General features: G+C 39.0%; 1 protein-coding gene and 1 pseudogene across 3 annotated transcripts; one reads left to right on the top strand and one right to left on the bottom strand.

The window, feature by feature from the left end:
- Positions 1-41,081: 41,081 nt before the first annotated feature.
- TNFRSF19 (TNF receptor superfamily member 19) lies at positions 41,082-95,330 on the top strand. 3 transcript variants are annotated; one of them, XM_031615712.2, is made up of 10 exons: positions 41,082-41,712; positions 53,501-53,581; positions 54,280-54,390; positions 63,274-63,452; positions 65,477-65,562; positions 86,921-87,085; positions 88,028-88,153; positions 88,942-89,044; positions 90,797-91,191; positions 93,209-95,330. In XM_031615712.2, the coding sequence occupies exons 2-9, from the start codon at positions 53,516-53,518 to the stop codon at positions 91,182-91,184; spliced, it is 1,224 nt and encodes a 407-aa protein (XP_031471572.1). In that variant the 5' UTR covers positions 41,082-41,712; positions 53,501-53,515; the 3' UTR covers positions 91,185-91,191; positions 93,209-95,330. The 3 variants fall into 3 exon arrangements, with proteins under 3 accessions (XP_031471572.1, XP_089989941.1, XP_089989942.1); XM_090133815.1 differs by lacking the exon at positions 41,082-41,712 and adding an exon at positions 46,177-46,261; XM_090133816.1 differs by lacking the exon at positions 41,082-41,712 and adding an exon at positions 46,294-46,788.
- A 5,219-nt stretch (positions 95,331-100,549) lies between these two features.
- LOC116244304 (U6 spliceosomal RNA) lies at positions 100,550-100,648 on the bottom strand (annotated as a pseudogene).
- Positions 100,649-107,564: the final 6,916 nt, after the last annotated feature.

Raw genomic sequence — 107,564 nt, 5'->3', positions numbered from 1 at the left:
CAGACAGATGTAAACCTGTGAGGGAAAAAAAAAAAAAAAAAAAAAAAAAAAAAAAAAAAAAAATCAGATAGCTCTCTTGCACCTGTTCTCCAGAGAGAGAAGTATGTGAAATGAAGGGTATTAAAATGGGTCTTGAAGACAAACTAGCAGCAAGAGTCAGACTGCACTGTCAGTGAGCCCACGCTGCCTCCATTCTGCAGTCGGAGAAAAGATTTATTACTATAATAAATAATAATGAAATAATATATAAGATACAGTATAAGTATATAAAATATAATCTCTATATATGATTTTTATATATTCATAAATATTGCATTCAAAAATATATATTATGCTATTCATCATTGTGAATCCCTAGCAATAATAATAGAAAAACAATGTTCATCTTCAGTGAAGAGATTAAATCTGTTTAGCTTGTTCATCAAAAAGAAAGTGAAGACAAAATTGTGACTGATTATCAGAAATATCCATGAGTAAACGACCAGGAAGCAGAATAGGTTTTTAAGCTACTGGACACTTTTCATTTATCATCCAGAAAGCTCTAGTCATTTTTTCCATGCATTTTTTTCCATTTCTGCACTGTTTTTTCTGCACTTTAATTTTATATTTTTAGCACAAACTGATCTCTGAGCAGAAAGTTAAGGAGTATTTCCTTCCCAGACACCAGCTTGCATAACATTTGTGACAGTTAGCTTTGCCTCTTACAACCCATTTCATCTGTGTGGTACACAAGCAACTGTCTCAGACAACTGTCTTATGATGAAAATCTTGTTCACCTTCAATTATTTGCCTTTTTTCCAGACTCAAGAACTTTTTTTTTTTAATTTCTACTCAAGCTTTGGTTGTGTTTAGGCTCCACTATGAATCGGTAGCTTTCTATTTCTGACCTCTGTAGTATTTTGTTCTAGTTAGGATGTAAATGGAGGTTTCTTCCCTCTTTCCTCTTCCTCTCCTTCTCCCATCTCCTCTCATCATGCCAAAGTCAGTTAGAGGGTCCAAAGCAATCAATATAGAACCTTATTCCTATGTGGGTGAAGATCAGACTTCTCCATGATCTTCAGAAATATCCTAGCTCTTACAAGGACTTTTCTTATGATTTTGCTAGTAAGACAGGTGCGTAACAGCCTTGCAGGATGGTTGATGTGGCAGGGGACCTTCAGAGGTTACTTGACTCAATTCCTGCTCAGACAGGGACACTCAGAGCAGAGAGCCAAGGCCACACCCGGGTGAAGAAGCCTAAGGAGCCCATTCTCTCTGGGCAGCACATCCATGAATAGGCAAGAAATGACTGCAACACATGTCAAAATGTGCAGAGTTGTAATGGGAGAATTTTGATGAGCAAAAAAATTTTATATAAAAATCTTATGGTGATGCTGTTTCCTTTTCCTTTATATTCATCGGGAAATAGGAAGAGTTCTCTAGAACAATAAATAAATAAATGGTGTAGCAACACCCTACCTCTAATGCTGTCACTACTCTCAGGCTCAATGGCAGTGTTGTATTCAGATGCACCCAGCAGCTGCTTCATGGTATTTGCTAACATTCTGTGATTTGACCCAAAGTGAACCCACTAGATGCATTCCATCAATACCTAATGGTAGTAGACCTAATAACTTCCTTTCTGTTAGTTACCTAAGACAGATACACAAGTAAGACTTGAGTCCATTGGGAGTAGCTCTCCTAGCTGTTCTGATAGCCTCTTTCTATCAAAGATATTTCTCAATCCTGAGTCTCAGGCAGTGGTTGCCCAATGGTTTTGCATCAGAGTTCATCCTAGCCATCCTTTATCAGAACTGCTGTATCGCTGGATACTCCGTGGAAATATGAAACCTGAATGTTGGTGCTTGTTTTATTTACTTAAACTTCTGACTGTTGGCAACAACAGCAACTAAGTTTCTGATAATGCCCACTGTTTATTATAAACTTAAATGCTTGAAAGATAAGAGCAAACAGAAGTTATGTAATTAAGCTGATCATTCCTTTAAATATACATATTCCATTCATGTCAGTGCATTTTGTTAAGTCGCCTACTTTTATTGGTCTAACTGAAGTTCTCTGAATCCAACAGGCATCTCTTCAGGGTGTATCAATTCACTTAAGCTTCATCTTCTCTCTGAACTTAGTAACATATGGCTTTCAACACTGCCCTCCCAATACTCCATCTGCTATTGCAGACTGATACCAGCAGTTGGACCTGCCTTTCCTGAGAGCATTCCCCATGATACAAGGCTGTCATCAGCTGCAGCACCAGAACACTTGGAATCTCTTGAACCTCTTCCATGCATTGGCACAACCCAAAGCTCTCTAAAAGAGAAGGGAATTGCTGCCAAGTGGCCAGGGGCAAATTATTCAGCATGCCAGAAGCTGTGCTTGAAATCACAAATGGTGATGCTCTTTTGGTGATAGAGTATCTTCAGCACTCTTTTAAGTGAATTTAGATTAATAAATACTCTCCCTGTCAGCTTTCTCACCACCATTGGATTTGGATTCACTTTATCACAGTGCTGCTTGCCAGTTCCCCATTCAGTAGCTCCATGAAAGCCAATTGACCATGACTATTGGTGGGATACTGGAGCACACACAGCACACACGTGGGATACTGGAGCACACACAGCTCAATTTTCCTATGCTCTGAACTAAAAGTTATGTTGTTAGATAAGTTAGCTGAGATGAGCACAATTCTAAGGAGGAAGTTTTTCACACAGAGGGTGGTGACGCACTGGAACAGGTTGCCCAAGGAGGCTGTGGATGCCCCATCCCTGGAGGCATTCAAGGCCAGGCTGAATGTGGCTCAGGGCAGCCTGGTCTGCTGGTTGGTGACCCTGCATGTAGCAGGGGGGGTTGAAACTCGATGATCATTGTGGTCCTTTTCAACCCAGGCCATTCTGTGCGTCTATGATTCTATAATAAAACTTTCAACTTTGAGAACTGTCAGCCATTGCAAAATAGACTATGTGAGAATAAACTCTCAAGTAACCTAGAAAAAAATCTGGGAAGGGAAGAGAACAATGCAATGAAGAAACTGGAAGATACTGAATGATACAGGCATAAAACCATAAATATTTTTAACTTCACAAAACCAGTATTGCAAAAAGATATAAAGAGTTTCAGGATTGCTATTTAAGGAGGGTTCAAAGAGCAGATCCCTGAAAATGCCGTGGGTATGGAAAATCTCTTTTGAGCTATATGTCATGGAAAATCATATATGCACAATGAATATAGGCACCAATAACTTCAAAAAGCATGGATTTTCAGGCACTATGATTTCACCAGCACTGACATCAAGCGCTAGTGCATTGCTTATTTCTTCTTGCTAATTCGTGCTAATTATCTCTCTCCCACCCCGCTCAGCAGGGACAAGGTGTACAGCAGGGGTCAGGGTTTGCTGGTCGGGTGTTTACCACGAGAGGTCCCCACAGCCCCACGAGCGGCACTGCCGCGCCGTGAATGCTCGCTGCCATTGCGGAGTTTTCTCCTAAGGCACGGCGAGGCAGGGCTGGTCTTCCAGTCTGGCGGGGCTTCAATCACAGCAGCGCTTGTGATCTCCAGGAATACACTTCATCAGACTCGGGTGTCTAAAATTAAGCACGTAGATATGAGACTTGATTTGGGCAATCACTGCGGGAAGTTTAACACGAGCACGTGCTGGGTTCTGCACCTGGGACAGGGCAACTCTGGGTCTTTGTACAGACTGGGAGGCGAGAGGATGGAGAGCAGTCCCACTGAAAGGGATCTGGCTGTTTTGGGTGACAGCAGCTGGACACGAGCTGACAGTGTGCACTGCAGCCCAAAGGGCCAACCGTGCCCTGGAGTGCCAGAGCTCAGAGAGTGTTTGGACAGTGCTCTCAGACATAGGCTTTGGATTTGGGGTGGTCCTGCGTGGAGCCAGGAGTTGAACTCAAAATCTTTGTGGATCCCTTCCAACTGAGTATATTCTATGACTCAATTATTTATTTTCCCCCTCCCTAGGCGAATTTATTCCCAGTGGGAATGAAAATGTGTTGCAGGAAAACGCAGAGCAGAAATCAAAGTCTATCCATCAAAGTGTTCAGTTGGGTTTGGAGTTGGGTTTGGACAAGGGTTTGTTTGAAACCATAGTATATGTAAGGCCCTAGCCTTGTGTTTGCATCGGTGTGCCTCTGCGTTTCAAAAACCAAAGTTATACAGGAAACTCTTCTTCCAATAGAAAGTTACAAATTAACTCACAAAATCTGAACCAGAAAAAAATGCCATTGACCAAATAATCAGAATCATTCAAAACAAATTGTCTGTCTCTGATGAAACCTCAAGTAAATTCTGTTGCTCTCGCTTCCCCCGAAGCTGTTTCTGAAAGTAAGATCTAAGTATAAATTTCTTGGTGCCAGTGGGTGCCCCTGGTGAGCAGACAAGGACTTTCCACAGAGTGTTTGCCACGATTTTATGGAAGAATAACCTGAGCTGCATTTTGGTAGGCATCCTGAGCTGCATTTTGGTAGGCGTCCAGATGACTTCAGGCATGGGTACACTTCAGCTGCATTGCTAACATGATTAATAATTTGTGGTAGTGAAAGTGACACATACCTGTAATATTCATTGACATGAAAAGACAACACAGGTGGCAACATATTAGCATCCTTCATAGCTTTGGTCAGTGCTGCATCTCCATGGAAGACAGATTTTTTTGTTTGTTTGTTAATTTTTTTAAAATGAGAGAGCCACTCATCGCACTTTAATCACCATTGCACAAGGGAATGGCAAGGAACAGGTTGGCCTAGTCGTACAGTTAGAAAGAACCAGGGGCTAAGTTTGGCAAGACTTTACTACAGCCTTAATCCAACAAAGCATGCGTTTAATTTTAAGTTCATAAGCAATTCATTGACAGCAGCATGGTTGTTCTCATGTTTGAAATTAAGCACCTGTAAAAATGCCATGCAGGATCAGACGTCTCCCTTCAATACCCTCTGTCTGTTCACATAATGCTGCTCTTTGTTGTGTCTGAAAATCTGGTTCCTCGGCTTCCTTTGCCCATAGTGATGTTGTATAATACAATAAGAAGGCCATTTGGGGCCCAGTCCTACAATGAGCTCCACTTGGGCAGGCAGTGAAGATACAGAGTCCTGCCAAAACCTCCTACAAGGTCATACTGAAGTCTCCTACAGCATTTTTGCACTTAATGATGAATCACAGCTGAGATGGGACTCTATTACATTCTTGCACCTTTGAGCCAGGCTTCAAACTGCAGCAGAACAGCTTCAGAGCAATAACTCAGGATCATCACTGCAGCAGGGGAGCAGCTTTAGCTTGCATGCCTTGTCATGACAAAGCACCCTGTTTCCTTACAGCCTCTATAAGCTTGTAAGTGACTTCTGATTAGGAAGTGGACTTAAATGCTTGTTTTCCCAGCCTTCCTGAAGTCTGCTTAATTGCTAAATAGAATAGGTTGTGTGTGTGTGCAGCACTGTTACCAAGTGAAACTGCTGAACTAGCCTGAACACAGATGCTCTCAGAACAATGTGTCAGTAACATACCTTGTTGATGCAGTGTAATACGCAAAACAGGGCGTGTATTTGCATGCAGCCAGTCATAAACACTAATGCCTCAGCTCCAGAACACCTAGGGGGGAAATGAAGTAACCTTGTAAATGGCTGATTAGAAGGCAAAAATGTTGTCCTGTCATTAAAGAGGGCATGAAGAGGGAAATAAATTTCCAGATCAAAGACGTGAATGGAAAGAATTTGAATTACTTTTTTTATTCTGAGTGTTTCAAGCATTTGGACAGTGGTCACCACTGTAGAACTGCTGTGTGGTGAACCCAGAGCTCTGCTAGCAGCAGGTCTGTCCCTGTGGGAGGGACACTGGGGCACAGGCTGCAGGGACCTGCACTGTAGCTTAGGCATGCAGTAAGCTACAGCATGTGTGAAGTGTCAGCTGGGTGCCTCCCTGTGCCACGCTGAGCCACGGCACCACCTTTTTGTTTTGATATCATAGAGACAGGAAGAATACTTGCCTGCATGTCTGTTCGTACACATGTTAAATTCTGCTTAAAATGCTTTACTTCTTAGAAAACAGAGACTGCCTCTTTGAAAAAATGATTGCAGAGATTAGATCAAAAATTTTGGAAGCAGATGCCTTAAGTCTGCCTGCTAAAGCCGTACTCAGCCACTTGTATTTAAAGTTCTGAAAATTGTTAGGATTGAGTGAGTCTTTCTAATGTAAGTGGAAAGTACAACACAGAGCTTATATACAACCACGAATTGGAGTTTAGGAGCCCAGACTTCTATGAATATCTTTGCCATCATGCAGAAAGGACTTGAACAATCCCAGATGTTTACATCAGCTTCAATTACATCAGTTTCAAAGAAGGAAAAGCATATGACAATTTAATTCATAGAGCACACATTTCTACAGGTCAATAAACTTTTTGGCATCACAAATATTTGTATAGTGGGGCTTTTTTATACTTCTTTTTGTGCTTCAGTGCCTTAGATTATGATGAAAGGAACCGGAATTACAATAGAAATGGGGAAATGACCCTTTTTAAAAATGTGTATATTGGCATGGAAACACATGAAATAAAGTAAAAAGATACAGAGAGTGTGAATGAAATCTCTGTAGCAGAATGTGTATGCTGTCTAAATAACCCCACTGCAGTTGCACTTGGATATCGATGGGCATTTTCACCCACCAATTTATTTACTCTTCTTTTTCTATCTCTCCCATAAGATGTAGACAATGGTTCTGCTCCAAAGAGCCAGACCTTGCTATGGGTGAAGAAGGTCTTTTTGGTTCTCTCTCTTCTTTGACTTCACCTTTGACTTTACATTCATAGCAGCTCTCCTGCTGCCCCATTGCCTGAACTGCAAGACAAGTCTGTTTTTATCCCAAACAAACATATCCAGAAATATCTCCTTGTCTGTTAAAAGGAAAAAGTCTCAGAATTCAATCTTTTATTTCATTGATATTAATTCAGTTCTCATAAATGCAGTGCAAATTACAGCAGAATCTTTCCTTTACTGGCTTTGAAGCAGTAAGGGAAAACATGTGTGTAATCATTAACATCTGTGAATTTACACATTTCGAGATGCTTTTTTAAATGAAAATAACGTGCTTGCTGAAGATGTGATTAGTTGTGTAGGTATAAATCCTACAGTCGCATTGAAATTTGAGGTGCAATAAACAGTGAGGCTTTGACTTCAGATGCTCACAAAGCTTTTAATAAAGTAGTCTATATTCTGCAATAGTTTTATCATAAAAACTTTTAGGAAAATCTACAGATCATTACACCAAAACTGATGCAGATCATAAATGAACACAAAGCGGCATTTGTGGGAAGAGTTAATAAAGACCATCTTTGGTTAATATAGACCATATTACCTCTATTTGGAGGCTCATGGCCTTAGATGGTTACTGCTACTGAAGCAGCACTGGGGTGTAAAGAAAGGCAGCACTCAGAGGCTGTATTCTCTGTTGGAAGCATTTTCTTCTTCAGTACACTCAAAACATTAAAACAACTAACAGCTCATCAGTAACCTACCCATGATGTGCTATACAACTCTCTCTTGGTTTTTAAAATAAATATCTCACATTCCAAGATGTCTAACAAATCTCCTCTGTGTCTCTACGCACTGAAATGAAGGCTGCACAGAAGTGCCCTTCCCAGGAACCCCCAAATAGCCCTGGACAATAATAGAACTATTCCAGTGTTTCCCCATCGCTCTCTTTAAAATTCATTCCTGTGCACTGAGAACCATCTGAACATTTCAATCCCATTGAATGTTTGGGCACATAGAGTATTTTCACCTAAGCGTGGGAGCTGGTGTTGCGGAGGTTGGATTTACCTTTTTTTTCTCTTTGTGTCTTTGCACTAAGTGCATTTAGCTGCTAAGGTACAGCATTGCCTGCACCCAGCTTACTGACTGACCACAGTGGGCATCTGCTGGGTTTTGCTTTAGCTTCTGCCTTGCTTTCCCACATCCCCTATGAAGATTGGCAACCCAGTGGGGGATGGCTGGCACGCACATGACTTTCATCCAAAATGTGATCAAAACATGTCTTTTGTGCACATCCTGACTCAGAAACTCACATTTCCCCTGCTATAGTGTCTAGACATAGGCTTAGTTTGTCTGGGTCAATAATTTCTGTTTTCCTGCACTAAGGTTTCTCATCAGCATAGTGGAGGTATTGGTGCTACCATTGTGCTCTCCATGTTACTTGCTATCATTCTGGAGCAAGGACTGGCTCTTGACTTCCTCGTTGAGAGCCAAGGAACAAGCATACTGATTTCTACAGGGATCTCAAGCCAGAATTATAATTAAGATATGCACAATAATTAGATGCAATGTGCTAGTGCATCTACATGAACAATATCATACAGTCAGAAATCAAAAGAGCAGTTAAAATAGAAGCTTAATCTCTTGAGTACACGTAATGCATGCTTCACTGTGGCACGCCTGACTGTGGGGATGGCTGTGGTGCCACACACCACATAAATCCCAAATGCTTATAAAAAAATGTGTGTTGCAACACCTGTTCTTATCCAGGTGCTTTTCTTCTTCTTTTTTTTCTTTAGCTAAAACAACTGCACGTGAAATGTGGGCTTTAAAGCCAAAGAAATGTTCCAGCCAAAGTCCAACTTCAAAGAGTTCTTATTAAAATTCTATGAAGAGAAATCCAACAGGAATAACACAGGGCATTCAAAAGCATAAAAACTGGCGGTTTCAAATTCCATCCTGGAAGATGACTTATTTTTAGATACTAATGAGATTTTCTGCTTCGCTTTAAACCTGTTCTATTCCTGGACCTCCAGCCAGCTGCTTTCCCAATAAAAGCGAATAATAATAGCTACAACATGTGAACATTGGCCTTCTTGAAAGGGCTTGCAACTTTTGAAAACACTGCTAACAGTTGTATCCTGTTGACGCAGCCATCGCCACAGCAACACACCTCCATTGGAGGTAAGCTAAATTTTTGGCAGAAAATGTTTCGTTATGAGTATTTTGGGTAAATACAATTGTATTTACCACTGCATAGCAATGCAAGCTATGAGGAGAAGAGTATATATATCTAGACATCTGTTTTTCATTTATAATTTTGGATTAAGTTCATCTCATCCTCAAGGCAGGAAAAGGATCATCTGAATCCATCTGTAAGAAGTTGGATAAATGATAGCTTATGTAGGAATGCAAAAATTCTCTTTCAACTGGAAGAAAATGAGGTCACTGCTAATTAAATTATTGATTAACTTGGCCCATTCCCCAACATGACCTGATGTTTATTTGTTTCGACAATACATCTCAGCACCCTTTTTAATAGAGCAGCCCTGGCTGTTGGAACTGATGGTAGCCTCACAGTTAAAGTGGTTATCATTTTCAAAGCTCACCATTTACTGGGCCAGAAAGAGAAGGACAAAGGTGATTTTTAATGCTGTAAAAAGCAGGAATCTGTAGCCATCTAAAGCCATCTTCTCCCTGTCAATTCTCTCACTTGATGGCTCCTTTAGCATATACTCAATACGTCATTTGTTTTCTCAGCAAACAAATGAGAACTGAACAGGCACAGACGAGACATCTGGCCACACAGGCATTAGTTCCTTTCACGCAGATAAAGGAAGATTTGGAGTATATACAAAACACAGTTGGAGTCCTTACATTGGGAAACACCTTACTGGCTGTCCTAATAAAGCCCATTTGGCTCTGCAGAAAGGCTTTACTGCAACTGAAGTAATGTAAGGAGAAGCAAAGAGAAGAGAAGTAAAGAGAAAATGCAGAGAGAGTTACTGTTACCACACACACACACGTCCATTCCTGTGTGCAAAAGGCATATGATGATGTTTCATTCTTTGCTGTATGGACAGCCCAGAGTCACTACCTTCAGCTAACATGTGATGTGTGTATAGTGCTGATGTCCCTATGTATGGCTCCTTAATATTTCTGGCAGAAATAAAGAAATACATATACAATTTAAATGCTTATGAAACTCTTACAGCTCACAAGTACAATAAATTAAATCTGTAAAACAGCAGGGGAGAAATAGAATGTTGTTATAGTTACAATACTGTGTAATGATTTTTTTCAAAGAAGAGTTGCAGCTTCCAAGTGAAAATCATCACCACGCATAATGTTAGACAAAATTGTCTCTAAAAACAAAAATTAAAATAATAATTAATGAAAAACCATCTTTATGCATATTTTCCTTCAGTAATTGCCTTTGTTCAGAAAACCTTAATTTTCATGCAGTAAAATATGCTCAAATAAATGAAAAGGTATTCAACTCTATTTGACACGTATGAAACTTTGTGTACCAACAAGACGTCCTTGTTTCACTGCATTTGCAGCTGCATTAATGCTTTTTTTTCCTTGCTGGTTTCTGTGTTGTTAATTGTCAGTACAGCCACTCATTTTTGTTACAGATATCCAACCTATGAAACAGCAGGAATAGAATAGCTGATCAAATCCTATACAAATAGAAGCACTTGTGCCATGGCCTTCAGGGCATTGGCTAATTCTAGAATGAAGTTTTATCTTGCATATCATATCATATGTATTGTAAAATTTGAATATAAATAATGGACGAGAAAATAAAGTTAGTAATACCAAAGCAACTTCAGCACTATCTCCAATGTCATATGTTTTTTGCAAATATAGGGCCACTATTTTTTATTGCTTATTTTTATTATTTCTCTTACCCGGATGACTTACTGACTCAATTCTAGCTGATTGTTCCAATTCCCTTTTTGGGAATATATCCAAATGAGAAGCCAAATACAAATTCCGACAAGTCCATCCCTGGAGGTGTTCAAGGCCATGTGGGATGGGATCCTGGGCAGCCTGGTCCAGTGATCTAGTGGTTGGCATCCCTGTCAATGGCAGGAGGTTGGAACTAAATGTTCTTCGAGGTCCCTTCCAACCCAAACCATTCTGTGATCTGTGATCTGTATAACTTGGTGAGGCTGTGCTGAGAGAGACCCTTGGATGGGTTCATTATTTTCTCCAAAGCAACACTTGCAGCTGCTGCGAGCTGACTGAAAGCCTTCCAAATTTTTTCCTTTTTGTTGTGGATCTTCAGATATCATTACTTTTGCAGATATCTGTCCAACATGTCTCAACAGCTACTTGATTTCATATTATCTGATAAGAAAATGTAGAATAATTTACTGTTATTCATAATAAACTCTCCTAAGTGCTTCTCTGTGTACACAGAAGCAAAGTGTACTCACATGGAATGAGCAGTGTGCGAGTTTGTCCTGACAAGTTCACCATTTATTACTGGGAGCTTCTGAAGAGACCAGCATGAGAATTTTGTATGCCCCAAATCAGGGAATACCAACAAGGAAAGAACACAGACAACAGCAAGAGCAAACTGAACATAGCGAGAGAGTAGAGGCTGCTGTAACAAACAGGTTTTCAAAATAGCTGTAAATAAAAGAGGAAGTATATTGTTTTATTTGTACTTTTTTGTAGTTTTGTCTCACAGCCAGGTTAAGCCATATTCCCTATGAATTCACTTCAGCTGCGTGGCTGCTCAGGATTCTCTCTGCCCTTTGATACCATGCCTGTGGGCTGGCAGCATCTTTTGCCGATCACTCTGGTCTCACAACAGAGATATAACAGAGGTACAAGACAAAAAGGGGTGACAAAAAGTTTTAAAAAATAAATAAATAAAGGAAACTAAGTCCATTACTCCTCTTACATCTGTAGACACACTTATGGACATGTCTACATTACACATGGTTTCACATCTGCCATATTCATCTCCTAAGCCTAACAAACCATGAAGCCTATTAACAGAGCACTGAATTTAAGACAATGAATTTTGCTGGGATGTAGTATGATGTAGCTTGTATTTCACGAGCAGGCTTGCATGCATATCAGTCCTGAACTGGCTCTTGTCCTGCAAATTCAAGGATGGAAGTGCCCACACTTATCCCTACAGCATGAAAGTTAGCATTTTTACATTTTCCATATATATGCAGATACATTCCTTCTCAGTTTCTCAGAACTACTTTTTTTATTTATTTATTTTTTTTTTCAGTGAGTTTAACATAGCTAGCTCAAAGATAAAGCCTTAGCCTTTTTTTTTTTATTATTAAAAAAAAACCTCTGTGTTGATGGATACAAACCTGCAAAGCATTATTTCTTCCTGTAGTCTTTATAGATGAAATTCAGTTCTGGCACAGATGGTTGTATGTATATCATCCTGGACTAGAAGAAAAAATTGCAGAAAAAGGGGCTGCAGGATTTTGCATTCAGCAGAGCAGATAGAGAGGCTGGGATGGTCTCAGCTCCAGCCCTCCTCAGCTCACTCCCAGCAATCAGAGGCTTTAGTGAAAGAATATTTCAGTTTCTACTGATTAAATGGACTAAATGGAAGTAAAGGGGTGCCTACTGCAGTGCCACTTCAGTTGTAAGATTCCTGCAGTTCAGCATGAAGAGAGTTTATCAAAACCCTTTTAGATACATGCTAATAGCAGGCAATTTTTCACTGTGGTTTCACTCCAGCTCTGAGTCCCCAGCTGAGACTGATAGAATGAAACAAGTTGTGACTGTGGAGCACATTTCCAAATGAAGCCATAAGTGCCTAGTTTTTTCCCTTAAGATTACATCTAAACATTTTTTTATAGATCTTAAGCCCTTTGAACTTTAGAACTTTACAATAGCAAAATTGATTTAAATCTTTTTTAAGCACTTATCTGGTGTATGAAACTAGATATTGTGTATTGTGAGTCAGCCCCAAGGCTTTAAAAATTGTGAATACTGTTCCTTTATATATATATATGGAATGACAAACATGGTATTTCTAATGACACTTCTCAGCTAAAGTTTTATTGCCATGATTAATATGCTGTCTCTTTGCTCAATATTTTGTTCACAATCTGGGGTATTGTGAAATGAGCCCACAATGGATGTAAAGTCCCTTAGTGTGAAATGAGCCCACAGTTGTGGATTATATCCAGTGCAATGCTAAGTACTACTAATAGTTAATTTAATAAGACAGTCAGGTGTTAGCTCAGTTACTCTGCACTCTTTGCAACACTTAGTTACAAAGAGTTCTTAGCACGCTCAGTGCTTCTGTTCTGACTCTGTAACTTTAGCACCCATCAATGTCAAACCCGTCAGAGCAGCCGTGCTTGGAGCACCTCTGTGGAGCAATCCTGCACCTAATGTTTGAATGCTGGGGCACACACCAAAATCCTTAGCCCCAAACCAGATCCCATAGAGCCCGGTGGAGTGTTAAGCACCTACAGCTGCCAGACAGACTAACCAGAGTGGAGAGAGCAAGATATATCCCATTTTTTCCCCTGGGCCCTCAGGGTGCAGCAGCCTGCTGAAGGATCTGCTCACGGCCTGCTCAGACAAGGTCTGCTCCATCTGAGGCCCAACTTACAAAGCCTTGAATCTCTTTCTGATATACCCTCCCAAAAGCACCAAAGAAGCCTTCTATACTATGCTTGTGTTTATGCTTTGTATGGGTACTGGTGATATTTCCATTCTGTACATTTTCAAGTCATGTAATAGCATTAATGATGCTCTCCTTAGGAGGTGTGAGACCCAACTTCCTAAAAATAATCATTGGAATTTCATGAGAAGACTGAATTAGATTATCCCAGATTGTGAACAAATTGTTAACAACTGGAGTCCTGGGCCAGGCTCTCACATACTCATCAGTGAAATACAGCAGAAGACTGGAAAACTAGTTAGAGTGCTTAGATTTCACGCCTAAATTTATCCTGCTTGGAGAGACCTGGAGGCAAGCTCATCCTTACCAGAGAAAAAACAGCGTTCAAGGGATCCTTTACTATTTGTAGATAAAAACAGATCTTAATTTCTTTTTCTGGCTCACATTCCATATACATAGAATCATAGAATGACTTGGGTTGGAAGGGACCTCAGAGATCATCTCATTCCAACCCCCCCTACTGTGGGCAGGGTTGCTAACTGCTAGATGAAGTGCTAGATCAGGCTGCCCAGGACCCCATCCAGGCTGGCCTTGAACATTTTCAGGGATGGGACACCCACAGCCTCTCTGGGCAACTTGTACCAGTGCCTTTTTTTAAATACTGGAAGCCCACAGTGAGGTCTCCCTAGAGCCTTCTCTTCTCCAGACTGGACAATCCCAGTTCCCTCAGTCCCTATTCCTAAGAGAAGTGCTACAGCCCTCTGATCATCTTCATGCACTTATCTGGACCACCTCCAAGAGTTCCACATCCTTTATGTGCTGAGGGCCCTGGATCCGGACACACTACTCCAGATGGAGTGCTGCAAGGACAGAGTAGAGGGGGAAAATTACTCCCCTCTCCCTTCTGGTCACCCCTCTTTAGATGCAGCCCAGGATACTGTTGGCCTACATCCATCTATCTCACATCTGCTTCAGAATGACATTCTGGGGATAATCCGCGGTTCCCATTTGCATGGCTGTCTCCTCTTTGCCATGACTACCCTCAGTTCACAGGTCTGTAGTCTTTCGGTGAAGCAGAGCTGAGGGTCTTCTACCCCTCGACTCTTTATCATTCACCTATGATTTTGTAGCAATAAAACAGATAAGGAACAATGTAGTGATCATCTACAATGATATGGATTTTCAAATGTTACCATTCCTTTTTAATAATACTTAGTTCATTTTTAGTTAATTTCTTCTTTGCTAGTAACGAAGAGTAACCCAAAAGCTGGCAGAGTTAGCGTACGGAGGGTGGTTGGAAAGAAAGAGGCTGTTAAGCATCTTTCACCAAATCCTGCTGCTCCACTTTTCCAGAGAGCTGGAGGGTGGGAAGGTGGTTAGAGACTCAGGTGCATTGCTCCAGGGCTCACTTGGACATGCTGGCACAAGTAGCTGTAACTCCTTACCTCTTGGGTCAACAAGGGTGAAGTGGGAAGAGGATGTAAGAGACATCCCGCTTTTACAGCAAGAAAAAACATAAATTACAAACGGAATGCTAAGTCTATAATAAACTAGCTTGGATACCTTCAGATGATTTCCATGTTGCCAACTGAGCCTTAAAATTACTTGAAAATGAAGAAGATGCCTCGTAAGAAGCAGCAGGAGCCAAACCTAGAGAATATGCTGAAACAACATTTTGTCCTTTTTCTCCACATTTTAGTTTCTCTCCTTTACTACTCATTTTATGTTGCACCACCAGGTGCCAGTCAAGGCTGGGATGAAAGCAGAGAAAATGAATCTGCATTCTTTTGCATTTGAAGACTAAGATACTGCTCTCATATGAGACATTGTATTGCTGTCTACAAAGCATCACATGGGCTCTAGGACATGAAAAATAAACAGTACCCAACTCAAACATTACCAAGACAAATTTTAGTCTCTATCCTCTGATTTCACTGTTTTTAGCTAGAACAGAAACTGCAGCAAAAATTCCCAACAGCTCAATGCAACTTCCCTTACATGGCTGCTTCTCTGTGCTACATGACACTCTCGAATCTGTCTTGTATTGCTATCACTCAAAACCATTTATAACTTGTTAACAAGGTAGTGACGAGGAGCTGAATATTCTCCCAGAACAGCAGCTACATGTTTTAATAAGATGACTATCTTGATCATTTTAAGGACACTTCATCTCACAGGGCAAAGTCTCCTGCTTTGACATCTGGAAATAAGTCTATTTACCAGTAGGTGGTGCAAAATTCATTGCAGATAATTCTAACCAGAATTAGGCTGGCAATTGGCAGCATGCAGAAATATGCCGCAGATTTTGTGATAATGTCATAACTCTTCTTATTATAATAGAAGGGATATCGTAGGACAACTCAGTGAGCGTTAGGGATAACTCAGGCCAGGGAAGAATAAGTTATGTCCTTAACTCCAAGTTCTCCTAGGGAATGCATGTTGCCTGCTTTGTGAATCCAATTAGGATTTTCATAAGCCTGGCAGATCTCTTTTGGCAGAAAGTGGACCATCTGCAGCACACTGTGTTGCACACAGCATTCGGTTTTCCCCTTGTCTTTACAAAGTCTGCTCCCCAGGCTGCACAGACCACTTCTACATGCTCTTCTCTCCCCACATGGCTCTGGTCGCAGGCCAGTGCCCTCCACGTGTGGGAGGAGAACCTTGTCTGACCACGGTGGGGCAGAGGCCTGAAGTTTGGGCTTCCCAGGCTGGATGTGGCTCTGGGCATCCTGGGCTAGTGGTTGGTGACCCTGCCCATGGCAGGGAGGCTGAAACTAGATGATCTTCGAGGTCATATTCAGTCCTGGCCATCCTATGATTCTATGATTCTCAGACTCCTTCACAGTTTCTGTTTCTTTGTTTTTCACACATATTCTTTTATTAAATAAAGCCTATTCATATTTGTGGAAAGAGATCCAAATCCTGCTATTCAGTAATCAGGTTTATATAATGTCATTTACTGAAGAAGTAGATTTGGTGCATTTTAGTGAACTTCTGGAGATGTGAGTGCTGTCAGTGTGCAAAGAAACTCCTAACAGAGGGACAGAGAGAATTAATAAAATATCCGTGATGTGTAATGAGAAATATGTAAGGTTTAATGAAAATACAAGCACTGCTAACTTCATCTCTCTGGTTCAGGCATGTATGAAGAAATAATCCTCCTTAAAATGCTCAGTCTTGAAGCCCTGAAATTAGAAGAAACTTGGCAAACATGTCAGCATTTGCAGAATGAAAGTTCCCACTAAAACAAGGTTTTTCTAGTTCAGCTTTTTGGTAACCCTGTTTTCCCTCAGCTTTCCTTATCCCTGCACCCCTCCTCACTCAGTCTCATATTTTTCCTTTTTATTGCCGTCATGCAGAAAAGGTCTTTAAGGATTTTTTTTCCCAGCCCCACCTGATGGCAAAACATTAAACTCTTTTTGTATGAGTGAGATGCAAATAAAAATGTCATCTGGTTTCACATGTTTCAAAGTGTCTGACTTTTTATGTTCATAATTTCAAAAAATTACTTAATTTTAAAACCTCAGACTTTAAAGGATGTCTTCATTATGCCCTGAAAACTAGCACAAAGGCAAAGGGTAAAGAAAGCAGGTTTTAAAATGAGCATTTATTACATTTCTTTTCTGACAAGCTTTCACACAAGCAGCTGCAACATTATCATCATCTATCAGCTGCACAATACTCAGCTCTCCAGATGTCAACTTTCATCTTCATTTTTAAGAGAAACCAGCATTTTTTGTGTATGTGTCCTACCTGCCCTATGCTTCTGAGATCTGCATATTCTCCTCTGCTCATCTGGCCACCAGAATTTGGTGCTTTTATTTTGCATATGTTTTGCTGCAGGTCACATCGCTGTCCCAAAAGCAATTACAGCCACCACATCATTGGCATTCCTGTATCCCAAAATGCAGTCTTTGGGAGAAAAAAAATAATAGGATATTACCCACAGGCACAGTTTGGCATTTGAAAAGAACAAAGTCTTTATGGCTTGTATTCACAACATTTTCTGAAGTACATTTGTGAAATGACAATGCTGGGGGGGGGGGTGCACTTAAAGCCAGGATGCACAATTCTCAGTTGGTACAGAGGAAACATGGGTGTAGAAAATGGCTACCACTCACTTTTCCATTTCCTTGGCATCAGATGTTGGCAAGTTCAAGGCTCTCTGAGTTCTATAGTGTTACAGCAGAACAGAAAAGGACAGCTACCATTCATGTTGTCCCACATCCACAGGACCCCTGCCCCATAGGGCACGCATTTCATGCAACGTAGATCCGCAAGCAGCCCTCTTCTGAGTACCCTGTGCTATCTGCTATTGCACAAAAAGTAAGGACTAAGTGAATTAACGCTTATATCATTTATTCTCCTACCTTATTTCTTTAGGGGAAGCTAAACTTCAGGTGTCTGGAGGTAGGTTGTAGCTGGAATTGGATATTTCAGATTGGATATTAGGAAAAAAATCTTCTTGGAAAGAGTTGTAATGCATTGGACAGGCAGCCCAGGGAGGTGGTACTTAGGGACATGGCTAGTGAACATGGTCGTGACAAGTAGACAGTTGGACTAGGTGATCTTAGAGGTCCTTTCCAGCCTTAGTGATTCTGTCTTTATGATTCTGTGATTCTGTGGAGAGCAAAAAAGAGAAATGGCATTAATCACCACTTGCAGCCCTCCCCACATGTCACATCCCTTGGAGAGGAGGTGTGGGAGCTGATGGCTGCTCCCATTTCTCCCATGCCTACTGCTGTGTGGCAGTCTCATGGATAAAACAAGCAACCCATCCTGGGGAAAAAGCAGCTGGTCACCTCCTGGGGCTATGTTTCCTGCCACAGCAGGGTGCGATTGCTGGTCTGCCTGTTACACACAGATGTAATTTGCTCTTTGCAAAGCAGAAGTGCCTTTGATCCAGAGCCTGGATTAAAATCTGACTTTCAAGACTTGCTAAGTGCTGCTACATTTAAAGCTTTCCTATAAATTTATTTAAAGATTCAGTGATTATCTTAAATAGCTGATTTCCAAGCACCACAACTTTGTTACTCTGGCTTCCTTTCATAGAAGCTTCAGTTGGAGGAGGATCCCTTTGCAAACTTCAAATATTGTATATTTTTCATGAGCATTTTACATTGGGAAACATCAGATATCTCCACAGATGCAGACTGGATGCCGTATCCCAAGTGGCCCATCCCATAGGAAGTGTTGGTCATGCAGTGATAGAGTGTGTCCCTCTTGTCCCCATGAAGAAAGGGACTGGCTGGAGAATTCTATGAGAACAGCAATGGTGAATGGAGAGCACAGAGCCATGATCAGGCAACCCAGGGACTTACAGCATTATGGAATCATCTAGGGTGGGAATGACCTTCAAGATCACAGAGTTCAACTACCAGCTTGACCAGCCCTACTACTTAATCATGTTTTGTGCTACTTCGGAGTCTTTTTTGGGTCTACTTTTGCATTCTTTTGGTTGCAGATGCTAAAAGCAGATCAGACCATCCTTACCTCATTGCTATGCCAATTCTGTACACCCTTTTGCTGGTAACTGTTAAGTTAGTAACAATCACTGGGAAGCGATCTGCTAAATTAGAATAAGGCCACTATAATTTATACCAAATAAATGTATCTGGATACTATGGAGTTGATTAAATAAATTCCAAGGAAAATACCTCATTAGAAATAAAAGATTGGCACAAAAGATAATTCAAATTTTTCATAACCTTGCAATCTCACCAAATATGTATGTGCTGAAAAGTCTTATATATGCTAATCTTCTAAGCAACAAAATATCATCTTCTAAAACATAATACCATTATACTCTGTAAAAACTATTTGATGTAGTTAATGCATATCACTGACTTATGCTGAGCAAATGATCACTACCACTTAAGAAAAACAACAATTATTCCCCTATTTGTTTCCAAGGTAGATTCACAGAATCATAGAATCATAGAGGTCGGAAAGACCACCAAGATCATCATCTAGTCCAGCCATCAACCCATGCCAATGAGAGCTCTATATCACGTCACTCAGTGAAACAAATGATCTCTGACTATACTATCTTTATGTGTCTGATACATACATTTCTCCTCTTCCATCCAATTATTCCCCGTGAGAGTGTCAAAACCCATGCTTTTCTTTTTTCCAGAATAGAAGTGTTCTTATTGCTTTCCATTTTCATGCTACTAAATTAGCTATTTTACTCTTCTGGTTCCTTTTATATCTTTAACTGTTTGACTGCCAAGGTCCCTGGCCACCAGTTCCAGTTCCTGCTTCTCTCTGTGGCTGCCTTCTGTTCAGAATGGTTTGTGATGTATTATTTCTTTCTGACTATAGTTAATCCTTCTCATTCTATATAGGCGAAGGTGGGTTTTTTTCATAGATTAATATTTAACCTGACCAGAAAATACTGAGATCATCTGATCTAACTTTCTGAATAATAATGGCCAAAGGAATGCCTTGAGTTAACTCCCTTTCAGCTAGAGACCTCCAGAAAAACATATGAACTTGATTTAGATGATTCCAGTGCTGGTAAATCTACCGCAACCCGTGGTAAATTGTTCCAGAGTTTAATTAACATCTCTATTAAAAATGTGTGCTTTATTTGTAGTTTACGTTTATCTGCTTCATCTTGCACCAACTGGATGTTATTAAAGCCTAGTTTGTTTCAGAGTTCAAAAAGCCTGTTCACAGCGCATTTCTGGTTTTGATATAGGAACTTACACGTTTGTTGACTCGCTTGCCTTGAGGCATATTTTTGAGGACTGTGGTCAATCCTACAGCCCTTCTCTGGGTACAGTTCACCTCCTTGATGCACAGATACAAGATGTTCAAGTCGTACCCAGAGCCTGTCTTTCCCAGGCCCCTTGCCTCTAGTCACTCTTGAATACTCCTTGTAGCACAGGAACATTTCAGTGTGCCCAAACATTACTTCACAGTAGGTTTCCTAAATGATTTAGACTGCCTTGCATTCACAATCAGTCCTTATCATACTTCTTCCTACTCATTCATCTCCACATCAGAACATAATTTCACTTAAGGGCACTGTGAATTATTTTTACATTATCTTTCACACAGACTTGACACTAAATATTTAAATACGCTTAAAAGGAGAACAGAAATAAAATCTATTGTTTCTGTATTTAAAAACATCTGTTTTTTATTTTAAATAAAAAAATCCCAAAAGAAGTTCCCCCAGAAGAAGTCAAAATGAGCTTTACATATTTCTGTTACAGGTGTTTAATTTCCTTTTATCCTAATCTATTAAGATAATTGTGGGTGTAAAAAAAATGACATTTATCTGAGAGATCTTGGAGCTTCTGGAAACTTTGACATTTGATACATATTAAAAGTGGCTTTAAAAAGCACATCAAAGGTTTTTGAACTGTAAAATATCACTTGTTCAGAACATCATGTACTCTGAAGAGCACTCAGATTATATTCTTTTACATCTGTACAAGAAACCAATTTTAAATTTACAGAGAATACCATCTCCAGCAGTAACTCACTGCTATTTCCATTTTGAACATAATTTATAGGAAGAGGTTAAGGCAAATTGGTCAGATCCTAAAAAAAATCTGTTGACATCAACTGAAGGACTACTTCTGAATTTAGTGCCTTTAAATCAGTGGCCCAAACCTAGAACCAGATTGCTAACAAAATAAGTCATTGTGTGCACACCGACTCTGCCTGAAGTTGTTAATTCAAAAAAGTCCCAAAGTATGTTACTGCTGAGCTTGGTAAATGGTGGCCAGACCTGGAGCTGTCATATAAAAAAACTTTTGGCCACAAGTTGTACCAGAGGAGGTTTAGAAAAGGAAAAACTGTTTCTCTCAGAGAGTGGTCAGGCACTGGAATGGCTGCCCAGGGAGGTGGTGGAGTCGCCATCCCTGGCAGTGTTCAAGAGGCATCTGGATGAGAAGCTGAGAGATCTGGTTTAGTTTGTGGTAGCAGTGGTAATGGGAAGATGGTTGGAGTAGATGATCTTGTAGGTCCTTTCCAACCTTGTGATTCTTTGATTCTATGAAATACGGAGATTAAAAATTCTGATGAGGAAGGGATAATGTCAAACCAGAATGGCTCCTCTGGAGCCAACAGTGACCCATGATTTTGTAGAACCTTCACAGAACAAATGTGGTCACCTGTGCAGGTACAAATGGTTACAAGTGTGACATGGAAGCTCTTGTTCATTACAGGCAAATGTACTCAGCTCATGGTGGTGACTATGTTGAAAAATCTGTATCTGAGAATTCACTCTATCAAACAGTGTTATTTTGCTCTTTGTATCTGTTGCAGTTTCCATGGAAATAAATAGGATATATTACTTTTAGAGCAATCTATGTACTGGAAGAAAAGGACAAGGAAAAAAGAATGAACAAGCAGGCAGCATTAAAAAATCTAAATCAACAGTGGTACAAAATTAGGACTAATAAGGTAAAAGAAGAAGCTAATATAATGAACATAGAAGAGTTTATAAAAGAGAGCGAGGTGTGAGAGAGGAGATGGATATTCTTCTTACAGAAGACAGATTCTCCACCCAACAGATCAGAATTGATTCTATCAGTAAATCGCTGTTGCCCATCCCAGTACACTAAATGTTTTAAGTAATTTCTCCCATATGTGCACATGTTTAAAATCAAACTTGTACTTCACAGAAGGGAAAGATAAATTACAAATATTTCTGGACACTACATGGTGTCAAGATAATATAAATTCTGAGGCTTTCTGCTCAGTGTTTCACCTCATACCTAACTGATCCTGCATGATTATGTCACCAGTATCAACAGTTTTTCACATGTAAATGTTTGTAAGGTGCAAGGTTCTTATGCTAAACTACAGCAGCATGGGTTTGGAAGCATGCATGGTTTTATCCAGCAAGATAGCCTTCTTCCCGAGGCACTGAGAAGGGCAACTTCATGTACTCTGCAGGAAGCTGGCTGTCATTTCTGTAAAAAGGACCCCAGATTTTACAGCACAGGATAAAGTATACATTCAGTATTGCTGCATCTGCGCTATCTGATAGTGAATTGGTTTTACTGCATCTTTTGGTCTACATTTCACCTTCACTGTGCCATGGACTTGCCTTGATAAGTTTCAACAAGCCTGGTACAGGGCAAATCACATCTTCCCTCATTATTATTTCTGGCTCACTCTGTGACCTCAGGAAGACAACTATATTTCCATACAACCATACAAATAAAACCACATATTTTCTCAAGCATCAGGGCCAGAAACATTTAAAACTAGAGCTGGGAGCTCCTCTGGAAATTTACCAAATTTTTCGGGTGTAATTATTTCAATAAATTCCAGTAGCTTCACAAGTGTGGACGCACCCTCCAAATGGAAAAAACAATTCTGCAGCAAGGGGTGAATTCCACAACAAATTCTCTCCATAAATTACCACTCCAACATGGTTATAGCAATTCCTCTACATCTACACATCTGGTCTTGTTCTTAGAATCTGCCAAAGGATTTTGAATGGGTATTTTCTCTATGAGCTCTTTTGTCCTCTCTCCTTATTCTTATGATAATAATTCTGACCTGTTCCTTTGTAAAGCTATTTGAAAATCCTCAGCTAAAAAGATTTACCAATTCAAAGCATTATTATCATAATTACTCTCATATTTAATTGGGAAGTTCTATTTGCTATGTGCAAATTGGCTCTCTAAGCTATTTTTATATCAATAGGAGCATGAGCTTTTGTTCTATGATAATTATTTTACTTTTCAGCATTTCTATTGCTGTGGAAATAGTTTAGCTGTCTTGTGTTAACTGGTTGCATCTCACACCCAGTGTGTTCACCTACCATAATTTTAATTTCCTCTCTCATTCTTGATGGTTTTCTACACGTTTTCACCACATTATTCATTCCAAAAAAGCAGCTTTTTCTTTCTGAAATTGGAGTAAAAAATATATACAACAGAATGATACATATTCAATGAAATAAATGATAGCAATTTTCCATCACTTGGTGTTTGCATCTGCATGTCTGCGCACGAGTATATTTGCCAGTATATGCACTGGCAGTCTGACTTCTTACTGTCCCAAAGTCACAAATGCTGGTTTCAGGGAATTTGTGTAGGACAGAATGTCTCAAGAATGTTTTCTTTTGAACTGAGTTGATATTTCAGTCAGTCCCTGAACCAAATGAAAATCGTTTACGCAGGCAATTGTTTACAGCACTGAAACAATTGAAACATGGTGTTATTAAAATATGCTCAAAGGGGGAAAAATGTTGGTAGTGCATTTCAAGACAGCTTTTAACTCTTTTATGTGGAAGTATTTTAAGGGCTTGCCATGGGGTGGCTATGCTTTTCTTGTGTGCATTCAAAAACTTCAAGGGATTCCAAGCCACATGGCAGAGTAATACTACTCACACTGAGATCTGTATAGCAGGGTAAATGTCTGAACAAATCTGTGTTCAGAGGACAGATGTCATTTTTGATCCTGATCCTTTTGGCTTTTGTAAACCCAAAGAGCTGAGTAGCCATAAAGTGCAAGCTGTATGATGCATTTGATATATCTTATCTAGTTTTACCACTTAAAGATGTAAAATTAAAAAGCAATCAGGCAAAAAATGGTTCTTAATCACTGCTCCTTGGTAGGGTGGGAAAGGGCAAGAAAATGAAACCACTATGAATATCAAACTAGCAAGGATCTCATCCAACAAATATGATTTCCTACTATGCTGGAAACATCGGCCCACCTTAATGCCTTCGGGGAACTCCTCACACGCAGCCTTCTTCACTCCACACCCAAATCTTTCTCTGCCTCCTCTGAAAAGGAAACATCTGGGGATACCTCTGCTTCCTTTCTTGGGTACCTCAGGAGAAGGTAATACAAATGCTGAAGGCAGGGCTGGGGGCGGACATAGCAGCTCTAAGGCTTCCTCCATGGGTCAAAGCAGGCCTCAGGACTAAGGCTTCCTCCACAGATCAAGCAGTGTGGGTTCAAACTGTTTCTGATGCCCAGATATGCTTCCCTGCAGCACATTATCAGCGTAAGCACAAATGGTGTGATCTGAAGTGATTCCCAATGAACCAGAAAGGACATGGGGTGTCTGCCCAGCTTGAGAAGACATCTCTGAGCAAATGTAAGAGCAAATAAAGTATTATTCACCTTCACAGAATTATGTAGAAGGTTTTCACATACATTTCCTAACCAAGAATGTCTCATATATATGTTTTACCACAGGAAGGAGAAACCCAAGGCATTTTGATAACCCAGAAAAACCTGCCTAAGACTTCTGATCTTAGGGCACCTGTGTGTGCATGCAACATCTTCTTAAAAGGTAGGTGTATGCATAGAACAGCTACATCAGATTATGCACACTTCCACCTCCTACTCAATTAAATATGCATGCAAAAGAGGAAGGCTACATGTAAAATAGGAAGCTACAATTATCTGCATCAAGATAGACCTCAGTTGCAGGAAATGATTTTGGCACGAGACTCAGAATGGTGAATTAAAACATAAAGATAAAACATGGAATCGTGAGATGTCTTCAGTTTAGATAAAGGTGCAAAGCATCAGATACTGCCATGACAAGTGGCAACAAATTCCTGCCAGAGGAAGACAGTAGCACATAGAGTACATACATCACACAAATCAATTGTAATATTCAGAAATTCTAACCAGCAACAACTCAAGTTACACTATGAGGGGGAAGACTTTGAAGTCCATCAGGAAGTACAAGACTTAAAATATAGGAACATGACTGATTGTTCATACTAATTGTAGAGCCCTCTAATTCTGCATGTAGTATTTTATATCTTGCCCTCCTGCTGAGAGGAGAAAGCATTCAATGGGAAACAAGTGAAAACGTGCTTCAACACATTGTGCAGATCATACTTTGAAGTGAAAATTTACATTTTCAAATCTACAATTTAAAGTAGGAAAATAAGAATTTCTTTCAGAAAAAAAATGCATTGTTTTACATACTTCAGAATGAATATATAGAATAAAAAAAAAGAAGAAAGAAAAGAAAAAAAAATGTTTTCTATCTTTTTAAACTTACAAATGTTTCAATTCATTAAATTTAAACCACTTATAATACATCTTTTACTTTACAATGTTTGTGTTTTTTTCTTAAATTTTAACTGAATAATAAAGGTAAACACCTTTATTCTGTTTCATTTTCAGTCTGTGACATCCTTCATTATCTTCCATCTCACTGATGGAAAAGGAGCATTCAATCCAAGAATTTCTACTATACGAGGCAAGGCAAAACAAGGCAAGGCAAGGCAAGGATGCAAGGAGGTAAAAAATAACTCAGAATTTACACCACACTGTATTTTTGTTTGAACAAGTGCTTTTTTTAATAAAAGAAGCTATGTCATAATCCCTGCAATTAATGAAAATATCTGAAGATATTACATAAATAAAATGTGTTGTTGTTTCTATGGATTACACAAATGTTAAGAAGTCCAGCAGAAACCAACCTGTAGCTCTCAGTATTTTTTGTAAGAACTCTTGCATGACATTTTTTTTTTACTATAATCAACTGTTTCAAGACTTTGTGCTCTCTTTTGAAGAACCTGACACCAGCCAATGTCAGCTGGAGGCAGTGGGCTGTTCCACTTTGTCAGAACCTTGGCAGCACTCTCTCCTGTGAGAGTCAGGCAACACGCAGGCTGATTTGATAAGAAGGTAAGTGCCAAGCTATTTGGGGTAAGGGGTTAGAAATCTAGAATCACAGGTAGAATATCTTGAGTTGGAAGGGACCCAGAGGATCACTGAGTCCAACTTCTTGTTCCATGCAGGACCACCCAAAATTCAAACTCCATTTCTGAGAATGTTGTCCAAATGCGTCTTGAATTACCAAAGGTTTGGCATTGTGGTCACTGGGTCTGTTGCATCAGTTATCACCCATTTACACATCCATAGTATAGTTAGAAGTAAGGGAGAGGAAATCTCCACATAAAATTCAGCAGTCCTGTGCCTCTAAATACCGTGGGACAGGTCTCAGTACAACTACTTGGGACCAAGTTCTCCAGCAAAATCAAACTTTGCAGTACTGATATTTATTTATGCAAGTAGATGGAGCTTTAGAATAACAGAATCAGGACAAAAAGGACAAAAAGACTGAGAGTTGACTTTAAGAAGTACTTTTAGAAATCAGATATCCTTTAGATTAATCACTATGTATCAATCTTCTATTCAGTTGGTAAAATGAAAAAAGGTCGTAATCATATGGGGAGACTCCTTTTATCTCTTTCTCCTTATTGTGCAGAAAAGGATATCTAGATATTTAAATCTATATATTACAGATTGTTATTAACATATAATTTTATATATTGCTGTATCTAGTAGCTAGCTCTGAAGGTTAACCACTGTTTTTGTGCAGAGAATTTATTAAGATGATTTGGGTATTGTGATGGTACAAAAAATGGGCAAGGTCTTGATTCCCTGATATGACATCATTCAAGCAATTGGAAGTATAATTGCAAATTCTGCACCAACTATCAGGTTTTCACAACTTCTTTACTTGCATTGCTGTACTGAGGTTTTCCTTATTCTGTCCTAGCTTTCAGTTATATATTTAGAGAGTTGCTTTGGTCATTCTGCTGTATCTATCATCAAAACATATACTTAGTCAATCATCCCAAGTGTTTTTTGCACAATTTTAATGCTGTTCTTTCAGACACCTGATGCAAACACTTTATTTTTTGCTTATGGTTACCTTAAAAGAAGGGTTGCATTACACCCACAGGCTCAGAGGTGTGAAGTTGTTGTATCTCTGCTATGCTGTGGTTGTTGCTTATGCCTTTTTTAAGTGCAAAATTCAACTAAACAAAATACCACTGCAGCAAGGTGCAATTGTATCCTATATAGGCAGAGCTTGGATGGCTTTAATTCCTCCAGTTTGGAAAGCATCATCAATAAGGGTGTGGCTGCACTGACTTCAGCAAAATCCAGAAAGCCAGGTAGTTAGAAATTTTCAAAGAAGTTCATGTAAAGGCAGTGCTGCCAAAGACTCACAAGCACTGAGCTTTATGTTAGCTAGACAGAAGTTATCACAAGATGACCGCACATAGTTTAATCACACCCCCCAGTGGTAACATACGCTTAACCTGACCTGTTTTATGACTAATGCTGCTTTTATTTTGGAAATGGACAGTCTATGTGCTATTGTTACTTACTGTGCATTTCTCCTGCAGTAAGGATGACAGAGCTATGGCATTGCCTCACATGTATCCCCCAGAACATTGTAGCTGATGCTGCTGGGGCCAACCTACTTCAAAGGGGGGGCTCTGACCTCTTTGGACAAGGTGTTGTTTGAGTTGCTTTGCTCTCTTCAATCTCTCAACAGTCAGTGTTCAGTTCTACTTCTCTTGCTCTTTGTATTCAGAGAACATAGCACGTAGGTAATTATGACTAATGCTTCATTTCTCCAATCCAAATGCATTTGTGCAGGACCAGCAATGTCTCTGTTAAAAAGTGTTTAGAAAGCAAGATAGAGAACATTACACATGTGAGTTTAAATGTAATTTCAGTCGATTGCCTTCTATAAAAAGGTAACATCTGCAGATAACACAATATTGTGTTTTTACAAATTTTCAAGTTCTCATGAAGTGGTATTTTCACAAGACAAATAATTAAGTCCTTCAAACTCATTGAAAGAATTTGCCAGTCTTCAGTATATGACACAAGCTCAGAAAGTGAAATATTTAACACACAGCCAGAAGAGACTGATTTTCTTTCATTCTTTACAGCTGTGCAGAAGACTTTATTGTCTCCCATTCCTGTGTTGTCTCTCACCATTGTCAGCATACTGCAGATGTAAAAACAATTCCATTGTGATGGATTAGCTCCTGCGTGAGACTGTTACTAATACACACACACATGAAGCAGAAAGAACATGAAATAGCAGTGAACTTTAAAATGCCAGTTAAATTTTATCCTTCTTTGGCTAAGCAGAGAAAGAAAGTTATCCCTATGCACTGTGTTTTATAGGCTGGAATTTAAAACCTCCCAGGGGATGCACAAACTCACTACATTGCTGAGCACTGGGGATTTGAAGCAGCAGGAATGTCTGAGGTCAATTTTTAGCATATTTGTTCGGGGGATAAATTGTCTTTTCAATGCGGTAATAGTTAGCTGTGATCGTGTAATTATGTGATTGCCCTCATTCTCTTCATTCGTTCCCTCTCTCTGAAAACATAATTAACCAATATATAGGAAAGTTTTATTTCAGATACCAAAGCTATCTTTTTAAGAGATAATCAACCTTGACAAAACTCTGTTTTAAAAATCCTGATGCAAGCATTTCTCTGTAGTAGATACTGACTTCAGTCATGAGGATGCAATGAGATCCTTCACTGGTGACCTTTGCCTCTTAAAAGCACTAACAGAGCAGTTCTTGTCTATATGACTGTGGTGGCTTAACACAATCAGGAGCTGCTCTACCTCTTTGTAAGAATTTACTCTCCAAACAGTTCTTCAAAGCGGACTACACCAAAGCCTCAGCCACTTTCCTGCCAACTCCAGCATTCGCCTAACCCACTTTTACATACACCTTAGTTTAAAACACGGCTCTGGCCCAAATCTCCTGATGTCCCCTTTCTGCTGCCTCCACTGGGAGACCACAAGCAGTTAAGAGGGAGGTGACTTCCTCCAGGTGGGTCTCAAACTCTGCATGATCTCATTTTTGTACTTCTCTGTGCTCCCTCTCTCCTCCTGCAGCAGTGGATCTACAGTTGCTAACACCACCCTGAATTCTGTTTGCATACCAATTTTGCTGGGGGGGGTTGTTATCTTCATCCTCCATGCCAGGAGAGAGTTAAAAAGAAACTTCTGCTGTCTTTGCCACCCTCCTTTCTACACCTCCTTGGTCATGGAATATTTAAACTTCTTGCCACAAGGTAGCAAACAACATCATTATCTTTAATTACAAACTAACCTGATGTGTTTTTATAATCAAAGGGAAGTAAATTAAAATTAGAGTTTAATTTTGAGCTTCTGCAGGAGGCAGTGGTTAAGTTGAATAACTTACTGGAAATACAAAATACTAATGACAGAAAACGAAGATGACATAGACACAATGAACAGCAAACATGGAGCATATCCACAATATGTTTTCTTTCAAAATTAGTTTCTGCACAGCTTCAGCAAGAAGAGAAAGAGCCTAGCTGAAAGGAATATCTGGGGTAATCTTATCAAGGACAGCTTTGAACAGAATTACATTTCTGTGAAATAGGGTTGAAAATTACTGTTTGCAGATCCTTAATTAAAAGGCAGCCTTTTAAACCAGTGAGATTACCGGTTCCCAAAATGCTAGGCTTACCCTCTCCTTCTATCCAGTCTTATTGCAAGATGCATTTCTATTTCCAAAGCCTGTATGTTAAGGGATAGTCATGTCAAAGCTATGAATATCGAAATAACAAGAAAGGTACAGTGCTACGTGGCTTTAGAGAATTAAATTCTCAGTAAATTTTATAATCAGTTATACTGATGTAGTCCATGTAAAAGTTCTGCTCCCAGCACTCCAACACACTGCTCCATAACTGCCGGTGAGAAAGGAACAAACAGGCTACTATCTGCCGTATATCATGCTTTTACAGGATGAAAGGCAGTGTCTTCTTAGGCCAGTGGGGAACATTGCTGCACCAGACATTCCGCACAGAAGAATGAGTGAGAATGAAGGAACAGCAGATCCATGGAGCTGAACTCTACAGCACATTAGAACAGCCTGCATCTACTGAAATTTACATAATTTTCCATACTTGCCTAAAATACAAGCTTTTAACACAGTATGAAAATGCTGAAGTCACAGTATTGATAACACACAATGCTTGTATGTCCTTACTGCACTAAGTATCCTCAGAAATACCAGAAGCTTTTGTTTTTTTTTAGAAATATAGGGTATTTATTATCTCACTATCTGTAATTCTCTTTGAATAAGAGTAACAATGCAAGGTCTTGTAGCTGTTTTTCAGAGTTGCTCTGTTGCAAATGTTTTATGAAAACAGCACTGATTTGTAATCCTCTGTACATTTTCATGATCATAGAACCAAAGAATCGCAGGAGTTGGAAGGGACCTCAGCAGATCACTGAATCCAACCCTCCTGTGAAAGCAGGCTACCCTAAAATAGGTAGCACAGACAGGTGTCTCTCCATAGAAGGAGACTCCAGAACCTCTCTGGGCAACCTGTTCCAGTGTTCTATCACATTTACGGTAAATAAGTTGTTCTGCATGTTAGTACAGAACTTCCTATGTACAAGTTATAGGCCATGACTCCTTATCCTATTGCTACTTACCGCCGAGAAGAGCCTGGCCTCACCCATTTGCCTCCCACCTCCCTTCAGATATTTATAAACTTTAATCAGATCCCGTCTCAGTCTTCTTTTCCCAGACTGAACAGATCCAGATTACTCAGCCTTCCCTCATATGGGAGATGCTACAAGCCCTTCATCATCCCTGTTGCCCTCCACTGTCCTTTCTCTAGAAGTTCCCTGTCCATCTGGAACTGAGGAGACTAGAATTGGGCACAGTGGAGGACACTGCTGGCTCATGACCAACCTGCTGTCCACCAGGATACCCAGGTCCTTCACCACAGAGCTGCTCTGATGTTGATTCAGTTCTTTTTGTCCATATCTGCATCAGCATCCATGTGCAAATAGACGGAGTCAGGTCTTTCTGATCATCACCATTCAGCTGGTGTACTAGAAGAAGCTACAAGGAAAGAGCCCATGTTCTGACTTAAAAGGACTCCAATTCTCTGCAGCAAGAATACAGAATAAAATCTGGGTTACTATCATCTTCAAACACATTTCAAGACTTGTAGATTTGTGTTAACCTGCCAGTCTGGTCACTGATTGCTGTGTGCTGGAAGTCTCTGCAGAAAAAATAATATCTACTATTACTGGGAAAATGCTGAGTTAATGAAACTGAACTCACTGTATAAACCATTCAGGCTGTGTCTGCATATTCCCATCAGCATAAAGAAACAAGAAATAAGAAGGGAAAGAAGCTTATATGAGTTCACATAAGATACATCACATTACTTGTGATCAATCCATCCATTCCATCCATTTCTCCATGGCAAGCATCTCCCACTCCCTAAAGAAATAGTGGTGTTCTCCAGGCTCCCAAAGCTGTTCCTGACGGCAGGAATCAGCCTGTACCCACTTCTGGTTACAGATATTTCCCATAAGTACAAACAGTCATGGACACATCACCACTCATCAAGTTTCCAGGACAAAACATTTTTGTTTTGCATCAGCCAAAGCTCTATCACCATCAAGTAACCAGTCTTTCTGTAATCAGATCTCCTGCCAGGTTCAGTACATAGCTTTGTGAGGCAGGGCACTAGAAAACAGGTTGAACTCCTTGAATGAACAATGAACAGTTGTCCGGGGCATTTATCTGGAGGTAGTGAGATCTCCCTTGTCCCTCAGACCTGCGAGTAGCAGTGATATCATATGTCCTATTGCTGCATCCTTACTGGAGTTCATTCATTCTTCTCTATGGCTGGTGAAGAGGTATAAAATGAAAGAAAAAATGCATATATATATATTTTTTTCTTTTAGAAGGACTTACACATATCATAGAATCCTAGAATGGTTTGTGTTGGAAGGGACCTATAAGATTCCAACCCCCCTGCTATAGGCAGGGACACCAAGCGGAGACAGGAAGGACAACAAAGGGCATATACTTTATTGATTGTTCCAGCTGCTAGGTGTTGTCCATCAGAGGTGCTCATGCAAGTTGGACAAATCACAGACACAACTGCCTCCCAGTAACACATTTTTTCCTTCACAAACAGAATATCTGCAGGTAGCACCCAGCAGCCCTGTTGTGGGGGGACAGAACTGAAGGCCGGATACAAGCAACCTGACAGCTCTGCATTAGCAAAAATGCTTCCGATTACTGCTTAACACAGGAGATAACATAGCTACTAACATCAGCAGCTGGTGTCAATATAATGCCCCCACCCATGCACAATCTGTCTCCTATCACCACTCTCCTATATTCTCTGCAGAGGAAACCAGAGCTCCAGTTGCTGTTTCTGACCCTGCCTCAGCAGTGGCAGTAACTCATGGAGTGAAGTAGACCTGGGCATAGACTTAGGTATTCTATTCACAATAAGATGTTGTCAAGTTATACTTCCCTATATGTGAAATGGAAGGTCGAACAGGTGTTTCTGGAAGGCTCTGTGAAGCAATTTGCATAGTGGCACAATTTAGTTTGGTACCTAGGACAACAAGTTATTGCTGTACAAAGCCAGTGCTGCAGAAGTTCCTGTAGCTGCTGCTTACCAGAAAGTAACATGGGCATAGACATGTGGAGCAGGTCTTGTAGTTGTTTTAATACTTTTATTACCAGAGGAAACATTATATTGGGTTCAAACATATAAAAGCTGATGAAATAATGGGCTTCATTCATTTTAAGTTAATAAACATGGCAAAGAGTATTAGGAAATAAGAACAAGTCACTCTCAGAGATCCCTTTATACATCATAAGTTTTTCCTGAAGTAGTGATGGGTGTTAGCTTCTGAGCTTTTCAGTAATAGCAGTACTAACTAAGCATCATGGAGTCGTAAGTGTTTCAGTATTATTAAATTTTTTGCAAATGAACACTGCAAAATGCATGCTGCAAAGCAGACTGGTTCTGAGAACCCTGAGATCTCCTCTACATTCACCTTCTTTGGATTTCCTCTGTCACAGAAACACCCTCCATCTCTCCCCATCTTAAACACAGATTCCTTGCTGAATACAGAGCACTCTGGAGAGAAGCGGGCATTTCAAAGGACAGAGAAAATGATGTGAGAACACAGAGGGCTTCTACCCTCTGTCCTTGCTACACAAGTAAAATCGCTACTGGGCTGCTGTAGTAACACTGGTGCCAAAAGAGACAGCAATTTCATAACAGTATTTTCTAGGGTGAAAAGCCAAACATTATTCAAATATAAAAATAAAATCCCATGTGTTGGTATGGAGCAAGTATTCTCTATTTATTTTGTTACAAGAACTCGTGGATATTAAATTAATCAAAAAACAACAAGATCCAGAGAAAACAAAAGGAAGAATTGCTTCATACTTAGCATGATGCTAAGTTGCAGAAAAATAGGGGTATTATATTTCCGATGGTTTTGACCTTTCTTTAAAATTCAGTTCATTCCTTGATAAAAATGTGTTTAACACTAAAGTTCGTGGAATAAATCAGAAACTGGATTATAACATATAAATAAAGGACCCATAATTCAACATCTCAACTTTTTGAAGGAGAACAAAAGCAAATAAAGAAATAAAATATTTTGGAATGCAAGTTCATGTTTTACAGAATAAATGGGCTTTTAATAACAGTTTTCTTAGTGGAATATCAGTAAGGAATTAATGTGCATTAGGTGATAGTAATTTTGACTACAAATCATAGAATCTTGAATGACTCGGGTTGGAAGGAAACTCAGATGTCGTCCAGTCCCTACCTCCCTGAAATGGGTAGGGTTACCACCTATGAGATCAGGGTGTCCAGGGACCCATACAACCTGGCCTTTGATGCCTCCAGGGATGGAGCATCCAGAGCTCTCTGGTCAGCCTGTGCCAGTGCCTCACAACTCTCTGAGTAAAGAATTTATTTCAAATATGTAATCTAAATCTCACTTCTTTTTGTTTAAAACCTTGTCCAATCACTATCTATCTATACAAAAAAGTTGATTTCCTCCTTATAAGTATTGCAATGATGTCTCCCCTGAGCCTTATCTTCTTCAGGCTGAAGAAGAGGAATCTTCTTACTATTCCTAAGATAAACAGTTTTAACAGTATTGTCCTAAAAGTATTTTCTTTTGCCCTTTCACACCTTTGCTCCTTTTCTTATCAAACATTAAAGCTGTCTTCTCATCACTTGCATAATTGCTTTGAAGACATTATTAGAACCCATGATTACTTTTCCCAAGTCATTTCATCATTTTTATGCTGTGTTGTTTTTCAGTTGTTTTAAAGTTTTTTCTCGTATCTCTTTGCTTTTTGAAAAAAAAGAAACCAGAATTTTAAGGCAAGAAAAAGTGCAAAAATATATCTAGGGAAAATAAATGAAAGCTTTGTAAATCATGAGCTAGAAAATGCACATCAAACTAGATACAGAACTCCATACTGAAAACAGATGAACGTCAAAGAAAGAACATCTGCTTTTAAAAATCTGGCAGTGAGCATTGGCTGAGCCTGATTCTTTTTATATCTTATGCTCTTTTGTTTATCTTTCTCCTTATTCTTTTGGCATTTTTATGGATCCGGCTAACATGGAAGATTTCTTACAGACAGTAGGATGCAGCTGCTATCACACCCTAAAGAAAAGATATAGTTTATCATCAATAACTAGGAATAAAAAATGAAAAATAAATAAATGTCAACTCTTTCATATGTGAAAAAATGATGTATTGCAGCTGGGGCTGCAGAGGATTGCTTTGGGATTAGATCTAGTTACTATTTCTTATAGGACATTGTATCTGCTCAGATGACTTCTTAACAATAGTGCTATTTATCAAAGCAGCCTATTTAAGAGTGGTGACAATTTGTACATCTTCTTTTCTTTAACTTAAATAGACCTACCCAAAAATTATACTAATGCTGCTTTACAAGCCAGCTACTGTATCATCATCTGAGGAAAGATTCTTCTTACGGCTGAATCTCCAATAATAACATACAGGCTGGGTCCCAAGGCAGAAATATGCATACACTTAAAACCAGCTGACTGTCTTAGGTCTAACTACACAGACATACAAGTGCTTTGTTACAGAGATGGAATTTAAAGAATCCTCTCATTTTATACTTCTCAGGATGATTATCAACTTCTGAGTTATTAAGATTGGGCTCTTGGGATCTTAACTACAAAGCTTTAAATACCCACAGTTCAGAGACATTCAGTAAAGAACTCAAATTGCTCATGGCTGAAATTACAATCTGTGCTTGCAGTATGAATACTTGGGATTGTAGAATTTGATATAGGCAGTATGGGACTTTACCTGGAACACGGCTCCCAAGTGCAGAATTAATGATGAATCAGGGAAATCGTATTATTAGCAGATCTGTATTGATATAACACCCCTGTAACTACATGTGACTAGCTGAGGTATTAGCTACAGGTATCTTGACTACCATGTTTCTACAAGTTTATGCCTTGAGAAAATAGGCCACTCAATCAAAGCTATGGTATAAAATTGTATTTTAGAAAATATTTTAAGATGAAGCACTAACAAAACAGCATGTAAACTTGTTTTTAATTTGTTCTTGATTAAACAGGGGGAAAAAAAGACTGGGAAAGAGGGCTAATCCTAGTGAAGACTGTCAGAAAAAAAAAAAAATAAGAGTGACAGAGAAGATCTGAGAGGTAGACTGAGGATGTTTTATTTAAATGGGAAAAATTCTGGCCTACAAAGTGAAAACAAAAGGCCAAAATGAACAAATGTTTGAAGACAGAGATGTGCCCATGTGACTGCAATATCCTTGTGATCAGACACAACTATTTATAAACATCGCTCTGTCTAAAATAAGAATATTCTTTTCAGCTGAAGCTCCATGTTTTAGAAAATGTTTTGCTGGAGTTGCCTTAAGGGAATACTTCTAAACATATGTTTAGATAACAACTAGGCAGCTAGCCAGCTATGATCTCTCCTTCTGATCAGTTAATTGCATATATCTGACTTGTTTCTCCATTCCCTTCCATCCCACCTAGCCTGCTTTCTTCGCCTCTTTAACAGAACAACTGGATTTGGGTTGGTTCTGTTGGTCTTTTAAACAAAGTTTTTTGCAACATCTAGAAAAACATGGTGTAATGTGACTGAGAACTTAGCATGCTGGGAAAGTAAAGGTTCGATGATCAGCGGCTCTGTGGAGAACATAATATGATGTACATGTTTTTGGTTTGGGGTTTTTTTTTTAAGTAGACAGAAAATACGGTGTCTTCTGAAATAGAAGTTACAAAATCAGAGTTCTAACACTTTAATTCCACGAACAAGTTCCAATAGCCTGGTGGGATGTCAGCTTTTTGATACAACCCAACTAGCGCCTCTGAAAAGAATGGTAAGTGCTTGAAGTTTGTGTGCTGGCACAGAGCTTCAGTCACCACAACAGGTAGAAAATCACAAAGGACCATTTTCAGTACAAGTGAGAAGACCAGTAACAGAAGAAAGAATTTTCCTATTTTCACTTAATTAAATACTGAAGAACAATTACAAAGACACAACTCTCTTATGCTGTTAATTCACTTCCTGGGTGTATGTGACAGCTAAAGGCCGTGTGAAGTGAGTGCACAGTGTAATGAAAAGGGCACTGGTGCCTGAGGGACGCTTACAATTCCCTTTAAATGCAGACTTTGGAAGCTCCTTTTGGTTTGGAATTCATACAGAATTGTTTTGCATTATGTGAAGTACAGTATTACAAATAATTATCTTTACATAGTTTTTAAAGACATAGGAAAATATACCAGGGAGGACTGGATGGGTGTACAGCTTAACCTGCCATAGCTTCTTTGATTTAGTTTTAACTTACACAACCAAGGATCTGATCCAGTGAGAAAGAGCAACTTGCCTCAAGTAATACTCATGTGATAGAACCAGGAATAAAACCACAACTTCTGACTCCCAATCGCAGGTGAATTAACTAATACTTCCTACAGGGTGCATCTCCATTATCCTTGAGGACGACCTCAAAGCCAAACTCCCAACCATCTGCATTATCCACCTGCGGAAGTGCTCTTGAGGCTTCCCTTATAGTGATTCACATGGTAAGCCAAGAACAAAAAACCCCAATTTTGCTTAGATCTTAGGCTACTCATAAGGAAACCAAAGTTGGGTTGTATAAAGAGTCATGGGGAAAAAAAAAAAACCACGGGGAAACAGTGAAGAAAATTCAGGACCGAGAAGACACAATCCCAAGCACCTCATAAGTCATGTGGCCGTGATTGATCTGTGCAATGTATATAAATAGCATATAGGTCTTTTTCCCTGAAAGTCAAAAACTGCCAGGGCTATATTCAAAGCTAGCACTGACTCAGACACATTGCTGTGCAAAGTGTTGCAGGTAATGGTAAAATTGATGACATATTTCATGACAAGTGAGCCAGTCAGAGGTCTTGAGTTTTCTGCCTAAAGTGCTGTAGTTGAAGTTCTTATGAACCTTCCCAATATAAAAGTCATTGTAAGCACATTCGCAAAGCATTGGAGTAAGTATCAGCAAAACCTGTGCCAGCAACATGTGATGGGGTATTACTGATAAAGCCTTCATTGGGATGGCAGTGCAAATCATGCTGGAGTATGGGTTGTGCATTCTAAAGCATCTCTCCTGACCACAGGAATGATGAGTCTCGTGGAATGATAACCCTTTAATACTTTAGAAGGATGATGATCAACATTTCTCACTACATCTGTGACCAAAAATGACAACTGCTGCTTCAGAGCCAGTGCTGACCTGGCACAAAAGGCTCTGAAAATAGACTTCTATCTCTTCAAATAGGTAGTCCATAGCTTATCATCTAGATATAACTGCCCCATATATATCTGTACATGATGAAAGTTTGCAGCTGCTCTGATGCTGCAGACTCGACATTTGTGATAGCATATTCAGTGTCTATGCCGCACTTTGAAAGGTTGTGGTTAGTGCAAATGATGACTGCATCATTGGCCACACTGAGTTGGCACTGCATTCCCTACGGTGATTTCTGACATCTTCTTTGGACCTGCTGGAATTCTTAAGAACTGACGTAAATGAAGTGATGGAAGACAACATGGTAAAGCATTTGACGCGTATGATACAGTATGTACTTTACTTATATGAGAAGAGCTTTTATAAAAATAGGACAAGAGGTTGTGCAGCCTTTGGCAATTCTTTGACACTTTTGATTGCTTTACCCTCAAAGAATTGTTCCAAAAAATCATTATATTTAAGAAACTTCTCTAAAAAGTTCATTTCTATCAGCTGACTATCCTTTGTGGTTTTGATCCAATACTGTGGACATGAATAGAAGCCTTAGCTTGGTTTGTTTTTCCTAGAAACTCCTATAATGGGATCTCACCTGCCTAACTTACATGCCTTGTCTAATTCTTGCCTGATCCTTAGGAGAAAGATGAAGCAACCTCCTTAATAGCTTGAGGTCCTAACAGAGTAGAAATAAAAGGGATAAAAATAAAGCAACAACACCTGAATATTTCTCAAGGAAGAGTCCTTCAAAGTTTAGAAAAGTTCAATGTCTTCCTCAAATGATGAAGACAGCATCTCCCTCTGCAGTACTCCAGAGACACCTCTCTCTCTGATTACACAGAGAAAACATAAGAACTTTTTCTAGAAACATCTTCTAGATCCCTAAGAAGTTAACCAGAATTTGAATACTCAGTTTCAATAAGTTTAGTTCATTTTCTATCCCAGCAATTTCAGTGATTATGATCAAACATGTCTAAAGGATTTTCATCAGACCACTTGTGCTTGAATGCTTTCCTGGATTAGTAACCTCAGGGGGAAGCAGAGCTGGTGATAAGGAGGTGCAAACAAGAGTCACATTATGTAGATTCTGCTTCGACTCTGGTGCGTGTCTGTTGTGTGCCTTACACAAATCACACTATACATGTTATCCTCATTTTACATACAGAGAGAAGATAATTATCAACCCTTGGAAAAATATTCATTTGTTATTATTGTTATTACTACACATTTCTGGTCAAATTTTGAAGAAGTCATAAAATAGGAAATGGCAGATCGCTCAAGCTGCCAGGTTCCACTGAGAAAAATAGTGTCATAAAGACAAAATGTAATGCTTAAGCTTTAAAGGCTAAATTGGTAATAATTAACCTCACTTCTCTTTTTGATATGTACAAAAGAAAGATCAAAGACCTCTGCCAGACCTTCAGGACTTGCTCTTATTGAAAACCCAGAGAACTAAGAGGTGCTTTCTGTGAAGAGTGCTGTTCTTAAAGAAAAGCTCCTTTTGAAATGAACAGAAAAGGGTTATTTCTGTTATTTACAGCTCACCTGCACATTTTATTTCGACATAAGCAATTCCAATTTTATCATGAAAGCAAAGAATGGACTGTTATCAAGAAATCTTCCATTGAGTTTTATATCAGAAGAGTGCAAATTAATGTTAAAATAGAAGTAAGCAGCTCGAATAACCTTCTTTTACTCAGACAGAAATTGATGGTTTGTTTACATATTTTCCCAACAGTGTATTCCTGAAAGTCAATTAATTACCTGCATGTACTGTTTGCACCTGCAACAATTCTCCTCCATCCCAATTCCCAGAACATCCCCCAAAGCTCTACCTGGTAAGCTGATCCCAAACATTTAAATCACGTCCAACCAGCAGCAAGGTCACATTACAGAGCACCTCTCACAAGGATCTGTTTGGAAGTGCTTTCCATCCCAGGGGCACGCAGGGCTCACCCCCGGCAGGGAGCTGCGCACAGTACACCAGGCAGCCAGCAGAAGGCTCCCTCAGCTACCGAGAGCGGCGGCAGCACTCGGAGAGCTGAGGGGAGCGGGAGGCAGAGCTGAGCTGTGCGGGGAGCAGAAGGAGCTGCCAGGGGGTCAGGGGCCAGGGCAGGAGGCTCCAGCCTCAGGCAGGACAGGGGGTGAAGAACCGCATCCAGACATTGGCTTTAGCACCCTCACACTCAGCTGTCCCGTCTCCTTTATCCACATGTGGTTTGCTTTTGTTTTTAATGCTCAGTGCAACCGTATTTCCTCTTTTTTACTTTTTTACTTTTGCCATTTGAATGACTTCTCAGCGTGCAAATATTCGCATGGCTCTAGCAATGGCTACCAGTTGACGTGCTAATATCACTTTCATCTGCACATGTGGTATACCCAAAGTATGGGTATATGCTTACGGGAACTGCAGAGATATCTTCAGTATGACTAGTTATCCTAAAAGCCATCCTGCTTGATATTTGCATGTATTATTAGCAGCTGAAGCATAGAGAGCTGAGTTATTCCCTATGCCAAAAGCTGACTTTGCCTCAAAAGCTAACTTTGCCTCAACCAGAATAAATGAAGCTCTGTTGTCCATTTCCTATGTATCTGCCCTGTGTTGAGAATTCTCCTGCTTTCCCATGGTTGCACAGAATTCTCCAGCAGTTTCTGGGGCTATGAACTACAGCAGAACAGGGGATGTCTGCCAATAGCTTTTTATTCCCTCAAGGTCTCCTTCTGCTGACGGCAAATGGTGACCACTTTGAATCTATCCTACCTAAAAAAAAAGCACTTTCACACCAAAAAGCTACTGAGGGTTAATTACAGTGGCTTCATGGCTCATTTCTATAAAGGAATCATAAGCCACTGATGAACCAGACTAAATAAATAATTTGCAAAGGCCACACAGTAAGCAGCAGTGAACACACAAACCAGGGAGTAAGAGCACACTATTGTGCTTGCTTTTGCCAATGCAAAATCAAAACCAAAGTAAAACACCAATTCCAGTGCACAAAACACACCACTTCCTCCCCTGCAAACCTCTACGAAGAGATAAGCAGAAGGAACTTTCTGTCATCTGTTACAGCTGCCTAGCAAACTGACCTACGTGTTTGACTTGCAGAGCTTTATGAAAAATTGTAATTTCCTGTTGTAGACAAAATTATAAAGCATCTTTTTGAGAAATCCTTATAGCTACACTATTCTGCCTTCTTGGGAGGAAACTTAAATACAATGCAAACTTTGAAGTGAGCCTTGGGTTTGTTACAATGGACTAACCCGATTAGAAATCATGCAAACTCTTGTTGCTCTTTAGCTGAATTCCCCCACAGGCTGTATTATAGCTCTCTAACCAGTCCCACAGCATTGAATGATGTCATGGGATCTGCAGCTCAGTGAGATGAAAGGGATAAAGCGGAACCCGCTGGCACTGGGGAAAGCTTCCAACACACAATCCACAACACAGCTTGGGAACTCAAAAAAGCTACAGATCCAGCCACTCAACTCCAAGCATGTCAGAATCATGTGCATTCTCCCAGCACAAGAAAGTAAAAGGGGGAAAGAAACCAGTGATCGATTTTTAACAAAAGAACTAGAGTACTGAAAGGCAGAATTTAACAGCACAACTACCTGCTGGAAAGCAAAGAAAAAAAAAAAAAAAAAAGAAAGAAAAAAAAAAAGAGTTCTTTTTCCTCTCCAAAGCACTGCCTTTGATGTATGGCAACTGATCACTGATCAGATTACAGGCACTTGGTCTCAGTGCTCGTCTGCCTTTGATCTGCATGGTTAATTTTATTTTCCCGGATTTGGAGTTTCGTCTGGGCTTGTGCTGACATACTTCTTCTTCTTTTTTTTTTTTTTTAAGGAGGTAAAGGCATTTAATACAGAAGCTCTGGCAGTGTGAAATTAAGTTGCAGAAAGCCTGGGCATTGGAAGACTTCATCATAAAACAGGTACTGGATTTTGTACTTTTTTTGCTGTTCTCTTTTTGCAAGACTCTAAGAGATTTTGAAGTTCACATAAGCAGTAATACTGCACAGCATTGAGCGTGCATACTTTAAAATATATAACTTATGTGCCATTTCTATTTGTAACTTTTGCAGAACTATATTGTTTAAAAAGTATCTAGAATATATGGGCATTTGAAAACTGAAGCTAAATCAAATTTGTTTCAGTATTGATGGGTGTATAATACTTTTGTGTGCACTGCTCATTTCAGCTGTCTGTAGTTTTGTAAAGTGATATTTGAATACGAGCATACAGGACTTGGAGGAATGTTTATTTTCTAAGAAAAGACAAGCCATATTTCCTACACATTGTGTATTTCTTTCTCTCTGTGTATTTGTTAAAGGCTGCCTTCTTCAAGCAACACTTTATCCTACTGGTTGCATACTTGAGATGAAAAGGTGTCCTCTTTCACAAGTTATTAGAACTTTATTTATAAATATCACATCCTTATATACAAAAATGGAGTTTTTTTCAAATTTCAACATAACAGAGGTGTTAGTTCAACTATTTAATAGGAAAAGAAATCTTGATAATAAAATTAACATTTTAACATGATGATAGATGTTTCTTTTATGGCATATTAGTAAGGATATTAAAGAAATCTTTATCTTATCTAGAGTAAACACCTGGTTTTGCAGAACTCCAGGAAAGTTTTCCTACTATTTCAGTGAAGCAGTTTTACTTCACAATATTTTACATTGCTCCTCAAATTCATATTACAAATATGTACTCTAAGAAAATAGAAGACAAGTATACTTCAGAAATTCACTGTAAAGAATCATTAGAAGAATTGGGATTATTCACTGTACTTTGGCCCTTTAAGGGCCAGAATTTTTATGAGTATGGGCCAAATCTGTGAGTGGTTCTTTGCCTGTAGCAGGATTATTTGAAAATAAGACTTAAGTTTCTTCTGCAGGTTTTTAAAGATAATTTTGATTTTCAGAAGAACTTAGAACCCATAACTGGGGCCAGACTTGCAAAGTTCAACATTCCAGACAGTGAGCTCTCTGAACATCAGGTCTTAATGGTGGATAGTGAGTTCTCCTGAAATCCTGAATTCAAATACCTGTGCTTAAATCTAAACTTAGATGTGTGTAAGTCTTAAGTACGTTTTTTTAATTAACAAAATGCAAGTGAAAGTATGCATAGCTAGTAGCTATTAAGCACTATTAAGATACCATTCTTTGGGGGATTTCAGTCCAGGACCCTCAGGGTGTTCCTATTTCATGTATATTTCCATATATACTACAGTAACATGCAAAATCGAATTTTAACAGGCTTCTCACATATGAACAAAATTAAGTTATCAGCACTTCCAGATGACTGTAGCCATCTTTCATTAGTTAGTCAGAAAACTTTGATTCATTCGAATTAGAAGTATATTTGTATATATAAATTTAAAATTTACTTAATATCAAGAGATAATATGCCAGACACAGATTAAGACCAGGCCTGACTTGGTATCATTTACTTTTCTACACCACCAATTAATTCATATTCTAACTTAACAAGTCAATTACACTCTCAGGAAAGCAATTAGCACTGCATGAATAATGTGTATATAGCTGTCAAGGAAGAATATTGTTGAAGGCATAGCCAAAGCAAAGTTTAGAATTTTTCTGTGAGGTTTAGAATTTTTCTGTGAGGATGTACCAAAGCATGTTCCTGTAAGCCTGAAAAGACAGTTTCAAACATTAATTTTATTAACCAGCCCTATACTTCACTGACGAGCTTCTTCACCTTTTCACTCTTCTCTTGCTTGCTCCTTGTGTTCTAACATGTACATTTATTTCCTGAGAAAAAGTGATTCTACACCTTACCTTGCTGTAGAGAAAGAAGGAAAACAAACAAACAAACAAACAGAAACAGCAAACCATAGTGAAGGGATTCTTTTAGTTTTCCCCAGGAGTCAAAATAGCTACAAGTCAAATACATTTAAATTATCTCTGTAAGGATCTGACCCTACAATCACACAGATGAATAAAGCTGCTCACAGAAGTAACACTGCTAATGAGATATGTTAATGTTTAAGTCCACCAATGTAACCTATTTGCAACATTCAGGCCCTGGAACTGCATTTAAGAATTTTTTATTTTTTTTTTCATTATGTAAAAAGTCCCCACAGATGGGCGTTAACCTATTTAAACTGAAAACTATCTTTCTTTGTCTGTATGTGAGACTGAAATGAAAACAGAGTTGGACATATTTGGGGGGGGGCTGGGGGGGGAGGGCATGGGCAGGGAGCAGGGGATTTTCAGCATTTTTGTTGTTTTAAAAAACAGCTCTCTGACTGTTCAATTTTTCATTGATCTGACTTTTAAAGATTAAATAATAATAATTCTTGGCGCTTATGATTGTGTATACAAAGTGCTGTATAAACATTAATTAATCCTCTGGCTTAAGTCTTCAGAAAGAAAAAGTTCAAGCAAATCAGACTAGTCTGTAATTTATTTATTAAAAAAGCATGAGCAATTTCTGATTATAAATAGAGCCATTTCCAAACAGTGTGTCTTAGATAACATCATAAACATACTTTAAGATTTGTAACAGTTAAGAGTATCAAAAGACATTGTACAGATATACTGACATCAGTTTCCAGCAGCTGTCATAACAAGAGTAGATCTATCTCACAGTTGACTGGGGGAGCTGTGTTAGCATTTGAGATATGGAGATAACAACTTCCTATTGCTGTACAATTTCTTCTTCCACATCAGATATGTCACGTAACTTAGTCTTATCAAAGCGGTCAACTGAAAACTACTTTCCAAATCTTTGCTTTCTCTACTGAGAATCTCTGCTGACTTCCATTTCTGTAGAAGAAATGTCCTAATTTAAAAAGGCCTGCAATTTTCATCATCTTTCAGTGATGCATGGAATTAACCCATTCATTTTCCAAGTCTCCAACAGAGACTTACACACACTTCAATATTCCAGACTCCATCACCCTCACTGTTCTTAATTCATCGCAGAAGTAAACCTCTGTGTGATAAGAAAGTCTTAATGCTTCTTTCTGTGGTAGTTCTCAGTGTTCAGACAATGTTTTAAGAGCTCTGGGATGTTTTAATACACTTTGTAACTATATTCCTTTAAAACGAGCACCTGAAACACAGAGTGACTCCAACAAGAACTCGTGCAGTGTATTTTCCAGGTGTCCACACAAAACCTAACATTCAAAGCAGCTGCCCATAAATACCGAGAGGATGCAGAGAGCCCAGTGCTGCACAGCAGCTGCCATGCACAACAGATGCACCGCCGCTGCTGTAATGTGCCATTCCTCGCAGACATTCCAGCCTTTCACAGAGCTCCTTCTGGCAGCAGGCCTGAAACAGAACTCGTCTTTGCAGGCCCTTTAGAAGATAATTAAATAAAAAGCCCTGTGAATTCTGAGTTAGCTCTTTTTTCCCTCTAATTGAGAACAACTCATTTTGTTGCAACCATTTATCTTTTCGCAAGCCACTTGCTGTATTACAACAAGAACTACTTGTTTTATAGAACTCCACATAGCAGGCAAATTCCAAAACTTTATCTCTGTGAGAAGCTCCCAAAAAAAGGTTTATTTGAAGATGCTTTCTTGCCAAGTGTACCTGATTGTTCACCATCTCCACACCCTACCTGACTTCCCAGTGTGTCCGTAGTACTGCTTGGGCTGTGGCGGTAGCGCTAACCAAAGTTAATGATGGTCGCGTTAATCTCTTAATTCAAAGTTGAAACTCCTGATCTGAATTCCTCGCTAAAATTGTTTCACCGAGACTGGTTTTACCAAAGCTGGAGCATTGCTAATGCCAGCCCAGCTCCTAATTCACCGTACAGGTGGCAGTAAGTCGCATCTTTTCCAGTGAATATGAACAATTTCTCCTTTGCGAAGGGCTGGGTTTCTGAGTTTGTGCTTGGCGTTACGCCACAGCTTGGCTGCCTACAGAACGGCAAAACATTTCAGACTTTGAGCTGGCAGGAAAGAAAACCCCACCTAAGCGCTGAGAGAAGGGAGAACTTTCACAGGGAGTCACCAGAGGACCTCTGCAGCCGCAGGTGGTGCCTGGCTGCGTACAGCCTGGCTGCTCCATGCAACGAGGAGCCGAGCAGTGCTTAGGGCTGATCCTGAGGTGAAGAGCTTCTGCGCTATTTTTTTGTTTGTTTTTGTTTTGTTTTTCCCCCTCGACGCCTGGTAACAGCACCAGCACATCACCGAGCGGCAGCACGGCTCCGCCCGCCCTCTGAGGCGGCGGCAGCTATCGGCAGCACGCGACACCCGCTGAACGCGACCCCACGGCCGCCGCCTCGCCCGCGCGGCCCCGCCTCAGCGGGAGCGCGCGTCTGCTCGCCGCGGGGCACGTGTGGCCGCTGATTGGCTGCCCGCGGTCACCTGAGCCGGGCCCCCCGGCCGGTCAGGGAGGGAGGGAGGGGAGCGGCGCCGCGTTGCCTCGGCGACGGAGCGAGAGGACGGGAGGGAGGGCGCGGGCTCCGGGCAGAGGCTCGCCGGCAGCAAGCAAGCAGGTGGGTCTGTGCGAGCCGTGTCGCGCCGTCTGCAGGGGCGGGAGGGAGGCTGCCAGGCGAGGCGAGGCGCCGCAGTTCCCGGAGCCTCCCCTGGGAGCCTCCCCCGGAGGAGCGAGGGGAGCGCGCGGCGGGAGGGAGGCGGTTCTCGGACCGCCAGCAGCGCCGGGACGCGGCTGGGCACCGCGAGCGGCTTCGGAGCTGGAGAGAAAGCAGGAGCTAGGCACCTTCCTCGGGGCTGCAAACGGGATGGAAAGGAGCGATTACGGCTCTGCTGGAAAGCCTTTGATTGTTCAACTTCCTTTCGCGATGTCTGTCTCCATCAGTCTGACCTCGGGCTGAGCGCAGGACCCGGTAGCCTTGACAAATGTCGGTACCTGGTGTTTGTTTTCTACCCTAAGTGAACAAAGGGAGTCCAGTAGTGCTTGATGTGAGCAGGAGGGGCGGATTGGCGGAACCCCTTTCCAGTGTGCCTTCAGCATCGCCTGTAAGGCGAGCGGGGCGGACTGACCGGGTGCCGGCGTTACCGGGTAAGCAGAGGCGGTGTTAGAAATACAAGGCTCGTGGAACTGCGGGGGTTGGAACTTGATGATCCTTGGCGTCCCTTCCACCCCAAGCCGTTCTGTGATACGGTGACCTCAAGGGATGGAGGAATTAAGCTGATTTTGTTAATTACTTATGATCAGTGATTTCTTACAATAATTATTAATTATATTTTAGAGAGTTGCACTCGTTTACTTTCTTAGGTCAGCAGTAAGATGCGTAAATCTCCAGTGAAGGAGGCAATTGAGTACTTTACCCCCAGTTTATGTAACTTGCCCTTGCAGTCCTAACAAAAGAGAAAGAAAATAACTTGTTTGTGCTTTTTAAATCATTGCATGCTGCACAAAACTGCTATAATGTTGCTGGGTAAATGTGATACGTTGACATTGCAGTGGTTACTGTATTAACCAACTTACTGCTTTATGATTATTAAAAGTGGCTTAGAAGAAGAACCACTGGTCTGCTTTGGTATAAGTGAAACATGAATGTAATAACGGCATTCCTCTTTCATTCTATTGCTTTTTCACACATTCAGGTATGTACAAATGCAGCTCTATGTTGATGTTTCATATAGAACATTGGTGTCTCCAAGAAACCGAGATGAGTGAGATGTATTAAACAGAAGAAGCAACTCTATTTACCAAAGCTTTAGTCTTGAAGCACAGAGTGGTCATTACTTGTATGGGTAGTCTCATCAACTTCAGTGAGATTAGCACCTCTTACCCAACTCTCAGGCTTGAACCCTCTGTAAAGTGTTGCTTAAGTCAAGGAAAAATGTCACCTCATTACATCTTTGTCACCATATTTTGCACTAATTTCTAATTAATAATAGTCTGTTCTTCCATGTTGAAGAACATGAGTCATGAGTTATTTGCATCACTTTATCAGCTCGGATTGGAAGCACCACTTTCAGGTAGAAAAACCAGGATGAGTTGTGTGGATCATTCTCAAGTTTTGCTGATTGTGCCCTTCTTGATACACTGGAATATGTGCATTCATTTGGTACTGTATATGATGGCTAAGATACCATAGTATTGATATATATTTTTTTTAATTGTGGGAAGAAATTAAATCATTATCATTACTCCTGCAAACTCAGGTGCTTCCTGAGTGAAAGCATATGGAGAATAAATATTTCCTGCTTGTGCAAACCTCCTTTCTCTCTGCCCCCAGACTCTATTAATCATATGTATATTTCCTATAATTTAACTATCCCTATCTTAAAATGTATAAGTAATCCCATGCACAATTTCATGTCTGGCCATTTCCAAAAAGTGTGGATTTATCCAATAGAATATTTAATGTGACAAACAGCATTTTTATTTTTTCTTCTCCACGTGGGTCATCTCATAGCAGTTGGAGCAAATGTAGTCAGACAAGACCTTGTTTACTTTACAAAGGGGAAGAGTACAAGACTTGTGGGCAGGATGTAAAGAGAAGGTGTTCTAGAGGCATGAGACAGAATAACAATGTGTAGCTTTGTAGTGGAAGTTCTTGTCCCTAGCTTGTTCCCTTTGTCTCTATCATTACAGCAGCATAAGTACTTTCCCTTCTCTTGTTTCTTGCCCGTGGGGCACTGACTCTGCTGAAGCCATCTGCCACTCCTTGTCATTTTATTGCATGAAGTTGACAGCTGCAGGTGGGAAGCAGGGTGGTTAGAAGGGAGCAGAGATCCTATTCATCGCATGCCAGAGACCTCTGTTGGCAAGATTACACGATTATATTTTCAGTCCTCTTTCTTATCCAGAACTAAATAGAGTATTCTTTGTCAGTGTTATGGAAAGCATGAAAAGTGGTAGTCAAATGCGAATATCAAATCAGTTATGGTATTTGGTAGATCTAGGAAACTTAAGCAAATTCAAAGTTGGGACACTTCACCCGCTATAAAGGTTCCCTTACAAGGTAGATGGTAGTGACTTCAAAGTTTCCATGCCTATATGCATAAGAAACCCACTGGTAGGCTGTAATGTAATCTTGCTGCCTTGAGTCTTGAGGTGATGTGTTTTCCAGGGTGAAATTTCTCTCTTTTTTTTTTTTTTTGTGTGTGTGTGTGTGTGTGTAGGAGGAAATATTTTTTGGTGAGTAGACTTGGAGTAGATCACTGCTCCATCTCATTTGCTTGAGCAGTAATGTAGACATACATTTTGGAGGATAGTGCATTGTAGGATCCCGGAAGGCTGGAAGTTCTTACTTCCATGATTCATTTACTACATTTTATTAACTTCTGGTTTGATATTGCCCCCGTTATACAAACGCGTAGTAGCCCCTGCACAGTCTTGTAACTACACAACCTCTTAATGGGGGTTCTATGTATTGACTTCAATGTGCTGATTGTGAGTATTTTAGAAGCAAAACGTTCTTCTCGTTGCTACTTAATTGAATACAAATGAATAGCTTTTGTCCAACTTACATCAGTGTACTGACAATTGGCATTAAGAGAGAACAAATTTACCCATTGGCAAACTGCTATTAAGTGCTGCAGCATCTGCTTTTCAGTTGGGGCTTAAAACAAAACTGAAGGCAGAAACAGAAAACAAGCAGCTGGCAGAGTTATGTCTCCCTGGGGACTTGCTTTCAATACAATGATTTATTAATGTGCCTTAACCATTTGTATTATTTTTATTGAAGTGTTATCGTGAAAAGTAACTTTTTTCCATACGCTTAACTGAGAGTTTTCTTTATAGTATACAAGCTTGTTTGTTTTTCATATGTTATAGCCAATATTTTGTCCTTCTGGTTTTTGGTGTTATTTCTTATCAGCACTTCCATGATATAATACCACTGGCATTCATACATATCTACTGATATGATTTGAATGTGTTTCAGAGCTACTAAACCTGCTCAAGTGCTCTGAAGTTTCAGGCCCAGAGTTCTGTAACCGTATTTGAAAGATTTGATTGTGAATTTTCTGAAAGATATCTTGTATCGCAGACTGAATGCTGTGAGATGGCACTTTGTATGTGGTCATCTGAAGCACGCAAAACTTTGTAGATGAGTTGGAGAAGTCCTTGACGGTTTGGAAGCTAGTTCTAAAACACTTGATTTTGGAAGTTTCCTTTGGATTTTGGAACTCTTGATGATTGAAGGTGTTGGATTTGGCAAGTGTTATAAAGGCAATAGATTTTTCTTTTCAATAGAAAATATTTCAGAGTTGCAATAAAATTTCCACACCTAAATCAACAAAATATGTTTTAGTACAGTGTGCTTCTCCATATGCATTCTATGTCTTAAATCTTTGAGGTAAATGCTATACTAAGGTTATCCTACATCTGGTATGAAAACTTCAGAAGCTGACATACAGAAATGTGATTAACTATCAGTGTGACCAACTTGTTATTCTGTACCACCTTCTGTTAAGAAGTGACATTTGTTTTATAATCCAACTCTGGAACAGAAGATTACAAACATAAAAATGCATCATTTGCTTGTTTCAATATTGATTTTTAATAAATAGCCTATATGTGAAGAAACTTTATTAAAATATTAAATGTGCAGTTTATTGCACATTGGAAAAATGTATAGGATGAATGTAGCTTCATTACATAAGGCTAATACATTTTAATTGCAGTAGTATGGCAAGTACTCAATCTCCTGGCCAGTAAATCAGGCTGTTCTCAGTTTCCTTTTTTTCCATCCTTCAAGTGACTTGAAGAACATTACAGACTGTTTAGATTTTGCCCTGGCTTCATATTTTAGACCTTCAGGCTTACTGCAGCTCAGTGATGCTATTTGTACTGATAATACTATATGCAACTTGACATAAATAGTTGTTACAATACATTTTTTTATGTCACCCACTATTCCTATGAGTAAATATTTGAATTTAAAATGAAACATACTTCAGTGCTATAAAGAATTCTTTTTTGAATTCTATGGTAGTATTACACAAATGAGCATAATTGAATTAGAGCTGTTATGTTTTATATTCCTTAATGTTATTGTTAAGGAAATGTCATCTCATTCAGCTTAGAATATTCACTTGATAGTCCCTCCTAAGCAACTCAGTTACATTTACAACTTCATTCTAACTGCACAACCACATGAAGCTCTGTTTTCCATAGCTGCTAAGTGTGTGAAGTATTCACACTTTTTTTCCTTTTTTTCCTTACTGAATACTATGTGACATCAAGAAGTCGATAAGAATTTCTTTACTTCAAAGAATGATGCTGAAAGTAATACTTAAGTCTTCCCTGATTTTTCCAGGTCACTAAGATGCAAAGTCTCACAATTTGTCTTTGGTCTAATCTAGTTTGAGTTCAGTTGGGAGGGAACGTTGATCTGCCTGAGGGGAGAAGAGCACTACAGAGGGTCCTGGATAGACTGGATCGATGGGCCAAGTGTTGGGTTCTGCATTTTGGTCACAAGAACACCAGGCAACCCTACAGGCTTGGGGAGGAGTGGCTGGAAAGCTGCCTGATGGAAAGGGACCTTGGTGTACTGATGGGCAGTCAGCTGAATATGAGGCAGCAGTGTGCCCAGGTGGCCACGAAGGCCAATGGCATCCTGGCTTGGATCAGGAATGGTGTGGTGAGCAGGACTAGAAAGTCATCCTGCCCCTGTACTCGGCACTGGTGAGGCTTCACCTCGAGTACTGTGTTCAGTTTTGGGCACCTCAGTACAGAAAGGCCATGGAGGTGCTGGAGCAGGTCCAAAGAAGGGCTATAAAGCCTGTGAAGGCCTTGGAGAATATGACCTATGAGGAGAGACTGAAGGAACTGGGGCTATTATAGATATAATAATTATATATATAATATATATATAAAATATATAGCTATAAATTATTATTATATATATAATTATATATATATAATTTTTCTTATTGCATTAATATTGTTAGTTTCTTATTCCAATTTAGCGCACCTGATAACTAACCTAATAATAAGTTTTTTGGTACTACTTTTCCATTTTTCCATTTCTTTTATGATTCGTGTTAGTTTCAACTGTTGTATTGGGGTCATCCAGAACTCCTTCCAAGATTTCCTAGTTCACATTTCTGTGCCTGTTTTATCCCTCAGACTTGAAAAAGCAACCTCTGTAGGATGCTGTACCTACTTGTAGTTCTGTTACTTGGTTGCCTTTTTACCCATGTTGACATGCATATAATCAGATGTTATTGACCCATAGACTGGTACCATCGCTAGGTGAGAAAGAACTGTAGGAATGGGATCTTGGCTTTTCTGTAGAGTGCCTGCCAACACCTCTCTGCCTGCTCTGTCCTTCCTGGTCAGACTTTAATTTTTTTTTTAAACTTCAAGATAAAATTTTGAATCTTAAAATACATCAGCAGTGCCATTGATGTACACTTCCTTCTTATTTGTTAGAATTTGTTAACTAGGGTTTTCATGCTGGGAAACGTGAAATTGAGTGTTGTAACACTTGATGTAGCACTTACTGTAATACTTGATTTGTTCTCATTATGATTTTTGCATTTTCTTATGTGTTCTGCTTGTCATAGTTCCATATCATAACACACTTTGAAGCTGTCCTTAATCTTTGTCTTTAGTTCTTTTCTTATGTTTGGGTTCCATCCTTCCATTTGCCAATGTCTTCTACTCCTAAATGATACATTTTTAGAATCTTATATATTAAAAACATAATTAAACATCGTTCCTTAAGTTTTGAAGTAGGCCTATAATACTTAAGCATTATTTTTCACATAATCTAGGTGAAATATAATCTATTACTATCATATATGCAAGCTAGGACCACATTCAAATGTAATAGTACATGGGCTAAATTTACTTATTCTTTTCTTGTTGCTGTACACCATGGATTTCTGCACAAAATGCTATGCTAGTATTTCTAGTTTACTGACCAAAAAAAACCTGGAAATGAACATAAACTCAAATAAATAAAAGTGAAGTGAGAAGAAACTTTCTATTGGCCATGTACGACTTGTGAATGATTATAGGCATATGGCATAGACTAATGGTTTGTTGGTCTAATAATCCAGGAAACTTAACCCCACATTTCTGTGGCAGTTTCAGATTGTTTCCCTTTATTTATTTAATCATTTGCTTGTTAGTGCTTCTTAAATTAATTAAGAAAGGCTTTGTAGGCTTTCTTTACCTGAGGTAGGTAGGATGTGATTTGGTTAAGCCTTTTGAAATGCCTTGCGTATCAGTCTTTGCCTATTTGATTTTAAATGATTATTAACATGTTTTAAGAAGTTAATTTCCTTTGGTAAGGAGTAGAAACAAAGCCTATGTATGCCTCCACTTCATTGCAGAGCTCATTTTGCTCCACATTACACCATGTGATCAGCTGCATCCTGACTGATAAGTGGCACCTGTATGTAGCTGGTATCCTGCTTGCTTGTCAGACGTGTTAGGGGTCAACATCAGATGTTAGGAGGCTCTGCAAATGTTGAAGTTCTCTGATCTGGACTGGTAGCAACCTCTGAATTTTAAGAATTAAGGCTACAGAAACTTCATGCATGTTGTCTTATCTTCTTTAAAAAGACAACATTTTATTACAGGAACATCATAATTCTATTAACTAATTTTATTGTGTGCTTATTTATTAAAGTTGAAAATATATTTGTATGTGTTTGTGTTAGTTACTTAGCTTCCTTGAATCTATCAGAAGCATTTTAAAACACTATGAATAGATAGCTAAGCTAGAAGATGTATGTTTTATCTAAATTTAAACAACAGTGAAATACAATTTTTTTTTCTCTTTTTTTTGTGGGGAGTGAAGGTTTAATTGTAAGAAATGGATCCTAAAGGATTACAAGGAGAAGACAAATTGAAGATGCTTATAATCTTACTAGCATATTTGGTAAGTATGTAATTCAGCTTTATTCCCAGATGAATGTTGAAATAAGTGATTATGTCAGACACAGGAGTGGTGTCTTCTGTGTGTAACCACTAAGTCTGGAAGACTCAAACCTATTTAAACAACTATAAAATATTTTTTTCCAATTTTAATGTGAGCTTGGTCATCTACTTTGTGTCATTTCTTGCTACTGTCATTTCAATGTCAATCTGTTAGTACAGTATGCCATGTAGATATATAGTTCAGGAGTTTGAAGTGTCCATTTTATCCATATAATATTAGCATGGCATGCAATTACATTTGCTTGTAGGCATACCTCAACTGACCTGCAAAGCCAAGCTCTGAAACTAAGGGTAATTAATGGTTCATTGCTATCAGAAAGGCTTTGGCCTTTCTGAAAGGACTAATACACAAAGTAAGAATTTGGAAGCAATTGTGGAGAGCACTTTCTGTGATAGAAGTCTGTAGACATTGAATTTAAAATTCTCTTGAGAGCACTTGTGTGTTTGATAATGTTTCTGGCTAGGATTCAGTTAATTATACTGAGCCTTTGCATGGCTGATGGTAGTGCTTATGGTATTCCTCATAATGCAGAAAATCATTTTTTAAGATAAAAATGTGATTTCTCTGACTTAGAATTTGTATAAATTACATATAAATCAGAAATAAAGTTAATCTTTTTTCTTTTTCTTTTTTCTTAGCTAAGTAGGGTAATTTGTGAGACTGGAGACTGCAGAGAGCAAGAATTTAGAGACCACACTGGGAAATGTATTCTCTGCAAACAGTGTGGACCAGGAATGGAACTCTCAAAGGTAAGCATATCAGGCTTTCTTGACTTTGTTCCAATAAATGCATCTTCATGTGTCTAATATAATAGATGTATCTATGATATGAGGTTTTTTCTGATGTTTTGACGTCTGAAACATCTTTGGTTTTTCAAGTAACGTGTTGTGATGCTCATGACGTGAAATCTTCTGTCAAGAAAATGATAATAAAATAATAAAACAATAGAATTGTTTCTAGATTTTATAGAGATAATTCCACCTAGACAATCTTTGTGTCTTCTGTACAGTGACTTGGCTGAACAGAATAGTTTATAATAAAGAAATAAAAGCTTAAGTACATAAATATTAAATAGGATTCAAGTGAGATCTGAGATGGTTTTTTAGACCAGCTGGGTGATAGGTGAGCAGTGTTTTCACTAGCTCTGTGGTTGCAACAGATAGGTGGGTTGGGCAGCCAGTTTCAAATAAGGCTAAGTTCCTTTATTTTACAACTTATTAATGCTATAAATCTAGTCTGTATCATCTGTGTAAAATAGCTAAGAAGACTGAGGCTGGAAAAATATATGTAATAAGTAGAAAGCATGTAAAAATTTCTTGTTATTACTGTAAGTAAAACAAAAAGGAAGATTGTTATGGTGAGTTTGATTTTAATTATTTTTTCTTTTTTTAAAAAAAAAAAAAAAACTACATCTCTTCCAAAAGAAAATCCATGTGGAAGTTTTGAAGTTGGCAGGTTTTTTTAGGAGTCAAGAAGTGAATCAATGGAAATGAATGATGATGTAGTTTACAGACTGGGATTCAATGCATCTAGGGATTTTGCTCAAGTTTTTTCCAAGCTGATATTTAAGTATTAATGCAAGTGATAAGGGAGATTTTAATTGTTTTCAGCACAGAGAAAGTAGATGTTGTGAATGAGTAAGGATAGCTAATGATGATGCAGTTGAAACAAGGAATGGAAGAGATTAGAACCAAATTAATCATGAGTCTTGGAGGGATTTGAACTTATACTGTGAAGTATAAGCAGACTTCTCAGCCTTATGTGTGACACTTGCACCAATGTCCAGCAACTATATAAATATATACACGTCTTGACAGCGTGGAACTGTGAGTGTAAAAAGGATGATAAAAGTGGGAGTTAAGGTATTATCTAAGAGCTGTGAAATTTAATTTTCAGAGTTACTTTTGTTATGTAGATGTTAAGGTTTTTTTAACTTGGAACTTTACTAAATCTGTGTTTAAACAACAGGGGAAAAAAAAGATTTCAGCTTGTTTTCTTTGTTTCTTCCAATGTTCAATACTGAAAGCAATCACAAGTAACATATTGCAGTTCGAGGGTGAAGAGATTTACTTGAAGAAATTCTTATGCTTATTAATCAGCAAAAGGTGATTGCCTTACAAAGCATTGAAATGTCTTCGCCATTCCTCCACACCTTGTTGTTAGCATTCAATGAAGTATTTAGTTTATACTTTAGTGAGGATTGCTTTCTACGTTACCCAGTGTTAGAATCATAGCAACATAGAATCATAGAATGGCCTGGGTTGAAAAGGACCACAACGATCATAGAGTTTCAACCCCTCTGCTATGTGCAGGGTCACCAACCACCAGCCCAGGCTGCCCAGAGCCACATCCAGCCTGGCCTTGAATGCCTCCAGGGATGGGGCATCCACAACCTCCTTGGGCAACCTGTTCCAGTTAGCTAGAATTTGTCTTATTAGTACATGAACTGTATTATTTATTTGAAGGTGACTAATGGTATAAATGTGGTTTTGTTTGGATGTTTGCTAGATTATTTATTTATTTGATTGGACTTAAGTTTGACATATGAAAGACTGGGGAAGAAGGGAGGTAATAAAGAGTTGTGTTCATGATTATGACACTCTGTTACAGCAGTTCAAGTGAAGCAGTTGTTGTAGTTCTAGCATACGTTGCTGTGTCATATTTACCTGTCAAGTTAAAAATGGCTGTAGAAACTAATACTTTCACTAATTACTTATGCTTTAGCATTTATTTATTAAATTGAAAGTAAGCTATGATAGGTAGGTTATGGTTTGCAGTAGTATGCTATTTGTGTCATATTTTTAACTCTTTCTTTAGTCTGACAGTTCTGATTCTTAATACTAATTTCTCTAAAAGTATGAATGCTTAATTGGATTTCAGTATCGAGGCAATTACTTTCCCCAGGCATGAATAGGCTCCCACATACTCTTTTAGTTACCCCCGCATCAAAACTGAAATTACTGAGTAGGTTTTGCTCAAACCTAAATGTGAGTGAAAATATAACTTCCCTTAGAAACAGATGTACAACTTCCTGTGAATCTTGGTGGAGGATGGAATGCTATGATTGTTACTGAAATGTGGTTGAAAAATAGCCTTACTGAACTACAGTTTGAATGAACTAAGTATTTGAAGTGAAAGGTCAGAATACAACGGGAAACTGGATTTAATGATATACTTGAAGTAATTTGCAGCACGTGACAGAGGCAGTGTTTGCTTATTTAGTAATTATGCTGTACTTTAATAAGTTTCTAGGTGATTATCACAAATGTTTGCTGTTTTCCTTTCCAATATTGGCTGCTCCTATTTGAAAGTACCACAGATAAAACTAGATACACTGTTGTGTGAGCATGACTATAAGACTGAATCTATAGTAAAATATACTGGTATCCATGTGCTTTTTTTTGTTTTGTTTTCAAAAAATAGTTTCAGGAATTGATTGACAGATTCCAAGTGAATACTGTGCCTTGTTAAATACAATGCTGCCAAATTGACAGCAACTAGTTTATTGCTTAAGTACACATGTGCATGTATTTTTGTTCTTTGCTTCTGTAAAACTGAGTACATGATGTTACAGAAGTCAATACTAATATGCTGTTACTTAATCATGATGACTATATATAAAAAAAGGAATTCTTATTGTGGATTTGCAAAACTCAATGAAATCAGCAGGCCTTATTTGTCCCTATGCTTAAGGGAAACCACAGTGACAACTGAAGATCAGACTTGCAAATCTTATGTGATGCCAGCTGCAAAGATGACTTAATTAAGCTTTAACCATTTCTAATTAAGTTAGGTCTGGTATGAGTCCAGCGTGTTCCCATCTTGTCACAGATATACTTGATGTATCACAGACTTGCATCAACAGTACAGATAGGTGTGCAGGGCAAAATTCCCCTTGCATTTGTACGTATGTATGTGGTGTATGCATATATGTGTGTAGGTGTATATATATACAGAATTATTATTATAGCTATTAGGGTTCTTTTTTTTGTTTTCTATAGTGTTAAGCATTTCATAATACCTTTCTAAACTGAGAAAGAGGGACCTAGACAGGCTGGAGAAGTGGGCCCTTGTGAACCTAATGAGATTCAACAAGGCCAAGTGCGAAGTGTTGCACTTGGGTCAGGGCAATCCCAGGTATTTATGCAAAGGGGGGAAAGAGCTACTTGAGAGCAGCCCTGCAGAGAAGGACTTGGGGGTCCTGGTGGACAAGAAGCTGGACATGAGCCAGCAGTGTGTGCTTGCAGCCCGGAAGGCCAACTGTGTTCTGGGCTGCATTAAAAAAGGGGTGGCCAGCAGGGAGAGGGAGGTGATTGTACCCCTCTACTCGGCTCTTGTGAGGCCCCACCTGCAGTACTGCATCCAGGCCTGGGGCCCCCAGTACAGGAAGGACGTGGAGCTCTTGGAGCGGGTCCAGAGGAGGGCACTAAGATGATCAGAGGGCTGGAGCACCTCTCCTGTGAGGAAAGGTTGGGGGAGCTGGACTTGTTTAGCTTGGAGAAGAGAAGGCTCTGGGAAGACCTCATTGTGGCCTTCCATCCAGTACTTGAAGGGAGCATATAAACAGGAGGAGGAACAGCTGTTTATGAGGATGAGTAGTGATAGGACAAGGGGGAATGGTTTTAAACTGAGACAGGGGAGGTTCAGGTCAGGTATTAGGAGGAAGTTTTTCACACTGAGGGTGGTGGCGCACTGGAACAGGTTGCCCAAGGAGGTTGTGGATGCCCCGTCCCTGGAGGCATTCAAGGCCAGGCTGGATGTGGCTCTGGGCAGCCTGGGCTGGTGGTTGGCAGCCCTGCACACAGCAGAGGAGTTGAAACTCTTATGATCATTGTGGTCCTTTTCAACCCAGGCCAGTCTATGAATTTGTCGACAGGTCACACCTGAGGTTGTATTTCAGAAACACTGAACTGACAGTAGTGTTTTTTCCTTACAGTGCTCTGCCCGAACATACAGTTGTACCAGCACAGTAAATCTTTAGGATGTACTAGAAAACAGATTGCTGAACTGATCACAATCTGTCTTATGATCAGATCTACAGTTTAGCCTCATGCTCACTTGTATCAGTGGTTAAGGACAGCATACTACAAGGAAGAAAGAGTACAGATGAAAGGGAGAGAATGCTTTAAGGCAGTTATGTCACCAAATACACGATGATAAATGCCATCACTCGCAGACTGTTGCCTTTGCGGGCAGAGGCACCTTGAGGGCTGCTGATATAGGGCTATTCTTTGCATTATAGGTTACCTCCTTGTGCTAGGTATTTGATGAAGGAAAGGGGAGCTTGCATCAAAGCAAGAACAGGAATTATGAATTAATCAGAAAGGTGCTGTTTATGTCTACTTGTGAATTTGTCCTTACAAAGAAAATGAGGTGGTATTTCATCTGACTTTATCCTGGTGAAGTTACTGAGGGCAACTGTTGCTGTGTTCAGCTGTGACAGTGTAACTTTCTAAAGCTAGAGGGCTGCTTCTGAAGAAGCCTGCCATACCTCAGTGCAGTAGAGGCTAATGTGTTTCAGGGTCGGTCTCTTGGACGCTGGAGCAGATGCATGTAGCATGTCAAATCTTACTCACCAAATGTGAGACTTTTCTGACACTAACTTTGCCACAGGAGCTAAATTTCACACTTGCAATGTACTGTTGCATCCTGTCCTGCTCTGTGACTTCTGCTGGCAGATGCATCTGATTACTCAATCGTAGATGAGGCAGATCCCAGCCGTGATGTAATGCAGCAACCTGTTGTGTGACCTGATTTTTTCATGTCTTAGTAACGGAAAGGCTTTTTTTTCTTTTTGAGAATATCCAAGTGTTCATTTAGTCATGATGGACCAAGTGGATCATCTTAGTGTTGTACAATATAAGGACTTGCTTAGGTTGAGGATAATGAATAGAACTAAGGGAAAAAACTGTAAAAAGTACTGTCAGATTGTGATTTTCATGCCTGAAAGCATTTTTAAATGGAATTTGAAGTTATTTTGTTTGAAAGATTCTAATTTGCTGTTCACTTACTTTCTATGCTGCACTCAACTTCTAGGGAAGAAACCACACCATTTCATTCCATTACCCTTCATAGTCTGCTGCACTTTTGGCTCTTCTGTCTGAGTCAGCATATGGGTAGTATATACTGAAAGAAAAGGTTTAAAATTGCCAATACAATATTTTTAAATGCCTCTTGAAACTAAGTTATGGATTTATTGTCCTGTCTTGCTAGAGATGCTTTGGAAGCATCTGAACTAGTTTTTCTGGGGATTGATGTATGATGATGAGATAGTACTGATAGCCAAGTACTGTGACAGTGAACGTTTTATAATTATCCATAAAACAGAAGTGCATTTGAATTTTGAGGATAGTTTCAATGAATTGTAATGCAGTTTTGTAAATTAATATTTCTCTTTTCTTAGTTTGTACTGTGTATTATTTGAGAGAAATTTTTCATTCCTGTTACCTATTACCATTGATGACAGTGCTGTAAGGGGGAAACGAAAAGAAAAAATGGGCAAATTGTTCTTCACAGCCTGCTTCACGAAAAGAGAGACAAATATAACGTGTGTTTACCTGCTTTTTTTTTTTTCCTGATATGAAAACAGAAATAACTGTTTGAAATCCAACTAATGCAGCTAATAAGCTTTTCCTTTTTCCTGCAGTCCTGAGGTGAACTACCATAGGAGATAAGCACTTATTTCTGAGCATGGGTGGGAGAGTAGGAGGGATGAGGGGAGCTGAGGACTATTCAGTTCTCATCAGCCATGTAACGTGCCAGCTTTGTTAATACAGCACTAAGAAAACTGATGCATCAATTTTGCACGTGTACTGATAGAAGATGAAAAGTCAGTTGTTTGTCTCTTTGTGGGACTGATAAATCATGAAATCCAAATATTCAAAAGGTTTGAATCCATCACCTAAATAATATCCTTCAGTTTCAGGAATGCAATTAATTATGAGTACAGATTTCTTTGAAGTTCTGCCTGGATTACAAGCTTAAATATTTATTTGCACCTGCCAGGCAGTTAACTACCTCAAATATTATGCGAACATAAAAAGCACATACATAAAGTTGTAGTTGTTATGGATCACATCTGCAGAATTCCTGGCAAAGACTTAGAAGTCATCTTTGAAAAGACTGGAGATGCTAAAATCCCTTGAGCAAAAGATTTCTTTATATTGCATTTGCCATTTTTACTGCTTAATAGTAAACCACTCCAGGTTAAAAAAGATCACTGGGATTTGTCCATATATCTAAATACAGCAAAGCAGATCTGTTAGATCTAGAAACAACTTACCAAAACTTGAATACTTCGGGTTAATGAGTTAAAAGTGTTTAACTTCATTTCTTGGTGTTTGCTTGTTTTTAACTGGGAACTTCAAAGGTAGTCTGGAAAGAAAAACTTACAATCAAGCTAATCTAGGTTTTATATTTGAAAATTTCTAGGACTTGGGAGGGACTGTTTTCAAGTGATTTATCAAAAAATCCAAACATATAAAGTTTGTCTATATTGTATATTATGTAACACTGCTCGTTGGGTGATCTAAACAGAGAGAACATAGATAGAAGGAATGTGGTAAAGAAAACATTTATTTGGAGTTAGGAAAAGCAAAATGTTGTAACAGAAGTTAGTCTGGTTCTAGTCCTCAGTGGTAATTGTGCCTTTGTATGAAATCTTGCAATTGCATAAATGAAATTGAATATACTGAGACATTTTTAGACAACATACTGGTGATTATAGCAGTCCTGTTTTGTTTTGACATTGATTCCTAGCAGAAGCTGATAGAGTAGGAATTAAGTGGTAGGAAAACATTCTGTGGCTGAAATCAATTTTTAAAAAAATGAAGTATTTGTATCTGCATTTGCATACTACCATTATTATGGGTAATATGTTGGAGGAGGAGCATGCTGTACATTTTATGAAATTAATATGTTTTCCTTGGTATTCACTGATTGTCCGTTCCTTAATATGAAAAATAATAGCAAATAATTGCATTTCTGCAAAAAAAAAAAAAAAAAAAAAAAAGAAAGAAAAGAAGAAGAAGAATTTATTAATAATATATTAACTTATTTCTAAGTTAAAACTTAGAAATAAGTTATCCCCTATGTGTACTCTTTAGTTCATAGATCTGGAGATGGAGGAAAGCTATTTCATGTCCATTTGTAGTTGCTTTCTTAGAAGTGTTCATTTTGTGTGTACTTGACTGCTTATTCTCCAGAATGACAGTATTTTTAATATAAAGAAAATTAGAAAATTCTTAGAGTGTCCAGTAAAACGCATCCTTAGACGTTCTTTCTTTCTGATACTTTACCATATCATTGCAAATCCAAGGCACTAAAAGCACATATTAGCTAAGCCCATCACAGATCAAGTTTCATGAATGTTCTCAAAATAAAGGCATGGAGAACTCTGTGTGCATTGTGAGGCTCAAAGCCATTTACTTAGATGAGTGTCTGGGAAAAGTCATTTGTGTGCATGGAACATGGAGCTTTGTGGAGGAAACTGGTGGAAGCCTTATCTGAAGTTGCTCCAGTTGAAGAACTCCTACAGTTTTCCTGTTGGGAATTTGCTCTATTCTTCCATTAAGACTGCATGCTGGAGAAAGAAGTCCTCATGCTGTCTTTCCCATCTTTTTCTGTCCCCATAAGTCCTTTCCAACAATTTGTTACATCCATTTTGCTTTTGCGTTGTGCCACTAATGCATTTAGTCAAATTACTGCAAAAATTAATAGGATATTCAGATGGGAAAAGTAAGGAACAACTCCTAGTGACTTGATATAGCTCATAAAAAAAAAAAAAAAAAAAAAAAAGTGACAGAAAAATGAAATAGATTGATAGTTCTAGGTAATTAGTTTGTAGAACCCGATCCCCAAAGTATAATGAATAGTTTGGTATATTGTTTCTCTTTGTTGCCAATCAGTTGTATTATGTGTCTTTTTCCAAATGAATGGAGAGAATCTCTTGAAATTGGTGAATCACCAGCCATAACAGTATTCCCTATGTAGTCAAATATTATGCATCCCTCTGATTCCCAGAGCTATTAATTTTTTCTGACAGGTTAAGTACTGTTAGAACTGGAGTAGGTTGAGTTTCTGAAATTCGTAATGGCTAAGCAACGTTTTGTGTGTAGCCAGTGGTCATTAACCAGCTCTGTTTTATTTGGTAACAGAATTTCTAAGCCTTTGAAGATCAGTACACTCTATTCAACAATTAACTTTGTTCACCTTAACTGTGAACCTTAATATCAAAGTGCTTCTTTGCTGTATTTGTAACTGAGTAAGTGCCTTTATACTTCACTTGTCCCAGTTTCTGCACTTTCACATGACTGACCTAATTAAAAAACAGACAGCTCAATAATTCTACCATAAGCTAGTAATAATGAAACTGTGGGAGTCCTTGAAGCCCTTTATCATTCAAATACACAGTGGTTTCTTGAATAAAGTGGTTGACTAAGTATTACTTATAGAAGTAAGGGAGATTATTAGCAGTGGAAGACACATTTGAACTTGCTGAATGGATTCCTTTTGTCTCTAGAAAGACTACTCTCAGTAATAATTATACCAGGTCTTCATTTTATCCCAGCATTCTCTTCTTGTTCATGCTTTCAGTGACTGAATAGCTTACTGTTGCTTGTTAATCCCTACAGGAATGCGGCTTTGGATATGGGGAGGATGCACAGTGCATGACTTGCAGGCCAAACAGATTCAAGGAAGACTGGGGCTTTCAGAAGTGCAAGCCTTGTCTGGATTGTGCACTAGTTAACCGTTTTCAGAAGGCCAACTGTTCTGCCACCAGCAATGCACTATGTGGAGACTGTTTACCAGGGTAAGGCCATTTCTGAAGATGAGAGACTTGAACAAATTCAAAGCTTATTTGCATTAACATCGATTGATGATATTTTCCAGATGAATGTTTGGATAGATCCTTTACATAACTATGAAGGACCCATGTTTTAATCTTGGCTTTGCCAATAACTTTTTGTATCATCCAAGCAACTAATTTCAGAATTTCTTTCTTAATTTTCAACTGTCAAAATAGTCTGATAAACACCTACTTGATTTATTAGAGAGCCATCTGTGTGATGCCTGAGTGAAATACAAATGTTGTTACTTGCGAGTTCCTTCATTGTTTCAAAATGTTTACTTTATTATAACATAGATATTTACCTTCTTGAAGAACTGATCACATTCTTGTATTGGTTTTTTTTTCTTCTCTCCTTGGGTCAGTGTATAATAGTTCTCATACATGTATGTTTTCAGGTCTAGAGTAGTGATTTTGGTTCACGCTCCTGAATTTCTCTTACAGTTTTGTCACTTTGTAGAGTATGATCCTGACTGAAAAATCTCAAATGTATCTAAAGGAAATATTTTGGGGCAAATTATAAGTGTGGAGACTTAATCAAACAGCTATGGTATAAGTCAGGAGCTGTGCCTTCTTTGTTTGATCTGGTCACCCTAGGTCTTTGTTGCTAATTTTCTCCCTCTATAGAATTTAGTTGCAAGGTCTCTAAATGATTTTTCTTTACTTTGTGGCCAAGTTCCACTATTATCAGTATTTGCCATGAATTTGTTAAAAGACATTTCGTGCCTTTTTGAACTGTCAGTTGGTAGTTTAACTGATAGGTGTAGGTTATGAGAACTGATTTGTAACTGTAGCAGGTTTTATAATTTCAGGATATGTATTTCTGATATATAGATGTAGATACACATTACAATTTAATTTTTATATTTACTTATTTTCAAAGCAGCTAACAATTATCTGAACGCTGTTGAAGCTCCTTGTATTATTCCTCTCAAGACAGAAGTGAGGCCTTTTCATTTAAAAAGCAATTAGTAAAGCTTTGGTAACAAGTATTAGTTTAAGTCACAGTTTAAGATTAACTGTTACTGACAGTGACATCTGAAAAGCCCTAAAGCCCAATGACTGATTACATTCTTATTGCATATTAATACATATGTACTGTAGGACTTATTTGGCTGTGAAACAGGAAACAATTTTCTTATGGTGTAAATAATATAAGCTGTGTTTTTGTAAGATGGAAAAGGAAAGAAGAAGGAAGCCTGAGTAAAACATGATTTAGGAGTGAACCTTAATTGAGCTTGCTTGTAAGTATTCTGCTCTAGATCCATGTGTTTGGGTACATTTTGAGATGGCAGCTGATAACACAATGTGCTTTTACTGACAGTAAGGTTGGAAACATGAGTACAGGAATCGCTGAGTTTCTAGTCTGGACCTTATGAGGAACAGAACTGTAGAACATGACACCACTTATATACCCTACCCATCACTTTAGATGTGGCCTAAGAGAATGGATGGATGTACATATAATCTACAGCTTGCCAAACTAAAGGTTTAGCTATTATCTCTCATAAAATATGATGATATCTGTTTTGCACTGGTTTCCAAAGTGTCATTTTCTATTTTTCAGCTTGAAAATGATTCAGTAGCTGTGTCAGCTACAAACAGATGTTAACAGATTTCATTCTGAGTGAATGATCACGTTGGCACTTCCAGTCCTAGACCCTATAAATCTGTTTCTATTCATGTTGTTAGTGTGGAAGTTTCTTGAGCAATTGGAAAGCTGTTTGTTTTAGCTGATATAGTTTTCATATTTTAAAGGAATATTTATGTTAGTAGTTATGTTATGTTAAACAAAAGTAAAGTTAGTACTTTTTTCTTAATGTGCCGCAACAGAAAGCATATTGCTAGGTTAATACTATGGTTGAAAACAAGCCAGACCTACTTGATTAGGAAGGTATTTTAGATAAGTTCTTTGTACGAGAGTATGACATCATTCAAACTTCTCAGAGAAAGATTTTGTCACTATGAATTATTCTTGTATTTTTAAGCTTTTATAGGAAAACCAAGCTTGGAGGCTTTCAAGACATGGAGTGTGTTCCCTGTGGTGATCCTCCCCCTCCCTATGAACCCCACTGTAAGTGCCTCACCTCCTGTTGGAGTAAAATTAACTTTTTGCTTTAGAATGTTTAAACTGAAAGTCTGGCAAAAAAAATGTTGATGATGTAATGAAGAATTCTTTGCATGTCTCACTTTTCTTTTTTTGTTAGTAAATTGTTCTGTGAATGCTTTTGGACAGGCTCAGCACTGTTATTACAAAGCCATATGACCAATTGCTGGAGGATAAACAATCCTCTCTCCTACTGGTTGACTGCAGTTCTAATTAGTGAATAAAAGTTTGTGATATGCAGGAAGGATTATTTGTTGATATCTTTAAAATAACTTCTAAGGTTATAGCAAGGGAGAATGGTATACATAAATTTAGTAGTGTTATATGCATTAAGAAGGAAACAGGTACGCAGTTTCTCTCTTCATTTTTGGCCAGTGAGAGGATATATATCTTTCTGAAAATGAGAGTCATCTTATTTTGTAACAGCAGATTTTTAATGCTCTTTTCTAAGACAACTGATGGTTTATATCTCCCTGAGTTCTTAATTCAATAAAAAGAGTCGATTTTTCTCATTGCATTTATTATTGTCTGCTTTATAATATGAAAAATAAAACTACTTCAGCATAATGTTGTGGAAAACATTGGGTTTACTTGTGTAACTTTCTGTAAATGTTACGTTTTGGGAGCATTCCCCTTTTCCAAACAGAAGCAATTCTTTATAGAAAGCATGAGTTGTCAAGTTTCTGAAATGCACTATGTTGTACATGTTTAAATACAAAACAACTACTACAGTCTTTATAAACCAAATCCTACCATGAAGTGAAATTACAGTATTTCACTGTGGTTTTCAGAAGACTTTAATTAAGAATTTGTCTATTGGTTCCTCAGGTCTCTAAAATAAGATATCTCAGTTTAAGAAAGTGTATCTTCTGTCCTCAGAGCAGCCTATAAAGTTATGCCTGAAGTGGTCAGAATGAATTGAAACCTGACTGTGAGAATTTTACTTAACGTCACAAGGGGGAAATATCTCAGTTTTAAGCCTAAATAGAAAGTGTGTTTCTACAAGAAAGTATATCTAACAATGTCTGAATGTCAGTTTTTGAAACCTAATGCTGAAAATGCTTGCAGTTTATTTCACTAATTAATACATTTTGATAGCTTAAAAATTTAAGTTTGCATTAATTGAAGTTAAATGGAGACAAACGACTAAGTATATGGGGCAAGCTCTCAATTATAGCAGACTAAGTTCTAATTCTCTACTTTTCTTATCTTTTTTCTTTCCACTATGAAACAGAAAGACAAATATTAGTGCAGCAAACTCTTATATTGCAGATGAAAAGGAAAAGTTTAAATGTCTTGTTTCAATGAATTAATTGTCCACTGAGGTGTGTGGCAAATTTTTTATTTGCTTAAGAATGTTACCAAAAGGACACAAAGGCTTACAGCCCCCTGCCTGGACTAAAGGTTCCTGTTAAAGCTGAGACATGGATGAAGTCCTTTCAGCACTACTAGCTGTTGATTATTACCCAGTTAGCTATAAATCTAAATGCTTGCTTTTATCTTCTTTCTTTCTGTAGACATTTTTAAACAGATCTGGTTTAAATATTTACTCAGGAAAAAATGAGTTTGTGAATTGCTAAAGGCAATGTTGAAAGGATTCTATAATGAACAAGTAAAGAGAGTATTAGAGGCCAGGAGAACTGCTATCACCTTTGTTTAAACTTAAAAGGGGAGACAATAACTTGTGTGTCTTAGGATGCCAGAAATTTAAATACACCATTATGTAGTTACATTTTGCTTAGTTCAGGTAAATAAACTGAAAATACCAATCCTATATATAGGGGAAGCATCTAAACATTAGAAATTTGTACCAGAGGAGGTTTAGGTTGGACACTAGGAGAAACTTTTTCTCTCAGAGGGTGGTCAGGCACTGGAATGGCTGCCCAGGGAGGTGATGGAGTCGCTGTCCCTGGCAGTGTTCAAGAGGCGCCTGGATGAGGAGCTATGAGATATGGTTTAGTGCTTGTGGTACTAATAGAAATGGTAAGGTAGTTGGACTAGATGATCTTGCAGGTCATTTCCAACCTTGTGATTCTATGACAATTCTATGAAATGAAAGCATGTTTTTTACGTGCTTGTGTTCACTTTCTAAACTGAAGTTCTTTCTTTCAGCTGTAGATATTAAGTTTCCACTGAATGACAGATAAGGAATAATATGAACTAGGAACTGGTCAATCCCAATCAGTCACAGGTATAATTTCTGAAATGTAAGGTAGCATAGCTTGTACCAAACCGGGCTGTTCAGCAAAGAGTGATGTCCAGGTTTGATGATGGATTTTTTTTTTTCTCAACAACAATTCAGGCCAGAATTCTCCCTTCTGACTGTCTAAACCAGTGTTGTGCTACCCCAGTGACTACTCTGAAACTGTTCATGAAACCTTTCAGTAAGCTAGATTGTGGAACCCCCCAGGGTGTTAAAAACAGCTACTCTATTAAGGTTATTTTTTAAACTGATGAGTTTGTTAATACCAAAGCATTTGTGCTGGCACAACTGAAGGAAGGATGTTCAGAGGTCTGGGGTAAGGAGCATAAGATTTCTCAAAGATCTCATTGCTTTGTTTGAACAAGTACTGTGTTTTCTGCTAGGCTGTATTAGCAAATAAGCAAAAAATGTAATAAACCATACTCTGTTGTCTTTTGGCCACATGATGGTGGCAGATAAAATAACTGTATTGCTTCAGTTTTGATCAGCTTGGCTACGTCAGCTATTCGTACAAGTGCTTCCTGTTGTATCATTCAATTCAAAATACAGAACTGCATCTGGATATCACCTGACTTCTCTAGCCTCTGAATAAGGCTTCTGTTGAGTAGAAGAACCTGTAAACATTTCTTAAACTGTTTGCAAAATCTGGCTCCTACCGCTTTCATGCTATTTTCCTTTCTGGACCAATCTACAATCAGTGGTATACTCCTGTGTGCAAATACATTACAGAATTTGGTTGTACAAACAAACTGGAATAACTCACAAGATGAAGTTAAAATTCAGACACTAAGAGTGATTTATAGCAAAGCCAGCATCACATTAGCACCTCTTATACTCTAATGTTAAAACAACAACAAAGCATAGTATGTTCTACCCAAGTCAGACTGACGTCATGATTTCTTCTGCTTTCTTCTTCATGGCATAAAACAAGCAGCACTGGGAAGATTAGAGAGCAGGAATTGGTTACTATTCCATGTGGAGCTTGGGAAACTAGTCCCTGCATATTATGGGAAGTAAATGCATCATTTGCATCAATGTGGCAGTAATGTTTTGTTGAATAAATCACAGCAGGGAAATATCTACAGTTTGGTAACGTCACGTTCATTTGAAACAACCTGACAAACAGATGTAAATGTGTTTATGTCATGAGCTACATTTTATGTTCATTTCAATGACAGCTTATTGAAATATAATAGCGATTTCATAGTATCATAAAATGGCTTATGTTGGAAGGCATCCTAAAGATCATCTGTAAGCACTGCTCCAAAAGTTCTGCCCCCTGTTTTATTATGTTTGCTCACAATTTCAGAGGTGGATGTTGGTGGTATGGCAGTAGAGGCAAAACCTTCCCACTAATATTTCTTTACATGTTGCCATGTGCCAGATGTGACATGATGACAGATGGCAGCAGGGGCAGTCTGACGGAATGGCATCTGACATGGAAGTGCGTATGAAGCAAAGGTGTGGAATTTAATTCCTCCACAAGAAATAAATTGCACCCATGGACATTCATTGATACTTGCGGAGTATTTATGAAGATCAAGCAGTGAATGTGAGCGCAGTGAGGTGGTGGGTGGTGCTTTTCAGCTGTGGTGACAGTGATGTGAAAGTCATGTTCCATGGGGACATGCAGATTTTTATGAGCATGGCATGCAGGCTCATCTTTGTTGCTGGCAAAAATGCTTAGCTAATGATGGTGATCCTGTTGAAAACAGTGTTTTGTAGCTCAGAATTTGCTCTGTTAAATAGTGTTATTTTGCTATTTGTATCTGTTGTAGTTTCCATGAAAATAAACAGTTGCCTTATAGCAACTTGCATAGTTACAACCTTCCTTCTGTGGGCAGACTTACAACCACCATGTCACCCAGAGCCCCATCCAACTAGATCTAGTAACACTTTACCTCTGATTGGTCTGTCCAATATCTTGACCAGGAAGATATCTTCCCCTGTTGTTCTCGCTGTCTGGGTGGTTGAAATCTATCAGGGGATAAGAGATAGATAAGAGCCTGTGAGTGTGATCTCTTGTAGCTGAAGCAAGAAGACTTCGTCAATAGGTTCCCATTGATCAGGTGGCCTGTAATAGACCCCAACCACTAGATGTCCTTTATTGGTCTGGTGCCTGATTTTAACCCACAAGGTCTCAACCTGAGGCTGGTTCTCAGAGGCAGCCCTTTGCAATCTACCCACTTCATAACTCTTGGCAACTCCCCAACCCATCTTGCCCTGCCTCTCTCTTTTAAAAAGCTTCTAGACCTTGATTGTTGTATTCCAGTTGTATGATTCATCCCACCTTGTTTCTGTGATAACAAGTAGGTCACTGTTTTCTAATAGGACCACAGTTTCCATCTCCAGCTTATTTTCCATGCTGCATGCATTGGCACTAGGGCACCTCAGCTGGGCTATTGGCCATGTTGTCTTCTTTAAGGAGCCCTCCTAAATTCCTCTGGGACAAATCTGAGGTTTTCCCCTGATGTTTCCTAATGTGACAGCGTTTGCTGGCTCTTCTCAGTCACTCAGAAATACATCCTCTTCCCTCATCAAACCTTGTTTAAAGCTCTGGTGATAAACCCAGCCAGCTTGCTGCCCAGAACATTCCTGCCCCTCATGGTCAGTTGAGCTGCATCTGATGTCAGCATATCTGGTCTCTCAAAGGTGCATCTGAGAGCATAATATCCAAAACACAGAACATGACAGCATCCACATAACCATTCATTCAGTTGGTCATTTCTCCCCCTTCTGCCTAGTTCTCAGTCTCCAGATGGGAGGAACAAGGGAGTTACTACTTGTGCTCCACATCTCTTCAACATCTTCCCAAAATGTTACACTTGAAAACAATCAATTTTTACTTAGATAAGGAGTAAAAGTAAAAATCATGGCTTGTTGAGACAAAATGCGTATAGCAGATTATAATGAAAGTATCGTTTTCTTTTATTAAGTGTCCATATCTTATCCCCTTCAATATTTTTTTTACAGACCTATTCATCACTTTCACTAAGGTTGCAAAGCTCCCTACACAGTTTTCTTCTACAAAGTTTTTTCTTACTTTGCTTCTGAGTGTTGATAGTTTATTGTTTCTGAGAATTAATTGTAAGTGTCCTAACCTAATACTGAATCCCACTCTTTAAATCTGAAAGGTACATTGTTTCAATTATGAAACCTGCTGTTTAAGGGCTAAAATCTGATAGTATTTCCTTCTTCCTGGTGGTAAATGCAGCCGATAAAAGAAAAGTAAGGTTTGCTATAAATGTACTAATTTGGATTTGTAAACTTCCATATGAATTAATGGTTCTGTGTCAGGGTGGAGGCCAGTCACAAGCAGTATCCCTCAGGGGTCAGTCTTGGGACCAGTGTTCTTTGACATCTTCTTCAAGGACATAGATGATGGCATTGAGTGCACCCTCAGCAAGTTTGCGGATAACACAGTGCAGTTGATACGTTGGAAGAAAGTGAAGCCAGCCAGAGGCTGGAGTAGTGGGCCCATGTGAACCTAATGAGATTCAACAAGGCCAAGTGCAAAGTGTTGCACTTGGGTCAGGGCAATCCCAGGTATTTATGCAAAGGGGGGAAAGAGCTACTTGAGAGCAGCCCTGCAGAGAAGGCCTTGGGGGTCCTGGTGGACGAGAAGCTGGACATGAGCCAGCAGTGTGTGCTTGCAGCCCGGAAGGCCAACTGTGCTCTGGGCTGCATTAAAAAAGGGGTGGCCAGCAGGGAGAGGGAGGTGATTGTCCCCCTCTACTTGGCTCTTGTGAGGCCCCATCTGCAGTACTGCATCCAGGCCTGGGGCCCCCAGTACAGGAAGGACGTGGAGCTCTTGGAGCGGGTCCAGAGGAGGGCACTAAGATGATCAGAGGGCTGGAGCACCTCTCCTGTGAGGAAAGGATGAGGGAACTGGGCTTGTTTAGCTTGGAGAAGAGAAGGCTCTGGGGAGATCTCATTGTGGCCTTCCATCCAGTACTTGAAGGGAGCATATAAACAGGAGGAGGAACAGCTGTTTATGAGGATGGTGATATGACAAGGGGGAATGGTTTTAAACTGAGACAGGGGAGGTTCAGGTCAGGTATTAGGAGGAAGTTTTTCACACCGAGGGTGGTGATGCACTGGAACAGGCTGCCCAAGGAGATTGTGGATGCCCCATCCCTGGAGGCATTCAAGGCCAGGCTGGATGTGGCTCTGGTCTGCTGGTCCGTGACCCTGCACATAGCAGAGGAGTTGAAACTCTTATGATCATTGTGGTCCTTTTCAACCCAGTCCATTCTATGATTCTATGAATGTAATAGATATTTGGGATGTACGAGGACTGTACTTCAGTGCAGAGTAGCTTAGGACAGAAAATGAAAAGCTAGAAATTACAGTCTGCAGGATGGTGATAGAATACTTGAGAAAAAGTAATGGAGATGGCTGGAAGTTTGCTGGCTATATATGTGTACTAGATTCTTTTCCTACATGTATGTCCATCTTATTTCAGTATTTTTCTGACTTGGTATTACGCCATAGCATCTCATAATCTTCTCATCCATGTTGAACACTGTGACAGAAAGCAGCTGGAACACTGCATAAACCTTTTACAAAAGTTACAAGAACTGACAGCTAATTTAAGTAAAGTTAATAGTATCACTAGCTTATTAATATCAGTACTGTTTTATTACAAAGCCATTTTCTTTTCCTTATCTTACAACTCAGTTGTACACTTAAAAAAAAAAAAAAAAAAAAAAGTAATAAGTCTTTCTGATATTTTCCATATGTGACCTGACAGTAGAGCAACTTATCTTCAGCAAGCCTGAAAGAAATTTTACTAGGTGTTTCAGATAGATGAGAATTGCTATTCATGTCTTATAAATTTTTATCACAATGTTTCTTTCACTCATCGTAGATCAAAACAAGTTAACCTAGAAAGACTAAATACTTCCATTTTTTTGGCACTGATAATTGCACTGGGGAAAGATTCACACACATTTTAGCCAATCGGCTCTTTTTCCTATTATGTAGTCAGTTTGCCTGCTGGGTTTTCCTCCTGAAACAAAAAGTTGCGTCAACATTTGCCAACAAAGAGGAGGCAGATTCTTCCTTTCTCTAGTAAAAGAGGCATTACTGCTAAAATCAGTTATAATAATTCTGAAACACTACTCAACAGAGAGGAAAATGTAGATTCATTGCACAGCTTTATCACTTTCCCAAACTCCACTTGCCTGGATCAGGTAATGGGTTTTTTTTTGTCCCTTTTCCTTTCCCCTTTCCCTTCTTTTTTGTTTTGGTGTATGCAATCCTAACTTGTTTTTTCTAACTCATATTGTTTATAACTTTATTTTCTGTGCCTGTGTCTATAGAAGCATTGCGTTATGTAGCTTATCATTAAATAGGTATTACAGATAGTAGAAAGATATCTGGGCAGAAATAGAAGTTCCCTCATTTCTGCCCAGCATTAATCTTCATTCCAAATGTATATTTTTAATTCAATTCTTTATCGCAATTAAAGAAATACAGTTTATAATCATAATATGGATGATCCTGAACACTTTCTGCAAGCACTGGATACAGGAGTGCCTACTGTCCACTTAAGGTCATGTGTCTGAGAACAGAAAATTACTTTAATTGCTTCTAATAGTTAACTATTTGAAGCATACTGAAACGTACTGATAGTGTTGCCAGTGGTCTACAGGAGTGATAGCTGTTGTTTTTCTTGCCTCGCTGCTAAAATATAACTTCAGATTTATAGAGTCAAGTATTATCACACACATCGTATTTCAGAGATGCCATTTCTCAAGAAACATAATGTTAGAATTATCTTCTTCAGTCTGTTCTTCTAATTGAGCACAATATACACAGCAGCATCATTTATTATACCTTTTAAAAACTCTTGACCCCAACAGCCAATGTCTGTCCATCCTGACAGGGCAACAGAGGCCTCAGAGAAGGAATTTTCTGTTTTTATTCCAATGGATGATCTAATAGTGAAGAGGGAGCTGTTATTGCCCTCACTGAGAAGACTGTAACATAAGCTTCTGCCACATACTTTAAGAGCAGAAAATCTATTGGGGGGAAAATAAAGTTTTTAAAAATAATAATTTCTGAGCATCTGGAAAAATATGGTTGTGGAGGGAAATGAGAAAATCTGGACAAAAAAGTTTGAAATCTTAAATAAAAAAGTCTGTATATAATCTCTTATAGGTTACTATTGGCAGTACCTACTTAGGAAGCTGTTAGCAAAGTAGTTATTAAATGATTTCCAGAATGAATAGATGTGATATGAATGGCTTTCATTATACAAATGGAAATCATAGAATAAATTAGGAGTGGAATATTGTTTTGCTACATTTTGTTCATAATTTCTGAAAATGCGATTTATAAAATATGATCATAATCTAGTAATGTTTTAAGTGGATGGTGTCAAGTTAAGTGGTGTTTGACCAAGCTGGAGTGCACTGAAACATACTGCCCTTCTAGTTCCAGCGTAAGAATTTTGCTAATTTTATCTACTAAAGCATGTATTAATGTACTTAAGAACAAAAAGTTCCAATGTATTATTTTTGAGAATACACACCTAATTTCTTACTCTTTGATGAAATATAACTTGAGATTAAAATCGTAGGGTGACATTTTAAAATAATTACATTCTATTACTTTGTTAATTCACATCACAAGCTCGTGTAAGTGTTAACAAAAGCTTACATATGTGGTGCTCATTTGGCATTATATTTATATTGAATCAATGTATGTTAACATATAGAGCAGAATCTGAGATTTTCCTATCTTTGTTCTAACTCACAGATGGTAACTCTATCTGTTAATCCCAGTGGAAGTTTCATTTTGAAATACAAAACTTCTTTTGAACTTGTGTGTCCCTCCCCACAGATGTCTGGAGTCTTGATGTGTTTCTTTCATGATTCTTTTTAAATCAGGGACTGCAGCATGGCTGGTGAACAGTGAAGTTAGAGATTCATTGCCTGATAATGCAGTGAATGTTTAAAATATGCATTTAAGAGCATAATAACAAGAAAATTGAGAGTGACCAAAATACTTAGTTCTGCTTGGTTTTGCACAGTAAAAATCTGTTGTAGAGATCTCATTTCTTTATTAGGTTAAAAAAAACTATTTAGTGTATAGGATGAAGAGCTTTGTAGTTGTAGTATTCACTTCTAGTTTGTTCAAATAAAATAACAAGCAGCTTGTAATCATATTTAGTTTTGTTTCTTGACAATGTTAAGTACAGTTACAAAACAAAATTCCCATCTTAACTGCAGAGTATAAGAATTTTAATATGTTTTCTCAAACCAGTTTACCATACTTTTGTTTCTAGTAGTAACTTGTGCAACCTTTCATCTCATGAGTCAATCCTATAATTAGTATCCTTCTTTGCCAGAGGCATACTGAATGTTTGTTTTAGGTGCAGAATGTCTGCAAGAAATTTAACTTAATCATTACTTTTTAATGTAAGAGCTGCTTAGCTCAATTACACTAGATTAAAGTGAACTTGAAATTCCTGAGTTACAGAGAAGAGGCTAATCGTTGACCTGCACTGAATAAGTATTATTTCTTTTTTTCTTTTAAATGTGTGTACAACGTGGCTAGTCTTTTAGTCCAGTCTTGCAATAGCTAAAAGTAATTGTCTGATCATTCTATAGAGTGAATTTGCAAAGTTGATTCAACTTGGCCATTTTTGTTAAACAACATTTTTTTGCAGTATTGCATGCATTCTGGGAAAAGTGAAAAATATTTTTTTCAGTTAACTTTTGCTTATTTTGTGTTTGAGAATAGTTTGAAAATACACCTTTCCAGTATCTTTTTGTTTGATTTTTTTGTCATGTTCTAAATACAGAAGTATGAGATCACTTTAAATATATTTATTTAATATTACGCTTCTAAGCTGTTAAGCTATATTCAAACTGAAAATATTAGATTCATTTTCTCTCAGAAAACAAACCCAGCTAATTCTGGAAATGTTTGCATTAAGATCAACCCAACAGCACTGAGTTTTGGTGCCTTTCGTATAAATACATGCTGATTGCTGTGGCTTTTGGCTGCACAGCCTTGAAACTGTGACTGACACGAACATAAATATTCCTAAAGAAATGATAGTGTGTTGTGATTTTTTTATTCTTATCCTACTTTGTGCTGGTATGTTGCTTGACTCAAAAATATATGGGCTGTGTTCCTCCTGTGTTTTTTTAAAAAAAAAAAAAAAAAAAAAAAAACAAAGGCAAAACAAAATAAAAACAAATGAACAAAAACAGTAGAGAACAGGGAATCCATGTAGGCTGCAACTTCAGTATTTGCCAACTGTCTATTAAGAAAATCAGCAAAAAGTGTTAACAGCACTGAAGCATCCAGAAGAAACCAGAGGCTTGGAGGACTAGAATGTATTGAAAATAGATACAGATGCAGTAGCTTTAGAATAAGAGTGATGCACTAAGGGCCTTATCAATGATGATTCATTATAAAGTAACATCTGATGAGCCAGAAAGACCTCGTGTTCCCACTGATCACTGGTATGATTCTAGTATTTCTCTACTTCCCTTTAACTTTTCTAGTGATAGGCCTTACACAAGTCTCGCTCTTACTGGTTCAATTCTGCAGAAGCAGTGCCCTGCCAGCCACCTCTTTTACAAAGATCATAGAGGCAATCCTACATGTTATTTTGGGCAGTGACTTGTGCCTTTGTTTGAGATACAGACCGTGACTATTTCTGGAAAAGATAATCTCTTTTTTTTTAAATAAAAGGTTGCATTCACTAGTTTTAATGATGGTCCATTCAAGTCCAGTAGTTTGTGTATGTGTGTGTATATATAAATATACATATATGAACTTAAATTATACGTGAATGCTATTTTTACTTACCATATGTGTTTGTGGAAATTTAGGATGGAATTTGTGCACCCCCATTTAGGCATCTAAAAGCTCATGCTTAACACTGAAGTTGTCAGCCCCATCTTCCCCTGGTAATCAGTGGAGAGAGTTAAGTACCTCAAGAGTTCAGGAAAGCCAGATAAGTTAAGCTTCTGTAACTAATGTGAAGTAGACTTTCAAGCCTGTGATCCCACAAAGTTGTTTCAGAAAAAAATAAGCACTTATCTGGAGATTTCTATTTCTAGTTGTGTTTTATAAAAAGACACTAAAGTGAGTAGCTTTGACTTTGTTTCTATACTTCCAAGTTAGAGTTTATTTCAGTGAGTTGCCAGTGTCAGATTAGATGAAATAAACATTGTCCAGCTTCCTTATACCTGATGTTCCTCTTACCCTTCTATTTTTTTCTTTTTAAGGAGGAAAATAGAGTTTTTTAGATCAAAAACTTTTTTTCATTCCTTCTTAATAAACGTAGCTATCATCACCAAACTGCAGAGAACTGTCAGGTGACCCACTGAGATATAGATGTTTGTTTTGATCCGATGAATCCAATAGAGGTTGACCTTTCAAAGAAGATAACCTTTCAATGTATCTTCTATATTCTTTGACTAATTCTTCTGAATTCTATTAAAGAAAGGAGAAGTTATATCTCAGATTAGGTAAAATGGCAAAGTTAGGAGCTTGTACTCACAGCCTTTTGTTCTGTATTGCTTTGCTTTATCCTCAAAGCTTTAAGTGGTAAATTAAAACTGCTTTATATAAGCCATTATTATTTCAGACTTCAAAGCCACATCTTTTTCATCTGCACTGTAGTATTCATGTGCATGCATAACGTTGAACAATAGGTAACTTTCGTTGCAGTAAACAATGAAATTTACTTTGATATATGCAGTATTAAAAGAAGATGGTCATGAATGTCCAGCTTCTAAGGGTGTTTAGGGTTTAAGTTAGAAAATTATGAAAAAATTGTATTTAATGCCATGTATTTTTGATCACATATATTTAACTTTTTTAAAATCTGAAAATTGCAAAATTGAACATAAAAAAGTTTGAAAATACCAACAGTGTTGGTTCTTAACTTCCACTGTAATTCAGAATCGCAATTCATCCCAGTTGTGTACAAGTGTTATGAAACAGTCTTAATTATTTAAACACTCAGTTTTCCACAGTAGAAACATATTTTCCCCACCAATATGTGAAAATAGCCAGTAGTAATGTTTTTTAAAAATAAAAATGAAAAATCAGATGTAGTTGCCTTGCCTTGATCATTTTTTCTAAACTACTGATATTCTAACATAATTATAAACAGGAAAAACATAAGTGGTTCACTAACCTGATTATGGTTTACTTAACTTTCTTACATTTCACAAACACATTTCTTGTGGCTGTTCGCTACCCTAAGAGAGGTGCTTACTACTTCTGCTGAAGTTTTACAGCTGGCCAAATTCAGTTAGAGAGATGAAATTAACTTCTACTCACAACAATTTATAACTTAGTTTCTAAAATATTCTCTGTGGAGGCTGCAGATGATGGAGCTGAACTTCAATCTTGTGTGTCTTGGAAAAGGGCTCCTAAGATTTTACTTGAAAGGAGAAACCCCATCATTACTTCCTCTTCCAGAAACTGCATCTGAAAAAGGTTACAAGCCTTGTTTGTGACTTTTCCCCCATCCTCTTAGTTTTATTTTAAAATAAGATTATAGATCTTTATTTTCAGCAGTTTTAAGAGAATATTTTCCTGGAAAAGCTGGCAGCCCGTGGCTTGGACAGGTACGCTCTTTGCTAGGTAAAGAACTGGTGGAGGGCTAGGCCCAGAGAGTGGTGGTGAATGGCCAGCGACCAGTTATGAGTGGTGTTCCCCAGATTCAGTACAGGGGTGTGTTCTTTTCCATATCTGTACTGATGATCTGGACAAGGGGACTGAGTGCAGCCTCAGTAAGTTTGCAGATTACACCAACATGGGAGGATCTGCCTGGGGGTAGGAAGGCCCTTCAGAGGGATCTGGACAGGCTGGATCACTGAGTTGAGACCAATGGGATGAAATTCAACAAGACCAAATTCTGGGTCCTGCACTTTGGCCACAACAACCCCGTGCAACACTACAGGCTTGGGGCAGCATGGCTGGAAGACTGTGGAAGAAACGGACCTGGGGCTGTTTGTCAAGGCTTGGCTGAACGTGAGCCAGCCATGTGCCCAGGGGCCAAGGAAGCCAATGGCATCCTGGATCATATCAGAAATTGTATCAGGAGGAGCAGGGAGGTGATGGTTCCACTCTACTCAGCTCAGGCCACTGTGTTCAGTTTTGTGCCTCTCACTACAAGAAAAACATCAAGGCCCTGGAGCATGCCCGGAGAAGAACAACAAAATTGGTGAGGGGTCTGGAGAACAATTCTTGAGAGGAGCAACTGAGCAAACTGGGATTGTTCAGTCTGTAGAAGAGGAGGCTCAGGGGCTCCATGTCACTCTCTACGACAACCTAAAAGGAGGTTGTGGTGAAGTGGGAGTCAGCCTCTCCTCCTGCTTAACTAGTGAGAATGAGAAAGAATGGCCTGAAAGAATGGTCAGCACTGGAACAGGCTGCCCAGGGAGGCGATTGAGTCTTTGTCCCTGGAGGTTTTCAAGGAACATTTAGGTGCTGTACTGAGGTACATGGTTTAGTGGGGAAATATTGATGGTAGGAGGATGGTTGATCTAAATGATCTTGGAGGTCTTTTCCAACCTTGGTGGAACCAGAATTTTACTGAATTTTCTTATTGCTGCTAGAACTCTATGGTTTCTGGACTATATATTATTCAGCCAATCCAGCAACCTCAATTTTAGTCAAAATGAGCAAACGATCCTAAAAATAATTTGATATTAAAATAGCAGATCATCCAGTGCATCACTTGCATTTAGGTAGTTTTTTGAATGAGTAGCTTGTATTGACAAAAGCTACAATTTGCTTGTGACTGAAGATAATCACAATATACCCTGTGATTCTAATGCCACAACAGGCATCCAGTCAACAGACAGAAGTCAGAAAGCTGAATACTTTTATTATCTTCAATATTTACCAAACATTTTTCAAATAAAGCAATTTTTTTCTGATTGGATCAGAGGGAAACAAAAACTTCTGTGACTAATCTGTGATTCATTGTTCATATGGAACACGCATTGTTCCATTACACTTCTGATTATTCAAACTGGTTAATCTCTGTTAGCTAAAGATACAGCTTTCATTATTTTTACATACAAACAAGCATGCAATTGTCATTTAACTAGTGAATATATGATCCAATGGGTGGAACACCTCCCTGTGAGGACAGGCTGAGAGAACTGGGGCTGGAGAAGCAGAGGTTTAAGAGAAGAGAGCTTTAAGAATGAAGGGGGCAAAGTCTTCAACACGATCTGTTGTGACTGGGCAAGGGGAAACTGTTGAAGCTAAATGAGTGGAGTTCTATGTTGGATATAAGGAAGAAGTTTTTTTATGATAAGGTTGATGAGGCACATGTTGTCCAGAGAGGTGGTGGATGCCCCATCCCTGCAGACATTCAAAGTCAGGCTGGACAGGGCTCTGAGCAACCTGATATAGGTGTAGGTGTCCCTGTTCATTGTAGGGGAGTTAGACTATATGACCTGTAAGGCTCCCTTACAATTCAAATGATTCTATGATTAAATTCTAAAGGATGTGTGGTCTTTGTCTCCTGTTTCAGGAATCATGTAATGACAACAATTGCCCATTTGAAAATACTGTTTCTGTAGACTGCACATACTCTTGGTCTGCTTCTGTGGACAGTGACTTTTATAAGAATTTTGGAACCGAGAGCCATTTCTCTCATCTTTTTGTATGAGTGAGAAGAGAATGGTATGTTTCAAGAAGTCCATCCCCTTTTGGCACTCTGGGACATCTACATTCACAGCATTATCATCATCTGGTCATATTTTCTTAGGATGAAGTGTTTTAGCAACAGGATTTTGTGAGAAAGCACACAGCCTGTGATCTAAGAATATAGGAATATATATAGAATAACAGAAAATTTGGTTATTCCACAGAAAGAGAAAACTTCCATCCTTTGTTTTGAATACTTGATCATGTCATCCATGGTACTCACACCACTGGAAGTGGAATTGCTGAGCAGAATGTTTCTTATATAGTAAATATAATTTATCAAGATTTGATGCACATATAAACTATGAGCTCTGCTGTAGTTATCATTACTAAGATTTTGGTGGAGTGGCTTATCCTCTGTTTCTTCTTTACTCTCAAATGTCAAAATTTATGGTAACGTGGGATTCAAACAGATTTTTTGTAGTTCACTATTTGCTCATTGTAGGTCCATGTTTTTTAAGATTTTTAGATTTTAGATTTTTAAGATTTTAAGTAGTTATCCAAAAGCAGCAAAACTCTCTTGTTTTCCACTGTGACAGGAGAAGGAAGTTTTTTAGAATGAGTGTTATTAATCAGTTTAGATTTCTGTGAGGAAAGATAAAGATAAGCATTGGCACTAGCATAATATACTTAGATTTGAACAGGAGATTATTCTAAAATACTGTGTTCTTGTTCCCAAAACATTTCTGGAAAAAAAATTGGATTAATTGGGCACATTAGAAGTGAAGTAGGAAAGTTGGTTTTCTACTGTGCTTGGCAAACTTATGTGTTCTGACACAGACATTATTGTGTTACTGATTTAATACATGGGAACACTTGTGAAAAGTGAAAAAGAAATGGAATTCTATGCAAAATAGATATTAGACATCTTCAGCTGCTGAGGATGCAAAGCTGCTGGAAGCAAAAGACAGATTTTTTTTCCAGGTTACTTGAGAGTTTATTCTCACATAGTCTATTTTTCAATGGCTGACAATTCTCAAAGTTGAAAGTTTTATTATAGAGTCATAGGATCGTAGAATCATAGAATGGCCTGGGTTGAAAAGGACCACAATGATCATCTGATTTCAACCCCCCTGCTATGTGCAGGATCACCAACCAGCAGACCAGGCTGCCCAGAGCCACATCCAGCCTGGCCTTGAATGCCTCCAGGGATGGGGGATCCACAACTTCCTTGGGCAACCTGTTCCAGTGCTTCACCACCCTCTGTGTGAAAATTTATGTATGAAACAAGGTTCCTTTTGTGCCTATGTATAATTTCAATTTCGATTACCACAGTAGGACCAAGAATTAACACGTCTTAATTACTAAAATAAAAACCTGATGTAGAATTTGACTGTGCCTTATAGACATAGCAGTATATATCCAGTACTGTATTTTAAATTCACATACACTGTGTAGTTTTCTACCACGTTAATCATAAAAGGTTGTCAACAATTGGAGTTCTGTAAAATGTGCAGTGCAACTGAAATGAGCTTGGAAATGAATACATCAGGTTTCAAAATTTAAATTTATAAACACATTTTTCAGGATTTCCAAACAAAGGATAAACACTTGAATAGTCATTTTCTCCCCTAAGGCTGCTTGGTGTGTTTATTAAAAAGAATAAGAACAACAAAATGAAACAAAACAAAAAAAAATGCAGGGCACTAACTTGGAAAGGCTTTAATGTCAGCAGTTGCTGTACGTTTGAAAGATGTGGGTTGACACAGTGAACTTTTGGGCGTAGGCCATGCACGCAAATGGCCGTCCTTTTACAGCTGTCGGGAGATTCTCTCCAGTGTTTACCACAGTCTGCAGCAGTACTGTTTAATAAAGGCCCTTTCCTCTTACATGAAAGTTTTGGAGAAGGGAGGCAATATTCTCTCTTGTGAAGACTCAAGAGTATACTCAGGACATCTTACTTTCCATTGATGTTACTGCACAGTGATATATATTACAAATGGATTTTATGTATATATACAAATAATACATGTAATACTTGTACTAGTTATATTCATATGTTTATACATAAGACATCGTTTTCTTGTTGGGCAGCTGGGTGGTATACTACATAAAGTCATTCCTTTTTTCCTTCTAAATGAACATAAACATCATTCAAACTTTTTTCAAAATGAAGGAATGTCACGTCACACTGCTTTGTGTTTCTTGTGGATCAAGAGCAGTCACACAGATAGATGCTGCACTTCCACTGACAGGCAATAGCTTGTGAAATTGTTGCAACTTGAGGGTATGTCTGAGCCCTTAATTCTGGTCAAATTGAGATTGATACATCAACTTGAATCAATCAGAGTAAATCAATGTAAAGGTAGTGAACAAACACTTTTTATAATAGGGCAAATGCTCCTTTCTTCTTTCTTGGGTAGAGATACCAATATTCCAGAAATTAAATCACATTTTATTTTACTTTCGTATCTTATTTTCAGTCCTGATTGTAAAAGATGGCAATTTGTTACCATGTTATCATGTGAATGCTATTTCAGTGGAGTTTTGATTAGCTGTGTCTTAATGAGTAAGCCTTCTTGAGGTTAATATTGTTTCGACGTGTTAATAGTAATTTCCAAAGAAAACCCAGACATAAAATTCCATGTTTTATCATCCCCAACTTTAGCAAGTATGTATTGTATCCATGGAAGGAATGTAAAGTGCTGCAATGTCTGATTTCAGATGGTTAATCTACCACAGAATTATTTTTTTTCTGGCATACTGATTTCAGTAGTGGCTGTAATTGGTTGTAGTTCTAAGGAAAAAAACAAATCTAAGAAAATAAGTACGAAATAAATAATAATGGAAGTATCTTTACATTTTGCCCAGACTCTGGTTACTTGATATGACTGACTGAAAATTCAACTGTTCTGTTTGTTGGCAGAATTTATAGTGATACGATTGGGATTTGTATGTTCAGTAGTAGCAGAGCTATTACGATTTAACCATCTTAGCTTAGCAAAAACTTCATTTGCTTTTAAGAACCACGTATTTGCACACTGACATTACAAGGTACTATTCCTTAATTGAGGATAGAATACATAATTGGGTTTACTTCTCAAAGTTATGCAGGAGGCAGCATGGAATTTTGGTTAATTCTTTTTTAGCACAAGCACATTTTCAGAATATGTTGAAACTAAACTTAGAATATTAGATTTTTTTCTCAAATAAAATACATTTTTCTTGTTTGTTTTTTTTTTAAATGCATAATATGCACATGCTTTCAAGAATTATAAAATTATGCACCGCCTCCCTCCTTTCTTAATGTATCCTGTCCAATTCAGTGCTTAATTACATATTTGAAGTTAGTCATTTAACAGATGTAAGTACAAGCTTAAAGTACACCTTTACTTTACTAAAATGGGACCATATAGTCTGTGAGCCTGAAAAGTGAGAGTTTATGAAAATGCATACATATCTGAGTAACACTGAAAGCAAAGTTCAGCAATGCCCAACGGGCCGCTATTACAATGGCAATCCACTTCTAAAATGTTGGTCTCTGCAGGGAAGATCACTATCATTATAATTAGAGCTAAAGTACAATGGACTGCTCACAGCAGCTATTCTAAAAAGTTCTTTGAAGGTGAAGAAGAGTGGTAGACATTCTCAGGAATTGAAAATTGCTTTCTCAAGACAAAAAAAAAAAGAAAAAAAATCAGCTAAATAAATCTTAAGTAGGCAGACTAAAATAAATTTCATTTTTTGCCATCCCAATTTAAAATAAGGTCGTATTTCCAGTTTGGATGCTGCTGATGAAACTTAAAGAAATGTGTATCATTTGCAGTTTCCCAGAACAAAATCTAATGCATTATTGTACTTGCAAATAAATTTGTTTTGTGTGCAAAGGAAGAAAGTCAAAAGTAGAGCAGCTGTACATCCAGTGATTTGTTCTGTTCATTCTTTCAGAAATAACAATTCTTTTTTTTTCTATTAACTGAAAGGTAATGAAAGGTATGAAGGTTAATTTCTAAGAAGTGATCAGTGCTTTTAGGTAGATAGATTGAAGCATGCAGATAGACTGACATGAAAAATATTTGAAGACATTCTGATAATTTTTTATTTTCATGTTTTTAAATACTTGTCCTGACTTTCTGTAACCTTCTAAGGACTCAATCAGCTAGTTGTATAAAAATGAAAATCTGATATCCATGATTTTCACACCAAACCCAGCAAACATGGCTGCGTGAAACCTTTTCTTTCTGAAAGACTGTAATGTTGAACACCAATGAAGGTCTGGAAAAGCAATCATAGGACTTAACTCTATGAATAACTGGAATTATAGAAAAAAGGAGAAGGGCAAGTACTAATTTTTAAGAAGGAAAATTACCTGTAACCATGGATTGGAATCGTATTCTATTAGCTGAAATAGAAATAATAGACCTTTTGATATAATAAAAAAAATAATAAAGCTTCAGTAGACAGTAGACAGTTTCAAAATATGTTTCTCAGTTGTGTAGAAGATTTTAGCGTCTGTATTAATAAGTTCTAAGATCTATTGTTTTTTAATAAATCATAATGACAGCATATCTAAGGTGGGAAAGGACACCTGGATGTCATTGGGCCCAATCCCTGCTCCAGCAGAGACACTCAGAGCAAGGTGCCCAGTGCCACATACAGTGCCACATATGCTTTGAAAGGTCTCCAAGGAGATCTGCACTGCTCTGCCACTTGCACACAAGTGTTGCTGGTGTCCAGAGGGAACCTTCTGTGTGTCAGCTTGTGCCCATTGCCTCTTGTCCTGGTACTGGGCACCACTGAGGAGAGCCTGGCTGCATCTTCTTGCCACCTTCCCTTCAAATATTTATGGCAGTCCCAGCTCTCTCAGCCTCTCCTCATGGGAGAGTTGCTCCAGTCCCTCCATCATCTTGATGGCTCTTCACTGGACTCTCCAGAAGCCCTGCTCAGTCCAACTTGGAATAATAAAAGGATGCAAAAAACATCAGGTGCAAATTTGCTCTCCACCCGTTTGATTTTAGGGTCAAACATAGTAGTAAAAATCATTCATGTAATGCATGGGTTTCATTTTTGGTTTTTAAATTTGGATTCTGAGGAGTTGATATTTTCTTTGATATAAAGTCTGCAGTCTTACAATTGGATGTTACAGAAGTTCATTTTCAAAAGGTCTAGATTTTTGGCAAAATATCTGACCATGATAACAAAGTGATAGAGTGTTTTAAATGCTTTGGTGCTGATGTCTGATGTGTGTAGAGGAAATAGCTTAACTATGTGAGAAAAGCATTCCTGAGGAATACAATCCCATTGATTGCACTAAGTCAGAAAGTAAGCAAGTTCTTTCTTGCTACTCTTACAGGCAGCTAGGATAACAAACATTTGTAGTTACAAACAATTTAGTTAGTGATTCTAATACACTTTGGCAGACATCTATTTTCCAATTTATACATATGACTGTGTGGACTATTTCTTAGGAAATTATGGTCTTTAGGTTTTAACAAAAGAATTTTGGGGGGAAATAGACAGTCTGACTTATTTTTATAAGTTAATAAAATGTGGTGTGGTTCTTTTTTTTTAAAAAAAAAAAAGTTTACTGTTAGATAAATATTCATATTTGTGCTCCTTTCCTCATAAGATGCTGCTGAATGATGTGGCTTTCAGAGTAGATTGAAAAAGATGGAGTACAAAGTTGTTAAAAAATTTTACTTTAAAAAGATCATTTGCAATTTAAGACTTTCTGTAGTTTCTGTAGTTGCAGTTAAATCTTCAGTGATTTCAGTTGTGTTTTTTTTTTCACTTTCCATTTGAAAGTCATGTTTGTCAAAGCTAGAGACGTTGCATAAGCCTTCAACAACACAGATATAAAGTCAGTCTGTTGAATTTTCACTAAAGATATCATTTATATTAAAAAATTAGCACTGAATTAAAAAAAAGAATTAGCACTGAATTAAAAAAAATAATAATAATGCTGGTGAAATCCTTGGTTTGATTCTAGAAATCTGTGACAATTTATGCAACCAAGCAAGATGATATCTTTGACAGCATTAGAACTCTTCTGGGCACCTCTAGTTCTCTAAAAGGATCTTTTGAGTGGAAGTTCATGTAATTGTGACTCCCTCTAGTGGACAGCTTTCTCTACTATAGCCTAGGAAATAGTTAAAATCATTTTTGACATTAAAAATTGAGAAGTCTTCATTTTCATGGTGAAGATCCGATTCCATTCCTAGGAGCAGTCAGAGTGCTTTTGTGTGCATCTCATTATCACTCATTTTGATATTGATATATATGCATATATATATATATAAATAATGTAGCTGTTGATTATTTATCTACATAAAGCTTATTCATTAGCAGATGAAACATTCCTTTTTTTCTTTTTTTTCTTGTGCTGAGAGCCTCTTCTGTTACCCCAAATTTCGTTCATATGATTGTACATTTCTGATTTGCACAGCTTTCCTTAATTATTATTTAATTACATTTCAGGTACCACTAAAGTAAACCTTGTGAAGATCCCATCAACTGCTTCCAGTCCTCGAGACACTGCTCTAGCAGCAGTTATATGCAGTGCACTTGCAACAGTGCTCTTGGCTCTTCTTATTCTTTGTGTTATCTATTGCAAGAGGCAGTTTATGGAGAAGAAACCAAGCTGTAAGTTTCCAGTTATCACTGTTTCTTTGTAATACTTATACATCAGTATTTGCTTGGCAAATCTCTCCATATATAAATAAATAAAACCTAGAATTGTTATGTCTATAGCATTTAAGCAAATTTATCATTGAGATGAGAAAGCTAGCAGTATACATGTATGCAAACTCTGTGTGGATGTACTTGCTTCTTCTGAGAAAATGCTGTGCAGATGTCCAGAAATAGTTTTGTACTCATTATGCTCTGTTAAATGCTGCAGATATATTTGGACCATTGGAAATCTAAGCTAGGATGCCATTATAGAATTGCAATACTGATGTAGACATACCATCATGAAGGATCTGTGCATCACATGCCTTTGTGAAATACAGATTAGCTTGCTGAGTTAATGAATGTGGCCAGTGGGGATAGCAGGTTTTTCATTAATGATTTTGGTTTGGGGGCATATTTAAAATGAAATTTTAGCCTTGACAATAGAAGTTTTGAGTAATTCAGGCATAGTGAACTCAAACTTCAGTTAGTGAAATTTAGTGATTCATTTGTCTTGGCCTACAATGATACAGACTAACTGAAGTCTGCTATTAATATCAAGTCCTTTAAGATAAGATAAACAAAGCAGCCAAATGTAGAAAATTTCAGATTGATATCGCTGAGAATCATTAACCATGGAGAAAATGGAACAGTGAATATGATATGCTTTCAAATCATCACCAAAATAAGAGCAAGTGTCTTCCTAAGAGAGGCTGTAGTTGAACCAGCTATTCTAGGGCTCGTTACAAAACCTATGGTATGCATTATATCAAACCCCATCATCATGGTGGATTTTTTGGTTGGAAAATGTATGGAATGCTGTGTATTATGGCATTTAAGTGTTCTGTGAAGATAGAGACTCTGGAAAGGAAAAGAAGTAGCATTTACTAACAAATATTTTCTTTTTATCAAAAGGGTCTCTGAGATCACAAGACATTCATTACAATGGGTCTGAATTGTCTTGTTTTGATAGACCACGGCTAAATGAATACAACCACAGAACATGCTGCCAGTGCCAGAGAAGCACATCACAGACCTGTGGTATGTTAATTCTATTCAAAAGTCACTGCAAGGAACAGCAGTTATACAAGCAACAAGAACTCATGATTAACATTTATCTAACTCTCCAGTTGTGACGTTTGGCTTTCACTACAAAGTAAACATTATCAAACTACCCCTTGTCCTAGGTTAATTTCTCAGTAAGCACACAGAATTTCTAAGTAGCTATTTGGTTATGATTTTTTTTTGTTGTTTTCATTCCAGTGACCATTCACTTAAATAAAAGCATTAAATATCTTATCTATCTCATTTCTTTGTGATAAAAATAGCACTGCATTTGGCTTGGAGACTTAAACTGGTATGAAGCATTTCACAGATAGTAAGAACATGATACCAGTTCTAAAGGACACTGAAAACCTGAACAATTTGAATCACTGGGATTTTGTGAAGTGCTGTCAGAACAGATGTGTTTATGATATTAACAAATACATAATTAAAACACAAGCTTAAATGCCTAGTATGCTAACTGTCAGAACGAAGTACTTCCTCTTCTATGCACCTAATTCAAAAGCAAATTAATTTGAAGAATGGATATTCAGATTTTCATGGCAGGCATCTGTATTATTTCAGGAGAAAGGATTTGGCTTTTATGACTAACTCTATTTTAAAGAAAAAAATTAACCTATTTATTGCAAGAAGAGATCTCTTCCCTTAATCCATATATTTTAATGTAACTAGTAAACTAATACTCAAATTTGAAAGAGTACAGAGGCCAGGTTTACACACAACTTCAATGCATTTAACACTATTAAATCAATTTTCATTCTTAGGGCCTGTTCATTTGATTCCTTCACTGTGTTGTGATGAAACCTGCAGCATGGAGCACAGCAGTCACAGTTGTGCTTTGCACTCGCAGACTACACTTAATGAAAGGTAATTTAATGTTATGTAAGTCTATTAAAAATTAGCTATTTTGTACGCAATCAAGTCAATATTTACACAGGATACAGCAGCTCTTTGGAGTGGAATACTGGATTTTGATGAATTGTAGCCATATCTTCCTGTTTTGTGCAAAAATAGTTTTCTGGATTAAAAATCCTTCCATTAAATAAGGAAAAAAATATGTAGTGTTTAAGTATTACTTAATAAATTCTGACATGTTAAATCAGTTTCTCTGAAGAAGTGACCCATTTCTCTCACAAGTAGACATCCATTCTATTACTGTGTGGTACCGTAGAGGCTTTGGTGACCTCCTTTCCTGCTTTGTGTTAGCAAGGTGCTGTATAAACCTGTGAATCTAAGGGGATTAATATACTGTTTAGAAGCATCATGAAAGTCTTCCCTTTTTTAGAAACTCTAAGTGACTGTGAAACTTGAAATGTTAAGTATTTCAGAGTTCCCATCATTATTTTCTGCTAAACAGCTGAGTATAAATACAGTACTTGTTACTGACATAGTAATGCCTTGAGCTAAAAATATAAAGCTCATGGTGTCATGCAGAGTTTCCTAGTTACAGATTTGAACACTGGATTTGTTTATTTCTTTAAACTGTTTAATGTTTACCATATAGGGTGTCCAGCTGTTTTCTTCCTCTGGCCAAATTTAACTGAAAATGTAGAAGCAGCTTCTTCATAGATATTGTTTATGCAAGGCAGGTTGGTGACCCAAGTAGGAGATGTAAAATACCTAAATTTTCTGTAACAACTTGTTTAACTACCAGGAAGTTTGAATCATCCTTTTATATTACCAAGGCTGACAAATTGAGAGTTGTGTACTTTTTGGGAATCCTTTTGGTTCAGTCTTTAAAAATAGATGACATATCTGTGTGGATACATCAAAGGTACTCGATTCCTTCCACTAGAAATGGAGTTTGCTCCAATTTCCTTTGCCAAAATGCCGTATTTCCTTCAATTGTGGTTCAATGTCCTGACTTTTCACCTCAATCTACAAAAACGCTCTGTGTATTTATCTAAGCTATTCAAACATGCTGTGGAAATGAGTAAAGCTGCTTGAATTGCATTGCAGGCAATATTAATGTGTGAAAAGTTTTGGTCACATAAATTATTAATTTATATCAGATATAGCCTGTACATTTTTGTAAATCCTGCAGAAAGTTTTTGAAATAAAACATGTTAGTAGATCATTTTCTGGGCTTTCAGTAGAGATGTGCAGGCACTGAGATATGTCAGTATCATCATTTTATTTGAGACAGATTATTGAGTTTCTACTTCTGCTTTCTTCTGTTTTCTAAATAATTCTAACAATTAAAAATCCTTGTCAGTCTTCCCGAAAATCTTTCTTACTGCAATTTGAGCTTTTTATATCCTGTCTTAACCCCTCACCACACACACACATCGAAGAACAAATACATTTCATCACATTTTTGTTCTTTAGACTAAACATTGCAACTGTATTTCATATTTCCTAGAATCCAAGTTCATGTTGTGAAGGGCTTCAGGCATCCTCTTTACCTCTAGTAGTAATCTCCAGAGCTCTCTTCATTTCCAGATGAAGGACAGCCTGGCTTCCATTTCAAAAGAGTTTTTTGGTCAAGGTGCCTCTTGAGTACTGACTAAATCTGTTTAATCTGTCTGAAATACCTGTAATCACTAATGACGATAATTACAATACTGATAGTATTTGCTGGAATGCTTTTGAAACAGAACACCTTTTATCTTTTTGTAGGGCTTCTGATTCTGTTGGAGAAATGATTCCTGCCTTCCTTGGTTCTCTTTCACATTCTGCTTGTGGAGACATTTCAGATGCTTGGCCTCTGATGCAAAACTCAGCTTGTTGTGACAGCATTTCTTTCTGTGAATCATATTCAGAACTGGCTGGAGTTGCTGCAAAATCCTGCAGTCTGGAGACTGAAAATGCAAGTGCTGTTGAGTCAGATAATAACCAGGAGCTAAGTGATGTACTTACTTCAGCGAAGTCTCCTGATGGAAACATTGCAAAGTCCTTTGAAATATCCAAGCATAGAACATATATAGAAGTTTCATCACTTCAGAACTCAGCTGCTGCTGAAACTGAGCCAAAGTGTAATGGAACAGCAGATGACTCTACAGACTGATAAAGAGGTAAGAAATTCAACTACAAAGAAGGAGTGAGAATGAGTTCCCCAGGCACGCAGAGCTAGATAAAAATAGAATTGTGGAAGGGTATATAGTTATGTTTCTCCAAAGGTTACACCTAGATGCTCCTGAAATAAGTTACAGCTCTACAAAAGATCCAGGAGTTTCATGTTTGAAAATGACTGAATTTGAAAGGTGTAATTACTCAGGCTGTAATGCTGAGCTAATATGAACCAGAACACAGGGGTAGGCCTGTACACCAATCATTTTTTATCAATTATTAATTACATTTCAGGGGAACAATATCCATTAATAGTCTTATGACAAAACTATTATATGAGGCTAGTCCTTGTTTATGCAAAAATGTCTTTTCTTATCTTAAACAAAGCATAAAGGACATGCAAACATTCCTCTACAAATATGCACAAAGCCTTCTGTCAAGTTCTTAAGGAAGTGGCAGAAACAGTAGAGAATCTCAAACACCTTAAATGCCATTTGTATTCCCATGTCATCAGTTTGTCCCTAAAATAGGAATACAGCTTAATCTGTAAAATATCAGTGTTCAAATTCTCAGTGCAAACAAAAGTCTCAGGTCAAAATGAGACATGGAAATAAACTACTGCCTCTGAACATAACAGTATAAGCATCACAGGAAGTCACTCTACTTTGTGATCTTCATATCATCTTGAATTTTATCTGTGATCTATTTTGTTTTGTTGTTGTTTGTAAATGCCTTTTTCTACTATTAGGAAGTAACTTAGAGGCCAGGTTGGATGGGGCCCTGGGCAGCCTGGTCTAGTATTAAATGTGGAGGTTGGAGGCCCTGCTTGTAGCAGGGGGTTGGAGCTTCATGATCCTTGAGGTCCCTTCCAACCCAGGCCATTCTGTGATTCTAGGAGAGCAACTCGTAGCTAATCTGTGAAAGGATCCCATGTATGGCATGTGTACTGGTGGTGTTATTCAACCATTCTACCTGCTGTGTAGGCTGTGGCTGGAAAGCTGCAGTAGTCAGAGAGAGGAACATTTACCACTAATATTAATAACATTAATAATCCACCAAATTTAATTAAAAATATTTGTTACCTGTAATTATGAAAATTTCAGGTCATCTGCAGAAATAAAGGGCCTTCCTTTGATGCTCTCCCATTCAGTTTGCATGTCATTTTCATATTGTTCTTAAATAAAAAGCAGAAAGTAATTAGTATTTAACAAAAATATGCATATCCTGGAAACACTAAGTGCATAATTCTTGGTAAATTAAACCTTAATTCTTTGTGTGACATTTCCAAGAAGAGAAAACAGCGCTGAGTCAAGGTTTTGTATGCTATTGACTTCAGTAGAATTTGTATATTGCCCTGAAAACCTACTGCAATCACTAAAAATATTGACCTTATCTAGATGGCTCATATGTTCTTCAATATATTATTACAACCTACAGTTTAGAAACAAATCGTTTTGTGTGTAATGCTGGAAGATGAATAGTCAATGTCTGGCACTAACATCCCATGTGTCATGAAGCAGTTGTCACAGTCTCATTTTGGAACACGCCATCAGTAGGTGACAGCCATTTTCTAGGAATATATAGGAAGGAACAATGGCAAGGTAATGACTGCAAGTCTTGATGCTGCTATTCCACACTTTGCAGAAGCTACTGATGGAACATGAATTGAGTTTTTAAGGGACTAAATATCTATTTTAACATGATGAAAAAGTCAAAAGCTCTTTTGTGTCCTGTTGAAATATTCTGAGAGAAGGACGGTCTTTTTAGTGCAGGTGGATGGATTACAGTCTTGCATAGGTCTATACTTTGTTATATTGCAAAACAAATGGCAATATGATATAATCAGAAGGCAATAGCATATTATTATCTCTGTGCACTTAGTTATAATAATACAGGTACAGTCTTCAGGTTTACATGACTTTTCACATATAGCAGTGGGTTTTTTTATCATTTAATCATGTATAAAAACACATACAGATTTTTTTTTGTTTATGTAACCACTGTTCTTTCAATTTCATTTAGGAAAGCAAGGTATTTCTCTCAGCACCAAAACATTATGCTTCCCTAATGCTCGTCTGCTGACTGTCATCAAATACAGCCTGGTCTTCGGTGTCACACGGTTTCAAAATCAGCTGGAAAATAATGGCATCATTTCACACAATCTAAGCAGTTGCATCTGAGCCGTAACAGCTGTAAAGTGAAACTTTAAGGAGCATCCTGGGAGAACCCTGAGAGTGGATTTATGAACATTTGCATCTCTTATTAAAAAAGAACCTTTTCGTCCCTAAGATTCTCAAGAAGTCCAATGGAGTGAGCATACAAATGTATGTAAATATATCAAGAAATACAAATATGTTAACGTGTTTACATGGTTACCTTAAATATGGCTGCAGCTGTGAGAAGGCCTGGGACAAGACTTTGCCAGTTACTCTGCTTGCAGATTTATGCATGCATTTGAGATTGTTTTCTGATTCCAGTTTTTAACTCAGTTTCCTGCTGTTGAAGGACTTAAAAATAAAACATTTCTATTTATGTGAGGATCATCTATTGATAAACTGAAGCTTTTATTATATATTACATTGTAGTCAATAAGCTAGTTTGGGGAATTACAAAATTTGCATGTTACAGATGATATAGTTGAAGTCCCTTTCACCCAATTATTTTGTTTGTGAGAGGGAACATTGTTTTGCTCAATGTAGCAGGAGATTAGCTGTGCATTAGGTTTAGTGAAAGTCAGCTGTATAGAAAGGGATGTTTTGCTGGTAGTCCCACTGTTGGAACACAGCACTTGTTGTTATAACGTGTATTTTTTATGTTGAAATAAATGTAGTCAACTCACTTCAAAGTCAGCAGGTGTGTCACACAACTATTCATACATATTATTACTAATAATGAATTATTTTCATTGCTAAAGTGATGGTCTCAAGCATAAATATCAACTTTCTTTCCTGTTTGTTCTTTATGACTTTTATGACTGTGGTTTATTGTAGCACTTCCTGTAAAACTGTGGATTCTGCAGCCATTTTTCCCTAACATAATTTTAACTTCTGTGAGTAATTCCTGTAACCTCTACTGGCTCACTGAATTCAACAGGCTCCAACCTGCTAGTTGTGGCCTCTAGCAATCATTCTGTAGAAATCCCCAATGTGCCTTGACAAAAGCAAAGCAATCAGCAAAACAAATGCAATTTTGCATTAAATGTTACTCATCTTTCTGCACGTGGTTTGTATGGCAGTGGAAATGATGAGACAGTCATGTTCCGTAACAGAAAGAGATTTCTTCTTTGAAGAACCTGGTGGAAGATAAACCCTGTACAATAGTTAGGTTGAGTATAGGCAGCCAAAATCAATGAGATTATTAATGTGTGCAAAAACTGTTGATTAACAGTTGTCAAATTCACACCAAAGTGAAGAAACTACATAAGGGGCTTATTTTAATCAGTAACTACTCCTATTTGATCTCTTATGTAGAATAATATACTCAGTTGTACAAGGAGTATAATTACATAACTAAATACTGAAAAGTGTATACTCAAATAAGAATAGTTTTGAATAAACTCTTTGAATGCTTTCACACATTTAAGAAGTGTTGAAATATTATTTTTCACTAAATGTGCATGAAGAGATGTGTGCTTCTTTGTAAATATTTGTAAATAGAAAAAAATCCAATGTGCATTTCATTACATGGAAAGATATTTTTAGAACATGTGGATTTTTAACTTCTCATTATTAACAGTTCTTTAAAATACTGTGTTCAAAAATTTTGCCAGCATCCATCACAGTATGTTTTCCCTTTGGAATTTACACTTTGTATAATGTTTTTGTCCGGCAACTCCAGATAGAAGGACTCCTATCTTCACATGAGTGACAGATGGCTTCGGAGCAAAGAGGGAGGAAAAATGAAAAGAGTGCTTTTCAAATATATGTATATTGTGTATATATTTCTTTCCTTAATTTAACCAAATTGGTCTTTTTTATATTGCCTGTGGCAAGCAATGTTGTACATGCCAACAGAAAACATACACTACCACCGCATTTTGACTGCCCACATATCACATCTAAGGACTTACAGTGCTGTTTTAAATGATCCTTTAAAGAATGTAAATTAAAACCTTGTATAAATTGCTTTGTATTACTTTTTTTTTTTTTTTTTACTTGTGAATAAAATGTTACTTGAATGATTCTCAGTTTGTTGATTTATGGGTTTATTGTGCTTTTCAACATCTTTATCAATGACACAGACAGTGGGATTGAATGCATCCTCAGCAAGTTTACTGATGACACCGAGCTGTGGGGTGCACTTGATATAATAGAAAGAAGGAAGCCATCCAGAGGGACCTGGACAGGCTTGAAAAGTGGGCCCATGAGAACCCAATGAGGTTCAACAAGGCCAAGTGCAGGGTGCTGCGCCTGGGTGGAGGCAATCCCAGATACAAGTATAGACTGGGAGAAGAACTCACTGAGAGCAGCCCTGCGGAGAAAGGACTTGGGGTTCCTGGCAGATGAAAAGCTGGACGTGAGCCTGCAGTGTGCGCTTGCAGCCCAGAAGGCCAACTGTGTTCTGGGCTGCATATCTGGAGGCATTGAAGGCCAGGCTGGATGGGAGCCTGGGCAGCCTGATCTGGTGTGTGGCAGCTCTGCCCATGGCAGGGGATTGGAACTGAGTGGTCTTTAAAGTCCCTTCCAACCCGAACCATTCTGTGATTCTGCAATTCTATGATTTCAGATTAATAATAATATTCTAAACAAAGTCAGTGTTCAATTCCATTATTTTTAGCACAATTCCATATCGATTTAATTTTATTAAAATTACAGTACAATTTGGTACACTTTTGCCTGCTGTTCAATGGTAGCATTATTCCATAGGCTTGGAGGACCATGCAGAAGCAGTAAATTAACATCAATAGTTTATGACACAGTACTTCCAAATCAGTTCAAAAATTTACCTATTGAGAAAGAAAGGTAAAAAAGAAAGCTGGTGGGCACCAGAGACTGCCTCCAATGACTTTGAAATTAAAGCCGGTACTGAAAAGAAAACCAAGTATTCCACGCAGTAGAGTGCTAGACAAGTTAGATAATAAAGTGAGTAGCTGTACTTAATCATGGAGTAGCTGTGTTTCTGAAACAGCAAAGGACACAACCAGAGCGTGTTGCAGACAGTACAATTAGACAGTGTTGCCCTGCAGCAGAAAAAGGTAGCTTCAAACCTTGGTTGAAGGGAGAGGGATTATTGATAGCCAAGACTAATTACCTGTGCTTGTTTAGGCCACTTTAGAAAACTGTCCAGGAGGTTTATATTTTGAGAAGATTCAGGAAAATGTTATAGAAATGGGATGCTGTACAAGTGGAAGTCTACACAAATTCAAATAAGGGAATGGTGCCGTAGTTTGATGAGTAGAATGAGTAGAAGAATCATAGAGTCATAGAATCGTAGAATGGCCTGAGCTGAAAACCCCCCTGCTGTATGCAGGGCTGTCAAACACCAGACCAGGCTGCCCAGAGCCACATCCAGCCTTGAATGCCTCCAGGGATGGGGCATCCACAACCTTTTTGGGCAACTGCTCCAGTGTGTCACCATCCTCTGGTGAAAAGAAAGAACCATGCATGTAATTTGCTACTTGATAGAAAGGAAATGTGCCTGACTTCTTATAGTAAAGACATAAGAAGCTGTGGCTGAATCCAGACAATGATGGTAGGTAATACAAAGCCAGGTTGTTGTGGGAGAGAATTTCTAGCACTATTGGTTGTTACGGAAATGACTGAGAGAAATCAATATGGCTATTTCCCTCTATCCTCAGAAGGGCCTCATTTATTCCAGCAAACCTAAAGTTAGTTCTTTTCTGTGCATTTCTATTACATTTCCTAGTCTTCTACATCCTTAATTCAGAGCTTACCCAGCAAACAGCTCCCCAGAACAGTGGGGTTTCCTTATGTGACTGTACCCATGTGCTGCATTCCTGGGTAGTCTTCTGCTCATCTTCTGCTGTGGCTGTCAGGGAATGACACCAGTCCTCATCCCCTGCTCAATATCCTTCCAGAGCAGAGAAAAGGGCTGTTAAAAAGCCTCCTTCACTCCTTGCTCCTTACAGCCTAACTTAGCTTTCAAATGAGGCTGTTTATGTCTTTCTTACAGCTGTCTTTGTGGAAAGAATACTGGAGATCTCCAGATCTCTGGGAGGAGGAACTGAACGTTTCCAAAATGGACATAAGGCACGTACCTGAACAAGAGTAATTCAATACAGAACAGTTAGTGAAGGGCGTGGTGAGCTCTGGAGCATGATTCATGCCACATGTGAAGATTCATATTTGCTCCAGAAAAGTCAGGGTTTTGATGTGGAAAGCTGAGGGTGAATGCATACTACACAAAGCTGTGCTGAGAGCCACAGCTAAGCCGAGCAGTACAGGTGCTTCAGCTATACATAGGCATATAGATCCCATACAAATGTTGACTGTAATATCTGAAAAACAGTAGTTTTTGTCTCACCTCTACCCCTTTGTACCACTAAAGGCAGCTCCAGGAGTGCCAGCGCTGCCAAGATCACACTGGCTTGGCCCTGCCAAGCACAAAAATCAGAATCAAAAACAAGAAAGAAGCAAGGAATGAAACAGGTGCTTATGGTCTTTTATTTGGAAGCAAACCACAATTCAAAACAAATTACGTGTGCTCTTTAGACTTTCATACACGTTTGATTGTATCAGATATAGCATTTATGTCATTAGCACCGCTGCAATTTTTTAATCCACCCTACCAAAGAAAAACCACCCGAAAATCTGTTTCCTGCTCACATTGCTCTCTAGGGCAGCGATGTTCCTGCCCTTTCTGCAAGGCAGACCAAGCCCTTAATCCCACAGAGCTCATCCTGGCACGAGCTGCAGTGCGCATGGCTTTGCCCTTTGTTGTGGGCTCTTTGAGGGCCTTCGGTTTGCATTCCTGTGAAGTCCCTCCAAGCAACAGCCTTCTTGTGCTTAATTAATCCTCCCGCTGCCTTTGGTGATGAAGGCTTAGCTCGCTACCTGCAGCACATTCCATTTCAGACACTGCTGCTTTGTTTTGTCCTCAAAGCGAGGGTGCAGCATTCTTACAGCCATGGAGCTGAGGCTGGGGATCGCGCAGCAAAGCCACACAATGCACACTTTGTGCTGGCAAGGCGCACTTCAATCCATATTTAGTTTTGGTGTGAGCTCTGGTCAAACCTACCTGCTCTTCATATTGCACGTGAGCTGTTTTGATTCTGCCTGATCAGGCAGCACTCTCAATAGGATGAAAAAAGCATGGGTGGGCTGGGGAGGGAGCCCACTGCTCTGCACAGGGTGGTGAATGACAGGTTAGTGGCCATGTTTTCTAAGAGCACGTGGCCATGGGGGGGCTATTGGAGGGCTGTGGTCCTGGCAGGTGGCACAGCATCAGTGGCAGCACCCGGAAAGAAAGATTTGGAGATATTCAAGGTCAGGCTGGATGGGGCTCTGAGCACCTAATGGAGCTGTAGGTGCCCCTGTTCAGTGCAGGGAGTTGGACCAGATGGCCTTTAATGGTCCCTTCCAACTCAAATACAAAAAAAGTTACAATTCAGGCGAGACTTCTGTATTACACAAGTGTTTATTCTGCATATAGCAGAGGTTACAAAATGAAGCGAGAACTGACAAAAAAATAGTGAATCCTTTATTTCAGTTCTTAAAAATCTGCTTCACTGCACAAATCCAAAAGTCACAGACAGCCCAAAGGTCAACATAAGAGACTTAGAAAAAACCAAATAGCTATAAACAACGACGTAGAACTTTCAGGACGTACAGCCAGGACTCCATGGATCCCTCCCAGAGTTTCTAGAGCTGCAACTTCTTCCTCTTTAGTAGGAACAGACTGGAACATTCACCAAGCAAATGCAATTTCTGCACCAGGGTTGGTGGCACCTGAAGACCTCAGCCAGACCCTGCTGTGACAAAGAAGGGCTGAAGAACACCAGTCCACCTCCCCACCATGGATGGGGAAAATCATATTTGAGAAGCCAAAGTAAAGACCGATTCCACAACCATTTTTCCTCTAACTTTATGCACTTAAACTCTGCACCTGGCAAATTGAGGAAGATAGTAAACATTTAGAATCATCAAACCGTCTTAGTTCATACATTGCAAATCTGTTTTCTTGTACACTTCTGTTGACTCATAGTACATAGGATTGCAGAGTATAACCCAAGGAAATTCAAGCATCAGTTGAGCAATTCGGCTCACTTTGTTTTAGGAGAAGAAGGAATTGTTGCCCAACCTGATGCCACTTCACATCGATACAGCCAACAGCAGTGGTGCACCTTTGTCATGGGTAATTCACAGCTTCAGCTTCATTACACTTACTTCTACTAAGGCTGTTCAACAACCAAAGTCAAGGGTGCAACAAATCTGTGCAAGGGAAGACCAGTTTTCTGATTGAGATACTAAAATAGGCCCATAATATTCCACCAAATACCACTTGCAGTGCAAACAGTTTGTCAGAATTGATCACCATTTTTGAAATTTTGAGAAAGTGAATCGAAAAAAAAAAACTTACTTGAAAAAATATTTGAATGTTGCATGATGACAAAATGCTTTAGAGTCCCCCATAAGAGTACACTCTCCACCTTTGTACAGCTATCCTCCATGTTGAACTCTCAAAGATTTGAAGCTTCCAATATCAATTTAAGTTCTGTCTCTATCTATGCATTTGGAGGGTTTGTTGTTTAAAAAGGAATAATTTCTTTTCCTTCCATGTAAAAGTTATTTTCATGCACTGATTTTTAACTAACAGGACAGATGGACTCAGACAGAAGAAATTACATCCTCCAAATGGAAAAATACCACTTCTTCTTTTGATGTGTTAAAAAGCATCAAGCCTGTGTGTTCAACTTGCTCTTGCTATTTCAACAAGCTATGGGACCCACAAGGAAGAGCTTGGGAATGCCATAAATTACATATCCTGTGGCTTTCATCAACAAATAAATAGTGTTTGAGTTTACTCAAGGTGCTGGCAAAGTGCTGGGACACAGATTCCTGCAAGTATCTGTCTGCCAGATGATGCTTCCTCACACAGTTAGAACCAGACAATTTCTTGTCCTAGAAAAGCAGCCTTGTGATTTCCTTTCTCTTGCAGCCTGCTGCATCTGATTCACCCTGTAGGTCTCCCAGTTGTGCAGAGATCAGCCGTAAATATGCTTGGAAACCTAAATACAGAATCATAGAATGGTTTGACTTGAAAGGGACCTTAGAGATCATCTAATTCCAACCCACTGCCATGGGTAGGATTGCTGCCCATGGCCCCATCCAGCCTGGCCTTGAGCACCTCCAGGGATGGGGCACTCACAGCTCTCTGGGCAGCTGTGCCACTGCCTCAAAGCCTTCAACTTTTTAAAAATTCGATGTAAAAAATTCATCCTTGCACAGGGGTTGTGCTAATCTTCTCTGAATCATTCCAATTGCAGTACTGCATCTTATGCAGAAGTGCCAGAGTTGTAGCTGAAAGCTATAAGCAAAAGACAGAAATGTCTTCTACTAGTAGAAAATAATAATAATTCTAAGATTTAGGCCTCTGCTTTTGGATGTTTGCTTGCAAACTTCGCCTGCAGCTCTGAGGATGCTCCTGCAACTCATTTCCAGCCCTGCAGAGCAGACACAACCCTTCTGTCTGGCTTTGCTCCTCATGCTGCAGGAGCTAAAGGCGGTTTAAACACACAACAATTTCTATTGCTCTCCCAGTTGTCTCTCTTTCCTTTTTGGACCAAAAAAAAAAAAAAGGATTATCTCCCTCAGAAAGGGATCTGGGTGTTCTGGGTGATGCAAGTTGGGCACGATCCAGCACTGTGCCCAGGGGCCCAAAGGGCCAGCAGTGGGGTGCCCCAAGCCCAGCCAGGTAAGGGAAGGGGGTGTCCCCTCTGCTCCGTGCTGTGTGGCCTCACCTCCAGCACTGCGTGCAGTTTGGGTGCCACGATATAAGAGGGACATAAAGCCATTAGAGAGCTTCCAAAGGAAGGCTACAAATGATGTGAGGGGTCTGCAGGGCAAGGTGTGTGCGGAGCAGCTCAGCCCAGAGCAGAGGAGCTGAGGGGAGGCCTGATGGCGGCTGCAGCTCCTCACAGGGAGCGGAGGGCAGCGCTGAGCTCTGCTCTGTGTGACAGCGACAGGGCCCGAGGGAACGGCATGGAGCTGCGTCAGGGGAGAGCAGCTGGGGGTGAGGAAGCTGCCCCTCGTGTAGCTTCTGGTGGGCTTTGGCTGCCCCGGGAGATCTGCAATGTTGGTTGTCAGCAAAGAATTAGGACTCTTTTCAGGGGGAAAAAAAAGAAAAAAATCAGATTGCTCATTTTCACAAAAATAGTTCTTAAAGTCTAATTGTAAGAAAGTCTCGTTTTAACGAAGTACAAAGATTTATATTGCAGTACATTTTGCATTACCCAGATGGAAATAGTTCCACTGAACCCCACCCATCCTCACAGGTTTTGGCTGCAAATGCTTCTACGCACTTATGAGCACCATGCAATAACAGCCACTGAAGTGAAATTCCAACACGCAACATCCCACGTGCTTTCTTAAAAATGGAGCTGCATCTCGCTCCATCAAGCACAGACTGTAATGCAAATCGAATAGCAGTCAGAGAACAACATCTGCAATACCCTCACAATCAAATAGCCAAACCAGATCCTCGCCATTAAAATCCAAACATTTCCCAGAATGGGAAAATGGGACTCCCTGAAGTCATAATGGCACCCAACACACCAACCTCCTGTGCTCTGGAGCACCTCTGGCATTTCTGAAAGTCAGATTACAGGTATAAATTCCTTTAGTATTCTGCATATTGCTTGTTTAACATTTTTAATGGTGCTAACAGCACCAGAGCAGTACTAACAAAAAGAGAGAGGTTACAGACAGATGCACATCAGCCCTGACAGACTTATCTAGGTCAGCCAATTGGTCATCAGCTTGCAAAAACCTATGTATTTCCCATAGCTGTGTACCAAAAAGGGGAGACAGAAACACACTGTCCAAACAGACAAAATTTACACTGAGAATGATGGCACTGGTTGCTTTCCAGGTGGGATTTTTCTTTAGGATAAGTCAGCCTGAACATATAAGCATAGAATTGTTAAGGTTGGAAAAGGCCTCTACAATTACAAGTCCAACTGTCCACCTACCACCACTACTGCCCACTCAACTTTGTCCCTAAGTACTACATCTACAAGTTTCTTGCACATCCCCAGAGACGGTGACTCTGCCACTTCCCTGGGCAGTCTGTTCCATTGCCCAAACACACTTCTGGAGAAGTTTTTTCCTAATGATGAACTTATCTGGGGGATTTCCTCTGAGCTGAGTATTCCTGGGCAGGAAGGACTCAAATCCTTTTCTGAGTGGATTCTGAAAGAAAAACAAAGAAAATATATTCAAAGGTAACCTAAAGGATTAACAAAATCAGGTTTCAGGTCAGTGAAAGTGGAGGCAGCAACAGATTAAAAGGGAGGGCCCTAGCACAAGCTCAGGGGATTTGGCACGAGGAGGACTTTTCTCCGACAGACAGGCAGGAAAGCAAAGCTTCTCACCCACTCAATCATTTGCCCAGCATTTAGAGAGAGATGAAATAAAATTCTGGGATTTCAGCCAAACCACCAGCTCCACCTATGTATGTCTCCCACTTCCATGTGCACAATGCTGTCGCCGTTTCTGGTCTCAATAAAGCAGCTGTTTGTGTAGGTCTCACCTCTAACAGCTCCCGGGAAAAGCCAGTGTCATACTAATGTTGGCCCTTGAAAACTTCGTCAGAGCACTAGGGCTAATGAAATGTAAACGTATGGTCTACTGGCTGGCTGAGAGCATGGATGGAGCCCCTTTTGTGGAGAACTGTAGCACCAAAAGGTCACCATTCCCCCCAGGTCTTCTGGCAGAGAGGAGCTCACAGCATGAGGGAATGCCTCCATCTCCTCCCTCCAAAGATCCATCAGCATCTTTATGACTTTTAGCTCTTTGAAAGAATGGATTCAAAAAATTATTGGAAGAAACAGAGGTAGAGCATGGCCGCATGTCCTATTTCTGCTGCAAACCAGCCTAAAAACCAAGGGGAACAATGAAAAAGTAAAGAGGAATGCTCAAAGGTCCTGTTTATTTAAACAAGTCCTGCCTTTCTGAACTAGTTACACAGAAACGACCTGTTATCTAGGATGTGGTGGCTGGAATTTGAAATGCTTTCAGTTGGCATAAAGGGTCCCGATAAAGAGAGAAAGAGCTCTGATAAGACTTGAGCTTTTACAGACTTTCGGTATGGTTGGGGTTGGAAGGGACTTCTGGAGGTCACCTGGTCCAACCCCCTCCTGCAGGACACCCAGAGCTGGGTGCCCAGGAACGTGTCCAGAACGGCCACTGATTGGCAGGTGATAGGCAGAAAAAACCTGAATTTTCTTTTTTTTTTTTTGCAAAATTACAGAATCACAGAATTGCAGGGGTTGGGAGGGACCTCGAGAGATCATCGAGTCCAACCCCCTGCTAAAGCAGCTTCCTTACAGTAGGTAGCACAGGTAGGTGTCCAGATGAGTCTTCAGTATCTCCATAGAAGGAGACTCCACAATCTCTCTGGGCAACCTGTTCCAGTGCTCTGTCACCTTCATCGTAAAGAAGTTCCGCATGTTAGTATGGAACTTCTATCTTCATGTTTTAGGCCATTGTTCCTTGTCCCATTGCTACACACTACTGAGAAGAGCCTGGCCTCATCTATTTGCTTCCCATCTCCTTTCAGATATTTATGAATACCTAACAGATCTCTCCTCAGTCTTCTTTTCCCCAGGTTGAACAGACCCAGGTTACTCAGCCTTTCCTCACACAGGAGATGAAGCAGATAAAGCTGGAGGTGAGAGGCAGGATGAGAAACAAATGTGAAGCAGAGGAAGAAAAGAACTGGAATAAATCCAATGAAACACAGCCCTCAGAGCAGCTCGATTGGTACTCCTGAGTGACCCAGGGAGAGGCTTGGAAGACGGAATGGCTTACTGATGGAGTGAGGAACTGTCAAGAGGTTGAATGCTAAGTTAGCCATTTCCCTGTATTAAGCCAGCCAATATCCTTTTTACACACACATTTGAGTCAGCCAGAAACCAAATGCAGAAAAAAGAATTAAGCAGATTACGTTGGAAAACAGATTATAAACCAAACAAACTACTAAAACCACCTTGTCTTGGGAATTTGGCTTAAAAACCCGATTGAATCAAAGATAACTAATTTGATTAAGTAGAACAAGTTATCTTAATCCCTATTTAGGGAAAACAACCGCCAGCAAGCCAGCTCTGTGCTGAGCAGACGACCTGTGGTGTTAGCTGGGTTCAGCAGAGCCGTACAGCAGGCATGCAGTTCCTCTCTGCTCCGGGGACGTGCTCAGCAGGCTGGCAGCAGGCCAGGGCGAGGCAAAAATTAAACTTATTTATTTTTCAAGTTATGGGAAAATAAGAAGGATGGCGAGGAAGCAGGTCTGATCAGAAAGCCTCTGCGGTTAAAGACATCCCTTAACACAGGAGGCTTTTTTATGTTCTGTTATTTGTTTTCCTGTCTCTGACAACTGAGCTGGGTTACAGATCCCCAAAGTACTGCCTCTGTCTTGAAGCATGCAATTACATCTCACATTCTTACGAAATTTGAAAGGTGACATGCTATCCCTTTTTCAGCCCCATGGCGACAGTGCACTCTATTTGTGCAGCTGTTAAGAGGCAGCGAACTGTGACTTACACTCTCACTTGTAATGAATGGGATTTACCACGGCTAGTATGAATCATTTTGATAACATGTATAATTAGTTTTATAGATGTTTTAGAGTGTTATAAAATTCGCCGTATCACTTGTACCCCCTAGGGCTCTCTTATAAAATGACTTTGCTATGAATGTATTCTTCTGGATGTGAAGGGAGGCATTTTAACATTCAAATCAATTTTGCTGTCTTTCTTACTTCTAAAACCCATGGGAAGAAATGAGATCACTTCTCATTTCCTCCCATATGCTCAGTGAGATGCCTCCATGTGTCTAATCACTGCCCTGGGTCCATCTTGCAGCTCAGCTCCTGGGAGCTAGGTACCTTCAAAGAGCCTCAGGAGAGAATGCTCAACAGCCAGAAATAGTGCAGGTCCTTACCTTCATTGGAACAGTGGAAATGTATTGTGGATGAACAATGGCTTCATGATAAGAAGGGCAAGGTGAGCTAGTTGGATTCCACCTTCAGGTTCAGGTACAATCTGGTGAGGGGTGCCCATGGCACAGGCTGGCACTGGATGGCCTTTAAAGCTCCTTTAAACCACTCTGTGATTCTGTGAGTCTGTGATTCAGTAGATACAAGGGTACATAGGAGCACGTACTGTCAGTGTGCCTACACAACCCTCGTGTTATGGGTTGCTGCAGACATCCACCAAACACGGGCCAACAATCACAAAATCAACTCCATGAACTACTTCTGTTCTCAGACACAGCTGCCTGCACCTCACTGCCAGCTGCTGCCCCATGGTCCGCAGCATCAGGTGGCTCTGACCAACTTGGCAGTGCTTTGCCTTCTCAGCAGGTGACTTTCGGGACAGTTCCTCCAAAGTCCCAGCTCTCCCACTCTTGCCTCCCACCAAGAGATTCACCCCAGGCTACATGGGCACATGCCAGATATGGGCAAGGTGGGAAGAAAGTTCCACCTGCCATTTTGCCCTCTCTTTGACACTGTTAGAACCTCCAGGTCCTGGCCATGGCCCCTGCAGCTCCTCTCCTGCTTGTCTTTGCGCTCATTGGGTGTAAGAGCAGAGGAGAAGTGGGGCATTCAGTGGTGGCTGTGGAGTAAAGGAAGGAATCAGAGGGACAGCTGCCAAAAGCCACTTCCTAAAACCTAAGGTGTCCTGAAGATTGATTAAGAACACCTTCTGAAACCATTTTAATACAGCTACATGATACTATTTATTAATGCATAAACTCAGTCACATGTGACAGACCGGAAAAAATGAATGAAAAATGGAACCTTACAAAATAAGTTTGGTGCTTCCAGGTGCTTTGAATTTAAATTTGTATTCTGGCAGTCTATGTTCTGGAGCAAGAGAAGCCATGAGCAGGGTGGTCCATCCTTTCAGTCACAAAGGATGCCAGATGGCGAACTTCAGCCATCTGCAAGGTGCCCCACAGGCTGCAGGCTTACAGGCAACTGCATGGCAGCAGAAATCCCACTAACATTCCCCTGTGTTTGAAACTACTGACCAGCAAAGCACCGAACAGATCTTTATTGGCACTTTGCTTCTGGTTTAAGCATTTTGGTTTTCACAGATTTTTTGGATACTTCCTGCGAATAACAAGCTGCAGTGATTTCCTACAGCTCCAGAGTTGCTCTTCAGGAGCTGTCTGGGGAAGAGCAGCCACAGAAACGTGAAAGACAAACAAATCTCAGCCAGGGCAGATCAGAAGGGCCGCTGTTGTCCTGCCAGGCTGATTTATACAGCCTTATCTTTTATCTCCTCCCCTCCCCCCCAGCACACCAGCAGTGCTCCCACGGTGCTTCTCACCGGGAAACCCGTGAGTTCACTTTCTGCAGTTGTTCATTTTAGGCTCTCAAATTGTCTTCTCATTTTAATGTAATATTCCTCTTTTGGCATACAGCAAATATGCCAGGGTAAAGCACTCACTTGAACATGTTCCCAACACCATGTAAATAAATCCCTGGCTCTGGGAAAAGAAAATCTCCACTACTTTGCCCAGAAGCACTCTGAAATGCCATATGCACAGAGCCTCCCACTTAACAAGCAGCAAGGAAGCAGTTTGGCTCCCACTGCTTTTCCAGCTCTCATCAACCCTTTCAAGGCCACGAAGCTGTGAACAGGACGGCAACCCAGCGAGCGGTCCTTCCAGAAACACTGTAGCCCCCAGGACCAGGAAAGATGACTGCCCATTTGTGGAACTGAGGCTCTGGGGCTTCTGTGAATTAAACAGAACTCTGGCACGTTTCTGAGGAAAACGGTCCAGTTTGGATGCACATGCCTCACACTGATCAACCAGCACGGTCCTTTGCATGTGTTGCAGTGCTCAGTTGTTCCCGCTGTCAAAAAAGAAAACTTGGGAGTAAATGTGTCTAATCTCACCTATCAGCTCATTAGACTCTTATTTACAAGACCGATGTTCAACCTTTCAAACTCTGTAACACGGTTTAGGTATTTTAATCATCTGGTAATCTGTAATGCACCCTTTCTGAGCCATCAACACTACTGTTATGGTGATCCACGCTCTTCACTTACACCTCGCTATCATCCATGGTACTGAGCTCCATTACTTTGACGACATTTGTTTTTAATTTTACACGCTGATTTATGCTCGACCCACTGGACAAGGTGCTACTCGACATCTTAGAATCAGTATTTTATCAACATGCAGCTTGA

This window comes from Phasianus colchicus, chromosome 1, assembly GCF_987193195.1.
Source record: "Phasianus colchicus chromosome 1, bPhaCol1.hap1.1, whole genome shotgun sequence".
In the NCBI taxonomy this organism is placed as follows: Eukaryota; Metazoa; Chordata; class Aves; order Galliformes; family Phasianidae; genus Phasianus; species Phasianus colchicus.
The sequence above is the reverse complement of the archived record's forward strand: the minus strand, read 5'-3'. Positions and strand labels throughout refer to the sequence as shown.

Bases quoted from the DNA above. Each gene is read 5' to 3' on its own strand.
- TNFRSF19 (XM_031615712.2), top strand. From the start codon at position 53,516: ATGGATCCTAAAGGATTACAAGGAGAAGACAAATTGAAGATGCTTATA. The intron at 53,582-54,279 runs GTAAGTATGTAA...CTTTTTTCTTAG, and splicing joins TAATCTTACTAGCATATTTG to CTAAGTAGGGTAATTTGTGA. The intron at 87,086-88,027 runs GTAAGTTTCCAG...TTTTATCAAAAG, and splicing joins TATGGAGAAGAAACCAAGCT to GGTCTCTGAGATCACAAGAC.